The sequence below is a fragment of the Megalops cyprinoides genome, chromosome 22 (genome assembly GCF_013368585.1).
Source record: "Megalops cyprinoides isolate fMegCyp1 chromosome 22, fMegCyp1.pri, whole genome shotgun sequence".
NCBI classification, from domain to species: domain Eukaryota; kingdom Metazoa; phylum Chordata; class Actinopteri; order Elopiformes; family Megalopidae; genus Megalops; species Megalops cyprinoides.
In genome coordinates this window covers 2,088,148-2,232,326 of record NC_050604.1, presented here as the reverse complement: position 1 = coordinate 2,232,326, position 144,179 = coordinate 2,088,148, and the positions used below count along the sequence as shown (strand labels likewise).

The 144,179-nt window shown below is 42.1% G+C and overlaps 2 protein-coding genes across 2 annotated transcripts; one reads left to right on the top strand and one right to left on the bottom strand.

The window, feature by feature from the left end:
• Positions 1-60,591: 60,591 nt before the first annotated feature.
• LOC118770005 (transforming acidic coiled-coil-containing protein 3-like) lies at positions 60,592-83,578 on the top strand. The gene is made up of 20 exons (XM_036517445.1): positions 60,592-60,665; positions 61,128-61,306; positions 61,444-61,568; positions 66,189-66,247; positions 66,352-67,258; positions 70,064-70,122; positions 70,227-71,133; positions 72,528-72,579; positions 73,699-73,867; positions 74,326-74,381; positions 76,472-76,605; positions 79,961-80,054; positions 80,441-80,593; positions 80,752-80,819; positions 80,880-80,913; positions 80,962-81,202; positions 81,305-81,465; positions 81,609-81,715; positions 82,068-82,188; positions 83,513-83,578. Exons 2-20 carry the CDS (start codon positions 61,133-61,135, stop codon positions 83,576-83,578), a joined length of 3,687 nt encoding a protein of 1,228 aa, XP_036373338.1. The 5' UTR covers positions 60,592-60,665; positions 61,128-61,132.
• A 34,089-nt stretch (positions 83,579-117,667) lies between these two features.
• LOC118770004 (transforming acidic coiled-coil-containing protein 3-like) lies at positions 117,668-139,884 on the bottom strand. Its single transcript, XM_036517444.1, has 18 exons — positions 139,827-139,884; positions 139,135-139,313; positions 138,869-138,993; positions 131,112-131,170; positions 130,101-131,007; positions 128,656-128,707; positions 127,368-127,536; positions 126,854-126,909; positions 124,630-124,763; positions 121,192-121,285; positions 120,653-120,805; positions 120,427-120,494; positions 120,333-120,336; positions 120,044-120,284; positions 119,781-119,941; positions 119,531-119,637; positions 119,058-119,178; positions 117,668-117,733 (listed from the first exon to the last, which is right to left on the bottom strand). Exons 2-18 carry the CDS (start codon positions 139,306-139,308, stop codon positions 117,668-117,670), a joined length of 2,691 nt encoding a protein of 896 aa, XP_036373337.1. The 5' UTR covers positions 139,309-139,313; positions 139,827-139,884.
• Between the last annotated feature and the right edge of the window lie 4,295 nt (positions 139,885-144,179).

The following is a 144,179-nucleotide window of genomic DNA, read 5'->3' as shown; positions in this document are numbered from 1 at the left end:
TGTGCCAAATTATTTGCAGTATTTGCACACGACACAACACCTGCCCTTATATAGTGTTTAGGGGGCGTTACCTATGCTAATAGCAAACAATTGGCCACGTGCCTCCAATTTATGATCAAGTTGGTTTCTTCATTCAGCACACCTGGGTAATAGCAGATTTGCATGGTTATGAACATTTGGTGCATCTGGAGTTGACTTCTCTTATTTTTTCTGTTAACAGAAAATTAAGAGAAAATATAAGAGAAATTTAAGAGAATGTTGCTGCATGAGGCCCAATGTTACATTTAAATTGTTAAATTGCTTGATTAATTGGACTGGGACTCTCGTGTTAAAGTAAGGTTCAAAGCCTCACTAAAAAAATCATCCACCCAAAAACATAGTTCCTCCTCATAAACTATTTTTCCAAGTTAATACTATGGCGTCAAAATAACGCCAGATATATTGAGAAGCAAAATCCAAAATCTGAGAACCAAAACCCAGAATGAGAGAAGCAAAACCCAGAATCCGTAACCAAATCAAACTCTGTAAACGAGAGCCCTGTGATGATATGTTTTCTTGATCCGTTAACCACTTTCGCTTTTCGAATGGTCTTTCTCGGTTACGCTTTTCTCTCTCTCTCTCGCTTTCGGTTCTAAAAAGATTCTCGCTTGAGTTTTGGCATCAATTTGACAGCGGGAGGTGGCACAGCACTTTACATAAACGTCAGCGCGCCAGACTTGCCCAGATATTAGGTTCACAAGATGAACTCCTTCGGTAATAAGAAAAATCAACGAAGTATGTAACGCAAGTAGGATATGTTTCATATATATATATATATATATAGATATTTGCACCCTATTTACTTTATTTTTCTCAAACATTTGTGTGCACTTTGTTTATAAAAACTAGAGAAGATTTTTTTATTTTGTTATGATATTGTTTCTAAACAAAAACTGAATACAAAGTCTAAAGCCGTTTTCACGTATGAACTCCGGACAAAGTGCAGAGAATCAGGTCCGCAACTTGGCCGGAATTGCCCTTTCACACATGTAGCACGCAACAGGAGATTGTCCGTGACAGACGCGTTCTCACCTAAAGGAAATACTCCGCTTTGGTTTAGGCGAGGGTCGGCGTCTGGGTAGAGCGTGCAGGAGGCAGGACATGACGCAAAAAGTACGCTGCAGAAATCGCAGTGGCTGTATTCGAAACTGACTACTGCATACTGTGTACTGCGTACTACACAAGTATATACTGTATGCTGCATGCTATTTTTCAGTGTAGTACTCAGTATGCGACCATTAATAATTACATTTGTAGTACGTTACATTGTCGCTTGAAATCATTGTGAGTTTAGAAACGTCCAGATTTCCTCGTGGTATTTTCCAGTTAGACGCCACTTGCATTCTCACGAGTGAAAAGTATTGACGAGATCACCTAAAGTATTCGCGAGCTGAAGTATTTTCAGTTTTTTTCTTTTCAATATCTTACCTTGCGGTGGCACGGGTACATATTGTGGCACGGAGGAGGAGAAAGCGAACATAGCTATTGTACTTTTGGGTAGCCTATAAAAAATCACACATAGCCATCCAAATGGTGCTACCGGTAAACATAATTTATTATTAATTATACATTTATTATAACAATAAGGCAAGTTTTTGTTGTTCGCTATGTAATGTTAGGTCACCAGTTCACCTATCTCACTATACCTATCACTATTACTTAGCTACAGCTTAGCTAGCTACTAACCAGATAATAAACTACTAACCAACATTATTAATGTTGAGACAAGTTTTGACAGTATAGCTATAGCTAACTATCTCTTTAATTATCATTGAACTCAAAATAGCATGTATTTGGATATATCTGCAATGTCAACGAAACAGTGGAAAGCTATGTACTGGCACACGGAAAAGAGTATGAGGCAGATGTTTGTATTCTTCCGGTTTCACGCCAGTCGCATGATAGAAACGTCATCAACACGCCCACTCACTCGCTGAGAATTCTCCGGAAAATGACCTGCTCTATTCACACATGGGCTCAATCCAACATCAGACAGACTTTGTACTAGGGAGCTGGCAGAACGAAGTCCGTCACATGTCCGGTCCGACTGATTCGGACATTTGCGTTCTCACATACAACTCCTCCGGGTAAGGGCCGGATACGTTCCGGTGTCCAGTGCATGTGTGAAAGGGGCTTAATTGAAAAAGACGAATTTAAGTTTTACAACATGTTCTCCAGTAATAATTTTGTAACTTTAATAACTTTGTTTATTTTTTCAAAAAAGCCAGAGAAGAAGTGCAATGTTATTATATTTTTGTTTTTGAACAAAACCTCTAACTGTGAAGGAAGAATTTGACTTTTTAACATTTGTTCTCTAGTTTTGTGCACTTTGCTCTTTAAAAAAAGTCAGAGAAGTGTAAAAAAGGGAAAAATTGTTTTGTTATTATATAGTTTATTATATAGTTTATAATTTCTGAACAAAAACCTCAGACTGAAGGTGTCAGGGCTCCGCCCCCCCTAGCTGTGGTGTTTTTGTTTTTTCCCTGTCCATGTGCTTTTTGTTTTTCCTTGTGTTCCAGCCCCGCCCCGCTCCCCCGCCTGGTCCCCGCCCTCCTGATTGCCCCATTACCTTCACCTGCCTGCCTGCCCACCTGCATCCCATCTCCTCATCAGCCCAGCCCTATTTCTACCCTGCTTGTTCCTGTCTTGTTTGCCAGTTCGTCTCAGCGTTTTCGTACCTGTTTCGTTCCCGCAGTTTTTTGGATTTCTGTATTCTCCGTGCCTGACTCTGCCTGCCCTTCGTCTTTGTTTTCTGCCTGCCGTTTTGTCCCTTTGCCTGATCGTTTGCCTGCCCGGTTCCTGATCCTGCCTGCTTCTGTTATTGACCCTGTTTTTGTCCGCGGACTGCCTTCCGGTTTTCGACCCTGCCTGCTTTTGGTTTCGCTACTTTCCTGCCGTCATTAATAAACCTGCCTGCAACCTGAAGCTCTCTTGGTCTGCGACTGAGTCCCTGCCTGAGTCCTTACAGAAGGGAAAAGGAATGTAAGTTTTCAATATTGATTTTTCTTTTGTGCAGATTTTATGTTAATAAAAATATTTATTTGCCTAACTTTGCTTAAAATCTGTTCTGGGTTTTAACATGCACATAATTAACAGTGGAAAGCAAAAATCACAAATGCATTTAGTGGTCAGTAAATGTATTCGGATTTAACATATGATGACACACTGCTTGCCCCTACATGAAAGCACATAAGCTGCTTGTTTAGTACAAAGTAGAACAAAGTATCGGTATCGTAACGGTATCGCCAATACTGGCCCTGTATTTACTTGGTGTTGGATCGGTAAAAATTTGCAGTATGGCACAGTATGGCCCTAGTATCCAGAACGGGCTACTCGATTGCATGCTAGATAATGCAGGGATACATTATACAGGGATACATTATACAGGACCTGAAAAACGCAGAATTCATGTCAGTGCAGGCTGATGAAACGACAGATGTTTCTACACACTATCAACTCGTTGTATTGCGTTACATAGACTCAGCTAACATTGTACAGGAAAGACTTTTTTGTTTCAAAGCAATTGATGGAGGTACGACTGCAGAGTCAATCTCCGAAGTGCTTCTGGAACAGTTGAATGTGGTTTGTTCACCGGAGAAGGAGATGGACAGGAATAGGCTAATAGCGCAGAGATTTGATGGGGCTAGTGTAATGCGAGGAGCAACAGGTGGAGTGAGGAGGAAAATTCAGGACATTTATCCCAACACACATTTCATACAATGTTGTGCACATCAGTTGAATTTGTTGATGCAACAGGCTGTCTCCTCGATAACGCCAGTGTGTTGCATTCTCTCTGATATCAGTGGCTTTTCGGCCTATTTCTCACATTCTCCAAAGAGAACTGCCACTTTGGACAAGATTGTAGCAAGGAGGCTACCGCGTGCATCACAGACTCGTTGGAACTTTCGTAGTCGAGCAGTCAGCACAGATTATGAGAAAAAGGATATTTTGCTCAAATACTTCAGCACTATTCAAGCATCTCAAGATTTTGACTCAGCCACAATCAGAGAGGCTAAAGGTTTCTGTCGTATGCTGATGGATAAAGAATTTTTTTTTCCTAGACTTGTTCCACCAGATCTTGCCCCGTGTAGAGGCAAGAGAAATATTGATACTGTGCAAACAGAGTCACAGCAAACTTTGTTGATGCTGTTTCAAAAGTTCATGACTCTGTGCCTTCGATGCTGATGCAGGGTCCAGACGAGGGAACGTTTCAAACTTGCAGCGAATGACATACAAAGGCTTTAAGGCTAAAAACTCAGTTATTTAGTCTGTGCTACTATTAACTGTAGTCTGTATGTAGGAGAACATAGCCACAGAGCTAACAGTGCCAGAAACCTTTCTTACTGTCATACCTCACTTCAGCCACTATTTAAGGCCAGCTGACTGATGGGATGGGCTGGTTTGAGTGCTCTGCCATGACTGTGCACATTTGCTGTTTCTGCCCTTGTGGTTACACTGCTGTGGCTTATAATTGGCAGAGATTCTTATCTATGTTACTGCCTCTGCACTTTCTTGTCTTTTATTGCTGGTAAAAACTGTAGTGACTGTGTTCTACCTGCATGCACGGCCGCCTTAATGCACGGGCTTACCTGGGCTGAAGGCCAGGGGCCTACACAGTTCAGGGGCCTATCATTTTTGGCTCACAATAGCCTATCATGAGCCAAAAAAATCACATAGTTTTGTAACTTGCTGGATTTTCTGTCAATCACTTGATATACACGTTTGTGGCTGCTGATTGATCCAATTTACAAGTGACCCACGTGGGCTCCAACCTATCAGAATGTGTATAGGAATAGTTTTGGGGTTTCTCTCTATGATTGAGAAAATGAGTTGCAAAATGCTAATGCTAAATGCTAAAAATTTCGGGGGAAGAAGTTTGAGAGCGGTGCTCCACAAAAAACTGATTCATAAAAAGAGATTCGGGAAAAGAATTACTGAAAAAATATACCAAGAGCTTACAGGATTCTTAAGACCAGCTGAGTCTACTGAAGATGGCCCACCGGAAAATCAATAACTCACCCACCAGAGGGAGCGGACCGAGGCATGGCCCGCGCGGGGTAGATCGAGCCGAAGAGGAGCAGACAGGTGGAGGTGGGAGGAGGGGGGAGCACACGAGGACAAGAGAGGACCAGGCAGCAAACCAGGCAAGAGGAACATGAGTCAGACGACCCTTATAGTAATGTTGCAACATGTGGAATACCATTCTTCAACATTTCCAGGGCGTGAGTACTGCACTACAGGCAGTGGAATTGGACCTGTAGCACACCTGCGGGATCAGTTTGATTGCTTTGAGACAGCTGCAAAGAACATATCCCATCATGTCTGATGAGTACTAAAGCAGACACCCAACGAAAGAAAAAAGAAAGAGACAGGCTGACGAGTCATCTGGAGCCTGAGTGCGAGCTATCAGGCCACAGACGCTTCTGTACATCTGTGTATATCTGCGTCATTGACCGGCTAGTGTGTCAGAACTGGACAGAAGATATCAGTCATATATGATGTGTGTGAAAACTTCGGGTTTTTAAACAGATTGCCCTTGATTTCCTCCCAAGGCCTCCACTCAGCAGCATTGAGCCTGCAGAAGAAATACAACAGTGACTTGGAAGAGGACTTTGTGGCGGAGGCAGTACAGTTCAGGGAGTTTGTACGGGATGAGAAGGTGGGCAGCACGGTCTGCAGTGGAGTTACTGAAATTAAGAAGAAAACTCCATACAGCGTTTCCCAACACAGACATAGCTCTACGGCTATTCCTGACTATGCCAATGACCAACGCAAGCAGAGAGCGGTCCTTCTCCAAACTGGCCTTGGTGAAAAATAGACTGCGATCAAGCATGCAAGGAGGAGACTCTGTGGAGACCTCAAAACCTTACAAATGTAAATGTCCATTTGTTTCTCTGCCACCCAATCAGGGACAGGAACCTGCATTTTATTTCAACATTTTATTTAAGGTTTTGGGTATAAAGGCTTGTACCCAAACAACATCACTTTGTAAATGACCTGCCTTGCCTGCCTACCTGGTATGTTTCATACTGTAATTCAACACTAGTTTTGCTTTGTTATTAAATTGCTTTCAACCTAAACTTTGGAACTACGAGCCTTACTTTACAAGAAGGAAAAACCCCTACAGGGTTTTAAATTGTTGTAGTTGTGCATTGTTTTAAAGAGGAATGCATGTTTATTTAGATCTTTGTCTAGATTATACTGCTAATCTTCTATAAATGTTGATCAGTGTCATCTTCTGATACCTGGCATTTAGGCCACATGTTGCTATCCATGGACCATGGTTCTGAATCAGGTGTTTTTGTGTATGTGCTATTGATTCACAGGGCCCGCCGAGGCCAGAGAAGAGGCTCTTATACTTTGATTTGTTGCTGTTGTTCTTTGCTTATGCTGTTATTATCAGTGTTTGTGCAGACAGGTGATGGTTGGTGATGGTGATGTTTTTCATAATATGGTGTGGAATCAAACATTCACACATCTTGGTTTTATTATCACCATTGGTTGCTGTGTGTGGTTGTTAAAAGTGATTAAAAGTGACTTTTGTGTTTATGCTCAAGTGGTGTTAGTGATATGTTAATAAAAATATGATGATGTTTTCTGGCTCAAAGAGGGAAAAGTCACCGTGTCTAGCCTAATTAGTTAATAAACAGTACAGAGTAATTAGTAATCAAATCTATTCAGACCCCATCTCAATTTGTCACTTAAACCAGCAACAATAGGCCTACATGAAAATGGTCTGACCTTAAACATAGAATCCAGCGCTGACTTTTCCTGTGGGTTTATTGGTCTACACATCCAAAACATTAGAGTCTAGGCAAAACACTGAACTCCAGCTGTGCAACAGAATGGCTTGAGAACTATGTACAGCCACTGTGCAAGCCAGAGGAGCTGCTAATACATCGAAGAATCAAATCTCCCCAACAACTGCCAGGGAGGTTTGAAAGCAGCGGACGTCCATCCATTCCTGCTTAGCCCAGAGCGCACATCCGTGAGACTAGATGAGTGGCAGTCCCATGCGGTTCCTTGTGTCATCCTTCAGCAGTGTCACTTGGGAGAATGCTCTCTCTGCATGAGCATTGGATATCGGCAGAGTCAGCAATCTGATGGCACCCAGTGCTAACTGTTCGAAACACTGATTTCCCCCAGCGTCTTCAACCTCCAACCAAAATGCATCAACGGTCTGGTCATTTGAGAAGCCTGCCGATGCGACATTTCTCCACTGACACTCTAAGGTGTCAACTGAGCATGAGAAAAATTCAATAGGCAACTCTCTAACTCCTGGTCTGTTTGTGGTAGACATCACAGACTTCGGAGAAAGCTGCTCTAGTTTTCACATTTCCAGTGATGCCGGTAAGCACATTTGATATTGTACCAACAATTTTTTAATAAAGGAGAAACACCACATGGAGAATCTTTCCTTTACTTCAGGTGCTAATGCACTTGATTTCAGCTGCTCTTGAATGTGGTACCCAGGTCTGCGTCTTAGGGTGAGAGGTAGATGCTGATTGCTTTTAAATCAAGTTCTCTGTCGCTGTCGCTTTTAAATCGAGTTCGATTGTCGCTGTTGGCTTGCAACATGCTGGGCTTTAAGGCTCTCCTCAATGTAGACACATAGTCTTTCAAGGTCATGAAACACACCCAGTGAGTCCCCTGTCCCTAGTTGGAAGAACTTGTTCACTGTTTTGATTTCCATTAAAATGGGCCAAAGAAAGTTCATGTAAAGGATGTTTGATTGGTTGCTATACATTTCATTCAATAGCCTAGCTGAGTAGCCGTGTTCTGCATTGGATACTAAATTGAAGTGTAGCTTTAGTGCGTCTTGTTGATCTAAAATCCTATCTATGCAGTCGGCTATCCCTAACCAACGGGTAGAGCTAGGTGAGACTACTTTCAGCAGACACACTCCATCATTTATAGTCTCATGAACTCTCTTGTAGTCCGTCTGGCATTTTGAAGAATAAGCAAACCAGTTGTAGGTTTCTCTTATCATGTACTCTAAGTTGCTAGGGAGAAGCGTCATAACCCTGTTTGCAACTATATCCAGAGAATGACAGTGAATTAGTTTTAGATCGGGCTGCTTTTGTTTCACTAAAGTGAAGACGGAATGATTTTTCCCAACCATAACACTTGCTCCATCTGTAGCAATCTTGACCATGTTTCGGATGTTAAGGCCATAGTTTCCCAGAAAGGCAAGGATCACACTCGTTATCCCACTGGCATTAGCGTTATTCAGTTTAACTAGGCCCAAGTAGGTGCTGATGAACTTGCCTTGTTTTTGTGACCGTACTTCATGCATAGTGTTACGGCCAGACTCCTGCCAAAGGTGACTACAGGCAGTCACAGGACAATTAGCAGGATAAATATTCTGCACATAAAAATAAATCAACCCGGCTACTCACTCTTTAGTGTTTGGTCCAGCCGGATGGACAACGCAGCGGTGAAGTGCTTCAAGTTTAACTAGCTAGATAGTATTTATGTGGATCAGAGGAAAGATAGGTGAAGAGATAGCAGTGCACAGGAAATTCAGAAAGAGTGGTTTGAGAGAGGGTAGAAGGTAATGAGGGGCAGAGAAAAGATGGGTTCTGGAGATTGGTACGCAGAAGAATGAAATAAAACGGTGGGGACCAGCCAGTCTGCAAAAGACCGTCGGACCGGCTCCGCCATCCTATCCAAAACAACAAAACTAAACTATAGAATAAATGCGACAAAATGCACCACCATCTCACAGACTATATACACACACGGTTGCACTTAAACTCTATATGAGAGAACGAATAGATAAGCACAATATACCACGCTGGTAGCTACTCACAGTAATCCCTGATGTCTGTGCTTGCCACCATAGTCCTTCAAAATACCTGAGGTGCACACCTTTGTGCACCCGTGACCCTGACATCACATTACCCATAACCCCTACGTTTATGCACCCTTTACCTGTCGTCATGTGGCATATCCGTAACAATAGGCACAGAAGCTTGTTCACAGATATATTGGTGGTTTCGTCCAGGTAAAGAGAGCAAGGAGACTCACCGATATCCTCCCTTAACTCCTCTCTGAAGTGCGTTGCCATGACAGACTTAATGACAGCAGTACATTTAGTTCTGTGCATTTTAAATTCTCCAAATTAATCTTGCAGTATATCTGATAGCTCGTCCACAGTGTTAATGGAAGTATGGCAAGCAACATAAGTTGCAATCTGAAATTCCCTGCGTTTTTGGTCATCAATGATTGTGCTTGCCTCACCAGAAGCTGTCGGTTTTGTAAACAACCTAATGCTAACATTAATGCTAGGTAGACCTTTTCGTGGCAGCATGATCTTTCAAATCGCTGAGTTGAGCCCTGATCTCACTTTTGCAGTACTTGCAACAGGCCTTTGAGGGATCTTGGGGAACAGGTGCAATCCATTTTTTTAAATCTATATCTTCCTCCCACTCCTTCCTATAAAACGTTTTGTATTTTCCCCACTTTGACATAGCTATCCAACTTCAAAAACTGATGGCGCGGCGGGCTGTATTAATGGTAGCCTAAGCAACATTTGATTTTCGAATGTATCATTATCAGAGATCAATGCTTCAGTGCAGCTGGCTAACATTAAACATTATCAAAACAAGAAACAAAAGCAAGTGAAAACAAACAACTTTATAATATATTTTATATCTGTATTTATTGTTAACTTGTTTCGTTATAATGTGTAAGTATTTGTCAGAAAACAAAAACCACCCAATATTGTGAAAAGTGGCCCAAATTTAATCTACCTGCCCAAAGCCCTTTTCCCCCGCCCGTTGGAGTCAAAAAGCACCCAACTGGGTGTGAATCCACCCAATCTGGCAACACTGCCTGCATGCAGTTGGTACGCTACTCTTGGGTCTCTCACAACCAGGGTACACGCAATCCGTTGTGTCACCATAACAACACCCACCCTTCAGACTTCCTTGTAAGATGGAGATTTTATTTTTGTCCAAGAAGAGAGATTTGGGAAAAAATGTTTGGCCTTATTAAATGGTCAGGAGGGGATGATGAGGAAAATTAAGCATTGTGCCAACCAAAAATATAAGAAACTTTGACATAGATAAATACTTAGATGGGATGATTTCCTCTGAAGAGGAATTTGCGGTTGAATGGGGACCAGGGAAGTGCCCAAAGGTGGTTTCCCCATTTTCATGGCGACCATATAAAAAGTTGCTTGCAGGTAAGATTTTTCATAGTTAAAGTTGTAGCATTAAGTTATACATTTTACAATCAAAATCATGATGTACAAGAGATTAGTGTTATGCTTAGTTATAGTTAACATTGGCTTAGTTATCCGTGATACCAAGCTAGCTTTGCTGGCTAATGTCACTTTTCTGCTAACTGGACAGACTTCACCTGAAGGCAGCGCTGTTTCACACAATATTGTGCCTCACAATAATAAATTGTGAGCAATGTTTTTGAATCCCAGCACTTTTTTCTTATTGGCTTGGCATAGAAAACATTTATTATGATCAAAGTTGACATAAAGTGATATTCTAAACAATATTTTCTTATAGATTGTTGTTTTTGTTTTTTGCTGCTTTTCACCTCATGTCTTAGAGAAACCTCCTCTGCGGGAGACCCATTTTTGTGTACAGTTTCTTATTTGGCTTAATCAAGGATATTTTTTAATACGATTTATTAACATGAAGAAATATTCTAAGGATCGGGGTAGTCGGAATGTGTGGAGGGCAGCCAACCAGGATGCCACTGGGACCTCTATGGCCAGGGTTCTGCTGCTGGGCGTGTTTGACATAGAAACACTAATGCAGAGCAACTTGAGGGGTCAGTATTGTGTGACACCTGACCAGTCAGGCCAAGAAAGTTCAGAACTTGTCAAGTATGTCCATTATTTTCTAAGCAAACCCAATAAAATCCCACTCTCAGAATCAAAAGTTGCAAAAGGGAGCAGCCTTGATGAGTTACAAGTCAAAGCCATTATGGGTGAATTAAGATTTTATTCTTTCGGAATTTAGTTGCATCTCCTATCTCCCATCTGTCTGTTTGTCTGTCTGTCCATCTATCTATCTGTCATGTAAAATAAGAGGTTGTTTTCATGGCTGTGAATATTTACCATACATAATGTGGTCAACATACTTTTATAAAGTTTACAGAACCCATGTGTCAAAAGGTAATGTGGTGTTGCGGTCGTAGGGGGGCAGTAAACCAGCCACAAAAGAAATTTTACAAGAAAGTGCTTAAATTTATTAGCACACGTGACAAAACAAAAACAAACAAAACACTTGTAAGAGCAAAAAAAAAAAAAAAAACGAACAAGCTAAGGCAAACTCAAGCCTATGGCCCTACTGGCCCAAGTACTGGCATTGCAAGGTGACCAGACCAAAACTCTCTTCTTCTCACAGTCACCCGAGCCAAATCTAGCTAGGAGGTGATGAAGGAGGGCCCAACTAACTTCATCACACCATGCTACTGTATGTTTAGACTAATGGTGATGAGTTAATCCAAACCAGTATGAAGACTGCTTCATAATTGATTACTTTTTTCTCTACATTCCTAGATGCTGTTATGTCGCAGCCCCGGGGGTAACCCAAGGCCAAATTGGAACGGCCTTAAATTGTAAAATGGCGGAGCTTCGGCTGGCAGCAGCCAAAAAATCGACTTGATGGAAAAAAAATTTAAAAAAACTTTTGAATACTGTTCAATATACTGTTCAATATATACTATTCAATAAAAAGAATTAAACAGTTATTTGTCTCTTTTCTTAGGAATATCAAATATTTTATATTTATGTCTATTGTGACATACAGTATGTTGATGCTACATAAATGTTACATGTAAGAACATTACACATTTTAATATATTTGGATCCCTAATATGAGTACCAGTATATAACTAAATCATATATTAACATTTATCCAATAGACATATATTTATAATATATGTATATATCTGGAAAAATATGAGACATATGAAAGTGGACATTTTTGCTATCTGACATACATGCGTATATATAGTGACTTACATGTGTGAGACATACATGGACATACACACTATATATGTAGTTTACATATTTTGTCATATATCAGATTTATGTATGGAAATTTAGGACGATTCCTGCACTGACAGGGGGCCCTCATAGAACACTATTATTATTATCATAAGTAAGTTAATGTCATTAAAATTATAATTTTATCTATTAAAAAGTTACAAATGAAACAAACTTGTGGTTTGTTTATCCATTTTGGCAAAATTATCAGGATAGCCTTTATATTTCACCCTTCTCTCTATTCAATTGCATGGTTCAGTCTTGCGTAGTGTAACGAGCATGATGACGTGGTGTGCATGTGATTGAACAGTATAAGAACCCTGCAGCGCGCAGGTTGCGCGTGTGTGGGAAGGAGACATTACTGTGGTGAACAGCTCCTGGGGTGGTTTCCCTAGCTGTCCGTGCCCCAAATAAAGAGCCATTGCTAAGTTGCCCCAAGTCCGTGTCTGTGCCAGTTCATGCCACATGACTGTGTGCTGCCTTGTGTCTTCTCCTCACACCACCCTGACGGTCCGGCTCGGCGGAGCGAAGCAGGGACGAGCCTTCCTGCTCACAACTCTGAACGCCCAGTGCCACCAGGAGATCGTCACATTGGTGCCCAAACAGGGAGCAATCGACATGCATGCTCGACCAGTGGACTTTTTATCCCCCTCGATCCCACCCCATGTTCTACACGCCGCATTTTGACTGGGAAGACAAGGATGAAGTGCTAGCTCGGCTAGGAGTTGCTACTGTGGTTGGAGGTAATGGTAGCTACCTAACTGTTAATTTTGTTTGGTTTTCCTGGACGAACTTTGACAAGGAATTGGATTGTGGCACTTGTGGGGATGATGTGGATTAACTATCCCCGTAACACTAGTCATAAATACCTAGCTACCAGGGTAGCTAGACGTTCTTTTTCGGTTTTGTGATCCCGGGGGATTTTCGTTTATTCAAATGGGTTTAGCGAGCTAGCTAGCTAACGGCGTTTGTGTTGTTTTCCTATGCTTTATGCCAACCCAGTGTAGTGTGGTGGAGAAATGTATTGTCTTAAGCACTATGTATGGTTTTGAGCACTACTATTAACATAAGCACTACTTAAGTATGTTTTAAAACACAAGCACAAGTGGAATATGTTTTTGAGCACTACTAAGCAAGCACAACTACTGAAAAACATTAAGCACTATTATTAATATGTTGTGATTTTCTGTGTGTGGTTTTAATATGATTCTATGGGTTTAAGCAAGGCATGGGGTGAATCTAGGTTGCAAGCATTTGGGAGTTATTACAGGATGGTGGTATCAGAGTATGTGACCTTGGAGGAGTGCAGCATTTCTAGACCAGCCGTTGAAGTTATTTAACCCTTTTATTAAAAAAAAAAAGGCGAGGGCCTGGAAATAATGGGAAACTCCAAACATAGGTATACGCAAGAGATAAGATGAACCTCTGTATTATTTAATTATTTTAAAAATCATCCAAGTGCAGACTTGGAAAGTGATATGCTTTAAAGGTAGGACTTTCCAGGTAAAAGATAATGGTGTATTATGTGAGATGAGGTGATCTTGAAGGAGGAGCCTGGGAGGAGTTAGAGAATCAAGTCACGGTAAAGGAGGAGTTGGGAAAACAGCATAAAAAGAGGATTCAGGCCAAGGGCTGTCAGAGCGTGTATGGGGATATGCTTGTGAACGCATTGTAACCTGTTGCTCCGTAGACCAACCTGGTTTACTGTATGTGATTGATCACCATATGCAATAAACCAAAGCCTTAACTTACATCAGACTCTGTAAGAACTTATTATTTCCAGAAGACATCGAAGTGTGGAGGAAAACCCTGGGTCCATCTGGCCCAGACCAGGGGGACATCCGCCACAGTAGACTGAATACCTTCCTTAAGCATAACATTCTCATATATTATGGAAGCAATGTTTTAATGTGTTTTTGAGCACGGGACTCAACACGGAAGTCTGATTTCTCCCAAATTGAATTTGTGCTATCTGCTAGACTCTGGTTTTCCTGCCCTGTCCTGCCCCCCTCCTCCCCAACTTTTTTGCACCGTTTGTGTGTGTGTTTTTTTTTTTCTTTGAAAAGACTCTGCCCAGCAACAGTTTCCGCTGTGCCCTGTTGAAGCTGAAGGTGATTCAGCAAGGACTCTAGTGCGTGACATCGCTGAATCAGGTGTTTTTTGTTATGAAAGGTATTGTAAAATGTTCTGTCTTGTTCTTTAATTTGTCTGCTATGTAGATGTGACGGCTCATTGTAGACATTATGTATTACTATTATTATCCCCCCCCCCCCCCCCCCCCGTTGGTTTGGTTGTAACTTAGCGATTGCAGCTATTTTGAGTTGAAAGAATACTCAAATTGTCTGATGTTGGGATTGCTCCCCAGTAATTCTGCTATTTAGAGGCGATATATAGTAATATGTCCAATGTTTTAATTACACTTTAGCATTGCACTGCTATTGGGGGGTTAATGTTAATGCTGCCATCTTAGGTCAGCTGTACATTTTTGTTCAGGACTTCTACTGTTCTTATTTGTGACTATGGACAGGCCCGCATTCTTTCCAACTGGTGCTGGGGCACGCCCCAGGACTTCGACAAGTAATCCCACTGTTGATTCCTTTAGAGTCCAGACTGCAGGCGCTTCAGCTAGAGGTGTCCATGCTACACAGTTGCTTAAATGACTCCCTTGGGCTTCACACTGACTTGGTCAGACAGTTAAACTCCCAGTCCCCTGAGTCATCCTGCAACCCACCCATCCCTCTGCCTACGCCTTTGGGTGCTATGCCAATGCCCCAAACTATGCGTTTGGGTGCGGCATCCACCCCTGCTCCGAGGCCAGGTCCTGACGCTACCCAAACTTAAAGTAGCTTACCGAGAGCACTGGCGTCTCTGTTGCATGGCCCTCTCCTAGCCCCAGAAGTCTTTTCTGCGGATGGCATGTTACAGCCCGAGGAATGGCTAAAATCTGTTTCAGTATGTAAGGAGGCATTGCAACTAACAGATGCTCAGATATTAGCGGAAATGCCAATTTTTGTAGCTCATTGGCAGTCATGGGCTTATTTTAAAGATATGTTTAACGCTGCACTCTTGCCCTCTGATAACAAAGAGCTTATTCTGAAGGGTATCTTGGACAGAGTTCCGCAGCCCGGTGAGCTCCTACCTACCTTTGTGGCTTGTATGGTAGGTGAGTTTAGGAGGCTGCGACGCCCCCCTCCTGAGGCTGAAAAGGTGGAGGTAATTCGTAGACATGCATCGGACTAATATAGGCTTGCCCTCTATGGCACCCAGGTGTCTTCAGTGTCTGACCTCCTACTTAAAGCACGTGAGTTGCATGCTGCATTGGGGCCTACCAGGACTGAGCAGTCTAAATACAGAGGGCATGGGAGAGCCAACAATTCTGTTCATTGTTTTAGCTGTTCCTTTCCAGGAGTGACAAGACTGAACTGCCCACGTTGCAATACAACACCAGCACCTTCTACCACAGGTACTGCCCCCCTTTCTGGGTCGACATCACAGACACCAGAGGTATCTGGCAAGACAACATCTGACAGTAACGCTCATAGTGGCGGTCGTTGTCAAAGACGCAATTCCACTAACATGTCCAACCGGATGAGGGCATCTGTTAACTCGGTCTTGCTTCCTGAAATTACAGACTGTTCCTCTGCAGTGTCATGGAACATCCCGTTTTTAGTTTCGGTGAACATAAAGGGTAGTTGGTTACAAGCTACCTTGGACACAGATGCATCAGTCTCTGCTGTTCATCCTGCGGTTCTCTGCCACTGTGGCCTTGCTCTGAAAGTGCAGCCGTGGACAGCACCTCCCTTGGCCCTAGCTGATTCAGTACCTTGTTCTCCAGATGGAATGCTTTTCTGTTTAGGGGTAAGTCTTTTTACCACCGCTTTGTGGTCATTCCCTGGTTGACATTGCCTTTGATGTTAGGTATGGGTTTTATGCTGAGAACATCACTGAGTATCCACATACAGTACCCTCTTGTGCAATCACCTTTGCAGACAAGGGTACATCAGAAATCTGATGGTGAGCCACGCTTTTGTGTTGATTATCAGGGGCTGAACGACATCACAATCAAAGATTCCTTCCCGCTTCCTCAGATCGACGAGATGCTTGACTTTCTGTCTAGAGGGAAGTTCATTTCAACATTTGACCTCTCAAGAGGTTATTGGCAGGTGGCAGTGGCTCGGGCATCTCGCCCCAAGACAGCGTTCGTCTCGCACTGTGGGCTATATCAGTTTAAGGTCCTTCCCTTTGGCCTCTGCAATGCACCAGCCACGTTTGAGAGGCTTATGCACTCTGTTCTGGCAGGCCTGGTGCATAAGATCTGCGCAGTCCACCTAGACAACATCGTGGTTGTCTCACCGTCTTTTGACGAAAACCTGAGGGAACTCCGTGCAGTGTTAGCTTGCCTGCGTGATGCTGGCCTCCAACTCAAGCTTGACAAGTGCCAGTTTCTCAGGGAAGAGTTGCTGTTCCTTGGCTACATGGTGTCACCAGATGGTCTCTGCCTCAACCCAGAAAAGGTCAGGGCCATCACAGAGTACCCTGTCCCCAGCTCTGTCACTCAAGTACGTCAGTTTTTAGGCCTGGCTGGATATTACAGGAGATTTATAAGTGGATTTTCCAGCATTGCAGAGCCTTTAATCTCACTGACTCGTGAAGATGCAATCTTTCTGTGGGGTGAGCCCCGCCAGAGAGCAATGGATGAGTTGAAGACAAGACTTACCTCTTCCCCTGTTCTAGTTTTCCCAGATTTCAACAGACATTTCTTCCTCCATGCCGATGCATGTAATACTGGTCTTGGATCGACCCTGATGCAGCGTGATTGTGAAGGTAGAGAAGTGGCCATTGCTTTTGCTAGCCGGACACTACACAGGGCGGAGCGGAAGTATTCAACCTCTGAGAACGAACGCCTTGCAGTGGTGTGGGCTTTAGAGCATTTCCGACCCTACGTAGAAGGGTCCCACGTTACTGTCTTTTCTGACCACAACAGCCTTCAATGGCTCATGTCCAGACCTGACCCCACTGGCCGTTTAGCAAGATGGTGCTTATGGCTTCAAGAGATTGATTTTAAAATTGTCTACAAGCCTGGCAGAGCAAATGTTGTTCCAGATGCCCTTTTCTGCAGCCCACTCCAAGACCATTCAGAAACCACTGACCTCTTGCCTGCACGCTTAACTTAAGACTCCAGCTCCAGGTGAGGACTTTGGAGGACTGGGAACAGCTCAGACGGCTCCAAATGGAAGATCCAGTCATCAACAAACTGCTCTAATCAATGGATTTAGACCAGGCCTCTGATGATTTTTACATTTACATGTATTCATTTGGCAGACGCTTTTATCCAAAGCGACTTACATAGGTTCTTTACAATGTTATCCATTTATACAGCTGGATATTTTACTGAGGCAACTGTGGGTTAAGTACCTTGCCCAAGGGTACAGCAGCAGTGTCCCAGCGGGGATTGAACCGGCAACCTTTCGGTTACGAGTCCTGCTCCTTAACCACTATGCTACACTGCCGCCCTATGATGATGATCCCCAATCAAAGTTCTGCTGTGATGACGGCCTGCTGCTTTATCGGGACCTCAAAGGCAGGTGCCAGCTGCATCCACTGAAAAACCTCCGCTTGTACCTACCAGCTCCACTTCGTCCTTCACTGGCCTATTTTCATGACCATCCAATAGCAGGCCATTTAGGAATTTCCAAGACACTCCACCGCTTACAGACACAGGTATTCTGGCCTGAAATGAGATGGGACGTAAAAGCCTATGTGATGTCATGCACGGTGTGCCAGCTTGTTAAGCCCAGCCAGCAGAAACCGTCTGGTCTCTTAGTGCCCATAATCGCCACACACTCATGGGAGTGGAGGTGGACTTTGTAGGTTCTTTGCCATGCACTTCACGTGGTATTGCCCACATTTTAGTTTTTGTAGACTACTTCATGAAATGGGTTGAAATACACCGGCTTACAACAGCATACCATCCACAAACCAATATGACAGAGAGAGTGAACTGCATTTGTTGGCGGTCTGCACAGATCGTGGGATAAGTACATCCCACACCTCTAATTTGTCCTCTGTACAGCACCCCATGCTAGCACTGGTGACACCCCTGCCTTTTTGCTTTATGGTAGGGACCTGCATACCCCTCTTGACTTGTTGCTGTCTCCAAATACAGATGAAGTTCCATGTAGTATGCAAGAATACAGGGATGATTTGGTGAGGGTCCTTAGTGATGCCCATAACCATGCAAAGGCATGCCTTTTGAAGAGTCATGCCTCCCAAAAGGAGAAGTACGACCGCTGCCGCCAGTTTGTCTCCTTCAAAGTGAACGATCTGGTGAAGGTGCGCAACCACCCGTGCTCTGACAGTGCATTGGGCTTTGCAGCAAAGTTAGCACCAGTCTTCAGGGGTCCAGTCCGTGTGGTGCAGCAGTTGTCAGAGTTGAACTACCAGCTGGTGTCTATGGATGATGGGAGAGATGCAGGAGTGTTTCATGTGGCCAACATTTGTCCCTTTTTCACGTGGGAGTCAGCCACAACCAATAACCCCAAGCCTTTAGTCTCCGTCGATACCCCTTCTCTCTTCAGGACACGGAGCAATTCCCCAGTACAGCCCAACCTGCAGATGCAAGCGCCATGCCTGTTTTCCCATTTTCAATTATGGAGGATGAGAATGTTCCAGGGACACAGAGCGACAGTCTGCCTCGAAACCCCTTGGAAGACTGTTTCATGCCCAAACCTGAGGATGCAGATAAGGTGGGCAACATGCTTTTTACTGTATCGCAAAGCCCAAGTGGAGACTTGCAAGTCATGGTACACTGAGACCCATTGGGGGATGATTCTCTTACCCCTACCCAGGGAGAGCCCTGTCCCTATAACCTACGGGTGAAGAAAGTTCCCAGGATTACTGCACAATGGGCTTCCACTCAATGGACTGACCCATTCCACTCTGACTGACTTGACTTTAATGCCTGACGTTACGTTATGCTGATAGTCACGGTGGCATACTAATGGAAGAAAATTTTGCTGTTCTTTTTCTTTGCTGTGTTGTTGAGGAAAAATATGCAAATGTTTTCTGTTAAAAAATGGGGAAAATGTTCCTTTTTCTATGTTGTAGGCTGGGACAATGTGCTCTTGGGTGCTCTCTGGTAGATAGGACAGTGCCAAAATGTGTGCATGTATGCATTCGTTGACTTAGTCACTGTAGGTATCGCTTGTATCATGCTCCCCTTTGCCATTTGTATGTAATGAGTTATTATGATAGGGCACATCTCCATGTATGGTATTTGTGTGCACTGTTTGTTTTTTTATCTTTTATGGAATGTTGTTTATAGCATTTGTATGGGAGGTATTTCCATGTATGGATTATGTTGAACCTTTTCTGCCTGCCCATTCCATTGTGTGTGCTTGGTACACTGCCATGTATGGTGGGTTGAATGTATTGGAGCACTTAATATTACTCCCATGTGTGGGTTTACTTGTAGCTTTTTATATATATATTTTGCTTTGCAGGCTAGGGACAGCCCTTTTTCTCAGTGGGGGGAATATGTAACGATATCGCCACAGTAGGTACACTTAACAGCAATGATTACAGAGCATGCTAGAATCATTGCTTTCCAGTAGGTGCGCTTACAAGCAGAACAGATGGTGAACTGTCAGTAGATTTGACATGTTGTCATTGAAGAAGTCGGGATATCAAAAACGAAAAGCGAGGCAACAGAAAGTTGAGAGGGAGAAAAAGGGCCGACAGTCACCCAGTTTTTTCCAAAGAAAGGTATATTTATTTACGGACCATCCTTTGGTGCCCGTTAACACGTAGCTACCTAGCCAGCATTACAATTGTGGCTTAACCACTGCCTTGATGATCTAGCTAACTAACAAGTTAAGGTAACTTACAGTGCAGTGTCAGTGTCATTTCGCTTAAATATTCAGTAGGTTAACTTTATCGCCACTGAAAATGAGATGAGTTGAATTTTGGTCCAAATATAATTAATATAGCTCAGTGAATTTGTAGCCAGTTAGTGCACACTCTTGCTATAGCTAGCTAACTAGCATACATGCTAACTAGCTTATTCAGGTCTTCCCTTGTCATGCACAGATGCAGCTTTAGGATTAGGAAACCTTCCCTCAACCCACCTCCCAGTTGAAGGAGAAGGAGGTGAGCAGTATTTCGTTGATAATATATTTACAGCGCAATCCATGAACCTAAAGGTCTTTGGGGTTAAGGCTCACACAAACTGATTTTGAATATTTTAATGTATGCTGTATTACCATGTGAGCAGCTAGCTAGCAAGCATGGAATACAACTTTAGCTAATAGTCACATTTAGCCAGTGTTGGGCAAGCTACTTGGAAAGTGTAGTGAGCTTTGTGAGTATGCACTGACGTCACTCTCCCTCATTCGGACTGAGTGGTAAAACATCCTGCAACATGGCTGACTTTAGTAGGGGACACTGCGAAACCGGGAGTAAAACAAACTATTATTTGCTTAAATTAAAAGCAGTTGGACTCGACATTGACATGTGGCCAGGAATTGGGTTTCCTGACATTTATATGTACCTGATTTCGACGCCGGAGAAATACACAAAGCCTGAAGGCATACAAAAGCAGGGACATTCTAAAACGCTTAACGTGGCTTAATGTTCCAAAACGGCGATCAATGATCACCAAATTTGTCTGACATCTCACAAAACACTATCTCCTATAAAAAAAGCAAAACTCTCTACTGACGTCCATTATAACGAAAACACTTTGCAGCTTAATTTTCCAAACAGCGATCAACTAACAAAACTGAGAGGACAGCGCTTAACGTAACGTCGGCCTAATTACCATATTCCTTGGATTTTAGCTTTTTTGATAGGAGATGGTGTTTATGACATGAGATCACTAGCGTAACATAATTGTGATTGGCCCCGGTGCAAATATTTTTCTTGCCCCCCCCCCCCCCCCCCCAAAAAAAAAAAACACAAGCACACGCTGATGCACACACACTCGCAGTTTCTTCCCGTATTGTTTTCCCTTTAGTCATACCTGATGCAGGAGCACACTTCCAGTTTTCCGAGGCCATGTGAAATACTTCCGGGGGAAAAAAAGCCATTCGTAGAGCCATGTAGAGAGAGAGTTGCGTCAACGGAAGTCCAAAATGCTTGATCATCACGTGATTCATGTAGACTTCAGATAGTTCCAGGAAGTTCTTGGCGGGCAATTTGAATGCGAAAATACAGAGAGACAGAACTGTGATTTTTTGGTAACTACTCGTTAATAAATGCATTGATTTACAATATTTACATAGCACACTGACATGTGTATGTAGTTACATCAATATGTTTTTTTAAGTAAAATTCTGTACTATTTGAGGATTAGTGTGAACAGATTTACCTGCCTTGTTGACATATTTTAGGCTAACGTTACCTCGGTTAAAGAGCGTATTGCTGTAGTTTATTGCTTTGAATTTTTTTTTCATTATGTTCTTAAACTTGTATGGTAGTCAAGAGCAATCATATCCTAATGTTTATTGACATATTTAGAGGGAGGAGAAGTGTAGGAATGTTTCAAAATTCAAATCAGATAAATCTGCTAACGTTTCTTTAATTCATGGTGGTTTCTGTAATCCCATGGTAACTGAGGGCCTAAGTAATCTTAATGACTAATGTAATCTTTATGACTTTCAGATAGGACAGAATGAGACAGACAGGTGACTATCAACGATTGTCATGAATTCATTAAATACATCTCTAATAAACTCAGAAACATGAATAGCATGTCAAGCAGTCCTACTTCCTTGTCTCCAGACCGCCAGATGGCGCAGTTTAGACTGTGTGAAACCCCTTGCGCATAGCCGCATCTCTTGCCGAGAATTTATACCCAAGTTGTCACCTCGTGACTCATGACCTGACATAGATGATATATTGCAGTGTTCACGTCAATCATTGCCTTTCGCTTTCTCGCATTTGCTGAGAACGGATCATTGCTAGTGCTACTCTACTGTGGTTGCGAAACAGCTACCTTCAGAGGATATCTCCAACAGCTGGCTACCACAGCTAACTTTCGCTTCAGCACTGAACTGCTTTGAATTCTTACGGAATTGTTAGTTTGCTGTGAGACTTAACGGGTAAGTATACTCGAGTGCTGCAGACCCACCTCTCCGGTCTAGCACTAAGTGAGCTAGTATTCCTCAACTACAGGTGATGCCCAGCCCCCGGCATCATTACCTTGTCTAAACACTCCACTGCACACCGCATGTGCTAGCACCCAGCCCCCGACGCAGCACGGCACAAGTTTTAATCGTCGCCCTTTCCCCGGCATGATTACAACGGGTGAGTGTTAAATAAATAAAATAGAGTGCTGTAGACCCACCACTGCGGTCTAACGCTACTACCACTAGGTGAATTTGCTAGCGCCCAGCCCCCGGTGCAGCACAATAGTTTCAAACCGACGCCCTTCCCCTGGCGCAGCTACACTATGCTATAACTGCGCCCTTCCCCCAGCGCTGCTCAACAATAAACCGGTGCGTTTTTCTCGCAGGACACAAACACCGACTGTGACACGCTCAGTCCCCAGCACTGAAGCACTCGGTTTATATCACATACGCTCACATTATTATAAACGGATCTGTAAGGCAATATTATTCTACTGCCAGATTATTTTTGCATTATCAATATAATAAGATTAGTGGTGTGTTCTGTGCGGTGCACCCATGGAGTTGGATGACCCACATGACCGCTGCCCCAGTTGCTTGGGGATTGATCACCTCAGACAAGCTATGTCTGACCCCTGTGTGCATTGTAGTCAGTTCACCATACAACAGCGGCAAGCACGCCTAGCAGGGCTTGGTGGAAATGAGGACTGCCTCCTTTCCTCTCCACCTGCCCAGGAGCGTGGAACGCCCAGCAGCATCACAGCCCCCCTTGAAGACAAAAAAGCCCAAAGGCTCACACAATCTGATGCGTAGGGTGGATGACCTTACTGAGAGTGTCACATAGATAAAAGAGTTACTTCTGAATATGCAGCTGCAATTTTTGTTGCAACCGGGTTCTCAGAGAAGTGATGAGATCTCCGTATCTACATCACAGCCAGACCCACCTACCTCCCCCCTGGACAGGGAGGGGGATGTTGTTTCTCTTGCTGCTACTGATACGCTGTTTCCCCTGGACACAGATGACCCTTCACTTCCAGAGGATCATGTAGCTTTTGACTCTTCTGCAACAGAGAGTGGCAGGGAGTCAGAGGATGAAGTGGAGCTTTCAGCAGTCAGCACAACGACAGGAGCCATTCGGATGGCTCTAGCAAAGCTTAATCTGGAACTTCTGCCCCAGGCAATGGTACAGACAAACTGTCTCTGCAGCCTATCCACACGCAGCAGCAATCTGTTTGTTCCTCACTGTGAGAACTTCATAAAGATGTTTACCGACGCATTAAAGGAGGGGAATACTAGCAGAATGGACCGCCAAACTAGGCTGTTGGCGTCCATGGCTGAACCAGGCTCTGCAGGCTTGGGCCCTATGCCACCGGTGGAATCAGTGGTGGTTTCCCTCATTGTCTCACCTGACGAGGCTCTTCGCGCTGACCCGCGATGCCCCAGCCCTGAATGCAGGTGTACTGACAACCTAGTGTGCAGGGCTTATAATACACAGGCGACGATGGGACGGGTCCTGAACACCATGGCCCATGTCCTACTTGCTCTGCAGATGCCGCTGCAGCCATCATCGGACACGGCAGCTTCTGAGTTGGTTGACAGAGCACTTCAGGGCGTGGGAGCGCTGGCTTAACAATGTGGGAAATCTATGGGGCTACTAATTCAAGGCAGATTTGGGTCGCACAGTCCCCCTTCCAGATGCAGCTAGGAATGTGTTGCGCCAGCTACCTTTGGCCCCTGGCCAGGTGTTTGGCCCGGCAGTGCAGGAGGCTCTAAACCGCCGCCAGCTTGCTTCAGAAACACACACTCAGCATTTGAAACCACGAGTTGTTTTCAAGCATCCACAGCCACTGCCACCACCTACATTTCATGGCGTCCCCTCCTACTGCCACCATACACCAGCAGCCAGCCAACAACCGCAGAGGAGACAGGTGGAGCATGGCTTTGCTCCACGTGGAGTGCATGGCAGGCCCACCCCCTCCTTTCCTAGGGCCGAGCAAGCTGCCAAGGGCCGCCCCCCCGAGGCTAGACGCAAGACTGATGGTGCGCGGCCAGCGGCAGGGCGTTTCACTCCTCAACAGCTAGAGTATTGGGCCTCTGCAGCATCAAATCCATGGGTCCTCAACACCCTGGCAAATGGCTATCGCCTCCAATTTCGCCGCCGGCCCCCTCTGAACTCCGGGCTACACCCCACACGTGCGTCAAGCCCAGAAATGCGCTCCGTGCTTCTCTCAGAGATACAGTCACTCTTACACAAGGATGCTATCGAGGAGATAGACCCTCAGACACAACGAGACGCCGTGCCCAAGAAAGATGGCGGGCTTCAAACTATATTAGACCTGCGTCGTCTGAACATTTACCTCAAGCAGCTGCCCTTTCGTATGCTGCGTACATCAGATGTCCTCCATTCAGTGGAACCAGGAGACTGGTTCATTACAGTAGACCTCAGGGACGCTTACTTTCATATACCCATCGCCCCTCAGCACTGTCTCTTTCTTCGTTTTCATTTCGAAGGCCGCTCGTTCCAGTTCAAGGTGCTACCCTTTGGGTTATCAATGGCGGCACATCCAAACGCTGCGGCTCTGTGCTCCATCTATCATATACTGCGCATAGTTTTTAATATATACTGCTCATAGTTTTTATATACTGCTCATATTTTTTGAAATGTCTTATGGACTCTCATTTTTATTTTTTTCATTCACGGAGAGTGCACCAAAAATTTCGTTATGCTTTATGTACAATGATAAGGAAAGGAATTCAATTTGAGAAATTATTGGAACCCAGTCTACAGACTTCATAGGTACCCTGTTAGATTCAACCACTGAGCGAGCATGCCTTACTCAGGGAAGAATTTGCAATATATTGGGACTGGTGATGCGTGTCCGGTCAAGCCAGACTGTCCGGTATGGCGTGCTACTACGCCTTGCAGGCATGTTGGCCGCCACAACACCTGTTGTGACACTGGGGAGGCTACATCTCCAACCCTTCCAATGCTGGCTGAGAACCAGGAGGCTCTCAGTCCAGACACAAAAGCAGGTGCTAGTGACCATCACCCCCAAAGGTGCTGCCTCCCCGGACAAGTGGGCACTGAGGTCTTTTCTCCTCAGAGGGGTTCTGCTGGGACCACCCCCAGTGAGGAGAGAGGTCACCACCACAGATGCCAGCCAGCACGGCTGGGGTGGAGTGTGGAATCACCGGGGAGTACATGGTGTGTGGCAAGCCACGTCTCAGACCTACCACATCAATTACCTGGAGCTGCGTGCGGTCTGGCTTACGCTGCAGCACTTCAAAGAACAATTGGAACACAAACATGTTCTGATTCGGTCGGACAACACATCAACGGTCTAGCATATCAACCATCAAGGGGGAACGAGGTCCCTGATGCTGAACAGTCTCACCTGGCAGATCTGGTTGTGGACGGATGTGCAGCTACTATCTTTGAGGGCAATACATGTGCCTGGGAAAGAGAACTGTGTGGCAGATGTCTTGTCCCGGGGTGGGCCCCTCATGGGGGAGTGGCGTCTGAACGAGGAGGTTGTTCAGATGATCTGGAACACCTACGGGCAGGCAGAGGTGGATCTGTTTGCCACCAGCGACACGACCCACTGTCTGAGATGGTTTTCACTGCAGGACGAACCAGGGTCCCTGGGCCCACCATTGGCCAAATCTGAGACGATATGCATTCCCACCATTTCCATTACTTTGGCAGACACTTCAGTGAATACGGATGACCAACCAATCAGTGCTTCTGATTGCACTGTACCATGTCCACAGCCCTTGGTTTTACCTTCTCAAGGTGCTCTTGACAGGACTGCCCAGCCCATTACCGTTCAGGGCGGACTTGCTGACCCAGTTGAATGGCTGTCTGTGGCATCATCAACCGCAGAAACTGAAACTCTGGGTCTGGCCCTTGGGGGCTCATGCAGCATATTAGATTGTTCACAGGGGGTCAGGGACACTATTTTAAATGCCCGTGCCCCGTCTACACGCTTGCTGTATAGTAACAGATGGAGGTACACTATATGGACAAAAGTATTTGGCCACACCTGTTTTTCAGGGTTTGGGCTAGGCCCCTTATCTCCAGTGAAGGGCAATCTTAATGCTTCAGCATACCAAGACATTTTGGACAATGCTATGCTTCCAACTTTGTGGCAACAGTTTGGGGAAGGCCCTTTTCTATTCCAACATGACTGTGCCCCAGTGCACAAAGCAAGGACTATAAAGACATGGTTTGATGAATTTGGTGTGGAAGAACGTGACTGGCCCGCGCAGAGCCCTGACCTCAACCCCATAGAGCACCTTTGGGATGAGATTGCGAGCCAGGCCTTCTCGTCCAACATCAGTGCCTGACCTCATAAATGCTCTACAGAATGAATGGGCACAAATTCCCACAGAAACACTCCAAAATCTTGTGGAAAGCCTTCCAAGAAGAGTGGAAGCAGTTATAGTTATAGCTGCAAAAGGGGGACCAACTCCATATTAAAGTATATGTATTTGAATACAATGTCATTACAATGCAATGGTCAGGCGTCCGAATACTTTTGTCCATATAGTGTATTTCTCAACTTGGTGTTCTGAGTGTAACATTGAACCACTAATATGCTCATTGGGAGACATCCTGAATTTTCTGCAGGGCCTATTGGAGGCTGGTCGCTCTTCGTCCACCCTGAGAGGCTATGTGACAACAATGTTGGCCTACAGGGGCTCAATTGAGGGGTCTCCAGTGGGGAGCACATCGGATGATTGTGGCCTTCTTGAAAGGTGCAAGGTGTTTGAACCCACCTCGTAAATGCTTAGTTCCTCAGTGGGATCTTAAGGCAAGATACGGTAGGCAAAAATGTTTTTGCTTCCACTCATCAATTTTCAGATTTTTGGTTATTTTGCTTCTATAACATGTCTTCTACAACACTATTGTCATAAAATGTACAAACTACACACAAATATGTTTATTTTACTACATTTTGTCTACTTAAGTCCTCTAATTTTTCGAAACCTTAGCCAATGTTAGCTTTTTTGAGTGCGATATAACACCACGATCTTTCATAAAACCATAGAGTGTAATACCTTGTTGTAAAGCTCGTGTTCTGTAGCTCAATGCTCAATGAGATATTGCCTAATTTGCATATTTATTGTGAATTTCTGGAAAACTTGCAATACAAAAAAAAATTATAATAATGAAAGTAATCAACTGACAAAGTTTCATGGTGATACCTTTTAGTTAAAAATTTTCCCCTATTCACCTGTAGTGTCTCACCTTAATATTGTATTGGACAGCCTTTGCATCCCCCCCTATGAGCCTCTGGGGAAGGCAGACATTAAGTGGCTTTCAATGAAGACAGCCTTTCTGATTGCAATTGCTTCAGCAAGAAGGGTTAGTGAGTTGCATGCCCTCTCTGTCAGCCCACAGTGCCTGCATTGGGGGCCAAAGTTCTCATGAGTAACATTGTGGCCAAACCCTGCATTTCTGCCAAAAGTCTTGGGTCCAGATTATGTAAACTGGCCCATTACAATTCCTGCTTTGAGCTCTTTTGACAATACACTAAACATGGACCTTTGCCCTGTCGGGCAAGAGGTTAATTGTTGCAAAGTAGGAGAGGGATATAAAAGAATATCGAAGGCACTGGATGTACCATGGAGCACTGTCAAACCCATCATCAATAAGTGGACAAAATGTGGCACCACAGAGACATTGCAAAGATCAGGATGACCCTCCAAAGTTGATGAGAGGATGAGGAGAAAACTTATCAGGGAGGCTACCAGGAGGCCAACAGCAACACTGAAGGAGCTACAGGAATTTCTGGCAGGTACCGGTCACTCCTTGCATGTAACCACCATCTCTTGTATTCTGGGTTATGGGGTAGGGTGGCAAGACGGAAGCCCTTTCTTACAAAAAGGAACATCTAAGCCTGTCTAAATTATGCCAAAAGATTCATTCAGTCACCCCAAACCGTGTGGGAACATGTACTATGGTCTGACAAGACAAAGGTTGAACTTTTCAGCCTAAACTGTAAAAGATATGTTTGGCGCAAAGCCAATAAAGCTCATCATCCAAGGAACACCATACTGACTTTGAAGCATGGTGGAGGTAGCAACATGCTTTGGGGCTGCTTCTCTTCAGCTGGGTCAAGGGCTCTTGTCAAGATAGTGAATAGCTCCAAATATCAATATATTTTGGCACAAAACCTGCTGGCCTCTGTCAGAAAGCTGAAGATGAAGAGGAATTTCACATTCCAACATGACAATGATCCAAAGCAAACATCCACGTTGACCAAGGCATGGCTTCAGAAAAGGGAAATCAAAGTCTTGGAATGGCCCAGTAGAGCCCAGACCTCAATCCCATCGAAAACCTGTGGAATGACCTAAAGAGAGCTGTACATAGGAGATCCCCTCGCAATTTGAAGGAACTTGAACTGTTTTGCAAACAAGGGTGGGATAAAATTCCAAAGTCTAGATGTGCAAAGTTAATAGAGACTTATTCATTCAATTGTCTGAGATTAGTGCAGCGTGAAAAATAATCTACTTATCACTGAAGATATCAACTAAAAAACTAAAACACACTAAATTTAACTAACATATGCGATACATTTGTTTCAGACTACACAGAATTTTGGGAGTGTGACCAGTGGCGGCTCCTGCCAAATCTCTCAGGGGGAGGGGGAAATTGTTGCAATGATGGCTAAGCGGTGACATGTTCAATGGGTAAATTAACAGCTAGCTAACTTGACAATGTCACATTGAATTGAGCAGGGGTAGCAGAACAAAACGTTACCTACTTCGCAGCCTGCTAGCCACGTTTTCCGCTCATACCAGCTCCTTGAAATTTGGTCTGGGTGGTCCTAATTCTTTAGTTGCCAATTTATCCTGCTTACTACGACGACTGAACGGTATTTTTTTAATGCCACGATCGAGTTGCTCTGAGTTGAGGTAACATTAGCCATGTTGACCTTGAATGTGACAAGATCGCTGGCTGCCCCAGCGATCCCTACACCAGGTTCTGTATGACGAAAGCACATTAGTGCAAGCCCACCCAGAACCCATACAGATTGCATTGCAGCGCCTGCAGTTCGAAAAAATCGCCTTAACATGAGTCTATCAAAGCGATCTGTGCGATTTTCAACCAGACTGAAATCCCCCGAAAGGGGCGGTACTCCACGGAACACGACTTGACACTGATTGGACTATGATATTCAGAGGCAGAACAAACTATCTAGAAGATTCACGGCTAGTGTAGCACTGTGGTAGGATGTATGATGTGAAAAATTCCCTCCCTTTCCTCCTTTGGTGGTGCGTCGCCCGATCGCCCTAAGGAACAAACCGCTCCTGAGTGTGACACCCACCGCCTTGAATGGATATGACCTCCGCTGTCTTGAAACGATAACGACAATTATTTTTTGTGTTTTCTTATTTTATTTTTATTAGTTTTTTAGCAGTCATTCTTAGTTTCGTTTAGTTTTAGTTTTACATTTTTTAGTATGGAACTAATTTAATTGCCCTTCTTTGAACCTTTTCTAGAGCTTTGATATCTTTTTTATAGTGCAGTGCCCAGAACTGCACACAATATTCCATGTGCGGTCTGACTAAGGCTTTGTATAATTTCAATATAACCTCTTTAGATTTATACTCAATACTTTTGGCTATATATCCCAGCTTTTTTACTGCTACAGCGCACTGCCTAGATCCTGTTAAGCTTGGGTCAACCATTACTCCCAAGTCCTTTTCAAATTGAGCACATTCTAGTTTTTTTCCACCCATGAAGTAGTCTTGTCTAAGGTTCTTATTTCCCACATGCAAGACTTTACATTTATCTAAATTGAATGTCATCTGCCAGGTATCTGCCCACTTTTGGGTGCTGTTTAGGTCTTCCTGTATTACCTTAGTTGATTCTATACTGTTGGCTAGACCCCCTAGTTTTGTGTCATCTGCAAATTTTATTATTTTACTACTAACCTCTGCATCAAGATCATTTATGTATATAAGAAATAGCAAAGGCCCCAACACCGATCCCTGCGGGAGTCCACTTTGTACAGGACCCTGCTCTGATACAATTCCTCCCACAGTTACAGTCTGCTTTCTATTAGACAACCAACTTCGAACCCACTCAGTGATAGCTCCTGTAATTCCTGCAGATTTCATTTTCAATACGAGTCTCTTGTGCGGAACTTTGTCAAATGCCTTTTGAAAGTCCAAATAGATAATATCATAAGCTTGGTTTGAGTTCAGACATGCTGTAGCTTCCTCAAATAAGTCCAGGAGGTTTGTTAAGCACGACCTCCCTCTGCGAAAACCGTGTTGGCTATCATTTAGAACACCATTTTGTTCCAGGAATAATTCCAAATTATCCCTAATGATGGATTCCAGTATTTTGCATGTGATACAAGTTAAGATGACAGGCCTATAATTTCCTGGTTCAGTCCGGTCTCCTTTCTTGTAGATAGGTACTACACTGCCATGTTTCCAGTCATCTGGTATTTCTCCAGTTTTAAGGGATTGCTTAAAAATAACTGTCAGAGGCTTGTAAACCACCTCTGCTAGTTCTCTGAGAACTCTTGGATATATTCCATCAGGGCCTGCTGCCTTATTTGTTTTAAGTTTTTGAAGTTTATCTAGTACTTCTGCATCATTTAAATCAATTTCCTCTATAAGTCTCTGAGAACTGACTGCACCTGAAGGCATATGCGAAAACACTTCACTAGTGAAACTCTCCACAAAGTAACTAGCTAGCAATAGCTTTGTTATCGTAAACCATAACCCCATCCTTACTTTTTATACCTCTTATTTCATCCTTAACTATCCTTTTTTGACCATAATATTGAAAAAAACGTTTAGAGTTGCTCTTTGCATCTAGTGCAATCTGTCTTTCAAAACACCTTTTAGCTTCCCTTATTTTTTTCTTAACTTGAATAATAGAATAATCGTTTTAAATATGCACCACATTTCTTTGACAGTTTTACCACCTAGAAGAGGTACCCAGTTTACATTCCTTGTATAATCATGCATCTTAATAAAGTCAGCTTGCCTAAAGTTGAATACTCTAGCATTGGAGAATGCAGACTTAACTTGCCAAAAAACTTCAAATGTAATTGAACTATGGTCACTTGTACCGAGTGGTTCCCCTACCTCAATACTGCTGATTCTATCAGGATTATTACACAGAACCTGATCTAGGATTGTGTTCTCTCTCATGTGTTGAGTAACAGACTGTATCAAAAAACAGTCATTTACAACATCCAAAAACTCTTCCTCACATTTACCTTGACCTGACACAGCTTCCCAATTAATTGAAGGGTAATTGAAGTCCCCCATTTCTATTGTTTCACCCTCCTGACATGCTAGTTTAATGTTATCAAAGAGCATACTACTGACATTGCTGTCTGAGGCTGGTGGCCTATAGCATACTCCAACATTCAGACCTTTTTCATTTTCCCCCAATATTTTAATACATATGTCTTCACTAACACCAAGGGGCTCCATTCCTGGTATTTCCTGAATATTAAGATTATCCTTTACATAGAGAGCTATGCCTCCTCCTCTTCTATTGATTCTATCTTTTCTTAGCAGCTTGTATCCCTCTACGTTGTACTCATCCCCATCCCCTGCACCAAGCCACGTCTCTGTAATCCCAACAACATCATAATTACTATTACTCATTACAGTTTCTAGTTCCAAAATTTTACTTTTTATGCTTCTAGCATTTAAACAGAGGAATTTCAGGGTACCACGTGTGCCTCTCTTGCCCTTCACCCTGCCCCCAACTGCTCAGAACCACCTCTATTACAGTGCTGCTCTGACTGATTTACAAGCATCGTTTCCTCTCTACTAATAAAATATTTAGCCATGGTGTGTTCTATTCCGGCAGTTTGTCTATCCCTACCCATCTGACTGTATAAACTCCCTGCCCCCCCAGACCCTAGTTTAAATAACCCTCTGCTACCCTAAGCATACGCTGGCCCAGTGCAGCTGTACCCCTCTGGTTCAGGTGCAACCTGTCCCGCTTGTACAGGTCACCCCTGTTCTAAAAGGAGTCCCAGTGCCCCATAAACCTGTACCCCTCTTTCCTACACCAGGTTTGAAGCCACGTGTTAAACCTCCATATACAGGCTTGCTTCCTTTTGCCTGCACGTGGTACTGGTAGTATTCCAGAGAAGACTACCGTGGAGGTTCTGCTCCTAATCTTCCCCGCTAGCTCAATAAATTTTTCTTGCAGAACCCCGAACCTATCCTTTCCTATGTCATTGGCTCCAACATGGACCATGACCACTGGATCCTCCCCCGCTCTGGCCAGGAGCTTGTTCGCGCTCTCCAGGAGGTCTCCAACCTGGGCACCAGGCAGGGAACAGACCATGCGAGACTCCTTGTCGCGTGAACACACTATGCTATCTTTCCCTCTAATGATTGAATCCCCCACTATCACCAACTCCCTTTTCTTGGAGGATGAGGCCACCTGGGTGCCCTGGGGCTCTTCAGTCCTCTCACTCTCAGGATCGTGGGCCAACTCGTCCTGCAGTGGCACGAAACGGTTGGTCACCGCGATCTCTGGAGATGCCGCCCCGCTTGGAATTTTGTGCCCCTTTCTACACCTACGCCCTACTGTAATCCAGCTCTCTCGCCCTATCTGGTCTGTATCTTCCCCCCTACCCGGCTTGGGTGAGCACACTATCTTTCTATAGGGCGTACTAATCAGTTTCTGGAACTCTAACAATTCAGGATTACTGTAGAGTCCAGCTAGTTGGGCCTCGAGATCAAGAATCTTGTTTTCCAAGTGCTCAACAAGTCGGCAACGGTCGCAGATGAACTCATCCTGGAGGTCTCCCTCCAGAAATCCGATCATCTGGCAACTCTCGTATAGTTTTGGCCACATTTTTCTGAAACGCTTTCCCTAAATAAGGATTTACTGCCGAGACAGAATTACTAGCTAAAAAAGTGCTAAAAGTACCGATGTGGCTCAGAACAGTCAAAGGCAGAAATCAAGCGCAAGAAATGCCACTCAGCCTAAATACAATAAAACTACGTTTACAGTTTAGCAGACGTGCAGATGCGCTAACACAACCAGAATCAGAATATCCTAAAATCTGACGCTGAAAAATCATATCTATAATAATCATCATATACTAGATATTTATAGATATTAGGGCTGTCGATCGATTAAAAAAAATTAACTAATTAAGTAATTAATCACACAATTTGCTGTGATTAATCACTTTTTTTCTTCTTAAGACTGAAGCTTGTAATAGTGGTGGAAAATCACAGAATTAATGTAGAATCAACACAAAAAAAGGAAATATATTTAAATTCAAAAACTATTGTTTTAGAGCATCTTTTCCCAGTAATGAGTTTGAGAAATCTTTCCAACTAGGTGTGAGGAACCTGGCTTTAGATGACTCATGCCCCCAAATGTGTTTGTTGTGTGCATGACGTTTTATTTGAAATGTACTATAAAATATACAAATATATTTTACTGCTCTTGCAGTAGAGCATTCTATGTGTAGATATTCTAAACAAACATGCACAACACATCAGCTTCATTAGTATCTAAAGGCATGCCTTTGTAATATCTATTGAATTTCTTGTGTGTGCTTTGTGACACATTCAACTCTCAAAACGCAAAACCAAACATAAGTTAAAACGTAATTATTTCAACCTGCACGTTGATGCTGCTCATTCCCGAGTGCATTTTGTGAGACTTGTTCATGGAAATTGTACAATATTGGTGAAAATGGTGTAATTTCATGCAATTTCAACCGACGTAAAGCTGCGAGTGGTGCCTGTATTTATTCGTTGAAAGCTTTTTAAAGTGAAACTTTCCGCCTAAAACTCCATCCTTGTCCTTATCATCTAAATTTAGCCAGGATGGTTCGGTTTGGCGGCACACGTCGTCACAGGTCATAGGTCTGCTGCCACAGGAAGTAGCCTAAACACAACGCTAATTAACTGCATTAATTTTGTCAGCACTTATACATACACACACGCACGCACATAACTAGTCTACCTTATAAAGCTAATTAGCCTAGCCTAGGATATATGTTATCCATTGTTATCTGTGAATCTTCTTTACACATTTATGAATGAAGACTGCTTACTTTGTTAGCTAATGCCTGGTGCACACTAAAGGATTTTCAAATCTTAACCGATTTTAAAAAACGTGAGAGACCACAGACATAACAACAGATTTAATCGAGTTTTAATATTATAATCGTAAGAAAGCACACACCAAACAATGTACAATTACAATTTGGCATTTCGCAGATGCTTTTAAACCAAAGCAGCTTACAATTAGTGCATCAATCAGGTTTAGCTGACTTCCTCATAGGCAAAAGATCACAGTAGGAATGCAAATTAATTATTTACAGTACCATGCTCCTGTATATCCTGCAACAATAAAACAAGAATCTGCAAACAAAACCTGCAACACAGAGACAGGGTTAGTACAGAAGGGTTTTTTTTTACCCAACAGAAAGGTTACACAATAGGGGACAGGTGGATTCTGAAAAGGTGGGTTTTCAGGCTCCTGCGGAAGATGGCGAGTGATTCCACAGTTCTGATTGGGTGAAGAAGGTCATTCCACCCCCGTGGAACGAGGGCAGAAAAAAGACGTGGCCGAGTGCAGCTGCCAGGTTCCCGAAGTGAGGGGACCGCCAGCTGCCCAGAGGAGGTTGTGCGGAGAGATCTAGTTGGAGTGTATGGAGTGATCAGAGACTGAAGGTAGGACGGGGCAGAGCCTCTTGTGGCCTGGTAAGCCAGTACTAGTGTCTTAAACTGGATGCAGGCTGCTACCAGAAGCCAGTGAAGTGCAGTGAGCAGCAGAGTGACATGAAAATGTTTTGGGAGGTTGAACGCCAGGTGTGCAGCAGCATTCTGAACCAGCTGAAGCGGCCTGATAGCGCAGGCCAGTATGCCAGCCAGTAAGCTGTTGCAGTAGTCAAGGCGGGAGATGACTAGTGCTTGAACTAGGAGCTGGGTTGCTTGTTGGGTAAGGGAAGGACGGATCCTCCTGATGTTGTAGAGGGAGAATCTGCAGGACCGGGTGACCGCTGCGATGTGGCCTGAGAAGGTTAACTTGTCATCCAGGGTCATGCCCAGGTTTTTGGCTGACCTGGAGGGGGCCACCACAGAACCCTCAATGGTGATTGTTGGAGTGTGGAGTGTTGATCGTTGGGGAGTTCTTTGATGGAAAAAAGAGAAGCTTAGTCTTCTCCAGATTGATCTTAAGATGGTTAGCGGACATCCAGGAGGCGATGTCAGCTAGGCAGACTGCAATGTGTGGCTGGACCTGAGAGTCAGAAGGGGAGAAAGAGAACAACTGTATGTCATCTGCGTAGCAGTGGTAGGAAAGACTGTGGGCAGAGATTACCTGTCCAAGTGATTTAGTGTAAAAGGAGAAAAGGAATGGACTAAGTACAGAACCTTGTGGGACCCCGGTCCGGAAAGGGCGGGGGCAGGAGACTGATTCCCTCCAAAATACCTGATAGGAACGGTCAGAAAGGTAGGATTCGAACCATGTCAGCGCACATCCTGAGAAGCCCATCCCAGCAAGGGACGAGAGAAGAATCTGGTGGTTCACAGTGTCGAACGCTGCGGAGAGGTCAAGTAGTATGAGGACAGAGCTGAGTGACTTCGCTCTGGCCAAGTGAAGCACTTCTGTGACTGCAAGGAGGGCAGTCTCAGTGGAGTGGCTGGCTTTGAATCCCGACTGGGTCGGATCCAGGAGGTTATTCTGGAGAAAACAGGGAGCAAGTTGGTTATAGACTGCGCATTCTAGGGTTTTGGAGAGAAATAGTCGAAGAGATACTGGATGGTAGCTTCTGACATCAGCTGGATTTAAAGTGGGTTTCTTTAGCAGTGGCATGACCCGTGCCCTCTTCAGAGCAGAGGGAACTACACCAGTAGACAGGGAGCTGTTGATTAAGGAAGAAATAACGGGAAGAATGTCCTCAGAGATGGAGTGAAAGAGAGAAGAAGGGATAGGATGAAAAGGACAGGTAGTGGGATGGTGGGATTTTATTAGATATAGAACATCAGTCAGTTAGGGGGGAGAAGGAGGAGAAGGTAGTGGGAGTGACAGCGGGTGTGGGATCCAAAATGGGAGGAGACGAGGGGAAAGAGTTGCAGATGTCTTTTACTTTCATCTCGAAGAAGGAGACAAAGTCATCAGCAGAAAGGGATGAGGGAGGAGGAGGAAGAGGAGGTGGGAGAGGAAGGAGGAGAATGTAGAGAACAGTTAGAGGGTTAGAGGAGGCAAAGTGGATCCTGGAGTGAAAGAAGGCAGACTTAGCGGAGGATAGGGTAGATGAGAATGAAATGAAAAGAGAGTGGAAATGGGATAGGTCATCTGGAGATTTTGATTTCCGCCGTCTCCTTACAGCCGCACGATGTTTGGCTCTGTCTGCACGAATGCAGTATGTCAGCCAGGGACTGGGAGGGGACAGGCGAGCTGGTTTAGTAATAGGGGGACAGGGGATGTCCAGGGAGGAGGACAGCACAGAGAGGACAGTAGAGGATTTCTCCTCAACAGAGAGAAGTGAGAAGGATTCAGCAGAAGGGAGAGAAGAGCACACGGCAGAAGAGAAGGCACTTGAGGAGAGGGTGCCAAGGTTGCATCGAGCTGACACTAACAGGGTGGGAGCAGAGGATTTAGGGGAGGATATGAGTGGAAGGGAGAAGGATAGGAAGTAGTGATCAGGTCTGGAGAGGTGTGACAGTGAGGTCAGGAGCAGGGAAGCCTCTTGTGAAGATAAGGTCCAGCTGGTTGCCAGCCTTGTGTGTTGGTGGGGACTCCACTAGGGTGAAGTCAAAGACGATTCAGTCAAGACGCAGGACCACACACTTGGTGTTTATACTAAACGATTTCAGAGTGGCGATTCCATGAACTTGTGACCTCACAGAAACTCACAATCAAACATGACTTCAGAGCAAAACAAACATGGAGGTGGACCGTCGTCTGCAGCTTGTTGCACTTGTGGTGCAACAAGCTGCAGACTGGTGTTTTGCACCAAAAAAAACAGGAGAAAAAAACTGTGGATGAAGTCATGGCTGAGAAGACGGAATCAGCATGGCTTATACGTTTTGCAACATGAGCTGGAGTTGAGTTGGAAATAAAGTTTTATTGTTAGTCTTAAATGGGGCTAGTGCAAGCTACTGCTACAAGATAACGTTATTGTTATTTGTACACAGGTGGAGGGGAGAGTGAAACCTGTGATCATTAGAAATGCAGTTATTTTTATACATTCTCTGACCTTCCACTGCCATGAACACAGGCCCGGCCCAAACCAATTTGGCGCCCTAGGCGAATTTTAGGTGGCGCCCCCCTTGCATCGGAGTAAATTCGACTGCTGGTGTACATACTCACAAGAAACTGAATAGCTTTGTCTTCGACATTCTTTTATTTGCGATTGCAAAATCAAAATCATTTTTTTAAAATACAATATGAATAGCTTAAATAAAGTATAAATACCTACAAAATAATTTAAAAAGTGTAAACCAGTGGCATAAAATAAATTATAAATACAATATAAATAAGGCACTGCACACAATAAGATGTTAAAAAAAACCCAGTATTGCCAAAAAAAAAAAAATTACAAGAATATCAATAAAAGGGGAGAAAGGGGGCTCTTATAAAGACATCTACTGGTGCTTTTTGGTACTGCATCAAAACTACACAACCACCTACTCAACCTCATATCACCTGCTGCTACAGCTTAACTCTCCTGCTCTTTCTTACAGCAAAGTCATCTATAACATCATCGTATGATAGCTTACTTGAGACCACATGATTTATACTAATGATGGCAAGTCCACTTAGACGTTCCTGCATCATTGTAGCTCTCAAGAAGGTTTTTATCAGTTTAAGCTTTGAGAAGCTTCTTTCTGCAGTAGCCACTGTGACAGGAAGAGTGGCAAAGATTCTCAGAGCAACCCACATGTTGGGGTAAATTTCTGCCAGCTTCTTCTCATGCAGGAAGGTCAAGAGTTTGCAGGGATGGGACTGAGAAACCTCAACAGTGCATCTGAAGAGAGAAGAGGAATATATTACACCAATCTAATAATAAATATGATATGATACATAATATGATTTTAAGAATAAACTGAAATATGACAAATTAAAAATCTAAGGGATATGTGCATGATGACTACGCTGTACATGTTTAATACTTTTCTGATATGCAAATGATATAAGATTCAATTTTTGTCATTACAAGGAAATGCTGATTAGCAGAATGCAAAGAAGTAGTAAACTGCACTATAATATAGAATGTAGGAATGCTAAGGTATGCTATAACAGGAATGATGTGCACCGATGTGCACTGTGCAACTATAGGAAAAGGAATAACACGTTAGCTTTTTGATTAAGGCTAATATTGCAAGCTAAGAAAACGTGAGCTAACCAGTTTTCAATAAAAATGTAAACAAGTTTTATTTTAATTTTAACTCTTGCTGACTCTATAATATTTACATATTTGGAAGCTGGGTGGGAGTGCCATTTTTCATAACAGCTTTGGTCCTTCGTAACATGCCATTAGCCTAACTGAAGTTAAAACAGTTCACGCTAGCTATTTATTGATTAGCAAACCATGTTTGGTTAACGACGTGTCGTTGTTCTCCTACGTACAAATAATGTCATGACATCACCTTTATTGTAACATTACCTCTGTCTTTCTCTCTTTTTTTCCTCCCCTGGGCACCAGACAGTTTGGGACGTTTTGACATGTTGTTGTTGTCCTGTCGTCGTTGTCTTGTTGTCGAGCTTGCTTTTGGGGTCACGTCAATGCGTGCCCCCTCCCCCCTCCGCCAGCAGGTAGAGTCTAATTAGTCCGGGGGGAAGGGGGAGCGTCTCAGGAAAGTAAAGTGTGATCATCATTTTTATTATTATTTTTATTCATATTTAATAGCGTTTGCTATGCAGTTAGATATTTTTGGCTCATTATCTTCCTATTAAGATATATAATATCAACTAGTTTTAAGAAGAGTAATTTTTTTTTCTCCCCCGTTTTTGGCGCCCCCTGGATGGTCGGCGCCCTTAGCATTTGCCTATACTGCCTATGCCGCGGGCCGGCCCTGCATGAACATGCCGTTCCATATTAATATTACTGTGCTCTGGGCTTGTACAAACTAGGTTAACTGTCAATTGCTGGGTTGGTGACGCTTCCCGGTCAGCTTGCTCTCATTGGCTATTGCGGGTTTCTGCTCAATATTACATCGCTGTTCCTTTCACACTACAGGATGTCAAGTCGTAAATATCAAACATGTTTGATATTTATGATTCGAAATTGGGGAGTCTCCGATGAAGTCGGTAACATTAAGATTATGTCTGTAAACCCCTCACACTACAGCACATATGTCAGTATCAAGACACGGCCCTTCACAACTTTTAATCCGGCCCACCAATAAATTCTGACAATCAATTTAATGTGGCCCGTGCTCTGGTATTTAAATTTACGTCCGTGACAATACAACATTTTGAGACGCAGGAGGCGCTGCCGCACTCCACTCTCACGCTTTTATCATAGAATTAGCCTACAATACAAACAACATTAATAGCTATCTGCCTAATCCCTAAAACAGCTCACTCAGCACATTATAAGAGAGCACAGATCCTCTCACTTAAGGTATGCAAATATCTGTATTCATTTGATCTAGACGGCCTGATTGTAACCACAGTTCTGATCAGTTATCTGACTTCAGTTGTCTGGCCATTGTGGCAATTGATACTTCTAAAGAAACCAGTGATGGGTGATTGAGAACTGTTCTTTCTAGGGAAGATAATCTAATTACCAGACCTCCTGTAATTCACCACATGTACTCTCACTCTCAAATTGATGGTTATTTAATTATTGTCTATCCTGATCAAAACTCTATCAGTATAAAGAATGCTTTCAGTGAACCCTCATGGTCCAGATTGACTCCACAGAACCCAGAGTGCGTTTCACGTATTTCTGACAACTGCCGTTCCTATAGAAGTCTTTTCTACGAAGATCGGAATTGTGCCCTTTTTTCCTCAATGTACATTCACACCAGGAGTGGCAAGACCGTCAAAATTCGCTCTGGCTGCCCTGCCAACAACGCTGTTGAAGAAGTGGATGCTCTGACGTAGATGGCTACAAGTTCGTTTGGAATGCTTGGTCTTGCAAACATGATTTAAAGGGGCCGCAAGGCAAACAAACGTGTTGACCAGTATCTTTGTGCCGACTGACCACAAGTAGGGTATAAGTTAACCTCATTAAATCTTTGTGTGAAGGTAAGAAATTGATTCATGAAGGAAAGAAATAAACAATTATAATTACATTTTGTAACGAAATAAATTAATTAAAAGTGATTTGTGTGGTGTGACTTTTGTGTTGATGCTAAGTGCGAAGTCAAATTTCAACATGCAGTTTATAGGACACGTTTACTAACCTTGGTCTTTAATAATAACCTTAATTTGTGTGTAGCCTACATTAAAGTAAATAATGGCAAAACCTGCCATGGCAATTATCAACCTCTCCTCCATTGTGCTTGGGAACTAATGTTTGGTGGGAACAAAAGTTTACACGGTTGTGTTCTGTAGAATTCTCTAGAGCGGAGCACAACCTATTCCAATTGGTTGCCGCCAAACCACGTCATAGCTTATTACCATAAAGTTGCCCGAACTTCAACTTTATGCTGACGCCCATGCCGCCCAAGACACGCTGCCAATGGTCTCGCCGCCAAGAGACGCTGGCTCACATACAAAATGAATGACTTCCGGTCGCTTTGATGCTCTCGCCGCTCCTGGTGTGAACGTATGGTTACAGTAGCTAGTGTAACCAGCAGAGTTACCCTTTTGCCTCTCACAATTTGTCCTCCTTGCAGCCACCGTAGCTCCTTCCCTTCTTGGCACGCCCCCCCAAATAGCCTCGGGTGGCTAACTACTAATTAGCCAAGGTGTATATATAGCAGCTTCATCAGGTATGGAAGTTCAAGTCCCCTGGTTCCTTGCTTTCTGGTTTGAATTACGATCGATGCTGAAAGGTATGTGCTCCCTGTTTGGTTGTTATCACCATTAAATCGCTCCCGTTGCTCACTCGTGTCTAAATTTGAACGGTTTGGTAACAGGTGTTTGTAGGTCTACAAACAACTGTGTTGGTGTGTGTGTGTGTGTTCCGCCAAAGGTATCTGTGTTTTATTCAGTCTCTTGCACCCATAGCTTAGTTCAAATCCGTGTTACAAACAAGTGATTCTGTATTTCAAATATGCATGTATGTAACGACAATGTTTTAATTTAGGTCTGTGCTGGGAGGTGCTGAGTAAGCACGAGTCTCGCTCACGTTAACTGGAGGGCACGTAGAGGTAAAATTAACCTAGGGTTGTCTTTTCCTGTGTGTGTAGCTCATGGCAATTGAGGGTAGCGTGTGTTGTGTACTCATATTACTGATATGTGAATGTACAACCATGATGAATATTGTTTTTACCTGTTTAGGAAGATTTGCCACTGCAGCTTTGCCTCCTATAGATTTAGATTAGCTTTTTTAGCTTGGGTTTATATATAACATATAATACGTGACCTGAATTTGTGTGTTGACTGGCCACCTCTTGGTGTGGTTTTTAATTGTGACAGATCAGTGGCATGGTACTGGCTGCCCCAGTGTTTCTCCTTTATTTCATTGTTTTTACTGTGTCTTGCCCAGTATCTCTCTATGTGACATGTGTATTTAGTCCTTGACCAGCTGGTTGGGGCCCTAATTACTCTCCGCCCTTTTCCCCCCTTCATAGAGCTAACAGGGAGTGTAGCAGCTGGTCTGCGGGGCGGGTTGCTGGATCTGGGTCCCCTCCTTCACGCACTGCATGCAGTGTTCGTAGTGGTAAAGTACACTTCACCATTAACTGTGGTCAGCATTTGCTGTGCATGTGTGTGTAAGCAGGCACCAGTAACAATGGCACGCATGGTGTATCGGTCTCTCTCCTCTCCCAGCAAAGGTAACCTCCCCAGCTGTCAGCCTACTCATCCCTTGCCATTTTCCCTTCCATTTATCGCCTCTGGTGGCAGCCATTACCCCTTTTTGCGGCATTGCTCGTCGCTCATTACAGACTAATCTGTTTTTACAACATTGGTAGAAATACACTGTAGACTCGTATTTTAATTAATTTATTTGTTATTAAACTTTTGTATTCAAACTGAAATGCTACGTCTCTGTCATTACTTCTAACTTACTTGCGGGTGAGAACCCTCTTGTCTCAGTGCAATATTTTAGGGCTCTAAGTTGAAAACATTTCTTGGGGTGAAAGTCCCCAGGTAGCGTACTCAAGTACCCTAGAGCCAAGACCTTTACTTTACGCCCCCCAGGACACACAAGCATAAACAATGCCCAAAAAAAAAGAAAAGTAGACAATGAATATTGACAATTTCAAGAAAGATGGGAAACAGAATATTTATTTTGTGAATTCAAACAAAAGCCAATGTGTCTCGTATGTCAAGAGTCATTAGCAGTTTTCAAAGAGTATAACCTTCGGAGGCATTTCGAAACAAAGCATGAGCATTATGGAAACATGGACATGGAACAGCGACTGCAAAAAGTCAAAGGATTAAAACACAAGCTTCAACAACAGCAAAACATGTTTACTCACGTCAACAGTCAGAGTAAGGGAGCTGTGAAGGCAAGCTTTATAATAGGAAATAGCAAGAGCACGCAAGCCATTCACAGAAGAAAAGTTTATTAACTTGTATTGAAAAGGTATGTGATGTTGTATGCGCTGACAAGAAGCAGGCATTTGCAAATATCAGCCTCTCCCAAAATACCGTGGCTAGTCAGGTGGATGAACTGGCCTCTGACTTATAGATCCAGCTAAAAACTAAAGCCAAGGAATTTGTTGCATTTTTGGTTGGCTGCAGATGAGAGTACAGACAGGATGGATACTGCTCAGCTTTCCATATTCATCCGGGGGCTGGATGCTCAGTTTTCCATCATTCCAACTTTTGGATTTAAAAGCAATTCATAGGACAACTACTGGACAGGACATTTTCACACGTGGAGCAGTGCATCAACAAAACGGAATTGCAGTGGAATAAACTTGTTGAGCTGATAACAGATGGTGCACCTGCAATGTGCGGGGAGGTTCTTGGTTTGGTTGGTTTGGTTTGAGAGAATATGGGGCACATGGGAAAAAACTTGACAGCCTACCACTGCATCATCCACCAGGAAGCCCTCTGTGGAAAGGTGTTGGGCATGGGACATGTAATGACAGCTGTAACCAAAATGGTGAACTTTATTCATTCACGGGGCTTGGATCACTGGCAACTCAGGGCACTTTTAGAGGAGGAAAACTCTGTGCACGAGGATGTGCCATAAGACATGGAGATGCACTGGTTGAGTCGGGGGAAAGTGTTGCAAAGATTTTATGATACCTGCATTGAGATTGCTTGTTTCATGGAAAGCAAACAAAAGGTCATCCCTGAGCTTGAGGATGAAAAGTGACTGAGCGACTTGGCGTTTATGTGTGACATAACAGAGCACCTCAATGCCCTAAATGTAAAACTCCAGGGTCCAAATCAGTTGATCACTGAAATCTGAGACTCAGTAAAGGTGTTTTAAATGAAACTGCGTCTATGGGAGGGCCAGATGCACCAAGGCAACTTGTCTCACTTTCCTACTTGAAAGACTACAAAGTTACCATCCCATTCTTGAGTGTATGCTGACAAACTGAACACACTCAAAGTGGAATTCAGCAGGAGATTTGCTGATTTTGGATCACAGAAATTCAACCTTGATCTGTTCACAAATCCATTTGTAATTGATGTTGACAGTGCACCTGAGCACTGCAGTTGCAATTGGAACTCATTGAATTGCGATGCAACAGTGCTCTGAAGACCCAGTACCAGTCAGTTGGGGCTGTTGAGTTTGCACCTGAGTTTGATTCTCTGAATGAATGCCACAGCTTCGCCTTCACGCTGCACGAGTCATGTCTATGTTCAGAAGCACCTACTCGTGCGAACAGATGTTCATGAAACTGAACAAGACATGCCACAGATCCCGCCTCACAGACTAGCATCTGGTCTTGGTATTTAAAGTGGCCATGGCAAAGGACATTAAGCCTAGAATAGATGAGATCATTTCTAAGAAAAGGTGCAGAGTGTCCGGTAAGAGTTGAACTAAAAAGCAAGCACAATGCCTATTTTGCTAGGTTTGGCATTATAGGCCCTATTGTTATGTCCTTTCAAGTTTCCAGTTTCCAGAGTAAGCCATACATGGCTGTAACCAGGGTTTGGTTGGGGGGGTGGGGGGGGGGGGGTTTGGTGGTTAGTTTTTGTCAATGTTGTTGTCGGGGGGGGGGGGTTGGGTTGTCAAAATTACACATATAAACATTACATACATAGAAAGAGACCTGTTGCTATTTACAAGAAACAAATTTTATTTGTGTTTTAATTGTCAGTTCGCAACAAGCCACCTGCTGCTGCCAACGTGCATAAATTCCAATTGCTGCTGTCAGTGGAAGTGCTGATGATGCCAGGAGCTGCGCTCGTGCCCTGTCTCACAACTCTCACACGCAGCACACACTAAATGACAATTCTAAACTGAATTACACATGCACTCGTCTCAGAGGAGAAGTTCTCAACCAATGATTTTTTTATCCAATTGAATTTAGCTTCAAATTTTATTTTTAGCTCTAAAAAAATTACTGAGGTCCGGACCTTGGTGACCTCATAGCTGGTTACGGACATGAGCACAAATACCATTTTGCTTTATTAATCAGTTCTGCTGGTAACAAAAACCTTATTTGTTGTTTTGTTAAAGACAAAAGTACTGTACACAAAAAGTAGACTACTTTTGTCTGTTACAAACGCAGGCTACTGTGATGCAAATGTGGTTTGTGAACTCATTTTATACAAAAACATTGTTCAGCACTTGATAAATACTATTTTGCTTTATTAATCAGTTTTGCTGGTAAGAATTGCCCACAAACATGGAAAAACCATAATATTTGAACTGTGCATGCATGCAATATTTTTTATTTAATACAGTTACTGGCCTACTTATATTTCTTCAATAAAAAAATAATCATTGTAATAAATGTCTGGCTCCTGATTTTATTCACAACCCTCAGCATGGCCCTCAGTAAGTTTGAATTTGACACCCCTGCACTACAGGATCATTTGGGCAGTTAATCAGTTCAGACCAGCCTCGTGTCGGAAACGCCCCCGCAAATTGGACCCAAAATCGGCCCAATCCGCTAGAGTGGGGCCGGCATAAACAGTTGTCTAAATTGGAGGGGACCTGTTGGCGCAGGTGTCTTTCCTTAACTGAACGCTGCTGTCTTACTGCCTGCTGCCAATGAAAACATAGGCAAATGATGATACAGCCACAAAAGTAAACACTGAGTAAGCATCATGACTGAACTGTTAAAAAACAAGCAATGAAACCTTGTGGAATGATTCTTGTAATATCTACATAATGTAGGATAATGGAGAGCTGGGTGTGACAGGCTGTGTCAATAGTTCTGAGTATCAACCATGCAAAAAAGAACTGTGATAACCTCAGTGTCTCTAGCACTGAATGGAGGGAGGTAGATCATTCTGGGTTGGCACAGATGAAAACACAGCTGAAGATTTAAAAAATCCCCAGCCAGCACTAGATCATCCCAGGCAATTAGTTTGACTAACACCTTGTAGTTTCCCTTATTGTGATAATTTTGCCCTCATCATATCTGATGCTTCTCTGCTTGGAGATGAGTGTCTTCTGCATGATCAACTTGAATTCTGCCCAACAGACTTAATCAAGCCCTTCCAAAGACATATTCTTTCAAATTCTCATACCTTTTGCAAGCTCTGTCAAAATGACTCAGATCATGAAATCCTATTCTTGACGATGTTTGTAGACTGAGCCAGCAGAACATTTGCTTAGTGATCATGCTAATACTAAGCTCTTCTATTTTCTTGTGCTTGAAGGCCTGGAAAAAAGACCCAATATCTTACTTTTGAAATAAAAAATAGTACATGAATTATAATTCAAATTTTTACCTTGGCATACAGACTTCCCTAGTTTTCATAATTAAAGTTACAGTAAGCAACAGTTTTTGTACCTGTTACAACTTATTTTTACTGAAAGGTATTTCAGCATTATTTAAATGAATTAATGTGAATTCTTTGTGGGGTTCCCTCACAAGGGTTAAAACAAAACTTGCCATTCAGCACATCTGCGTTTGCCACGCCTTTCAGTAATTCAGCCAGGTAAATATCCGCGCTGGAATTATGGAAGGAAGTTGCGGTCAGACTTATAATATGATAATATGACAGATAATATGATTAAGTTGTGTTAAAACATTAACGTGTTTAATTAATCGTGAACGAGTGTTAATGCGTTAACGTTGACAGCCCTAATACAAACACAAAAGTTCATCAACCATCTCTGCTGTGTTGCATTCTTCATGCACTTTTATGATGTCACGCTACTTACCTAGCTGACGCAGCAATGTTGCAATGTTGAAAAAAGTCAACAAACCTAGACACAACACCCTTTGTATCAGGATCTAAGGTCATAGAGAGATAGAGGTCCCCAGGGTGTTTATATCTTTCAAAATTAGGGATATTTGACTTAATATAGTTACGCATTTGTAAATGTTTTGTCAATTTACAGGTCTCCTATAGTTACAATACCTCTTCCTTTCCATGATAAGAAAGCCTGCTCTGTCTGTGAAGGGAGGAATGCGTGATTAAAAGAAGCAGGTGTCAGAGTGCTCGTTTGAGGAAGTTTGAAAGCTTTCCTGATCTGATGCCAGATTTTAAAAGAATTTTCATCCACAGGGTTATCTTTAATGATTGCTCCCATAGGCTTCCTCTCTGCAAAGAGTAGAGTGGGGAGGGAGGAGCCCTGGATATCTTGCTCTATGGCTAACTATGCAGGAGCTGAGGTAGACACTTCACCAAGATACGCACAACACCAGTACATTAAGACCCTGGCATTTGCTGCCTAGTAGTAATGCTGGAAACAAGGTGGACAAGGTAGGCCTCCAACATCTCTAGGTTTACAGATGTGCTTTTTTGCAATGCAGTGCACTTTGTATCCCCAGATATAGGGCATAATCATGGAATCAAGTGTCTTGAAGAATAATTGAGTCAAAAAATGAGAAGATTTTGGAATAAGTACAAAAATCTAGGTAACGTGCCCATTCTTATCGCATTGACACATCCAATCAGTGATAGGGGTAGCACTCTCCAAGTCTCTGTTATTTTTAAGTTTGTCTATCATAACTTTGTAGTTGAGCCCATAAAGCTTTTTGTAGTTTCTAGGGACTATGATTCCAAGATATTTAGGTTATTAAGGAATCCTGAGTCTACATTATCATATAATGGGATGAATTAAGTTTTCTGCCAGTTAACTGTATATCCAGATAAGTTACCAAACTCCCATGGGCGTTGCAACCATGGGGATGTGGGTGTTGTAACACCCCCACTTTCGCTGAAACACGATTCTATCCCCCCCAGTTTTTTGTGGGATTAAACAAAACTAAAATCTGCAAAAACTACTCCAGAGTAGTTCTGTATCTGAAAATACACACACACATACACACATAGGTCAAGCTAGATTGATTGAACGGCCATCCAGCCGCAAAATGAAAAGCACAATGGTCAATTCAGTGCATGACAGGAATCATCCGTTTTGTTTTCTGTACACGAAAGTATATGCCTCTTCAGTATTTTGTGGACACAATGCAAACGCATTTGTGTTTTTTGTGGACAAAACGCGTTACAGTGTTAAATGGTTTCGTAATGAATTTATGTGTTTCGTAGCACAGAAGGCATTCTGTCTACGAAAGAAGGTCTGTTACACTTGGCGCCCCATACTAATGCACTTGCTGCAATGATTGTCCTAAATTAGCATTTAGACTTCCATGATGACATGGAAGTCATGAAGGGCAGTACGTGTATGGTAACATCCATAAGACATCATGCTGCAATTCAAGGGGACACCTATAAGGCTGGCTATTTGAAGGCATGCTTGTTGCTTACGGCCATACCACCCTGAACACGCCCGATCTGGTCTGATGGCGGAAGCTATGTAGGGCTGGCCTTGGTTAGTACTTGGTTGGGAGACTGCCTGGGAAAAGCGGGTGCCCTAAGCTTTTTCCCTCGACAGGAAGCGCTATCTGACCACAAACGGAGATTTCAGCCACCATTACTCAAGTGACAGGAGGAGGACTAGCTCTGTCACAGGCCTTAGGAGCATTTTGTTTCCATCTTGAGCAGCCACCTTGGCCTCCATCTTTCTGACCCTTCCATCATTACTAGAAAACACTTGTTAATGTGTCCCACAGGCTATTGGTTTCACTTAGTTTGGTTGTCTTTGATGAGGACGATGCTTCCTTCTGTTAGGTTAGGTCTACCTGATTGCCATTTCTTTCTTGCCTGGAGGGTAGACAGGTAGTGGGTACGCCATTGGTTTCAACAGGTATTGGCAAGGCTCTGTATCATCTGTCTCCACTGACGTTTATGCAAGGCATCGCGATTGAAGTCACCAGGAGGAGCGAGGCAAGGACCAGTATTCTGGGTGAATAAGGTCACAGGGGTAAATATGAATGGGTCCTCTGGGTCTGTGGACACAGGAATACGAGGTCTTGAATTGACAATGGCCATCACTTCGGCCATCAGGGTTGTGAGAACCTCGTGAGTGATACTTGAAGACCCCAGTTGGAGAAACATCGAATCCAGAATCCTGCGCGTCACGCCTATCATTCTTTCCCATGCTCCTGCCATATTTGAAGAGTGGGGTGGGTTGAATTTCCACACGCAGCCATGATCTGTAAGAAACCTGTTCACCTTGCCCTTGTCGATGTTAGAGGGGATCTGCAGTTCGCAGCTGGTACCAATGAAGTTTGTACCATGGTCTGAGTGTAGCTGTTTAATTGGTCTGCGGAGGCGGTGAATCTTCTCAATGCATTAAGAAAGGAAGAAGTGTCCACAGACTCTATGATTTCAATTTGGATAGTGCGGATGTTCTGCGGTTATGTCAGACATTTGTTGCACTACTGTTGGAGGAGCTACGGAGTAGCCCAAAACCACCTTGCTATCTGTGAAGAAGCTAATGTTGTCAAGCTGGATGTCTAATTCAGAGGTAATGAACTCTGCTATATTGACAGCCAACACAGCGGCAAATAGCTCCAGGGGTGGGATGGTCAATTCTGGTCAGGGGGCTAACTTGGCTTTCCCTAAGACAAAGCCTACGTGACTGCTTCCATCGGACTCAAGAATCTTAAAGTAGGCTACTGCAGCTATTGCCTTGATGGAGGCGTCTGAAAAGACACACAATTCTCTGCGACAAGCTGCAGGAGGAGAAACTTGTGTGTATGGCCTTGGTACCTGCAGGTTTTGGAGATCTTGCAGAGAGTCTCTCTGTACTTCCCATAGCTGCTGTTTCTCAAGAGGTAGAGGTGGATCCCAGTCAGGAGAGTCAATCATCAGTTCTCTGAGAATGCTTTTTCCTTGCATTATTATAAGGCGGCAAACCCCAAAGGGTCAAACTGTTAACTGTAGACAGGACTCCACGACAAGTGAAAGGTCTTTTCTCACCTGAGACGTGGTAAGTAAAAGTGTCATCAAATTCCAGCTCACGCCTAGACTGCATTGCATAGGGAGCGAGTGTGCACCTAGATCCAGGTCTTTGAAGTTGCTGGCATGGTCATTGGTGCCACGCTGCCATGACCGCTGTGTTGTTTGAGGCTATCTTGTGCAGCCTGAAGTTAGAGCATGCTAGCACCTCCTGTGTTCTTTTCAGCTGCTTGATAGCACTTATAGCTGTTGGAAAAGATTTAGGACCGTCATTGACATAGAAGTTTTTCTCAACAAACTTTCTGGCATCTTCTCCAAAGGTCTCCTCTTCTTCCTGTGCTGCTTTTCTGAGAACAAAGATAGCCACAGCTGGGGAGGGGCTCTTGCAGAACACATGTACTGTAGGGTGTGTTGTCGGGGTTGTTGTCTTGATACCACAGAAAATGTAACAGGTTCCTGTGGTCTGGTCTTACTACAAAGCAGTGGAACATCTGCTAGATGTCTGCAGTGACAGCAACAGAGTCTTGGCAGAAACGGATGAGCACACCAAGGAGGCTATTGCTTAGGTCTGGGCCTGTCAGGAGGACATTGTTCAAAGAAACACAGTTGTGCTGGGCGCTGGAGTCGAAGACCTCTTGGATCTGTCCAGGTTTCTTCGAGTAGTAGACTCAAAAAAAAGGGAGATACCAGCACTCTTCATCTTCACCAAGTGGGGGTGCTATTTCTGCATGGTCATTTTGGAATATCTTGTCCATGAATGTGAAGAAGTGTTCTTTAATTTCTGGTTTTTTGTTGACTGAGAGTTGCAGCAACCTGAAGCGGTCGATTGCTTGAGCTTTGTTGTTGGGTAGACGACGCTTGGGTGTCTTAAAGAGCAGAGGAGCTGTCCAGCTATTATCTTCATCTTTGTAGAAGCCTTGTTCCATGATCCTCAAAAAGGCCATGTCCTCAAACAAAGGGGAGGCCTTTTGTCATCGTCTTTGGTCCTGTCAAAGACACCACACCCTAAATGCCGGTTGTCTGTGTCACAGAGGTGGTTTTCAGGATGGACTGGAGAGCTGAAACGCCAGGGTCTGTTAGTGTCATATTTTCCCTTAATGATGTAGTAGTTTGGACATGGCTTGAAAGAGGGATTGCCGTCGGTTCTCTAGCGTGTTGTTGTAAAAGGTGCTCACCGTCTCGGACTTGTGGACCTCTCCAAGGCAGACATTGCCAACAATATTACCCACCCCAAGTCAAGTTTCTGTGCATATTGGGAGTCATGAGGGCCGTTGATCTGCTTACGCACCCTGTGAACCCTTAATATGTCTTCATGACCAGCAACATGATGGGAGCCTGCGGGTGTAGATCTGGGATTTGCTTTGTGATTGGCTAGAGATGAGTGTGATGAAGAGCTGCTTTGGGGGTGGGAAGCTCTGACTGCTCATTGGGAATTTCATTGCAGGGTGAGAGTGACTTCCCCATCCATAGATTCGACCTGAAAGCCGTGTACTCTTCTCCCCGCCGTCTCCACAACACCAGCGCACATTTTGAGTGAGTATGGGGCGCTGTGGCCTTCTATTTGGAAAAGGTTGGAAAACACTGATCTCACCAATGACCGGTTACTTTAGTCATCCAGGATGGCATATAGCTTGATTGCTTTCTCTCGTTGACCAATGGGAAAGACTTTAACTAAACAAATCTTGGAGCAGGATCTGCCTGCAAGGTTTTTGCTACAAACCACAGTGCACTTTGCCATCACAGAGTCTCTGGAGTGACACGTTCTCCCTCCCCACATACTTGTGCACAGCAGTGGACATCTCTGAGGGCTGTCTTGCGAGCCCTGGGTGTAAAGCTGAATGATGTCTATCACTGTTGCACTCTGAGCACTTCACCTCTTTCTCACAGTTCTTTGCGATGTGTGACGTTGAAGCACAGCAGCGGAAACAGATGCCATTTCGTTTGAGAAAGGCCTTCCGCTCTTCCAGAGGCTTCTGTCTGAATCCACGACACTTAAAAAGGGGGTGAGGTTTGTTATGTATGGGGCACAGTTTCGCTGGATCTCCAACCTTTGACTGCACAGCAGCATCAAATGATGAGTTGGCTGACGAGACCTCAGTCTCATGGACTGATACAGATTTGTGTGCTTGAGTGTGTTCTTCTCTGCTCTAGGTTGGTCTGTAGTACAATGGTTGAAGACAAACCTTGGATTTGGTCTGGTTTTTGGTCTTGTTTTTCATCTTGGCCTGCTGGGAGATAAAGTTTACAAAGAAAGAAATGGGGGGAAGTGCACTTTGTACCTGGAGTCTTGTACCACGCATCTCTCCTGTAAAGCGAATGGGAGCTTTTGTACAACACTGTTAAGTCCTCATGCTGTGTCTAAGTAAGCAAGACCTGGAAGTACACCTTCTGTCTTAGCAGCCTGTAGTTCCATTAACAAGTCACCCAGCTCTCTGAGTTTGTGTGGTCTCTATTTGAGATCTTGGGGAAAACCATCCAGTCTTTTAAGTAACGCGTCTTCAATTACTTCAGGTGCCCCATAACATTCATCCAGTCTCTCCCACGCAGCCCTCAGACCATTCTGTGGGTAGTTAACATGGACAGCTCTCAAGTGTTTCACAAATTCTGCAAATTCAGTGCCAGGCCATTTCACTAACAAGTCAATTTCTTCTTTCACAGATACATTAAGACTTCTGACAACGTTTAAGAATGAGGTCTTCCAGGCTCTGTAACTCTCAGGTCGGTCATCAAACTTCAGCAGCCCTGTTGTGACTATCTCACGTCACATCAAGAAACTCACCAAGTCTGTCACATTGTTACTTTCACCTGGGTAGGTCTTCTGTCAGCATGCTGGTAAGTATTGACAGGTGTCACTGCCTGGTGATGATGTTGAGCGTAGGCCCTCAGGTTGCCCTCATTCAGGTGTGTGCAGTGGGTGTCGGCATGATGGTGAATATTTGTGAGTGGTCTTGGAGTGCAACGATGGCTATCAAATGATTGTCTGTGATTCTCACTTAGGTGAGCCTGCTGAGCCTCAACATATTGGTGAATATTGACAGGTGGTTCTGAGGGGTAGTGACTACTGTTAGATGCCCATCTGCTACTCTCACATGGGTCAGCCTGTTGCATGCCTACATACTGGTAAGTATTGGTAAGTGTGTTTCGTATCATGTGCACCTGGTGCCCACCATTTCTTTCCCTTCTCACAGGATGCATGTCTCTGTCATCAGTCATCATGGCTGTATCTGTTGATGGACGAGTGGGATGTCTATTTACCAAGGGAGAACGTGTTGGTGGACAACATATTTCATTTTGATCAGTTTCATTCCTGGGGTATTCATTCTGCATATGGTGATCAACAGGTGATGTGTTTGATCGCTGTACTGCTAATGAAGGCGGATGAAAGTCAACAAGGGGAGCCCAGGATGGTGAATTAGGTGGTCTGATATCATGCAGCTTATTTTGTTCCTGTACAAAGGTCTCTGTACGTTGTTCACATGACTGCAATGTGCTGTGAATGATTTCGAACCCTGGTTCACTTGTGTCTAATTTAAGAGTCTAATTTATCATTGACATACTCCAACGCTGCCGCTAAGGCTTCTGCTTTTGCTAATGCTGCTGCCGCTATCCTATCTGAATTTAGTTTATCCAGTAATGCTTCTAAACGTCTTTTCAATTTTAATATGCATCTTTTCTTCTGCATATGCAACTCTCACGTTAGCTGCCTCTACTTTGGTGCATGCCAGGGATGCAGCTGCAGTAGCAGAAGAGCTGTGTGAATGTGTGGACAAGCTTGAGACATGAGAGCTCGTTGTCCATGACTGACTCGTTGGTGTACGCTGTCTCTGCATTGTTTTGTGGTTGCTACCTGCGTTCCCGTTGTTCTTTCTGCCAATTAGCTTGCTTATGAGCCATTGTTTCACTGTTCCATCCTCTCTACAACCCTTTAAGTAAATTGACGGGCAGTGGTCAATCATCATGCAGACAACACTGGACTGGCTTCGTCTTCCTTTAATGACGATTGCAGATAGGGTGAAACTAAACACAGAAACACAGTCGTAATGATTATAATCTGTTACGGCCCGGTCTAGGGTCAGACCATAACAGGGATATAAGGGGAGACCAAAGTCGGGAACATCGGGAAAGTGTAACAAAATTCATTACATAAACATACGCACGACGATGTACAACTAGCAATTACAAATACATAAGCGAATCGGACAGCGAACGTCGGGGAGCGACAAGTGGTCTCTTCTCTTGCGCGGACTGAACCTCTTTGAAGGGAGTGGGATGGCCAGGAAATAATGAAAGGCTCCAATCACGGGCAAGGGGAGGAGACACCCAACGAAGGAAAATATAGAAAATATAGAAAATATACTTAACGTAAAATATAAATTATGTAAAATATCTAATATATGTAAAACATACCAATGATGCTTGTATTAAGCTTGAATGTGAGCAAATTAACTAATGTTAACAAAGTAGATGAAGGTGACCGTTACTGAGTTTTTGTTGGATTGTTACCAATGGCAACAGCTGTAGCCCATTGCCATGGAAACAATTGTAGCCCATTAGCGTGGAGAAAAGAACTTTAATGTGGGTGACTAAATACAGAGAACACATGTGTAAATGTGCAGTGTAGAATGATGGGGCAATTGAACGTTTTTGACCATCCAGGGCATTGTTATGTATGTACAATAAAAACATTTCAAAATTTTCTCTGAGGACGTCTTGAGTAGTAAAAGCCAGATAACGTCAACAGATCCCTCCGCCACAGATCCAAGAGGAACTTCAGTCCGTGGAAACAAGAAGAGGGAATTTCATACTAAACAGGATGTAACTTTGAAATATAACAACTCGATTTAACTAAAGCCCCTTTCAGACATGCACTGAAAGCCGGAACGTATCCAGCCCTTACCCGGAGGAGCTGTATGTGAGAACGCAAATGTCAGACCGGACATGTGACGGACTTCGTTCTGCCAGCTCCCTAGTACAAAGTCTGTCTCATGTTGGAGTGACCCCATGTGTGAATTAGTGATGTGCAGTTCATGAACAAATTAATCTTTTTGAAAGAATCTTTGAGGTGAACTGAGTGTACTGAATCTCGAGTGTAAAAGATTTGTTCCTTCCTCTTTGCAAACATGCACGCTGATTAGCTGGCATAGCAGATATAACTCTCCCTCCCGTGGATATTAGATATGCGGTCTGTCCACGAAGCAGCCTATCACAAAACTGTATCAGCAGTACGTTCATGACAACAACTAGCCAATGGCTGAAATGCTAAAACTCTCGAAGCACCTCCCACTGGCCATCTCGGCACAGCTGAGGATGTGGGACAATGCAAAAGATCCGGGGATTACGAAGACTCTAAACTCCACCTACTGACCTGATGAACTGTTGACAAGTTCCTCAGTTCACCAGTTCGTTCGGACTCAAAGGAACTGTGAGTCCTCAGTTCACCAGTTCGTTCGGACTCCAAAGATTCACTGACTATGAAAACCTGGTGACTACGTGTTGCCAGAATCGCTAGTTCTCAGTATAGAAGGCTTGGGCTACATCCGCCATTGACTGCGATGATGCAAAAGGAATCAGAGTGCTTCCGTGACTTTATTATAGGAATTAAAAATAATATTAAATATTATTTTGCTAATCTACCTGCAATAAAAATATTTATATTTTTAGCAGTAGCATATTTTAGGTGCGCACAATGTATCGCAGTTCTTGTTTATCACAACTGCAATTTTACGTAGGCTATGATGTATTTAATGTTGACATCACACTTCCTTTTAACATGAATAAAGTCCTTATTAATAAATACTGACAAATAAACATAGTAGGCTACAAAACAAAACAGAAATGTGATGCATAAGCCTATGCATCACATTTGTAGCGTACTATGTTTACATTAACATCAAATAAAAATATGACATCACTGACTAGGCCTACAAGTATATTAAAATGTTTGGGCTGGGTTGCACTCTCCACCCAGGCGCCGCCCCTCGTCTAAACCAAACCGGAGTATTTCCAGTTGGTGAGAGCACGTCTGTCACGGACAATCTCCTGTTGTGTGCTACATGTGTGAAAGGGCAATTCTGGCCAAATTGCGGACCTGATTCTCCGGACCTTGTCCGGTGTTCATATGTGATAGTCACTTGTTGGTCTCCTTCTGTTCTATCTGAAAGTCATGTTGATTACATTAATCATTAAGTCATCAAGATTACTTAGGCCCCCAGTTACCATGGGATTACTGACACCACCATGAATTAAAGAAATGTTAGAAAATTAATCTGATCTGACTTTTGAAACATTCCTTCCCTTCCCCTCCCTCTAAATACATCAATAAACATTAGGATATGATTGCTCTTGACTACCATACAAGTTTAAGAACATAATAATAATAATAATGTCTCAAGATGGCGCCATACTATGGCGACTCGTTACGAGCTGCTCTCAACTTGTTTGTTTTCGTGTTATATATGACTTTTTTGCACAAAGCGCGTCTTGCACATTTGTCTATGGCCGCCAGACTTAACTGGACATAAGACTACACGTTCCCAACAGCTGGAAGCCGCGGGATTTATGGAAAGAGATCGCCAACGACAAACAAGTACCACCATGGAGTAATGGCTGCAGAGAGCGCCGGCGGCGGCGAGGTAAACGAGGTGGCGCCCTGGTGAGGCTACGACGGCGTCCCACTCGGCCCCTACTTCCCAACATACTGCTGGCCAACGTCCAGTCCCTCGACAACAAGCTGGACGAACTCCAATGCCGAATCAGCTCTCAAAGGGACATGATGGATTGTTGTGTGCTCTGTTTCACAGAGACATAGCTGGGCCCTAATACACCCGATAGGGCTATTACAACTGGAGGGTTTTTCCATGCACTGCACGGACCGCTCCAGGACGACCACTGACAGGGCAAAGGGAGGTGGTGTATGCTTCTTTATTAACAACTGATGGTGCACTGACATGGAAATAGTTTCCCAGTCTTGCTCGCCAGTGCTGGAACAACTAACAATAAGGTGCAGACCATTCTATCTCCCAAGGGAATGTCCCTGCGTGTTGCTAACTGCTGTTTACATACCACCGCAAGCTAATGCAGCGGCGGCACTGGACAAACTGTATGGAACCATTAGCAAGCAGGAGAATTTGCGCCCTGGGGCCATTTTAATTGTGGCAGGGGACTTCAACCACTGTAACCTGAAATCTGTGCTACCAAAACTTTACCAACATGTCAACTGCCTGACCAGAGGCAATAAGACTCTCGACCACTGTTACTCCACAATCAAGGCAGCTTATAGGGCTATCCCACGACCCCACTTTGGACAATCCGACCACCTGTCAGTGCTCCTGCTACCGAATTACCAGCAGAAAGTAAAGCGCGTGCAGCCCACTCTGAGGACAGTACAATGCTGGACTACAGAACACGAGTCCAAACTTCAGCGATGTTTTGAATCAACAGACCGGTCAGTCTTTAAAGATTCAGCCTTCAGCTTGGATGATTATATTGAATCGGTCACTGGCTATGTTTGGTTCTGTGTGGATAACTGCATCCCAGTATGGACTATTCGCTCCTATCCCAACCAGAAACCCTGGATTAACAGCGACATTCGCCTGAGGTTGAGGGAACGCACCACTGCTTTTAAATCGGGGGACAAAGAACGCTACAAAAAATCCAAGTACGACCTACGGAGAGCCATCAAGGCCGCAAAAAGACAGTATAGGGACAAACTGGAAAATAACTACAGTGGCTGGGACATGCGGCGCATGTGGAAGGGACTGCAGGCAATCACGGACTACACCAGTGCAGCTACCAACACCACTGCCTCTCTCCCGGACGATCTTAACAATTTTTATGCCCGCTTTGAAGCTCTCAACCTGGATCCAGTGACAGCAGGACAATGCCCACCCGATGTAGTCGATCTACAGGTGACAGAGGCTGATGTGAGTAAAGCTTTTAAAACGGTTAATACTCGTAAAGCTGCTGGCCCAGACGGCATCCCCTCCCGTGTACTCGAGACATGCTACACTCAGCTATCTCAGGTCTATGTTGACATTTTTAACCTGTCCCTGTTATTGTGTGTGGTTCCATTGTGTTTTAAGAAAACCACCATTGTGCCTATACCTAAGAAAACACACGTCTCATGCTTGAATGATGCTTTAACCTCTATTATTATCAAGTGCCTGGAAAGATTGGTTATATAATATATAAAACGTAACATTCCTGCTACCCTTGACCCATTACAGTTTGCCTACTGTTCTAATCGATCTGCAGATGATGCTATCTCGCTTGCTCTGCATGCTGCTTTAGTACACCTTGAAACGAAAAATACCAAAATGTCAGAATGTTGTTTATCGATTATAGCTCTGCTTTTAACACAATTGTACCATCCAAGCTGGTGTTGAAACTCAGAGGCCTCGGTCTGGGCAACTCTATCTGTCAGGATCAGAGATCGGGACACAAACGCGGACCACAGGGTATACGGTTCCAAGCATTTAATCGTAATCGGTAGGCAGTTCGTGGTACAGGGACAGGCAGGGTTCAAAAACACGGGGAAGCAGTCCGGGGGCAGATCCAGAATCGGTAGTCGAGGCAGGCAGAGTCAGGAACCAGGCAGGCGAGTGGCGTCAAACAAATCCGAATCGGCAGGCAGAAAACGAAGTCAGGAATCAGGCAGGAACGGCGACAGCAAGCAAATCACGGGAACTAATGCGAGGACGAGACAGGAAAAATCACTGAAACGAACTAGCAACAAGACAGAGACACGCAGGGAAGATATAGGGCTGAGGTGATGAGGCAATGGGATGCAGGTGAGCAGGCAGGCAGGTGTAGGTGATGAGATGATCAGGTGGGCGTAGACCAGGCAGGGAGCGGGGCAGGGCTGGAACACAAGGAAAACAAAAGCACAGGGACAGGGGAAAACAAAAACACCGCGGCTTAAGGGGGCGGAGCCCTGACACTATCTGTAACTGGTTATTTGATTTTCTGACAGGCATGCCTCAAACTGTGAGAATAGGCAAAACACATTCATCTACATTAGGTCTGAGCACCGGCATGCCCCAGGGCTGCTGTCTCAGCCCCCTATTATACAGTCTGTTTATGCACGACTGTGTTGCCAAATATGACAACAACAGCATCATAAAATTCGCAGATGACACCACAGTGATTGGCCTAATAAGCGACAATGATTAGAGGGCCTATAGGAGGGAAGTGGAAAAGCTAACCATGTGGTGCCATGATAACAACCTCTCTCTAAATGTCAAAAAGACAAAAGAAATAATTGTTGACGTAAGAAAGATCAGAGGAAATCACACTCCTATTTCCATCAATGGATCATCTGTTGACATTGTTGACAGTTTTAGATTTCTTGGCACACTCAGACACCCTCACATGGTCTCTCAACACCAATTTCATCCTCAAGAAAGCACAGCAGAGACTGTACTTTCTGAGGAGTCTCAAGAATTTTGGCACAAGTACCAAAGCTCTTGTGAACTTTTATCGCTGTACCATAGAGAGTGTACTGACAGGCTGTATCACAGTGTGGTTTGGCAACCTGACTGCTCAGGACAGCAGACTGCTACAAAGGACTGTAAAGACAGCAGCAAAAATCATTGGTACAGAACTACCACAACTCCATAATATCTACACTGCTCGATGCAAAAGTAAAGCCCAAAACATCATAAAGGACACCAACCACCCCGCTCATGTTCTGTTATCGCTCCTTCCATCCAAAAAAACGCTACCGGAGCATCAAATCACATAATACCCGTCTCCGTAACAGTTTCTTCCCACAGGCAATTAGGTTGTTGAACAGCTGACGCAAACATTGTCACTGCACATTGTCGTTGTATAATATGTAATGTTGTGTACTGTATTATGTGTATATAATGTTATGTTATTGTGTACTGTATTCCGTGTAAATAATGTATACTGGATTCTGCGTATATAATGTAATGCTGCTGTGTACTGTATTCTGTGTATATAATGTATATCTACATGTGCAAGGTGTACATAGTCTGTGTAGGTCTGTAGTATCCTTCTTTGTTGGTTTTGTGACGGTGTGCCCTTCATGTTAAGGCAGAGAGAGTCGGAGCACAAGTATTTCATTGTATTGTTAATACACATGACAATAAAGGTGAACTTGAATAATAAGAATAAGAATAATAATAATAAAGAATTCAATGAAATAAACAACAGCAACACGCTCTTTAACCAGGCGTTAGCCTAAAATATGTCGACAAGGCAGATAACGCTAGCTGTTCACACTAATCCTCAAATAGTACCGAATTTTACTTAAAAAAAAACAAAAACAAACAATTTGATGTAACTACATACACATGTTGGTGTGCTATATAAATATTGTAAGTCAAAGCATTTATTGACTACTAATTACCAAAAATCGCAGTTCTGTCTCTCTGTATTTACGCATTCAAATTGCACACCAAGAACTTCCTGGAACTATCTGAAGTCTACGTGAATCACGTGAGTATCAAGCATTTTAAACTTCCGTTGACGCGACTCTCTCTCTACATGGCGACCTGAGGCTCTGAAGGTAGCCTACGAATCATTAGACGTGGGTACGGATATATAAGTTGAGGGTACGAATTACGAAGGAAATTCGAAATTTATTTTTTTCTCTTCGACTGAGGCGAATTTAGTTGACTACACTCCCACTGTGAATATTTAAATCTGAGTCCTAAGCCAAAACAAAAAATCTATTGGTCGTAGTTGGTATCAGTCATACCAATGTACGAATCATAGGCACCCTCTTCGTGTTACATCATTGGCTGATTCATATCATAGCCAACTCAAACATAGTGCCCTCCCTCTTTAGTCGGAGGCTTGTTATTCGTCTAAATTTGCACTGGTGACTCATCCAATCCAATCCCGTTGAAGTGAACGAGAGGTTTAAATTTGAAAGCTAACGGTACCGGACACCATGAGGTAGCCAGTCAGTCCAACTGGAAACAACCCTTGAGATCTTCTAGTGTTTTGGTTATCAGTATATGATTTGGCTGAGGTAGGTGCTATTTGGGAATGATCTCTTCAGATTTCAGCTAAGGAAATGTTGCTTGTTGAACAATAAAGTTGGCCTCCTAGGTAGATGATAAACTAACGTTACCGAACTAACCGCACTACTCAGGCTGCACAGTCCTTGCAATTTGGGAAGCGTTAACGTTAGAGTTAGTTAACGTAGTATTGCTGTTCTGGAGCTTTTGGGGTGTTTTCTTTCTCGTTACCCTTTAGCGGTATGGCTCTTTGAATTGCACAAAGAGCCATCCCAATTTGCGTCGATCAGATACCAATACGAAAGAAGCTAATTTGATCAAGCTAACTGTCTAACTTTTTGTAGGTTATCTAGACGAGGTCGCTAACTGAGCAGTTTAAAGTTCTTGGTAGCGTTAAATGGTATTAATTTGATGCTAGAGTGTGTAACATTAGTTGGCCAGGTTGAACCTGATTCTCCCCTCTGCGCTTCCAGGCAGGATGAGTGCCTTTGCCGGGAATGATGAAAACGTTGCGATCGGCTGTCCTAAGAAGCACTGTGGCTCGGAGATGACCAGCGACTTTGTCTCGGCGAAACCCACTGGAAGACCATCAATCCTACGCCAGTCCCAAATGGAGAATCTGGGCTTGGGAAATGTGACGAAGACTGTCAAGGTGCGCATTTCCTTGCTGTAAATTGTATAATTTTGACTTGTATGGACATTTCCCTCCTTGCTTTACAAATGCCACACATTCTAAAACGGATTTGTTTCTTGGAGATATGACGTTACATGTAGTATCCCCTTGGTTAGGTTTGTTTTCAGACGCCAAGGAGAGACCCTCTTACAAAGAGAATTGTGTATCCTGAAAATCCGCAGATGTCTGGCCATGTGGATCCCACGGAGACAATGAGCACTCTGGAGTCTGTCAGTAGAGTGTAAGTACATGCTGCTGTTGATGGACCACATCAAGACATCACTTCTCCTTGAGGAACTTGGATGGAGTAATATCTGTGAATGAAGTGGGTGTGAATGGGGACAGAATTGATAGAAAAGGTGCAGTCAGATCCTGTAGATGCAAAAAAGAGAGGTTTGGTGCAGGCAAAACAAAATTCTACACAAAATGAAGAGGCATAAAGGGGCTTGTTTTATATGCATATCTGACTGAAGGACATTTGGTTCCCTATTGCCTTAATTCACCTTACTTTGAGTGACTAACGTTCACTGAAGTCTAAAAGATAATTCCACATCGTATATAATGGAGCTGATAAAATGAGATCTATTCCAGAGAGTACAAGGAGAGCCAACTTATTTCAGGTTCAGGGTTACTTAGGTTTCAGTTTCAGATTTTCTTTGTACACAAGTGCATGACGTTTCTCCTATACCAACAGTGTACATAACTTAAGAGAGAATTTAGAACAACATATATCTATATACAATACACTCAGGTTTGTAAACATTTGGGGGGAATAGCAGTATGTACTGTCAAATTCTTTAGTTGTCTGTACAAAAAGTGCCAGGTGCAGCGTGAAAAGGATTGCACTGGTGGAGAGAAGTCTGTCTGGTCCTATGGGGGGGTTAATGGTTCAGTGAGGGGGGGGGGGGGGGGGGGGGGAGAGAGAGAGAGAGAGAGCAAGAGTGTTCATGATCCTCACAGCCTGGGGTATAAAGCTGTTTAGAAGCCTGGTGGTCCTGGTACCTTGGGTGTGCTGTCATGTGTGTTGAGGTTTTCCTTGCTGATGTAACTCGTGGAAATTGGCTTGTGAGTGCAAGACTTCGTCTTTGATTATTGATGGTAACCTTAAGTGTATTCTGACTACTTTCACTTCTCTCTTTACTGTGGTGTACACAGTCCAAAGGAGTAAAATTTTAATTCATTTCTGACTTAAGTAAAACCAAAAAACGAACTGTTTGAGGAAGTTATCCCTCACGAGAATATCAAATTCATGATGCCAGTCTGTTTTTAAAGGTCTAAAGGAATGCTAGTTACTTGAAAGACTCCAGTCACTACATCGATAGGGACTATGGAAAATGTGAAAATGACCTCATGTGACATCCTCAAAGTATTTTTTGATAGATCTGTATATATTTAGCCAATGTACTGTGGATGTACATTACATGATAGTCATTTTCACATTAGCCTGATTGTTAGCCTGGTTTGACACTCACTCATTTAACTTTGATGGATACATTTCTGTTCTGTTGTGCTGGAAGTCACTCCAGATAAAAGAGTGTCTGCTAAATGAAGGTAATGAAAAGTGTTTCTAAATGCATACCTGTATTTACAGAGTGCCATCAGATTCATCACAGACGACACAGTTGCACCAATTAACTTAAGTGCTGGAATTGTACTGTATGAAAACTAATGTGACCAATGTGGCATCCATTTGTCCCTGAGGCTGTTTGGACTGCAGGATTATGTACCTCTAAGGTACAGTACCATCACATACATCTTGCACATGGATGGTGGAAGTTGGAAGTGTTCCAAAAACACGTGATTGTTACCAGCCCAAATCTGGGAAGGGAGGAATCCACGAAAAGCATGTGCATGTCCATCACACTGCCTCAAGTTGAAAATCTCACTTCAGTCAGCTGACCAAAGTTGACAACCCTGGGAATATCTAATACATTTTCCAATCCAACTTAGTTTTTCCTCATTCTTTCCTTTTTCTCATTTTACTCTTCATATTTAAACATTCTGTGTGATTATAAGATGAGTTTTTATTTGGCAGCTGGCAGCCAATATAGTCTTAAACCATGGCCCCACGTCAGGAATCCGGCATGCAGAGATTTTAGATCAGGCAATAAATTATTACCAGCGTATACGGGCTCTGATATTGCCAGTGCGGAACGCAATTTTATTAAAAACAATCACTGACGTGGTGGTTTTTCGGATGAGTTTTTACCAATGGTAGCCTGTTTGGGCAACGTACTGGCACAAGAGCACTGTTCTTCTCCAGTTGGCAAATAGTTTCAACTTCCTGGCACCGCTTCACAGAATTTGCGGGAACTGCATCAGTTGATTACTGCATAATAGGCTAGCATGCATTCAAATAGATGGAGCATGGGAGCGAAACTTGTGAAGGTTGGTGCAGACACAAGCACAATAGAACGAGGGGTGAAAAATAAATGGTGATAGGCTTGGTTAGATGAAAATGGTAATGACGGACAAACATTCGGTGTATGTTGTCACAAATTAAACGAGCCCGGGAGCTGCTTTGCACCGTGTGTTTGAAAAAATACAGTATGGGACAAGCGACAAAAGGTATTGTCTCGGCATGATGCTGACCCCACACAAAGCAGCTGTTCCGGCTCTTCGTTATACGTCAACGTTGCCGGGAGCTGTGGCCACTGTAGCTGCTACCGCTTCATCCACCCAATACCGCGTGTGCAGTCATTAAGTCTGCATTTATAGTGGAACATGACCTGTCTTTCAGGATAGTGCCAGCGCTAGTTGACCTGTGCAAAACATCACAGGACAGAACTGCACTCTCCAAACTTAGCATGTTAAATGCACAGGCCAGCTACCTATCCAGTCACGACATAGCCTGTCACATTAGGCAATGTTTAGTGCACAAGATGTTTTCACAGAACATTGACGAGTCCACAAACCGCAACATGGACAGAATTTTCAATGTATTGGTCCAAATCTATGATGATGACTTGGACAAAGTTGTAACACAGCATCTTGCTACTTGACCAACTTTTATTGAAGTTGCCCTTTTCATTTTTAATAGCATTTAAGAAAAAAAGAAAGCACTTTTAATTTGAGCGGTAATACAAAATTGTATTATTAAATATATTATTGTTACAATTTTGAATTAAAGCTGTTGTGGTAACGCAAAATGTATGTTCCCCCACCCCCAAAAATTTCAGGCTCAGAAAATTTGTTTTAAGCCATGTTAAACAAATACATTTCTTTTAGTGTACTCACAAAAGATATAATGTAACCAGTGAACAATCAATATTTTTGCATTTAAACAATTGGATTCTCCTTGCATAGTTGTATGGCATAGGAAACATGATGGCATTACAGGGTTTGTTGGATCATCATATTGAGTTGTCATCAGTGTAGAATATCAATATTGGGGTGGGGGGGCAATATGATACTGCTGAAAATATGACAAGGTCCAACAAATGTCACACTATGTAAAAAATGTCAGCATTTATCAGCAATAATGGTGCAATGAATTAAGTTTTCCCTGGCAAAGAGTAGGGAATATGTCCACTGACTGCTGTAGGGTCCAGGTTCAGTAGAGTCTGGCTGCAGGCTCCACTGGTGGGACATAGTTTTTTCAGTGTTTTTCATTGGTCAGTCGTATTCTGAGGCTTGAGACTCTCAGTTTTCCTCGTAATAGCCGATATTTTCAATGTTTTTAATCAGAGATGAAGAGTAATTGTGTTTAATTTCTATTGATAACCTGACTAGCCATATCATGTCTCATGTAGTTGCTGGCTAGACATGAAGGATAGTCTCCAATGTTTTTATCGTTTAATTTGGGGGAAAAGGAACATAGTCGCTAGGGATGCAACGGTACACGGTATTTTGTCAAACCGTTTGGTACGCCCACTACAGTTCAATACGCACACGTGAACCGCGGTAATATGCCTGTCATTTTCCCATAATTTCCAAAACTTGCTTATTGCGCTGCAGACTACACGCATGTTGTACATTCAGATCCACAGAACGTCTCTGGAGCCTATCAGCGCTCTGTATGCAAATACAAGCTGGAGAAGAGAGGGGAAACTAAAAACAAACATTCGTGTAAAGTCACACTGGTGTGATTTGCCATTTAGCGCGTATGCTAAAACCGATGCAATTTAGGGATGAAATGGTTGCCGGTAAAATTCCCAACGGTTAGTATTACCGTTTCAGATTTTAATTATCATTAAAACCGTGGTTGATTACCGCGCTTTGAAAAACTCACGTTAAATACTGCTTAGTATCAACCAAATTTAGCACGTCTCCCAGATGCAGGTGCGCAGGCGCAACATGTAACGTGGGTTTGTTTTGAAGATATGGCGGAAGGCAGTGATAGTGCTCTGGAGATTTTTCAACGGTATAAATTTTCATACCGTTTCATCTCTAGTGCAATTAGAACACTAGATTGGAAAAATTCTAGCTAATTTTATTTTTGCGGGAACAGCAATTTAACGTTAAAAATATAGTAATTGCTGACTGAAAACAATGAGAAGCTTAATAATGCTAATGAGTCAATGAGTAATCGTGTTAAATAATCGTGATCTCAATATTGACCAAAATTGTGATTATTATTTTTGCCATAATCGAGCAGCCCTACTAGTCAGTCATGCTGCCATTTTTCTCAATGGAAAGTTTTATTTGTCTGTAGGCTAGATAAAGAATTCATTGTTTAAAGGGTCATGTGTTTTTATTTTTTTTCTTAAATATAAAGATACCAAAACCGTACCGTTACCGTGACCCAAAAACCGTGACACATACCGAACCGTGGGCCCACTGTATCGTTACATCCCTAATACCTGCACTAAGCCTTTTAATCATGTTCGTTAAGTAAGCCCATGTATGTGTCTGCCCACAGGACTGCATCTCCGGAAGGCAAGGGGACAGTGTCTACTGCCAAACGTAATTCGGGAAAAGGTATAGCCTTTAGGGTTGTTCACGTGCATGAAGCTGCCTTCATTGTGAGTACAGCTGAGATGGCCTGTTTGGAAATGCTTACACCACCTTTCTCTCCATTGTAGATGCAAATGACCAAGACAAGCCTGTGGTACCCTGTTCAAATGATGACGTGTTGATTCCAAAAAGTGGAGCCTACCAGCTGGATTTTGACAACCTTGAAACTATGGACCCCTTCAGAGTTTCTAATCTGATGGGTAACTCCCCAGCAAAGATCAAGAACTCCACCAGTTCCCAAGACACCAGTCAGAATGAGCCCATAGCCAAGATCACAGATGGAGCAAAAGAAGCACCTAAGACTGTGCATGAAACCGATGAGGCGCTGGATGCAACGCTTCACTATGATCCAGTCATGGAGCATGGACCAGCAGATCTGTCAACTGAGGTGTGCTCCACTGACAGCACCGTGATCATTGAGGTGAAACAGTCGGGAGGAAAAGCTGAAATGGGAATGAGTTTGGAAGAGGCACTGGATAGCAACGGCTGCTACAGGCTTGACCAGGGTGGTCTCGTCAGTGGCAACGCTTCTCAGCCTGTATTATCTAAAGGCTCTTACAGCATTGATTTCGGCAATCTAGAATCTGTCAATCCTTTTCAGACAGGTGGTTCCAAACTTCAGAATTCCCCTGTGATTAACAAGTTGCCAAGAAAGGGCTCCCTTTCTACCACAGAGGAAGATGAGAAGCTTGAATTAAGAAAAGAGGAGTCTGTCCTGCCTGAAAGCAAGCCTGTTGTTGTGACTCCAGATGTTGCCACCGCAAAGGCCTCTTGCAGCTTAAACTTTGATGACCCCAACTTTGACCCATTTGGTGTGGGTATGAAGATGGAGAACAGTCCAAAATGTGACATACAACCCGGTCCCAGTCAAACAGGGAAGGTGATGCTGGAGTATTCCACCCAAGAGCTGGCCTCTCAGCTGGAACAAGAGGATACTCCTGTCCAGAAGGGTGAAGCTGATGAGTCACTACCCTGGTAAATTACTGTGATTAAAAATTTTCATGTACCATTTCAGATGTCAGAACTCTCTGACAGATTTTGTCAGTACCTTTGTCAGTTAGTGTTTGCATTGTAAAAACCATGACCGTTATTAATAGCAGTACTGAGGTTCTTGGCTAGCTGCCTAATGAATAGTGTGGCCATATTTAGGATGTTATCTCATATCACAGCCTGGCCAAGAAATGTCAGGGCCTCATATGCAAGCTAGCATTGACCCTGATTTAGTTTAGCTTGTTCAGATTGTTGCACTTCATGACAGACGATGGTGGATCTTCCCCCTGGTCTGGGCCAGATGGACTTGGGCTTCCCTCCACACTTCAGTGCCTTTTCAGAAATAAGTCTTCACAGAGTCTGATGTAATTGGTTTGGATGAATTGTATATGGTGATCAATCACATACAATAACCGGGCTGGCCCACACGGAGCAACACATACATCCACTCTCCCCAAGTGTTCCGAGAAACCCCCTGATTGCATCTCTTTTATGCTTCTTCCCCGGCTCCTCCTCAAACTCAAACGCCTCCTGCTGAATCACGCCACATTCTCCTGTTATATAGCATTCATTTCTGATACACCATTATCTTCACACTTAGCATTTTTTAAAAACATATCTCATCAGGAATTTCCACCATTATTTCCAAGGCTGGGCTTGCGTAATTTTTAAAAAACACAGACAATTGGCTTGGCATTCCCTCAATACCCCAATGTCACATGTTACTGATACTGATTGTCCCACAATAGCCTCAAGCAGAGCTTATGAACTAAAACAACCCCTTAGCGATGGCAGTGCTTTTCAATCACATGTGTATATAGCAGCTTTTAGCAGCTTGAAATGTCTTTACCACCACAACGCCTGGTAGGCTTTGCATGGATTCTTGGTGGGATATCCTGTGAGAACCTGGGAAATCCCAATGTTTTTTAAGGTCAGATAAGATGGGTTACAAACTATTATATGACCATCAGTTTGGAAGTGCTTCTGTGATACTAATTTAGGAAATGTTTCTAAACAGGGGTGTTCCTTTGCAGTATGGCCTGTTTTACGTTCATTATATGATCGTAGGGCATTTAAATTAGCTTCTGGTTTCTTCTGGTAAAGACTTGCGCTTCCTATTACAGCATCTGACATGCAGCTTGTTTAAAGGAGTTTTTGTTTTATCATATCCTCTTTGTATTTGTAGTGGAGAGTAGGGCTGTGACGATAACCGCATCACTGCAATACTGCGGTCATGAGACGCCTACCGCGGGGTTGAGCTCATTACCGCATCACTGCAATTATTTATTTATTTTAGGGCTGTCAACGTTAACGCTCGTTCGCGATTAATCTGGAAACTTTAACACGTTAATGTTTTAACGCAAATTAATCATATTATCAAGTTTGACCGCAACTTCCTTTCGTAATTCCAGCGCAGATATTTACCTGGCTGAATCACTGAAAGGCGTGGCAAACGCAGATGTGCTGAACGGCAAATTTCATTTTAGCCCTTTGGCATGTAACTTATTTGTTATGGTATGTAGCACGCGTGTTACCTTATATGGTTCGTCATGTTTTCATTTGCGTTAAGTTTCTTAGATTTCAGTTAGCATTTGCTATATATTTAGAGTTAAATCACTGTTTCCTCAAAGCTAAAATTAGCTAGAATTTCTCCAATCTAGTGTTCTAACTGCACCAGTTTAATCACACTGGTGTGACCGTACGCGCAAAAGGGTTAAAACGATATTTGCCGTTCAGCACATCTGCGTTTGCCACGTAAAATAAAGTGAGTACATTTCGATTTTTTTTTTTGCAGCTCTTTATACAAGCAGTGATTGTAGTAGACAGCCTATCGACATCATGAATGTTCAATTATGTTGCATGTTTAAAAACCATTAGCCTAATGTTCCCTTACCATCTTCTTATTTGTCATTTGATTTGAAAAATAATTAAAACTGTTTTAATGCGGCTACATATAGCCTACCTGTTCATGCTGCTTCAGACGCCATTATTGTACAGCCTACAGAATTATGTGAATTAAAATATAAAATATTAAAATGTAAAATATTTGTAAGTTTGCAATCACTTTCTAAGTTGTAATCAGCCTTCCCGAGAATTTCTTCGAAAAATAAACAAGTTGTTCATGTGCAAACATTATGGGTTAGCTTTTTGTGTTGCGCGGGGGTCGGAGGGCGGCGCAATGGGGGGAGAACTGCTAAATCGTGGTAATTTGTTGCTTTATTGCCGCAGGAAGAAAAAATCGTTACCGTCACAGCCCTAGTGGAGAGTATATTTCAAGCAAAGGTAAAAAGAGTGAAAGGCTCAGAGGGAAAAAGCAGGCAGTGTGCAAAAAAGTTATTCCCATACATTCTCATGACAAAATATTTACAATTTTAAAAATTCCTAGAATTTTGCATTCCTATTAACTGGATTTATTGCCACAGACGTTATATTTACACCAGTTAAGTTTAGTGTTGGAGTGTGTTCATGACCAGGATTTATGTGTTGTCTTACATAAGCTGAATAAACAGAGTATCAAGTAGAATCTGGTTACCCTCATCTTGGAGGTGCTGTTCTATTGTTTGGCAGCTAATCTGGCTGGCATCTGTTTGTACCAGTAATCATCAAATGGTGTGTACAAGGTTCAAATTTTTAAAGCAGTTTTTTTTAATGCCTATGGAAAATACCAGAACTATTGTCGTTTAGAAACAACAGGTTGACAAGGTTGTCAGTAGTTCAGTACTTTGCATGCCTGCACTAAGCCTTTTAATCATGTTAGTTAAGTAAGCCCATGTATGTGTCTGCCCACAGGACTGCATCTCCGGAAGGCAAGGGGACAGTGTCTGCTGCCAAACGTAATTCGGGAAAAGGTATAGCCTTTAGGATTGTTCACGTGCATGAAGCTGCCTTCATTGTGAGTACAGCTGAGATGGCCTGTTTGGAAATGCTTACACCACCTTTCTCTCCATTGTAGATGCAAATGACCAAGACAAGCCTGTGGTACCCTGTTCAAATGATGACGTGTTGATTCCAAAAAGTGGAGCCTACCAGCTGGATTTTGACAACCTTGAAGCTATGGACCCCTTCAGAGTTTCTAATCTGATGGGTAACTCCCCAGCAAAGATCAAGAACTCCACCAGTTCCCAAGACACCAGTCAGAATGAGCCCATAGCCAAGATCACAGATGGAGCAAAAGAAGCACCTAAGACTGTGCATGAAACCGATGAGGCGCTGAATGCAGCGCTTCACTATGATCCAGTCATGGAGCATGGACCAGCAGATCTGTCAACTGAGGTGTGCTCCACTGACAGCACCGTGATCATTGAGGTGAAACAGTCGGGAGGAAAAGCTGAAATGGGAATGAGTTTGGAAGAGGCGCTGGATAGCAACGGCTGCTACAGGCTTGACCAGGGTGGTCTCGTCAGTGGCAACGCTTCTCAGCCTGTATTATCTAAAGGCTCTTACAGCATTGATTTCGGCAATCTAGAATCTGTCAATCCTTTTCAGACAGGTTGTTCCAAACTTCAGAATTCCCCTGTGATTAACAAGTTGCCAAGAAAGGGCTCCCTTTCTACCACAGAGGAAGATGAGAAGCTTGAATTAAGAAAAGAGGAGTCTGTCCTGCCTGAAAGCAAGCCTGTTGTTGTGACTCCAGATGTTGCCACCGCAAAGGCCTCTTGCAGCTTAAACTTTGATGACCCCAACTTTGACCCATTTGGTGTGGGTATGAAGATGGAGAACAGTCCAAAATGTGACATACAACCCGGTCCCAGTCAAACAGGGAAGGTGATGCTGGAGTATTCCACCCAAGAGCTGGCCTCTCAGCTGGAACAAGAGGATACTCCTGTCCAGAAGGGTGAAGCTGATGAGGCACTACCCTGGTAAATTACTGTGATTAAAAATTTTTATGTACCATTTCAGATGTCAGAACTCTGACAGATTTTGTCAGTACCTGTTAGTGTTTGCATTGTAAAAACCATGACCGTTATTAATAGCAGTACTGAGGTTCTTGGCTAGCTACCTAAGGCAGGGCTCCAGACTGCGACCATTTAGTTGCATTTTGCGACCATTTTTGGAGACATTGCGACTAAATTTTATAACTAGGCACACCAGTGCGACTTGCAAATATGCCCGCATATGCAACCATTTTTTTGACAGTGCAAGTTAAAATTTCCCGTGGTCGCATTGATGCGAGTGCATGATGATCATTAGGCTGTTTTGGTGCCCCTCCGGCACGGGTGTGGCATTAGTGCCCTATCTGCACTCTCCCTGCCTGTACACGCGCACTGATGATGAAACGCACGTAACAACCATTTAGTTGTTACTGTGTTCCAAAGATGAAGCAGTCTATGGCTGATTATTTTAACCCTATTTTAACCCTTTTGCACGTAACTTATTTTATGCTATGTAGCGTGTGTTACGTTACATGGTTTATGTTTTCATTAGCGTTATTAAGCTTCTCATAGTTTTCACCGCCGCATTTGCTTTTTTTTTTTTGTTTTGTTAAATCGCTGTTTCCTCAAACTAGAATTAGCTAGAATTTTTCCAATCTCCTGTTCTAATCGCACCCATTTTTAGCAAACGCGCTAAATGGCTAATCACACCGGGTGACCGTACGCGCAAAAGGGCTAAAAAACAAAATGAGGAGAGAGAGGAGTAGGCTGGTGGAGAGGGAGTGTCAACGAGGGTCACGACCCAGACACAACTGATGAGAGTGCAGGCTGCAGGGAGAGTGCAGGTGCAGGCACGGAGAGACCGACTGAGCCAGTGAAGAAGAAAAAGTACTGCTTTCAACCTCAATGTCTAATGCAGTACTCGTGGTTGCGGTACGAGGACAACTTGATATTTGCAAAATATTTTAATCTGAACATTGTCTTGAGTCACTGTCAATCTTTACATCAATGCAAAACTAGGGTATGCAAATTAAGACAACTATTCATCAGCATGCAAGGTCATTGATTAATACCACGCTGTACCAAAAAAACAAAAAAGGTGCGACCAACTGAGAAAGTTGGTAGCACCAGTGCTACCAGTGGAAAAGTTAGTCTGGAGTCCTGACCTAAGGCATAGTGTGGTCATATTTGGTATGCTAGCTTGTATTCCTGCCTGTCCTACAAATGTCACGGTCTCATATGCAAGTTAGTATTTACCCTGCCCTAGTTTAGTTTCTAGCATATGTTCTCTTCTAGTACAGCCCTTTTTTTTTTTGGATCTCAGAGCGGTTAAGATCACTCCTGGTATCTTTTCTGGTAAACACTTATGCTTCCTTTTACAGCATTGGAAATGTGGCTCCCTCAAAAGGGGACTTGACATCTATCATAACAGAGGTGAGAATTTTCATTTTAACATTAAATGCGTGCATATCCACGTTTCTCTCATGTGGCACAATTTTACCAGACAATTTTAAACAAATTTCTTTCATTATTCCGTTGAGACCCAAGCCACAGGTTGGCAAAGGAAACCCCTGGCAGGGGTGCAGGTGTGGTGTACTTTCCTTGTATAAACTTGAATGCATGGTGTTTTCCTAGCTCCTGTGGTGGTGTAATATGATTCAATGCAGTCTGCCAGCTGCCAATGAATTGCTTCCATCACTGGAGGTCATATGATCCTCCCAGTTTGTCGTCAACAAGTATCTTTGAAACTTTTACTTTAGATGGAACATGCACAGGATTACAAGTGATGCTTGTTGCATTATTGCAATGCCTTCATTGCGAACCTTTCTCAATAGTAGCTGTCATTGGCATGACATGTTTTATTTCCATATTGTTGTAATTTTAGATGGCTTGTTAGCTACCTGCATGCCTCATTTGAGGTGACTTTCTTGTTGGCTATCTAATACACTCTTTTCTAGGTGCAGAAGTCATGAAGATGGATCTAAAGGATAGATATTTAACAATGATCTTCTGCACCATGCTGGTTAAAATCTATTTATTCATGGTGTAACTTGTATTTAGGTTGTAACCTGCAAGAAAATTGTGTACTGTTGTAGATAAATTAGCCTCAATTTTTTTGTTTTTTTTAATCATCTTTTTACACTTGGATAGCCCTGCTTAATTTACGTGTGGTTCACATCATTATTTTGAGCTGTGGAAGCGAAGGGTGATCTCAGCTCTCTATTAGTGCGCCTAAGCCCAGCAGACGTCGGCACAAGTACATGAAATGATCGGCTAGTTGGCTTATTATTCACTCCCCCCCCTACTCCTGAAATGAAGTCATGAATCAAATGGTTTAAGAAAGTTCAAAAGTATCTAAACAGTCTTCATGCAAGGACAATTAAGAACAAGGATTTGGGTCCGTTGGGTTTTTTTGTCCCATATCACCCTACCTGTTAAGGAGCCAAGTAATGCTGTTACTGGTGATGAATTTTACAGGGTGTGCACACAATCCTTAAGCAGGAAAACACTGTGTAATTTGTGATGAAATGCTGTCCACTCCTTTTCAATCAGGATACGCCTCCCCCAGAAGCAAACAAGTCCTCAACCTGTGATGTAACTCAAGAATATGCAGCTGAGCTTGACCGGCCTCTGTGTAGAACCCCTGCCACACTGGAGCAAGTGGAAAGTTCACAGAATGGCTTTGCTGAAGCAGATGAAATGTTTCTTCCTGGAACCACATGTAAGCAAGTATTTGTACATTTCTCATATTCAATGTGTATGGATACCTTTATGCCATTGTTTAGAGCAGTAATGAATTCTGATGGTTACTCATCATGTGATGAGCATGATGTGTAATTATCGATTCCTGACACATCTGCATGAAGGGAAAAGGTTAATCATACTTTTATTGAAAAATCTTCCCACAGACTTGTGAAATTGATAATTATTTTGTCACTGGATGAGTTGTGTTAGTATTTGCTCTGTGCAGCTTTAAACTTCTCACTATAGGATGTCTCTCTCTCCCAGGTAGTCAACACCCCTTTTTTCAGTTTAACCATTAGGAAGTATAAGACACAGGGTAGTGTAGCTGATCACTGGTGCTCACAGGGCGTAGCTTCCAGCAATGAATAAACCCTGTAGTTTACTGGATTTATCTTTGTTCCAGGTTTCTAACTTTTACTTTCTCACCCTTTTCAGTCATGTCTGCTGATTTTGGACAGATTGATTATCTGGAGCAATTTGGGTCCACTACAGTGAGTATGGGTAGATTAGATACACCAGCAAAGGGCTGCCAAGGAAATACTTAAATGTTGATTTGTGGAAGCCAATAGTATGTAATAGTGGCTACCAGTAGTCTACATATAAAGCTGTAAATGCAGTGTGTCTTAAAATGTCAGATTCATAAAAATATAAAAGCCACTTTCACTCCACTAAATGTTCTTTTGAACAAATTTTCTGAGTCTGATGTGGAGCAATGCTAGACCCAAGGGCTCTTTGGGATTGATAAAAACAAAGTGCTTAAGTGTCTGTAATGTTAAGTGTTAACAGTGTTTAATGTAAGTTCAGTTTTCTAGCTGTGGCACCATTACGAGTATTCCCATACACATTGACAGTGTAGGAAGGGAGAGGCGTGCGTACTAATTGAATACTAATTGAAGCAGCGAGTTAACTGGCTTCTACTTTGGTGATTTTAATTTTGCCTTGTTACTAATGTGTTAGGCTGTGATAGTGCCTGTGAAGCTAATATCTAGCTATCTTTATTCTGGTAGCCATCTAGGTTGATTGCATTGACATGAACAGCTTTCTAACAACTAGCTCACCCCGTGAAGACAATAGCAGTGTTATTAGCTAAGACAGACAGACATTTATCTATTACACTGGTTGCCAACATTGCTAAACAATAGCAATCTTTAGAGTAGAAATTAATGGTTTTGTTCCAATAGTAAGTATATTATTTTTCTAGTTATATGGGGGGCGGGTGTTACGTTCTACACATGCAATTTGATACATTGTACAAAATGGCCACTTTCAGTTATGAAGTGTTAGCATGTTGCTTTCCATGCACTTACAAGTTGTGCTTTGTGGTATTTTGTTTAATACTGTCATCAGCTGGAAAAGGCAGAAATATCATAGTGAGTGATTTAGAAAAGAAGTTAGCCTGCTGGTCTGATTTTAGAAAAATCACATCCATCGTGTCTTCCGTGGGTTTTCTACAATATAGCAAAGGGCAGTCGCTTGTAAATTCGGCTGCTGACTGGTATGAAATTCCATAGGGACTCATATTAGTTTGGTGATTCAGATTAGTCTGAGCCTTGAAATCCAGCCTCAAACTTTTCGTATGTTGCCTTGAACGAGTGCGTCTGGCAAATGAATAAATGTAAATGTTTGTACCAGTTTTTATTCACTTGTATTTGAAAAGCACTTGAATCATTTGTTTCAGCAGTACTGCTGTTTTGTGGCTTTCTAAGATGTTTGTTCACACAGTAAAATTCAATACTGGCAGTTGAATTGAACTTGTGGCATTCACAAAAGGCGGTCTGTACACTCGCTGGAAGGGAGCAACTGAGGGCAAGTGAAAAGTTCATTTTGCAGTTTGGGTTACCCTCAACAACATGACTTGCCACCATTTTGAGGGGGGGTGCTTAGGGCTATTGAGCAAAAGTGCAGATTTGGACATAGACTACAAGAAGATCATATACATCTTTTCCAGTGGGAGAAAGTGATGTCAGCAGAGCAGGCTTGGTTTGTTTTCTCAGCGGGTACAATATTAATGCCGAATATAGTGCCACTTCACACTGCTCTGCTTGCAACACACGTCATTGCATTTATAGTTTTCGCCAACATTTGGCAGTGAAATGAAATGCATGTGAGCAAGAATCTTTCAGCGTCTTTTGAGTGAGCACGCAGTGAACATGGTGTTTATTCTCCATTGAACACAATGATGACAACCATATGACTGCGGGAAAAAATAAACACACGAGTGGGTAATTTGGCAAACATTACATTGAAATATTTATCACATTGAAATGAGCATTTTTTCTAAACTTGTACCAAAAGATGTAGACATTTTTGGCTCCTAGATGGCAATTGCTGACAGTTTAGCTGATCACGACACCACAGTGTGTGGAGTTCATGATGTGCAAGGTCTCCACCATTGATTCATGTAGAATGTCACAATAAACCCCCCATACTCAGATAATATTGCATCATAATATGAAGGTCATGTCTTGTAAGAAATTATGATGACAGCTTCTTGTTAAAAGGGATATTTGGAGAGTCCCCCCTCCCCCCCATTAGACCTGACCTTGTCTTTCAATTTTAATGATTTTTTGAATGCTATCAGTTCAAGGAATCTGCTCTGAGGAAGCAGTCTCTGTACCTGAAGTTTGACCCTCTACTGAAGGACAGCCCTAAGAAGTCCACTGCATGCCCTCCTGAGCTGCACAACATTCCTCTCCCAGCTCCCATTACAGCGTGGTGAGTCTTACTGCCGTCTGGTCACAGCTTTACTCCTATGTCTTAGAATTACAGCCAACATGAATGATTATGATAGACATTTTCATGAGGGAACTTCAACTCTGAATGCTGATGTTGAGTAAGACGCTTAACTGCTCACATTTTTACAGCTAGATATTTACTGAAACGGCTCACGTTGTCCCGAATAGGGCTATTTGCTGAACAAGCAATGTAATTATGTGAACGTGGAGTGAAGTGAATGGCATATGGTTGCAAAAGGGAGGAATGTTTGCAGTAAATTTCTGCATTGATTTTGTCTTGGCAGCTTTGGGGATTGATTTATTAAACCTGCACATGCGAGCATACTTGGCTCAGGCTTACCTTTAAAATTACATAGAATTTCTCATCTTTAAACTATTCCCTACTCACTGGATCATGGATTGTTGAGTCCTGACATCTCAGATGAGTGAGTAGGTGTCCTACAAGATTATTTGAGCATCAGTGTAATGATCGTACTTTGGTCATACGCACATAGGGAAAACTAAAGCTTCCTGTCTCCCTAGCACTGCTTTTACTTTGAGAGGAGTGCTTCTGTTAATGAATTTATTGATGTAAATCTAAATATGAAACTGTGATGTTATTTGTCAAGTCCGCCAAATTGAAATGTTATGTCATGCATTTTTATTATGAAGGGAATGTCAGCATTATACAGAATGGCTGCTCAGTGTACACTTTATTCGTAATTGCAAACCAAATAAAGTTTGCCAGCAGACATGCATGTTGCAGCTTAACTTGGTGCTGTATTCATCCACATTGCTTGCAACACACACACACACACACACTTTCCTCATTCAAAGTCAAAGTCAAAAGTCAAAGTCAACTTTATTGTCAATTCTCCAATATGCACAGGACATACGGAGGATTGAAATTGCGTTTCTCTCAGGCCCACGGTGACAGTACAACAGTTCAACATAACACAATGACACTGAGAGACAAGAACAAGAATTTTCACAGAAAACAAGCTACAAATATTTACAGCAAGGGCATCCAGGCACATGGTAGGTTTATAAATATGAAAAATAAATATAAAAAATATAAATATAACTATATATTCCACAAGAATATGATGTAGACTATTTTTATAAGTAAAGTGACTGTGCAGATCTGTGTGAGTTTTCGTGTGATTAATGTTGGGAGTAGGAATGGGTGGAGAATAGTCCAGGCTTCAGTATGGGGGGGGGGGGGGTTCAAAGTTCAGTTCTGTGTTGGAGCTGAGGGGGCTGAGAGGAAGAGAGTTCAACTTCCTAACAGCCTGGTGGATGAAGCTGTCCCTCAACCTTGAGGTACGGGCCTGGAGGCTTCTGAATCTCCTCCCCGATGGGAGGGGACTGAAGAGCGTGTGCGAAGGATGAGTGGGGTCAGCAGCAATGCTCTGTGCTTTACGGGCTAGGCGCGTGTTGTAGACGTCCAGGGGGGAGGGGAGTGAGGCACCAGAGATCTTTTCTGTTTCATCCACTATGCGCTGCAGGATTCTCCTGATGGCAGTGATGCAGCTGGTAAGGATGCTCTCAATGGTGCCACGGTAGAAGGAGCACATGAGCTCTCTGGTTGCGGAGGAAGTAGAGGCGTTGCTGAGCTTTCTTGGCCAGTGATGTGGTGTTGTTTGACCAGGAGAGGTCTTCTGTTATGTGCACACCCAGAAACTTGGTGCTACTCACCCTCTCCACAGCTGCACCATTGATGGTCAGGTCTCCTGAAGTCGACGACCATCTCCTTTGTTTTCATCACATTCAGGGAGAGATTGTTGTCGCCGCACCACTTGGCAAGTTGGCTCATCTCTGTCCTGTAGTTAGCCTCATCTTTGTTGGTGATGAGGCCCACCACAGTTGTGTCATCTGCAAATTTGATGAAGATGTTGGAGCTGTACTTTGGTGTGCAGTCATGGGTCAGCAGCGTGAAGAGAAGGGGGCTAAGCACACATCCCTGAGGGGCTCCAGTGGGACTCCAGGGGCTCTTGTGTCTCTGCTGTCACTGAAGTTCTGTGCTAACTTCTGTGTGAACTGCTTTTTGGCTTTCCTGATGCCGCGGGACAGGTTGGCTCTGGCTGTTTTCAGTGCAGCGTCATCACCGGCTCTGAAGGCAGCATTTCGGGCCCTCAATAGCCTGTGGACCTCTCCTGTCAGCCATGGCTTCTGGTTAGCCCGGGTGGTGATGGTTTTGATTTCAGTGACATCATCAATGCATTTGGTGATGTAGGCTGTAACTGTCTCTGTGTACTCCTCAATGTTGATGTGTTGGTTGTAGGTGGCTGCCTGTCTGAACATGGTGCTGATAACATTCTGAGAAGCTTATAGACAGAAGAATGTTTCTTCAATACGGTTATTATATCCAGGCAAATGTAAAGACATGTGTAGCGAAGGGCGAGAGCAGTCACCCCACCCGGCCTCGAACCCAGGTCTACGGGGTACCAACCATGCCACTTTGACCGCGACGCCAAAGAGCCAGGCTCGTTGGTATGGCAGTCAGAGCGCATACTCGACCGTAGTGACAGCACTCCGTCACAACATGCCTTAGGTTTATTGTACATAATACATCATTTCAAATTACAGGTCAATTTAATTACCAAACTGTACTTGCAACGTGTCATACTTTTGTTTCTTCGTAAGAATTTTTCTGCATGTCATGTTTACCATCAATTGTGAGGAGGCATTTTATCTCAGCCAACATACAGTGTACTTTTTGCATTTACTGTGCAAAGTGCCTCACCGTTTGACAAAATGCAAAAGTTCCCTTAAAGCAAGATGTTGCGTTTTTTTTTTGCCTTAATTTCAGACATTTTCATTTTACAGTACAATTTGGACACGATTTACTGCATAACAAAGGTAAAATGGGTAAGGATTGACAGAACATTAAAAAATAATATATATATATATATATATATATATATATATATATATATATATATATATATATATGCATATGCATATGCCCGTGGAGTCTTAACGTTCCTGTTGATTCAGAAGGAAAATTTCTTGTTTTGAATACCCAGAATTTTGCCACTCTATACAGACATTAGGAAAATAATCTATATCTAAATTGTCTTATGAATCCTCAGCAATCACAGTACATAGACATCGATTATAATAGTCACTAGCATTTGAGCATGGTCACTTATTTATATTAATTGACTAACTTTACAGTTCCCACAGCAAAAGACCCAGTGGTAATAGTCCATATGGTTGAGGATTGTGGGCTGCAATTCAAATGAAAGTCTTGGTATTGTGTTACCCAGGAATAAGGCTGTCTTGGGTCAGAATTGTGTACAATTGATGTTCAGACATCAGACTGCAGTCTTGTGACAGTCTTTGGGTTTCAGGTTGGAGAAACAGGGAGGTGGGGCCCAAGACAAGAAGGACTGCAGTGGTGAGAAGACAAATGGGTTCAGTTTCCTGGAAGATTTCCCAGTGCGGGTAAGCTCCTATCCTTCAGTGCTCCACAGAGTTTCTCATGGCTACATACCTACAAAGTCAATTCGTCTTATGTGCTTCACATATTTTGTAGCAAGTTGAACATTTTAAATACATTTTGAAGTGATTTAATGAGTGCCACGGGGCAGGAATGAAAGGAATGAGATGTTTTACATTATGGAGATTACACATGGACAAAGCGTTGCAGACAACTGATGGATTATTTGGAAGGAAACTTCTGAACTGAAGCAGAATATTGATGTGAAATGACTCTTTGGACACTACCAGTCTATTTGCATTTATTTCAAAGGGATGCTGTGCATTGTAAGGAACTTCAGGAGTGATTAACTATAAAAGCAGCCCATCAGCCAATGTACTTTCTTCCCTAGGCTGCAGGTCCTCTTACACCTAACATGTGTGGCTCCTTTGATTCTCTGGTTTCCACCCTCCCCAAACCAGTCACTAGTGAAGATGCCATCATTGAGGTGCTGCAGTACAGCCAAAAGGACATGGATGCTGCCATTGCCAAGGTTCAAGCAGAGGTAGGTATGAGTCAGCTGAGCAGAACTGATCCCGCTCGTCCTTTTGCCTTTATTCTTTCTTGCAGATCTTCTCCTCCTTCAGTTTTGCTCGCATTTTAAGTGAGGTTAATATTCGTATGAGATGAGGAGGGGGGATTAATTGTAATTTTATTTTACAGGTGAAAGAAAGAGAAGATGAATGGAAAACAAAATATGACAAAGTATTGCTGGATAACAAAGAAATGGGGTAATTGTTTGATCTATTGGCACAGGACTGTTTGTATTTTACCTTGTGTCTTTGCTTTAGTGACTTCCCACACCTGCATAAATCCATCAGCTGTGTCAGTGCTCTGCTGGCAAAGGGCTGGGGTTCTAAAATGTGACTGCAGGAAGTCACCTGGACGTTGTATATTTTGAATGTGTTAAATGTAGCCACAAACAGACGTGGGCTGTGCCGTAAGTTGCACAGTAGCATACTGCATACTAGTGGAGTGGGCAAAAAGTCTAACTCGGGAGACCTGTGTGAACAGGACTTATGTCCATGTTTGTGCTCTCTGCAGGCATTAACACAAGATTTTTATTTCAGGAAACTCATACATGGCTTTGAGGAGACTGTACTTGAGATTGAGGGTATGTTGTACACTTGTTAAATGTGATGCCTGCTAAAATGAAGTTGATCCATGAATGTTAAGCATGAGATTCTCAGTGATTTAATGTGTCTCTCCTCTGTAGCGACGGCACAAAAGGAAAAGGAGGCTTCCCAGAAGGAGCTCCAGAAGGTTCTGAGGGAGAAGGAGCAGATGGCCACAGACCTTAATGGCATGGAGAGGACTGTGGCTGGGCTTTTGAGAAGGCTAGAGAATCACAAAGAAGTCTTTGAAGGGTACAAAAAGGTCAGCAACACTACGGACACATCTCTGCGTATTTTTCTCTTGAACTGGTTGGAGATGTTGCAGTGTGAACATGTGGAAAAGCCGCTCCTGAACATCTGAGGAATATGATTTTTAATTTGCGACTTTGCTGTCCTTCTCCTCAGAATGAATGCACCCTCAAGAAATGTGCAGAGGATTACCTTGCCAGACTCAAAAAAGAAGAGCAGCGCTACCAGGCACTAAAGACCCTTGCTCAGGAAAAGCTTGACCTGTAAGAATCTTTTTGTACCAAAGAAGTTATGCATTTGTCTTGATAGGTGAACAAAATCCAACAACAAAGAGTGAGCCATTAGTATATGGTGGACTTATTTTTTTGTTTATGCTGCAACTTCTTATGCCTGGTGCATCCCAGCTGTGACCATTAACATAAATGGCAGCAAATCCAGACCAGCATTTGAGTTCTGAGGTTGTCTGCTTTGTATTGCATGTACCAGAGTGTGAAAATGATGATGAGGCCCAGTGTCTTTGAAGGCGTCTGCAGTGTTTCCACAGACTTGCATGTTTACGTGGAACCATCAGTGGGATTTATCTCTCTCTCTCCCCCCCCCCCCCTCCTCTCTCAGGGCAAATGCGGAGATTGCTCAGGTGCGGGCCCACCTGAAGGCAGAAACCTCTGCCCTGCAAGTTCAGCTGCGCCGGGAGCAGCTGAAGGTGGAGTCTTTAGAAAAGAGTCTGGAGCAGAAGGTACATTTGCGCGCGCCTGTTAGCTGGTATGCACTGCTGGACAGTGCTGCTGTTGGTTCAGTCTGTTAGTTGGTAACAGTCAATAAATGGGGGGAGGATTCTTTCTCTTAACCCTGTAATTCAAGCACTGTAGATGCCTAGCCATGCAGCTCCCAAACAGTGCATTTGTTTCACTCTGTTGCCAATTAGCACATGAAGTCCTAATGCAGGTAAATGGGTTATCATCCCATTTTCAATTGTGCAGAATAAAGTACTAAGGCTGAGAGCCTTAGTACTTTATATGTATGTGTGTATATATAGATATATAAACTATCAATATGGGAAAATGACTTTTTTGGGTTATATCATAAATTCTTTAAAGGTTTCAAAATTTATTTTATGAAAATTCTGCACATAAATGCCTCTAAAACCAGTTAGCAGTTCGCAAGCTACCAATCCATTTTTCATATTCAGCAGCAGAAGCACTCAAGTTGAAGAGACATTGAGTATGCTATTACAGCTAACGTAACAGCCAGGTGATCACCCCTATTCACCAGCATTGATCTGCAGATGGTCCACTGATGCTGTGAAAGGTGAACACCAGAGCTTTCTGGAGTTTGTCTGTGTGGCACAAATGGTTTTAAGCACTCTTGCCACATCTGTCTCGAGCGCACAGGGCTTTCAGTAAGGCACGGCACACTGTAATCAAATTCAGGTCCTGTGTGAAAGGGAAAGGTTGATGTTGTACTCTTCCTGAACAAAGAGAAAGATGCCTAGCTAGCTAGTTCGTGACCATTTTCACTCTGCTAAATATTGTCTGTTTACTCCAGAAAGTATCACTAGGAAAGATGCTTTTGTGTGTGTGTTTGTATGCACAATTTGTTTGTTTAAAATGGGCATGTTATTGAATGCAGATGACTTCCGTCAGTATTGTGTGGGACGTCATTTGTTTTCTGCCTTTGTGTCCCTGCTTACGGAGTTATATTGTGTTACTGTCTATAGAGCTGTCCACTATCGCAAAGCCTGCTTAAATATGGTCTTGCTTTGCATTTCAATAATTGACCGTTAAGGATTTTCTATTCTCTGACACTTAGCATTAGCCACACTGCTCCCATGTAGTAACTTTAAGGGATGTTAAGGAGTCTGCCCCCAGCTCCTCAGCATCACGGGCCAGTATACACTTCTGTTTTGACATCACTGACCAACCTTTTCACATATTTGCCCTAGTAGGTGGTTAAGGAAACTTGGGAGATTAGCCGATTGACACCATTTCATTTTATTAATAAATTTTAATAAAACCTGCTTTGTTGTTGTGCACTAATGGTGCTGGTTTTCCCCTTTCTAGAAAAAAGAAGTGGAGGAGCTCACCAAGCTGTGTGATGAACTTATAGTCAATGTGCAAAAACGCTGAATACAACCACTGTCTGTCTTTGTGCTTTCAGCTGTATATGTTTTTAATAAGTAATTGAATAAAGCTGTCATATTTGTCGTAGTTTTACTTTTTTTGTTTGCTGATCAGTATATTTTTAGAACAAACAACTATAACTATAACTTAACTTTATTCCCAAACAATGAATTCTGGCTACACTTTCAATAACATAATTAACTGTTGCACAAAATTTTTGAACTGTACATTAACTAATTTAAAATGAAAACATTTTATTAAAAATTCTTTGAAATGTTTTTGGCCTGGTTGCTGCAGGTACCTGTTTTCATTCTTATTTGTCATTAAGTGCTGCCTTTGATATAATTGACTGTCAGATTCTTCTAAATAGACTTGAAAGCAGTGTTTGTCAAACTGACACAAAAACATTGTTTTTCATTGTATGCTTTCATGGTTTATGCACCAAAATTCCATTGTCACCCCTTTCTAAGCAACAATTTCTAAGCACCGCTACCCGCTATGATAACCAGGCACTGCAAAAATAATGCCTGGACCATTGCTGTACCTTCTACCCTCAGAAGGAGGGTCCCCACTCATAACCTGCCTGAGGCCAATATTTCCATCCTCTATCCACCTCACTGGCTATAGAATGGAACTATGTTGATGAACTGCTGAAATGATCTGATGCTTTATGTGTTATGCCAGTGCTATCTTTTCTATTATTATTTTCCAGGAGTATCTTGCCTACCTTTTCTTGGGATGAACTTTTCAGTTTTTCCCAATTGGCCTGGGTTTTCTAGTTTTTTGATTCCTTCTGGAAAATGCACAGTGATATATGTACAGCACTTTGTGACAGTCTTGATTAAAAAAAAATGCGCTATAACAAAAATGGATTGATTGAATATCAGTCATGTTTGCAGAAATCATGACACATTATCAAATACGATTTATGAATAGTTTATCAGCAATAACCTGTGCCGTTCATGTACTGCACTCTCTTCTAACCTCAGGGAATTTTCACATACCTACATTCAAATGGATAGAATAGAGGTGACTTCTCTATGCTTATTCAATGGGCAGTCCAGAAAAATATTTTTGAAATCCTTCCAAAAAAAAAAAAAAACCCAAACCTATTGTACATAATTTTTTTCTTAAGTATTTTTAAAGATATGAAGTTTGTGATAATAAAAAAACATTTCCTCCATTTTAATGGGCCAGGCTGATCCCACTTTTTATAGAGGGATAAATTAACTTTATGTATGAATAGGATGATTTTATTATGAGTATAAATGCCAAGGGCACACCAAAAATTAATTTACTGTAGCCATAATGTCTAGGGTGTCACACCAGGCTTTGAACTAAGTCTCTACAGTGTCTACTTTTGAAGACTTTTAAGAGAAGACAGTGTTTTTTTGCTTTTTGTATGTCCTGTATCACCATGAGGTTTTTGAAATGTTCATGGTCATGTTCATTAAATGCAATCTCACACCTCTCTCCACAGTCAGAGGAGCTAAACTGAAATTATTCAAGATCCTTTTGGGGGATCAACAACCTCAGCGCACAGCCAAATAAAAGTTCCACTATAACCACATCAATCGCAACCTTCATGCTTTGACTATGGAAATTCATGTACTGAATCATAATTAATGTCATTAATCTCCCTCTTGTCTGCAGATGCCTTTCAGCTCACATGGACCCAGACAGAAAGAACAGAGAGCTGTGTCTTTCTGAGAGGGACAGGAGGGTGACATGGTACAGTGCAGCCATATCCTGATAACTAAGACAGATTTGACTATTGGGAGTAGGCACTGTGCAGAGAGGGTCTGTCTGGGACTTGCTGTTACTGGGAGGCTGAGTGGCATGGAAATGGGAGTAGGAGGTTTATATAGCAGTGCCATATAAAGGAATCAACTGGAAAGGATGGGGTGCTGACTATTAAAAACTCCAGGAGGCTAAGCTATTCTGGTGGCTGATAATGCACAATGATAATGTCACAGCCATACCAGTCTCCCCACCACCTGCAGAATAGGAGTGTCTGTGCTCTTTCCTTCTACAGTGTTACAACACACTAACCCTCCTGCAGAGTCCACACCACCTTCACTTAACCTGGGTTTCAGCTTTGGGACACTTCAGTGTCCCAGTGCCCAATGGAGGCATTGCAGCCTTGCACCTGTATTTAACAAGCCAGATGAGGCAGGTGTGAGGCTCATTAACCAATAGCTGGCTTGGACAGACAACTACAGTCTTCTTGGCAAGTCCACGTTGTTGGTCTACGATGTTCAGTAGTTTCCATTGTTGTTTGTCGTAGGGTTGGTTGGTTATCCAGGGCCGCGTGAACAGATGCTTGGATGCTCCTACCATCGCCTCACAACTACAGTTAACTGGTTAGATGTACCTGATGTGAAATGAGCTCAGTTATGATGAAGTTGAAAATGGAAAGACAATGATCATTAGACATTTAACAAGTTGACAATTAAACAATTTTTGGGGAAAGGTGAAGCCACACAAACACATGCTCACTCTCAAACACAGATAGACATGCAAAAAAAAAAAAAACTAGTAGAGTCATTGTACGTAAACGTCCTCAATCACTGAATGAATCAGTACACAGTAACAATGATTCTTGTTCAGTACCTGAAGTTTGTTCAACCAGCACTTTCAGTTCACCGAGTCACTACTGAATCTTTCTGGTCTTCCAGTTCATTCAATGTTTCACTACGTCTCGTGCAGTGAATCTTGTGTGCTTTCTTTTCCAACCACAGGCAGACTCCATCCCTTGTCATACTGTGCAGTTTAATACATAGCCTACAAAACTGCTCTATTATGGAAAAATCTTATACTTGTGATATCAGCATGCCATAAAGCAAGTCTCCATTGTCATTTTAAGATGCTTACTAATGAAGCTAGGTACTAAGTTTAGTTATTAAAGACTAGCCTACTTCATTTTTAGCAGAATAGCATAATTATGCTATAACAACATTTTACTAAGGAATGTACAATATAGTCTGTTTCATGATGTCATATTAATTGAAAATGTACTCTACACTGTGTACATAATTATGCAAGTCCATATTCTAATGAAATAGCATCTCCAAGAGCATTTATTTTCAACTGAAATATATTAACCTCATTATTCACTCAGTGTAAACATTTTCAGATGACTTAATTGCTTTATTGAAAGAGGTTGTGACCTAAAGTGAGGAAAGCCTTAAATTCAGGTGTGCATATGTAACTAGCTCAATTTGTACTCTGCAATGTATTTTAAAGACGCAGACCCACGACAACGTAGCTGCATTCATATTTATTGCCAGTCATCTGCATAAAAGTGCATGTAACAGAAAAGGAGAGAATCCACGACGTGGAATGAACGTTTCCACCTCGATCATCAGAGCGTACAGTAAAAGGGGGGTGCAATACAGCGCAACAAGGGGGCAGCGCAGGTGGCTAACACATACACCCACGTGGACCAGATACATAATAATGATACGTATAGCTTAGTGATTAAACAAAACTATGTGATCGCCATATCTTTACACTTTCCAAAATAAAGTATACAGAAACACAATGTTTGTAAAAGTAAAGAAAATCAATGCATACCTGTATAAGAGTGCATGTAACAGAAAAGAAGAGAATCCACGACATGGAATGAACGTTTCCACCTGTCAATAAACCATCGCAGCAGTCACTCTCAATAGCCCCGACGACACAACCATCAAACACTCGATTTCGGCAATAATTTTTTTTATAATGGAACATCCATGTTACCAAACTCGTGTTTGACTTTGACAAGCCAGGAAAATTTTAGCAAGCTAGCTGATTGACAGCCTGCAGCTTGCAGTTAGCTTGTCAATCATTTAGCATGTGATGTCGGTATACGATCGAATGTATTAAAAATAATAAGTATAAAGCAAAATTTGCATTCAATACACAGATAATAAAACCATACAGAACCTATGTGAGACAGGGGATTATACATGTTGATTGTGGATGGATATTATCAACTTTTATAAAGAAGTTGTACATGGAGCACATGTCACACTGACCTCGATCATCAGAGCGTACAGTAAAAGGGGAGAAATATGGATGTGCAGGGGACTTAACCCTTTGTTAGCCACACCCCCTTTTCAAGTGACCTCCCATGAATCACTAAAATCTCAAAATGCCTCAACACAGGAAGAACACCGAAACAATTCAACAAAATAAAAGCAGGTAGGCGACCACAAAGAAATGAATAACTAAAAAATAGCTAATCCCAGCAACATGGATATGAAATACTAGTGAAATAATAATGTCAATATTAATCCTGCTACACATAATTATTAGGCAGCTTTTTGCTGCTGGTAAAATGGGGTGAAAAAGAGACCTCTAATAGATGATGAAAAGGCAAAAATAGTTAACTGGCTTTCAGAGGGATACAAAACTATTGAAATTGTAAAGATGTTGAGTCATGATCACCGCACAATCAAGAAATTTGTGAGTGTGACTCCACAGGGACGCAAAAATGCATTGAGAAGAAAATACACAAATTAACCACAAGAGACTTGAGAATAATTACAGGAATTAACAGGAAGTATCCCGGAACCCTTTGGCCTCAAGTGCCATCATCTTCCAGAACTGCAACCTTCCTGGACTCTGCAGAAGCACAAGGTGCAAAGTGTTTTGCATGATTGGCAAGGTCAGAAAGGCAGAAAACCAGCCTCCCTTAAATAAAAAACACAAGCAAAAGCATCAAGAATGGGCAAAACAATACATGAAGACAGATTTTCAAAGGTTTTGTGGACAGATGAGATTGACACAGGATGGACCTGATGGGTGGGGTCCTGTGGCTGGATTGCTGATCGACATCTTACACCAGTTCAACTGAAGCACCAGCAAGGTGGGGGAGGGATGATGATATGGGCTGGTATTATCGAAAGTGAATTGGTTGGAGCATTTCGAGTGGAAGATGGATTGAAAATGAACTCCAAAAACTACTGCCAGTTTCTGGAGGCTACCTTCCTCAAGCAGTGGTACCAGAAGAAGCCAGCATCATTCAAAAGGTCCATGATACTGATGCAAGACAATGCTCCATGCCATGCATCCAAGTACACCAGAGATTGGCTAGCCAGCAAAGGATTCAAAGATGGTAAAATGATGACTTGGCCCCCTTACTCACCTGATTTGAACCAAACTGAAAACCTGTGGGCCCTAAAGAAGGAGAGTTACAGCCAAGGAAAGCAGTACACATCTCTGATCAGCCTGTGGGCATCTCTCTTGATTGTTTCAGCTAAAATTGGGCATAATCACATTAAAAACGGACAGAATCTGTGGATATGAGACTAATACAGGTGTTAGAAAAGAAAGGTGGCTATATTGGCAAATAAACATATTTCCAGTAAATAAAAATAAAATAAATATGTTTTCATTAGCTGTTAAACTACTGAATTTGTTGCTTTAGTTCATAATTATTATTTATAATCATGTAAAATGACTTTTTGTGGTTTGTTTATGAAATAAACTGAAAAAAACAATGTATTTCATAATATATGAATAAATCATTATTTATTTTTCATATTATCCCCTTGTAACATAAAAATCTGAGTTTTTCTTTATATAACATTTACTTTTCCTGCAAGGAATGAATTGGGATCACTTATAATGTTGTGTCTATTAAAATATTTTAAAAATCCGCAAAAAACACATTTGCATAATTATGTAAGCAGTGTATTTCCCTATGCACAATGCGTCAACGCAGTTTTATACAGTTAATTGTGACATTTCTTTAATGCCTTTATATTGAGATTCACACCTTGGAAGACTGAAATTTAAAGCATATCTCTATAGGCCGACTGTGCTAAATTTTACCATCGTCTGGGTAACCAGTTATCTCGCTACCATTCGTATAACGTGTTGCAATAACTAACGAGACGTACAACAGCGCAGTGCATTTTAGCTAACACAAAATCCAGTAATTAGAAGTATTTATTATAATATGATATTAAACGATGATGGCTCCAAAGCAGAGTTACAGGTATGAATATGGTATTTGAGTCAAAGTGTTCATACTCACGGGCGCCTGCAGCTGTACGGCTGTACGCACAGAGCGTACCATGAGATTTCCGATTTGTGAGCGCTCCACAAGAGAGAGGTGTGTGTGTGTGTATTTGTCATGCCAATAAAGCTCTTTGGAATTGAAATTTGAAATTGAAAAATGAGAGAGAGAGAGGTGTGTCAGAGACATTAAAAAGGAGAAGACAGACCACTCGTTGAAATATGAATGCCATTGGCCGTAACGCTCAGTGTGGCGGTTGCATTAAAGGGAGGTCCCGCTTTTACACCAAACGGCTAATCGCTTTGTTGGGAAAGGCGTAACCCGGAAAAAGGCAGGCCTATCATATTCTTAAGGCAAAAAATGAACGCCCACAACCCACTCTACTGTCACAATTATAGCTGCGCAGCACACAAACGGGGCAAATCTACACAATGAGTAATATTAGGTACCAAGCTAACGTCCTATATAATGTCTCTGTTGGACATCGGCACATTATTGCGCCAGCTTTTCCACCAAATATTACATGTAAAAGATGACACAATTCTGTCTGACAGAATTAGCCTAAAGTATAGACCATTTTTTGATTGTATGATCGTAATAGCGTGAGCATTTATTAATATTTGGAATTTACTGTGCTTTTTTCATCAATCTTTTTTCATCTAGCTTTTTTTCATCTTATTTCTATCGAAGTAGAAATTAGCTTGGTAACTAGGTGTATCAATTAGCTAGCTAGCTTGCAAGCTAAAGTTATCTTGTGGCACACTGAAAAAGTAGCTATTAAACAAACAAACTGATACGCCGACTTTATTAAGTAGCCTACAGAAAAGAAAAGCCTTAATGTTCCTTATTGCAACAGTAGGCCTACACATTGCTGATCATACACATTGCTGATCACCACCCCAGTGTAGGCTGTAGCTCAAGTGATGTCATAAGAGGTTAAACATGAATATTTGCATGAAGCTATTCCTAGGGATGCACGATGATATCGGCATGACATTGGTATCGGCCAATAAGAACTTAAGTTAATGGTATGAAAAATTCTGCCGATGTGCCTGGCCAATAAGGTGATGCGTTAACTAGGCCTATGTGCAGGTGATGACGCCAAATGTTTATTATGAGCGCCAGCAACAAGCTTCAACATGTAAGCTGTATGGAAGTATTTCGAAGTATCTGAAACAAATAACAAAATTGCTATTTGCAATGCTTGTAGTGACCAGTGACGCGAGGAGGGGTAAAATATATGGCTAAGTTCCTCACTCTGGGAGGATGCTAGCTGTGTGCTGCTAAGCTTTTCTCTGCTTCTGGAGGGGCGTGAGACCATTTTTAAATAACGCTGAGAATGCGAGAATGCGATTTAAAATGAAACAAGACAGCCCGTGATCGCTGAGCTCGTGCTTTGGGACTCGAATGGAGGGCATAATGGTTTCGACCGACCCCCTAGCTAGTTTTTTCTCACCCAGGGAGTATACTAGCTGAGTGCTGCTAAGCTTCTATTTGCTTCCGGAAGGGCGCGAGACCATTGTTTTAATATCGCAGCTCGGTAAGTAGAGAATGTGATGGGAAATAAGACAACCCGCAATTGCCTAGTTCCTGCTTTGGGACTCGAACAGAGGGGGTAATTTTTGTGTTTTTACACTTAGGCCTACACAATGACACAGGACAGCGAATAACGTTTTCTGTAACTTAATTGTGTCTCTGCTCATTTAAAATAAATATCGCGGAGAATAACGAGAGAATGCGATGAGAAATAAGACAGACCATTTTTAAATTACATGGAATACATATATATATATGTATGTATGTATATATGGCCCATTCCAGAATTACGGGTACATTTCAAGTATAGAAAGAAAACAAAAAATAGGAATGATTTTTTCCATTAAACTTTTTTTATTCTCAAAGAACCCACTTTAAATTTAACATTTTCAGTATTTTCTGATCTTAAACCTGTAAGATTTAAAATATTAATTCTGAAAAACAATGTGATAACAGAAAAATTGGTCAGCTCTGTTATAGACAGATTGGGTCAAATATATATAGTCAACAAATGTAATACAATTTAAAACCCTGTCTTCCCCAAGAGAACTTTTGTCTCTACGTCCACTAATAAGATAGAAACTTTTTGTTTTGGAGTAAAAATATCAACACAATTTAACTGAAAAGTTGCCAAGATGGTGTGGATTTTCTCTAAAAATAGCTTTAAAAATGAATGAAATGCTTTGAAATTTCATGTAGTAAGAATGTTAGTTGTGACACAGCTTCTGATCAATTTGTTAACAATAAAACATATCTAATGATCATTTTCAAAGCAAAACCTTAAACAAACAGTTGACGTTGATGGTAACAGAGTTGATATGAATAACAGAGTTTACCACCCATAGTTAAAAGACCAAAAACAACATTTTCTGCCTGACTCAAAAAAACTTTTAAAACCATTTTTAAATGTAAAAACAATTATTTAATCTTGACAAAAACATCTGAATTACAGATCTTTCATGAACTTGAATAATAACATGTGTAACACCCTGGGCATGTGAATCAATCATTGGTGATTTCTGCCCATATTTCTTTGTTTATTTCCACATGATGTCCCATCACTGAGATTGGTTGAGGGATGATTCTGAGGACATCATCAAAGAGATACCACAAAGTATCCTCACAGTTTGGCCAGAAGAAGCTATTTTGCCCCACCTTGTGCATGCATGTGACTTTTACATGTGCCTCATTGACCTCGACCACGGTCCCAGGATAAATGTCATCATCATATTTGATGACACACCACTGTCCAATAATACTGTATCTTTGCTTTCCCAGTTGATTTCGTCTGTTGTGTGCGCTTGTTGCTCTTTGGTGGTGTCAGAAAGGATGGGCTGAACATCAGATTCGGTGGTGGCAGAAAGGATGGGCCGAACATCAAATTCAAACCTTTGTGTGTTGTGACATGTACACTCAAGAATCTGCTTAGTTGAGCAGAGACAGCTGACATCTCTGTAGATGATCTGAGAGATGGGTGAGAACAAAGAGAGTACATTGCCCATCTAGAGGTCCTACAGTTCAAGAAAAAAGGCCTACATTATATGCAAAATTGTTACAAAAAAAGTTACATAGTGCACCTTTAAACAAACCATGCATAAATTATGGAGTGTACCTTTAACACACAACACCTTGGGAGAAACAGTTTAGTTACATACTATCATGTTGATAATCCTAACAAAGAACTATACTTATCTCAATCTACCTATGACTTACTGTATAGTTACTCTATATAAAGTATTTATAGACTCATGGACCTATGCACTAATCTAACCTGGATATCCGTGGTTCAGGGTTTGGTTCAGGACTTTGTGGTGGTGTCATCTCTACAAGTTTCTGCCTTCTTGCTCTGCACTTCTGCTGCGCCTCTCTCCAATACCTACACTTGTACCTTTGCTCCCTTTCACCCAGATCGGCCACTCTGCTTGTCTGCCCTGCATTTCTCCTTTTGTGCCACCTGTTTCTGTCTTTTTGCAAGTCTTCTGCCCTCCTTACAGGGTCGGCATTTCGCCGTGCCCTGTATTGCCGTTGTCTTTCTGCTGCTGACAGCTTCAATGGAATGGTATACCACAAATGTACCCTTAACCTGGAATGGTATACCACAAATGTACCCTTTACATTAAAATGACCCAGAATCCATAATAAATGTAAAATAATGCAAAATGCTTAAATGTAATTGGGAACATTTGACTCTGTTACTGATCGTCAACTCTGTTATCGTTAAACTGTTTAAACCATTAACAGAGTTGACATTTTCCACCATTTTGTGCCTTAACTCCATGTGCTAACCTCAAACCAGATACCACATGGCATGTCTAAAAACAGAATTTCATGGATTTTCATCATATTTAAAAAATTGAATGAGAGATTCACTGTAATTTCACAATAACAGATTTGACAAATAATTAATCTACTGTTGGTGTATCCTCAACATTTTGTACAAAATAATGAGAGAAGAAGCATGACATACCTCACTGCCTGCCAGACGTTTCCTGCCAGAGCAAGTGACATCACTGGGTGCAGGTCACATGCTTTTTATTGGAACTCTTTGCAGATTTTTATGCGGTTTTATAACAGAGGTAACAGAGATGAAAATTAGACATAATTTTTTCATGTTAATTCAAGTTGAATGTCTGAATCAGGAGACGAAGACAGTCAATAATATGTGGGCTGGGAGTCATTTAGTTAATATTTTATGTATAAATTGTGCCTAAAATATAAATCAAGCATTATTATTAGTGAAAGTTCAATATAATTAGAATTATTATTCAAAACTTTTTGAAAAATAACATAAGGTTTATCTGGGAGACGCGAAATATATGGGGCGCCAAATGTAACGGACCTTTTTTCGTGGACAGAATGCAGAATGTGCTATACATTCCGTGTCATCGAATGTTAATTTTGTCCACTTAACTATTTTGCTATATTACTGAAAGTATGATGTGCAGGAAAGGGAATCAGCACAATATATTTCGTGACCCCGCAGTTACAGAAGGCACTCTGTCCACGAAAGCAAAGGCTGCTTGAACTTTAGTATACATCAGTATTTCGTGGACACAATGCTAATGCGTTTGTGTTTTTCGTGGTTTCACGCGTTACAGTGTTACATGGTTTCGTAATGAATTTATGCGTTTTGTAGCACAGAAGGCATTCTGTCCGCGAAAGCAAAATATTGATGTCTAAGAAAGTTCCAGCAGCCTTTGCTTTCGTGGACGGAATGTCTTCTGTAACTGACGGAAGGCATTCCATCCACGGAAGCAAAACACTGGTCTACGAAAGTTCATGAATGATGATAGTATTGCATTCTGCATTTCGTGTCACAAAAGCATTAATACTGGCCTAGGACATCTGTTACGTGGACAGAATTACCTTTGTCTACAAAATGAGTTTCTTCTTCTTGTGCGAAGTGCATTCCGCCTTTTGTCCACAAAATGAAAAGCACAACAGTCAATTCAGTGCACGAAAGAAATGATCCGTTTTCTTTCTGTGCACGAAAGTACGTGCTCTCTACAATATTTCGTGGACACAATGCTAACGCGTTTGTGTTTTTCGTGGACAAAAGTCGTTACGGTGTTATATGGTTTCGTAATGAATTTATGCATTTCGTAGTTTCTGTCCACCAAAAAAGGTCTGTTACATTTGGCGCCCCATAGAAATGTACCCCATATCGAATATCTGCAAAAATCCAATATCATGCATCCCTAGATATTCCCAAAGGCCAACTGTAGGCCAGCCGCAAGCAGTGTCTTTATAATGGGTTCCTATGGGGAAAACTTCAATGAAAACGTCAGTGTTTATATTAAACCCATGGGGTGTCGTATTGGTTCTTGAACATAGTCATGATCAGACACGTATTAGAGAAGTGTAGTCCTGATACGTTGCTGTTTTGGTCCATAATGCTATGTTAAGCTTTTTTTCTTATAATGGAGGTCAATGGAGAAGAAACGGCTTAACGGAAGATAGTTACCGCTTTCATTGGATTTCAGTTTTGCTTTTTTTATAGGAGATAATGTTTACGACATGTGAGATGTCAGACAAATGTGGTGGTCATTGATCGCTGTTTTGGGACATTAAGCCACGTTAAAATTTTTCCTTATAATGGGCGTCAAAGGAGAGGAAAACGCTTAACGTGAGATAACGACCATATTCCTAGGATTTCGGCTTTGATTTTTTGACAGGAGGAAGTGTTTCTGACAAGAGATGTCCGAGAGAAATTTGGTGATCTTTGATCGCAATTTTGGAACGTAAGCGTTTTAGAATGTCCTGAAATACTTCTCCGACTAAAAGCTCTTTGTAAAAGCTCTTGGATGACCGCAGCAGCCAGGCAAAAAGATTCCAAAATGGAGCCGCACAACAAATGAAGTGGCAAGGGTTTTTATTGGTTCCCAGGCGTGCAGGTAAAGGTGACAGCTATGTACAGTGCAGGTGGCAATAAAGTATCAAAATGAAGAAAAACAGAACTTAAGCAACAAAAAGGCAACAAAAGGAAAAAAAAAAACAACAAGTAAACAAAACTATTTACAGGGGTTTCCAGTAATTCCCCACAAACTGTCCACACACAGACTCTGACCAATCTTCCTCTCTCCCAACCAACCAACCAACCAAAATGAGGGCAAAGACTGCCTTATATACCCTCCAAGCCGGCTGGGATGATCTGAAACAATTTTAATGCTTTTCCATCCTAGACTGTTAATACTGTAATAAATCACCAAAATAATTTACATTACAAATAGCCTTTCAATTCTAACGTAGAGGACGGAGAGAGAAATGAACAGAAAGAATGTAATGTTGAAGACAAGAGGAGATGAGAGGGAGCAGGTTATGGAAAGCAGAGAGACACAGGCCAAGAGAAAGAGCAAAGGAGCAAAGGAGACACAAAGAGAAAAGAGTCAGAGAGACCACACAAGCAGAAAAATACTGGAGGAGACCAGGCTGGAAGAGAGGTGACAGGAGGAGAGGAGAGAGAGATGAGAAGTGAGAGAGCTGAGGTCAGTCAAAGAGAAACATTTCTACATGAATTTGATCCAGCCAAGTTTAAAAATAAACCACTAACAGATGAAGATAAGTACTGCCTTCTCAAGAATAAGTGGTTCAGTGTAATTTCTTACTTTCTGCCTGTCCTAACGGGTGATAATGTTTCAAATGATGAAACAGGTTTGTGGTGTTGCCTGTCTTTGATAGCACGTATCTTCGACACAGTTTGCAGCGCACGCTGCTCTGTTATTTGTCGGATTGTAAATAGCCAAAATGTCTCCAAACTACTGAAGTTGAGTGACCTTTCTTGTTGACGATGTCTTCGTCCTTCGAGCTGGTCATGGGCACTGCTTTTTCTTCGGTGTCGCTCATTTTGCTTTTTTCGCATATTCCGCTCCAACTACAAGGCTTTCAGCCACTGTGTCTGTAAACAATACCACGTGCTGGCCTGAATTTATACCTCTCACCATGCAACCTAACTGCGCAATGCATACCTCTATTCCTGAGACATGATTGGCAGTTTGTGATTCATTTCTGTGCATGCTATCTAAGCATGGAAAGTAATTATATCGAATATTTATCAAACATTTGTTATATTTCTATCGAGGAAAATTATATTGCGATAATTATTGTTATCGTTTTATCACCCAGTACCTAGCCCAGAGGTACAACAGGTGGGAATCAATCTGGCAACCTTTCGGTTACAAGCACTGTTCTGACACACTGCTGTTGCATTTTGGTCCAACTAGATTGACATCTAAATAAAATCTTAACTCAGCTAATGAAGACATGTCTCTGTCCAGAGCACCTACATCAGGAAAGTACCATCAGTAGGCTGACCTGTAGGTTATTGTCTGAGGAATTAGTTAACCAATGGACTCAGTTTCAGTCAGTGAAGGAAAACATCTAGGCCTTTCATTTTATCAGAGCATATCTATCTGGATGATATATTTCATTACATATGGTGCCTTCAGAAAGTATTCAGACCCCTTCACTTTTTTCACATTTTGTTATGTTGCAGCCTTATGTTAAAATTGTTTAAATTCATTTTCCCCTTCATAAATCTACACTCAATACCCCATAATGACAAAGTGAAAGCAGGATTTTAGCATTTTTTTCAAATTTATTAACAATAAAAAACTGAAATATCACATTGACATAAGTATTCAGATCCTTTGCTATGACACTTGATATTTAGCTCAGGTACATCCCATTTGGCCGGATCATCTTTGAGATGGTTCTACACCTTCATTGGAGTCTACCTGTGGTAGATTCCATTGATTGGACATGATTTGGAAAGGCACACACCTGTCTATGTAAGGTCTCTCAGCTGACAATGCATATCAGAGCAAAAACCAAGCCATGAGGTCAAAGGAACTGCCTGCAGAGCTCAGAGAGAGGACTGTATCGAGGCACAGATCTGGGGAAGGCTACAAAAAAACTTCTGCTGTATTGACGGTTCCCAAGAGCACAGTGGCCTCCATAATTCTTAAATGAAAGAAGTTACTCTTTGTAGAGATGGCCACCCGGCCAAACTGAGCGATCAGGGGAGAAGGGTCTTGGTAAGAGTGGTGACCAAGAACCTGATGGTCACTCTGGCTGAGCTCCAGAGATCCTGTGTGGAGATAGGAGAAACCTCCAGAAGGACAACATCATTGCAACACTCCACCAATCTGGCCTTTATGGCAGTGTGGCCAGAAGGAAGCTTCTCCTCAGGAAAAGACACAGGAAAGCCTGCTTGGAGTTTGCAAAAAAAGCACGCAAAGGACTCTCAGACTGTGAGAAATAAGATTCTCTGGTCTGATGAAACCAAGATTGAACTGTTTGGCCTCAATTCTAAGTGTCATGTCTGGAGGAAACCAGGCACTGCTCATCACATGTGCAATACCATCCCAACAGTGAAGCATGGTGGTGGCAGCATCATTCTATGGGGGTGTTTTTCAGTGGCAGGGACTGGGAGACTGGTCAGGGCTGAGGGAAAGCTGAACGGAGCAAAGTACAGAGATATCCTTAATGAAAACCTGCTCCAGAGCACTCAGGACCTCAGGCTGAGCCAAAGGTGGACCTTCCAACAGGACAATGACCCTAAGCACACAGCCAAGACAACACAGGAGTAGCTTAGGAACAACTCTCTAAATGTTCTTGACGGGCCCAGTCAGAGCCTGGACTTGAACCCAACTAAAGATCGCTGGAGAGACCTGAAAATGGCTGTCCACTGATGGTCCCCATCATATCTGACAGAGCTTGAGAAGATCTGCAGAGAAGAATGTCAGAAAATCCCCAAATCCAGGTTTGTAATGCTTGTCACATCATATCCAAGAAGAATTGAGGCTGTAATTGCTGCCAACGGTGCTTCAACTAAGTACTGAGTTAAGGTTCTGAATACTTATGTCAATGTGATATTTCAGTTTTTTTATTTTAATAAATTTGCAAAAATTTCTAAAATCCTGTTTTCGCTTTGCATTATGGGGTATTGATTGTAGACCGATGAGGGAAAAAAATAATTTAAGGCTGCAACATAACAAAATGTGAAAACAGTGAAGGGGTCTGAATACTTTCTGAACGAATGCACTGTATTCTATATATATATTTTTTATCGAGAAATTATGAAAGATTTGCATATGACCTTCTTTTACCTGAGAGGTTACAGGATGCTTCCATGTAAAGATCTGAGATCTGAGAGTTTTGATAATGTGCAAAAAGTTTTTGATGTGGTCCAGGGTGTAACAAGGGGGCCGAAGTTTTACTGCCGAGTTTTATTGCCTTGCCCAGTGGTGAAGGTGTTTATAAGGATAAAAATGGTGTCATTAGCTGCAGGACAAGGCTCTGAAGGTAGTGCTGGAAAAAGGTTGGTGGTTTTGTGGCATATGACTTAAGAATGTATGGAAAGGTGCAAGGATAGAAAGTCATAGCTGTCTGGAGTCATACCACTAGAGGGCCACAGGGAAAATGAAATTGATAGATGGAGATTGAAACACATACTTCCACCACTTCTGTGCATCTCCTAACCCATGCCACCACCTATCCCACACAGCCACACAGTCTTTGTACAGTGTTTACTTATAATTTCAATGCATAATGTCAACACATTATCAGCAAGAGTCAAGGTAATGTACTGCAAAGACTGCAAAGTCGGGGGAATTTCAGATGTTTCAAATATTCACAATGGAGGGCACAGTTCATGCTTTTGGGAGAGCTAGGGGCAGAGGCAGATTTTACCATTAGGCAAAGGTCGGCAATTGCCTTAGGCCCCAAGCTACCAAGGGCCCCATAAAATGGTTATGGTTAAACTTGTAGTTAAGAAAGTTTTTTTTTTTTTTACTTTTTGCTAATTAATTATGTCTTTCTAAAAATCCATGTGCTAAAATGGCATCAATATGCCTAATTCATGAGTGTCTCAGGGGACCCCCTCAGTCCCCACTACATTGGACTATTCCATGATCTTATTGTGCATCTGCAGAAATGATTCAGGAAGACAGTAGCCAACTCGTGTAAACGGCTCAACGTGGTGTACAGACTGTTGAAAAATAAAGCGAAGCTACCTCAGCAGTGCTGAAAAAAGGAAGAAGCGGGAGGAAAGCAGAAAGTTTTTAGCAAAACTGCCAAAGGTAACATCCTTTTTCACGGCGGCTACTGACGACACTAACATTACTAAAGAGCAGCAAGAAGCCGCTGCTTGCGCTAGCACTAGGCATTGCTAATACTAGTAGCGAAGAGGAGCTACCCGTTGCTGCCAGCAGTGCCAGCCAAGGTTGCAAGTGATGCTGCTGCTACATGAAGACAACCTTACAGGATCCTTCGACTTCGACTGGAGATGGTAATGGAACTGATGAAGGTGGTGATACAGATAATAATCAACAACTAGTGAGTAGCAGTCACCCTACTAACCAATGTGTTACACTTGAAGATGACCCAGCACTCTGGTCGAAACCGTTGTCTGCTGTTTGGAAACTGAGAAAAGAGCACTCAGCTAAGTGGGGATGGGTTCAATAAGAACATAAGAACATATTATGACGAGAACAGGCCATTCGGCCTAACTAAGCTTGCCATTACAATTAAAGAGAATCCAAAACTGCATCAAGTCTGGACTTGAATGCAGCAAGGGTCTCTGCATCAACTACATGACCTGGCAACCTATTCCATGTATTGATAATGTATTGTAAAATAGTACTTCCTTACATCAGTGCGGAACTTACTTTTCACTGGTTTCCATTTATGTCCCCTGTTCTACAGACTGAACTCGGCCTAAAAATCTATTATTGTTAACCTTATTGAGTCCTTTTATAAATTTAAAAACCTCTATTAGATCACCCCTAAGCCTCCTCTTGCTAAGTCTAAATGAGTTAAGTAACTTGAGTCTTTCCTCGTAGCTTTTATATTTCATGTCAGGAACTAATTTAGTTGCCCTTCTTTGAACTTTTTCAAGAGCCTCAATATCTTTCTTATAGTGCAGTGCCCAGAACTGCAGACAATATTCCAAGTGATGTCTGACTAAAGCATTGTATAATTTAAATATAACCTCTTTAGATTTATAATCAATACTTTTGGCTATATATCCCAACATCCTGTTGGCCTTTTTACAACTACAGCACACTGCCTAGATCCTGTTAAGCTTGGGTCAACTATTACTCCCAAGTCTTTTTCAAATTGAGCACATTCTACATTTTTTCCCCGATGAAGTAGTCTTGTGTAAGGTCTTCCTGTATTACCTTAGTTGATTCTATACTGTTTGGCTAGACCCGGGGGGGGGCTCAGTTTCTTGCCGCGATAGGCTATGTATTTTGAATGAGCAGAGACACAATAAAGTTACATAAAACTTTATTCGCTGTCCAGTATCGTTGTGTAAGTGTACAAACAGAAAAATTACACCCTCTGTTCGAGTCCCAAAGTACACTCTTAGAAAAAAGGGTTCTTGAGGGGACCATATGGAACCATAGAGGTTGTTACGCTGGGAAAACGCAACATCGCCATCTACTGACCATGGATAATCACAGCAGAATGCACCATAAGAGAATACACCTCTAATCATGTTATTCTGACTGTGAAATCATCCATAAATCTATTAATTATGCTTGGAAACATTTTGTGTTGACCTGCATAGCTACAGTTGCATAGTAATGAGTGTAATCCATGCATTATAAGTGTGTGTGTTTGTGTTTTTTTTTTTTTTTAAAGAAATATGGTTGAGACTTGGTCCCCTAAAGACACCTGTTTGTGGCTGGAGCAACACAATTTAAGTGAAGCTAAGCAAACCTTCCTTGGTAATGATTTCAAGTTGATGGAAGAATTTTTTAGATGTAGTTTTTGCAGTGTAGTCAAGTTCACTGTTCCAAAGTACTTGAGCCATGTGCAACTGACACACCAGCACCGACCAGATTTTTTTTGCTTTATGTGCGATTGGACAGTGTAGAAAAAAATACAAAAGTGTGGGTGCCTTGAGGGTTCACATTTACAGAAATCATCAACATTACGTACAAAACAATCCTGTGCCTCCTGAAGACATAGTCCATGCTGAACCTGAGTCTGGGGTGCTGGATCTGATGCACTTTCAGACAATGAATTAGAAGAGCAGCCTGTGGTCAATGGTCACAATTTAGATATTCTGTCTGGTCTGAAAAAACATGTCTCTCTCTTCATTCTCGATCTCCAGGAGAAACATCTACTTCCTAAATTAACCCAAGACACCATAGTCACAGATCTGAAATTTATTTTGAAATTTTCCAGGAGCATTACAGAAACATTATAAAAATTCATCTCGCTCAATCTGGATTTGTTATTGAAAATAATGAGGAGTTGAATGACCTTCTGTCAAATGCGACTGTATTTGATCACACATTTGAATACAAGTTACTGCAATTTGCCTCTACTGACCTCAGTCAGGTATTGCCAGTACAACATACGTTAGGGATGAATGAAAAAGGATTACCTGATACGTTTCAATATGTTCCAATTGAGGATCTACTGAAAGTGATTTTGAGAAAAGAAGACATATTTCAGAATGTGGCGCATGGTAGAGTCCATGAAGAAGGTTATTTGAACTACTTCACTGATGGAGAAATTTTTCCCATTTAAGATTCCCATTTAATGGTGATGAAAATGTAATTAGGCTTCATTTTTACACTGATGAATTTGAAACTGTAAACCCTCTAGGATCTAAGAAAGCCATCCACAAAACTGGTTTTCCAGTAGATTACTTAAGAGTGTTCACCCCATGTTTAAAAAAGGCCTTTTTCCATTCCTACAAGTCAAGCCTATGCATTATTCAGTAATTACATATTCTCTAATGTCTCCACTTTTTTGAAACAAGCTCTACAAAGTTGGTTACAATACCAATTTCATCCACCAGAAAATACAGAACAAGTCTTACAACAATTCATATGGCTGAACCCCCACATTATGATGGATAGAACAACCATTTTTTGAAAACAAATGTTTAACAAAGGCATAATTTTTATAAAGGATATAGTTGATGAAGAAGGTAAACTCATGTCATATACACAACTAATTCATATTTATGGAACTGTTTGCACATTACAGCAATACAATCAACTTATTGGATCTTTACCACAAACCTGGAAAAGGAAAATTAGAAATGGTACTGGATACCAGTTAGTCTGTAGGCCACATATGAAAATGGCAACTTGGCTAAAAAAACAAAGGTTAATAAAGATATCTACAAATTTTACTTAAGAACAAACAACTTAGTTGCCATACCATACAAGATTTTAGATAGCTGGGAAAAAATGTTAGATACACCAATCCCATGGAATCAGATCTTCAATATCCTTTATAAAACAACACTAGATTCAAAAATAAGATATTTCCAATACAAACTAATATATAAATTCCTGGCAATGAAAAAGATGTTAAATATCTAGGGAATGACCCTGTATGCCAATTCTGCCAAGAAGAGGTGGAATCTGTAGAGCATTTGTTTTGGTATTGTCCGATTGTGGCCTTATTTTGGACAAAGGTTCAAGAATGGTTATCAATGCAGGATGTTTGTTTTCAATTAAACTTGTTTACAGTGATACTGGGCCATTAACACTCTCACACAATACACAACATAATTATATTGCTGGGAAAAGTATTTATTTTTGGGTTGACATCAGTGGAGACTCTAAGAATTGAGAGATTCAAGAACTTTGTCAACTGTTATTGTAGAACCGAGTGTCTTATGGCACATGAAACAGGAGCTTTAGCTTATGCCAAAAGATGGGATAAAGTTAGAGAGGCTGAAGGATGGAATTGGTAATATATTTAAACAAAGAAGGTAAAGAATAATGAAATATATTGTATAATAATGGAGAAGACAGAACAAGATGTTGTCCTCCTCTGGGGCTAAGGGAAAATGTCATCATGCCTAACAATGGAAAAAAATAAGGGTAAACAAGACACTTTTGAAAAGGATTGGGGTCCATTTTTGGATTTTGTTGAGCAGAGTGATGTGGGTGAAATATTGGCTAATGAAGAGAACTCGGGGTAATATTCTACACCTTGTGAACAATTGAGTAATTTTGTCTGTTCTACGCTTTTGTAGTACTCCTGTTTTGTCTTAGATGTTTGTTATTGTTTTTTTTTTTGTTTTTTTTTTTACTTTTGATGTGGTTATTGTTGTTTGTTTGACTTATGTTTGCTCTGTTGCTGTCGTTTCATATCTTACATGTAATATTTCTGCTTATACTTATACATATTTCTGCTTATGTCTTGTTAAAGAAGAAAAAAAAGCCATCCACAAAATCTGTGCATTTTATTTTGTCTATTGGAAACATTGAGCCAAAGTACCGGACACAACTTCCACACATTCATCTTTCCATACTTGTGAGGCATCAGCTGCTTAAACAAAGATACACATACGCCGATATTTTGAACCCACTGATTACAGACTTTACAGTGACAGTTTCACAGTCAACAATAATGATCAATGCATTGACTTCCGTGTTGTCTTAGCCACAGTGTCACAATCTCTCAGCCCATAGCCTGGCAGGATTTTCTTGCAGTTTTAGCCATGGGCGGGTATGTTGTTTCTGTATGATTGACCATTCGGACATATCAAAAATCTGAGGAAGAAGTTACCGTTGAACACCAGAAGTCCACAATTACCACCTTCAGGCTCTCAGGGAAAACCCTGAAATATCAAAACAAACACATGGTGTGGTCAAGGATTGTCCCTTTTATACTCTGGAGTATTTTGATGTCACCTCATGTTTTTCACCAGATTTAATGCATGACTTTTTAGAAGGCGCTGTGCCCCAAGTGCTGTTCCAACTTTTTTTAACACTGCATGGGGAGAAGATTGTTTCTCTGGAAAATATATGTAATGAGATTGAAGCATTTGAATTTGGCCAAAATGATATGGGAAACAAGCCACAAAAGATAAACAAAATAGCACTCAGAAATGGTTGCTTGCCAGGCTCTGCAAGTGAAAGGTGGTGCCTTTTTCGTCTTTTACCCTTCATTATCGGTCATCACATTCCAGAGGGAAGTGCACACTGGGAGCTCTACTTTCTGTGCAGAGACATAGGGGACATAATTCTTTCTCCCTCTATCAAGAAGAGCATTCTCCATTTCCTTGCCATCCAAATTGGACACTTCCTCTCTCTATTCAATTCACTGTTTCCTGGAAAAGTCACCCCCAAACTTCATTATCTGATCCACTATCCAAGACTCATCCAACAATTTGGGCCTTTGAGGCACCTGTGGTGTATGCGATTTGAGTGAAAGCATCAGTACTTCAAAAGTCTAGCTCGAAATGCATGCAACTTTAACAACATCTGCCTCACACTGGCCAAACGTCACCGACTAAGGCAGTGCTGGGAGTCAACATCAGTGGATGTCCTCAGGCAGGACGAGTACATGGAGAAGGGACGTTCTTGTCCAGTGAGGTCTCTTTCACATCAGGTTCGAATAGGTCTTGTGCAGAGATTTGGTGCTGGAAACATCAAACAGGAGGAGAATGTTTCAGTTGTCAACCAACTTTGCCTTGACAACATAAAGTACACCATCAATGACATTTTTATACTAGACGTGATTGAGGAGGACATCCCAATTTTCATCACATTAAGGAAGATTCTACGCTTCAGAGGCAGTTGGCTTTTGTCTTCACAACTTTTTATCCCTTCCCTGTACAATCACCACCTGCATGCTTTTGAGGTAACAGATGATGAGGGGCAATGGGTGGTCACCAAACCTGGTGAAGAAAGGGATTAACACCCCCTTGATCTATATAACCTGGACGATAAGGCTGCCATATGCCATGCTGTATATAAAAGGTACATGATGTAAGAAACGGTGCATCACTCAATACCAAATAGGCTAACTGGAGGAAAACACGAAATACTGTGTTTTATTTTGATATATGGCACAGTTGCTGTATTTATTTTGATACATTTACACTTTGAGAATCTGGTATTTTATGTCAAAATGCACTTTTATGTATTTTTGCCCATCCCTGTAGACAATATAGTGCATTGAATTTGTTTCACAAATGATTTCTTTTAGATGTAGAAATTGATGGAGAGCCATCGCTGGGCTTGACCGAAAGTATGGTATCGTGGCTGTTTCCATGCATGTAACAACAAGTAAAATTCCTTTCAGAACTGGTGCAATTAAAGAATGATATTCTTCCAGCACGGTATGTACTTTTCACATTTTCTGGATAATTTGTTACTATACTTCAGCGTTTCCCAAACCTCTCCTGGAGGACCCCTTGTCCTGCATGTTTTAGATCTCTCCCTGCTCCAACACAGCTGATTTAAATGATCAGTTTGTTATTAAGTAGCTTCAGGAGTTCATAAGGATATATATATATATATATATATATATATATATATATATATATATATATATATATATCTTGTAAAATGTTTAATCTGTAAACATATATTATTTAAATGTAATTGATGAGATGTCTCCATTTGTATGTAAAATTGTCACATCATATTTTCCAGCATTTCTTACATAATCAAACAATACCAATAACACCAACATTATAATAACAATCGTAGTAGTAATATAGTAATAGTAATAATAATAATAATATTCCCGGTTCCATATGGAACCATTAGTATGCTGAAAAATGGCACCCTGTATGGTTCTTTATCAAGAACCGTTTAAAAGGGTTCTATTTGGAACCATTTGGAGTGTCTTATTTGTATCAAAGGGTGGAGCCTTTTTTTCCTAAGAGTGTAGGAACCGGCTGTCTTATTTCCCATCGCAGTCACTGCTGACAGAGCCGTGGTATTTCTAAATGGTCCACGAGAAATAGCACACCTGTAATTCGCATTTCTCTCCGTTCCGCCCTTCCGTCTCCGTAAGTTTCCCCTTGGATCTGCCTTACATCTCCATACAGCCTATAACAGAGGTTATGCACTGACGGGTTTCCTGACATTTATATAGGCTACCTGATTTCGACGCCGGGGAAATACACAAAGCAAAGCCTGAAGGCATACAAAAGCTGGGACATTCTAAAACGCGCTAAAAAGCGCTTAATGTAAGAACGTCCATACTCATAGGATTTCGGTTTTGATTTTTTGACAGGAGGAAGTGTTTATGACAAGAGATGCCCGAGAGAAATTTGGTGATCATTGACCGCTGTTTTGGAACATTAAGCCACATTAAGACATTTTAGAATGTCCGCAAAAGCCTTGATGCTTGGTCATACTTCAAGGCGGGATTTGTTGGCGAAATTAAAGTGACGAGGACACTAATGGGTATTCTGGTTGTATGTGGACAGGTTTGTATAAATATTTTTATTTTATTACAACTTTTATTTGGAAAGCTGTAAGCTACACGTTTCGGTTCCTGGACTCCAGTTGTTTCTGCGAATTGCAGTGATCCATTTGCTTTCTCTTGTCTTTAGCTTTCGACAGTCTGTAAAAAGATAGCTCCGATTTCTTGTTGAAGCTATTTGTACAGTCAATCGCAAAACAGCTCTTTCCCATTTTAGATGTGTTTTTTTTTGTGTGTGTGTTTTCACGGCATTCAAGCTGAACGCTAACGTTGCCACACTGTAGTTCTTTTTGCCACTCAGTGGGTGTAACCCACAGTGACTCCGCCTAAGTTGACGTCACATGTATAACCTCGGTTGGCTGTATAAGGGCCCACTATAGGTCCTAGCCCCCTCCGCAATGAGCCATCGGCTCCGCCCCTGATGTTAGCAATATGGGAGAGGCAGCCCTCGCTAGTAATGCCAACGGAATGAGGCACGTCCAGTATGAGAGGATGGTGAGAGATGGCACACCGATTATTAAAACAAAGGAATATAATTGCAGTGACTGTATTTTGAATGTTTGAAGTGGGTATGAAAATAACTGACATGGCATGAATGGAAAAGGTTGTTTAATTGTAATTTAATAATTAGGCCCAATCTGTGGAGTAAAGCACACAATTTTATGTACTTGTAGGTAGTGAAAGGTCATGGACATTTCATTAAAAGTCATTGAAAAGTCATGGAAAAGTTTTGAAATCTTGTCAGCGAAAATGGGTGGGAACCCTGAATATCAAAAGCTTGGTTTGAGTCCAAACATGCTGTAGCTTCCTCAGAGAAGTCCAGGAGGTTTGTTAAGCATGACCTCCCTCTGCGAAAACCATGCTGGCTATCATTTAAGATACCATTTTGTTCAAGGAATAATTCCAACTTGTCCCTAATGATGGATTCCAGTAATTTACATGTGATACAAGTTAAACTGACGGGCCTATAATTTCCTGGTTCAGTCCGGTCTCCTTTCTTGTAGATAGGTACTACACTGCCATGTTTCCAGTCATCTGGTATTTCTCCAGTTTTAAGAGATTGTTTAAAAATAACTGTCCAAGGCTTGTAAACCACCTCTGCTATTTCCCTGAGAACTTTTGTATATATTCCATCAGGCCTGCTGACTTATTTGTTTTAAGTTTTTGGAGTTCATCTAGTACTTCTGCATCATTTAAATCAATTTCTTGCATCAATTTCAAATGCACGTGAAGGCATATGTTAAAACACTTCACTAGTGAAACTCTCCACAAAGTAACTATCTAGGGTATCAGCAATAGCTTTGTTATCATAAACCATAACTACATCCTTATTTTTTATACCTCTTATCTCATCCTTAACTATCCTTTTACGACTGTAGTATTAAAAAAGCGTTTAGAGTTGCTCTTTGCCTCCAGTGCAATCTGTCTTTCAAAATGCCTTTTAGTTTCCCTTATTTCTTTCTTAACTTGAGCTCGCATATTACTGTATTCAATCTTATTACTCTCTGAGCTGTCCAACTTGTATATTCTAAATAATTTCCATTTTTGTTTCGAACTGTCCCGTAGCGACTTATTCATCCACTGTGGATGCTTCTTTTTCAGCTTCCCTTTTCTCACTTGTGGAATGAATTTACGCTGTACATCCAGAATAATCGTTTTAAATATGCACATTTCTTTCACAGTTTTGCCATCTAGAAGAGGTACCTAGTTTATATTCCTTGTATAATCACACATCTTAATAAAGTCAGCTCGTCTAAAGCTGAAAACTCTAGCATTGGAGAATGCAGACTTAACTTGCCAAAAAACTTCAAATGTAACTGCACTATGGTCGCTTGTTCCGAGTGGTTCCCCTACCTCAGTACTGCAAATTCTATCAGGATTATTACACAGAATCAGATCTAGAATTGCGTTCTCTCTTGTAGGTTGAGTAACAGAATAAATCAAAAAGCAGTCATTTACAACATCTAAAAACTCTTCCTCACATTTACCTTGACCTGACACAGCTTCCCAATTAACTGAAGGGTAATTGAAGTCCCCCATTACTATTGTCTCACCCTCCTGACATGCTAGCTTAATAATATCAAAGAGCATACTGTTAACACTGCTGTCTGAGGCTGGTGGCCTATAACATACTCCAACATTCAGACCCTTTACATTTTCCCCCAATATTTTAATCCATATGTCTTCACTAACACCAAGGGGCTCCATTCCTGGAATTTACTGAATATTAAGATTATCCTTTACACAGAGAGCTACACCCCCTCCTCTTCTATTGATTCTATCTTTTCTTAGCAGCTTGTATCCCTCTACGTTATACTCATCCCCATCCCCTGCACCAAGCCATGTCTCTGTGATCCCAACAACATCATAATTACTATTACTCATTACAGTTTCTAGTTCCAAAATTTTACTTTTTATGCTTCTAGCATTTAAACAGAGGAATTTCAGGGTACTGCGTGTGTATTTCCTGTCTTTCCACTCCCAGCTACTCAAAACCACCTCTATTACAGTGCTGCTCTGACTGATTTGCAATCATGGTTCCCTCACTACTAATAAAATACTTAGCCATGGTGGGTGCTATTCCAGCTATTCCAGCAGTCTCTCTATCCCTACCAGGGCCGCCCGAGGCATAAGCAAACTACGCGCCTTCTTAGGGCCCCCCGTGGCCACCAGAGGGCCCCCGAGAGCACTTGAAATGTCCCACAAGAGAGCTTGAAATGTTTTTTCATTTATTTTTTGTGATATGTCAATGGTAATCATACAAAAACGCAATATTATGTTAACGGGCTGGCTAGCTAATACTAGTTTAATCAATTCCCGCTGCATCTGTCAGAGCTGGTGTCATGTTTGTGCGCATGCGCACTGTAACGGACGTTAACTGCACTTTGATGCACGCAGTTATGAGATCGCCGAGGTCTGAACCTCAGTAATTTTTTTTTTACCTCTCAGGCTGACGTTCTGCATTATATATGTATGTGAATGAACATGGTTTTATTTTGTGAACGAATGTGTTTTGACATCATCATAAATCCCCCTGCCAACGCATCTATTAGATTAATGTTAGAGCATAGCCTAGGCAGAAGTCAACAAATCTGAGCGAATTCTCTGTAGGCCCTATGGTCGTATCGATCCGCCAAAAAAGACTTATTTCAGCCAATTAGAACTTATTCCTCAGTGATAAGCGATCATGTTTCTGTCACATCTGATAGTCGGAGGGATAAGAACGAGAGCCTACCAGCAGTGAGTAACATTTTAGTGTCTACTAGTGTCCTCTTTTTTGAAAACCAAAATATGGTCACCCTAGGTAAATATTAACGATACATATTTAACATGTTCACTACCTGTGGGACAGCAGCGCTTCCGAATAACATTTTGTATCATTTTGTATCAGCTAAACTAGCTAATGTTAGCTAATGTAATCTAATGCTAGCTAGCTAGTTAGCTAAGCTTGCCAGCTAATGCTCACTGTTATCAAACATTAAATATAATACTGCGTTGTATGGTTTACTAATTGACAAAAATGGTTCAGCAAGAGCCTGCCTAAAAGTTTTAGAAAAACTGCTGATGAAAGAGCGGGAGAGAGTTGTAGCAGGCAGCGTGTAGCTCTGTTTCCAAGCAGCAGTGAGGCAACTGTCACACATCTCTGAAACAGCTAGCTAGCTTGTAATGTTAACTAAACTATAACAACCTCATCAGTAATCACAAGCGCAGCACTGACTGGTACTTTGCTTCTTGTCAATGTGATTTAATCTTACAGCACTGGCTAGCCTCGTAATTCAACAGCTTTTAACGTTACCTGTGTAATGTGGTCCAATAGAGTTACTATATGTCGCTATATCAATGAACTTACAGTACTCAAGGTTAGCTAGCTAAGATTGGCGATCTCTGGAGATGCCGCCCCTCTTGGAATTGTGCGCCCCGTTTTACGCCTACGCCCTATTGTAACCCAGCTCTCTCGCCCTATCTGGTCTGTATCTTCCCCCCTACCCGGCTTCAGTGAGCACACTGTCTCCCTATAGGGCGTACTAATCAGTTCTTGGAACTCTAACAATTCAGGATTACTGTGGAGTCCAGCTAGTTTGGCCTCGAGATCAAGAATCTTGGAGAACAAGTGCTTAACGAGTCTGTAACGATCACAGAAGAACTCATCCTGGAGGTCTCCCTCCAGAAATCTGATCATCCGGCAACTCTCGCACAGTTTTGGCCACATTTTTCTCCCCTAACTGAACATGCTTTCCATAAATAAAGATTTACTCCTGAGACAGAATTACCAGCTAAAAAAAAAGTGCTAAAAGCACCGAGGTGGCTCAGAACAAAGGCAGAAATTAAACACAAGAAATGCCACTTAGTCTAGATACAATAAACTACGCCTACAGTTCAGCAAAAGAAGACACGCTAACACAACCAGAATCAGGATATCCTAAAAGCAAAGACAGAAGAATGGTAAAAACAAGGTAAACAAGCAAACTGGCTGGCTAGCTAAACTACCCAGCTAGCTACCTGAAGTATGCTACCAAGAGATTTAAAGATTTGCTCCTGAGAGGGCAAAAAACCACAAAAAAACCTCTTGTCGGCTAGAATATGTGCTGAATTAGCTGCATTTGCTAATGAGCTAACTCGTTGGCCATGCTTCAATGGAGGAAACAAGTGGAAAATTCCCTTTCTGTCTCCTAATGGCAACAAAAGATTCAACTATAGGAGCAGATCAGACCTACCCTTATTTAATAGCTAGGTTTATAGCCCAAATTTTTTTTATCTGTTTGGATGTAGGAGCAGACAGACTACTCCACAAACACAGCACGAACTTGTCAGTCAAGAGTGTTCAGCAGACTTCTCATGCTGTCTCAAGTGAGCTGGAAAAATCTTTCAGCCCACTGGAGACAGCATGAGAAGTCTGCTGAACACATCACAAACATGGATACCTGGCACAATCTATCACAGAAACAAACACAGCTAAAGAACAGGTGAACCAAGATCAAATTGCTCTTGAAGTAAACTGCTGGAAAGAGATTTTAAGAAGATTAATTGGAATTATGATCCAGTTTGATCCAGTCATGCAAGAGCATTTGAGGATAATTCAGGCAAAAGAGCTAAGTGACACTTATTTAAGCAGCAATAAGCAAGCATATTCAAAATGAAATAATTTGCCTTGTGGCAAAGTGTACAACTGATGCAATTGTAGAGAGAATAAAGAAAGCCAAATATTATGCAGTAATCATGGACTGCACTCCAGACCTCAGTCACAGTGAGCAGCTACGACTTGTAAATTGTGAGACCTCAAAAGGTGTCTCCATTCATGAGCACTTTGTTGGTTTTCTTCAGGCACTTGACACAACAGGAAAAGGCAAGTCATTTTTAGGGCACCTAGAAACACCAGGTTTGGATCTTTCCAACTGTCGAGGCCAGTCTTATGATAATGGGAGTAACATGCAGGATAAAAAGCAGGGGTTCCAAAAGAGAGTGCTGGAACTAAACAGCAAGGCATTATGTGTTCCTTGTGGAAGTCACACACTGAACCTAGTTGTTGGTGACGCAGCCAAATCATCTGTGACATCAATCAGCTTCTTTAGTCTGTTACAGCAACTTTACACTCTGTTCAGCTCCTCAGTTCACTGCTGGACCATTCTCACAGAACATGTCAAGAACTTTACCCTGAAGGCATTGTCAAAAACCAGGTGGGAGTGTCGGGTTGAAGCTGTTAAAGCTGTTCACTACCAGCTGCCTGAAATTGTGGAGGCATTGACTGCTCTAAAGGAGTATACCACAGAGAAATGGGATGCAGATGTTGTCTCAACAGCTGGAAGCATCTGCCAGGAGATGCAGAGATGGCCTTTTGTGGTAAGTACCATGGCGTGGTACAATATGTTGTTCCAGATAAATAAAGTGAGCAAGATCCTGCAGAGGCCCAAAGTTTCAGTCAAGACAGTGAGGAAAGAAATCAGGGCAGTGACAGAATTCCTTCAGGAATTTTGAGATCATGGATTCAACTCTGCCAAAACAGATGCCAGGGAGATAGCAGAGAGGCTTGAGGTGGAGATGAGCTGGCCAGAGGGGCGTCAGAGAACAACCACACAGTTTGAGTATGAAGGAAGAGAGCAAACTCTGCAGAAGAGCTCTTCAAAAGAGTTTTTCCAGCCTCCTATAGATACAGCCCTTGTCACATTAGAGGAGAGATTTTCACACATGGAAACCTTCTGTGAGCTGTATGGATTTCTCTACTCCACTGATATAATGAGAAGCTGGATGAATGCTGCCACAGATTGGAGCAGAGAATGGATGATATTGATGCAGAGGACCTGAAGCTTGAGATAAAGGATGCAGTTAGATCCTTCCCCACACATCTCATCACCATCTGAGATGCTTGATTATACATAAAGAGAATATCCTTGACATCTATCCAAATTTGAGTATAGCTCTCAGACTTCTCACTCTCCCTGTGACAGTAGCTTCAGGTGAGAGACGTTTCTCATCACTGAAACTCATTAAAACAGACTGTACCTCAGGTCAACTATGTGACAGGACAGGCTGTCTGCACTTGCTGTTTCCTACATCAAGCATGAAGTCAGGAGGTCACTGAATATGGAATTAGTGATAGCAAGATTTGCTGAGGCCAAGGCTCGCAAGGTCAAATATTAGTATGGCCATCTAAACTGTGCCTCCCAGCCATACACAATATAGCCTCATGGCATATGACGTACCACAACATCTGGGAATCCATGAAAGAGATCCATCACTGTCCTGATTACTCTTGACGTAATATGGCAACAGCCCAGGATTCCCTTCATATGTTCCCCACCCACTAAAGCTGAGTTGATTAGGGAGAGAAAGCAAGACAAACTCAACCAATGTAAAAAAAAATAAAAAAATACATTTAAGGGAGAGGAATTCGGAAGACAGGGACAAAGACAAAGAGAAAAGGTAAACATTTTTAACAGTATATTATGTTTATTATTTTTGTGTCTTCATAATTGACCTCTTATTGTCTTGTGTGTTTATTATCTTCTCACTTTAGTAACACAAGATAGAAGACAGAAGACCATAAACATCAGAGAACCTGCTGGAAAGGAAAACCAAGGTAAATGATGACAACCAATGAGAGATCTTCCATGTGAATGGACAATAAAGTACAATTTTATCATACAGAGATCATATTGTTTATGATTTTACAGTGCGTGCATTTGTTAAACTGAATATGTTTTGTTGTGTTTTTTACAGATGCAATTCTTTATTTCAACCCTACTGTATACTTGTATATGGATGGGCTGACAATAAAATCTCTCTTGACTCTAAGGGTGGTGGTCCCTTTCAGCCCTCAAAATGAACTCGGAGCGATTAGTCAGCATTTTCTGCGTATATGTGAACACTCCAAATGAACTCGGACCCCTCTGAACCGAACCGAACTGAGACCAGCTCGGGAGGTGGTCTCAGTTCGGTTCGCTTGAAGTGCGCGTTGCGGTTCGCTTAACCTGTGCATTGTGAACACAAAACGCTCCAGGTTTGCTTCACCTTTTGCCAGTGTACTTTAGCCCTCTGGGCTTGCTGTAGACAGATCACATGGTATTGCACTGGGACGCTCGTAAAAACAAAAAGAAGAAACCTAGGGCTGCTCGATTATGGCAAAAATCATAGTCACGATTATTTTGGTCAATATTGAGATCACGATTATTTAAGACGATTACTCATTGACTTTGGAAACATCATGCATTTATCTTACTGTTTTTAACAGTGGATTTTCTTGAACTTTAACCCTTGCGCATACGGTCACACCGGTGTGATTTGCCGTTTAGTGCGTATGCTAAAACCGGTGCAATTAGAACACTAGATTGGAAAAATTCTAGCTAATTTTGGCTTTGTGGAAACAGTGATTTAACGTTGAAAATATAGCAGATGCTAACTGAAAACTATGATAAGCTTAAAAACGTTAATGAATGACTAACATGAATGAATGAATAACACAATGAACCATGTAACGTAACACACGTGCTGCATAAAATTAAGTTATGTACTAAAGGGTAAGGGTTAAATCCAACTGAAAAACAAATTTAAAAAACTAAATGTAAAAAGGAGATAAATAAATAATACATATTACATATATATAAATTACACACACACTTCAATAATGCGGCACAATAATCGTTTTATCTCGATTATCGTGTTTTCATAATCGTTGGAAGCCACAATTGTAATTGAAAATAAAATTTGATTAATCGTCCAGCCCTAGACAGAACCATGGCCGCTGGTAGCGATAGCAAGACGATAACCAAACTACCACAGGAATGTGGATAAGACAAGTATAGCAACAGTCATTTCTAAGTGAAAGCTACCTATAATCCAAAGCAGTAAAGGTATGAGTGCTCCAGAGGAACAGTGTGAACAGCAAGTGGACTGAGGCCCCATCAGAGCTGAAATGCACCAGAAAGAGAACTGAGTCCTCTTTCAAATGAACTCGCATTGTGAACGCAAAAAGAACTGAGTCCCTTTTCTCTTGGTCCACTTTAAGAGTAGAGTTTGATTCATTTAAAAAGGACTATATTGCCGTTTTCACATATGAACACCGGACAAGGTCCGGAGAATCAGGTCCAGAACTTGGCCGGAATTGCCCTTTCACACACGTAGCACACAACAGGAGATTGTCTGTGACAGATGCGCTCTCACCAACTGGAAATACTCCGTTTTGGTTTAGATGAGGGGCGGCGCCTGGGTGGAGCGTGCAGGAGGTAGGACATGACACAAAAAGTACACTGTAGAAATCGCAGTGGCTGTATTCGAAACCGCCTACTACATACTGTGTACTGCGTACTACACAAGTATATTTAGAAACGTCCAGATTTCCTCGTGGTATTTTCCAGTTAGACGCCACTTGCATTCTCATGAGTGAAGACAAGTGTTGACGAGTTCATGAAAAGCATTCGCGAGTTTAAGTGTCTTCGTTTCAATAGCTTACCTTTTGGTGGTACAGGCACATAATGTGGCATGGAGGAGAAGGCGAACATAGCTATTGTACTTTTGGGTAGCCTATAAAAAAAAAAATCACACATAGCCATCCAAATGGTGCTACTGGTACACATAATTTATCATTAATTAAACATTTATTATAACAGGAAGGTAAGTTTTTGTTGTTTGCTATGTAACTGGTGACCTATCTCACTATATACCTATCACTATTACTTAGCTACATCTTAGCTAGCTACTAACCAGATAATAAACTACTAACCAACATTATTGATCATCGTAAGGGACATCTCTTCATTGGACTCAAAATAGCATGTATTTTGATCTGTATCCGCAATGTCAATGAAACAGTGGAAAGCTATGTACAGGCACGCAGAAAAGACTACGAGGCAGATGTTTGTATTCTTCTGGTTTCGCGCCAGTCGCATGTCAGAAACGTCAATACTCGCTCGTGGTGGATTCTCCGGAACGTTGCCTGCTGTATTCACACATGGGCTCACTCTGACATGAGGCGGACTTTTTACTAGGGAGCTGGCAGAACGAAGTCCATCACATGTCTGGTCCGACTGATTTGGACATTTGCGTTCTCACATACAGCTCCTCCGGCTAAGGGCCGGATACGTTCCGGCGTCCAGTGCATGTGTGTAAGGGGCTAGATGTGAGAACCCCCTTAGTATTTAGTGACTCCCACTGTTTAATCAAATGTGTCCATTGTCTTCCTCACTGACACTATAAAACATACTGGCAAATATGAAATATCACATTTAGAGTCCAGGGCATTGTGGAGTACTGCTCAGGGTGAACCTAGAGGTAATGTGTCCCCTAGTGTTAAATCAGCGGACGCTTCCACATTCAACCTAATTGTGAAATCTGACATGAACAAGCTGGGACAGAGATAACCTCAGTTCATGAATGGGGGAAAAAGGTAATGGTGTTTCTAAGAGGAAAAAGGAGGTTAACCTACAGGGCCAGGCTGGATTGGTGGTAAGGGCATGTGATGTGGTTAGGGTAGGACTGCACCATGTAGAAATAAAACAGCGGTTTTACTTTCCATGTATGAAAATGAATGCAGGCTTCAGACTTCATTTCACAAATAGGTTCTTTAAAACAGTAAAGGAACTAGTGGATCTTCTCCCCAAGTACAGAGATAAAAGAACCCTGATGGTATGGTAACGCTGATTTTTAAAGGAATTTTTCCCACCCCCTCCAACATTCTGGGTACACATCCTGGCGGGTGACCTGTGGGGGCTGGCATATCCCAACACACCACACCCTTCAGCTGACCTGACTAAAGACCCCAGACACTCAGACAGCATTTGAGTGACAGTGTACTCCTGTATGCCCTCAGCTGACTTGCCACTGCCATTACAAAGCCCATTTGTTGAGTCTGATCCAGCCTACTGGAGATGAGACTTAAAGCTACTGACATGGCAGAGAACTGTTTAAAGAGAAAGGGCTAAACTCTCCATAACCCCTCTCATGAAGTGACCATCATAGTCATTTGCTACTTTCCTGACCCAGAGCTTGCATGCATTTTATATTCTCATTCCACACAAAGCAGAATACTTCTATCATGAGAGGATGCCAATGTCAGTCACCCTCGTGCTCTCAAAGAAGCTTGTTTGTTTGATAATTAACAGGTGGTTCCACTCCCCCAGTAACATAAAATCTAGGCCAATATGGAATAAACTGGGTGGTAGATCTCTAGGCTCTAGGCTGGAATCCATGGTTGTAAGTACATTGTCTTGGCAACAAGTGTTGGGGAAGGTTGTTTGCTGATCAGTATATTTTTAAAACAAACAAAAAAAAAGTAAAACAACAAATATGACAGCTTTATTCAATTACTTATTAAAAACATATACAGCTGAAAGCACAAAGACAGACAGTGGTTGTATTCAGCGTTTTTGCACATTGACTATAAGTTCATCACACAGCTTGGTGAGCTCCTCCACTTCTTTTTTCTAGAAAGGGGAAAACCAGCACCATTAGTGCACAACAACAAAGCAGGTTTTATTAAAATTTATTAATAAAATGAAATGGTGTCAATCGGCTAATCTCCCAAGTTTCCTTAACCACCTACTAGGGCAAATATGTGAAAAGGTTGGTCAGTGATGTCAAAACAGAAGTGTATACTGGCCCGTGATGCTGAGGAGCTGGGGGCAGACTCCTTAACATCCCTTAAAGTTACTACATGGGAGCAGTGTGGCTAATGCTAAGTGTCAGAGAATAGAAAATCCTTAACGGTCAATTATTGAAATGCAAAGCAAGACCATATTTAAGCAGGCTTTGCGATAGTGGACAGCTCTATAGACAGTAACACAATATAACTCCGTAAGCAGGGACACAAAGGCAGAAAACAAATGACGTCCCACACAATACTGACGGAAGTCATCTGCATTCAATAACATGCCCATTTTAAACAAACAAATTGTGCATACAAACACACACACAAAAGCATCTTTCCTAGTGATACTTTCTGGAGTAAACAGACAATATTTAGCAGAGTGAAAATGGTCACGAACTAGCTAGCTAGGCATCTTTCTCTTTGTTCAGGAAGAGTACAACATCAACCTTTCCCTTTCACACAGGACCTGAATTTGATTACAGTGTGCCGTGCCTTACTGAAAGCCCTGTGCGCTCGAGACAGATGTGGCAAGAGTGCTTAAAACCATTTGTGCCACACAGACAAACTCCAGAAAGCTCTGGTGTTCACCTTTCACAGCATCAGTGGACCATCTGCAGATCAATGCTGGTGAATAGGGGTGATCACCTGGCTGTTACGTTAGCTGTAATAGCATACTCAATGTCTCTTCAACTTGAGTGCTTCTGCTGCTGAATATGAAAAATGGATTGGTAGCTTGCGAACTGCTAACTGGTTTTAGAGGCATTTATGTGCAGAATTTTCATAAAATAAATTTTGAAACCTTTAAAGAATTTATGATATAACCCAAAAAAGTCATTTTCCCATATTGATAGTTTATATATCTATATATACACACATACATATAAAGTACTAAGGCTCTCAGCCTTAGTACTTTATTCTGCACAATTGAAAATGGGATGATAACCCATTTACCTGCATTAGGACTTCATGTGCTAATTGGCAACAGAGTGAAACAAATGCACTGTTTGGGAGCTGCATGGCTAGGCATCTACAGTGCTTGAATTACAGGGTTAAGAGAAAGAATCCTCCCCCCATTTATTGACTGTTACCAACTAACAGACTGAACCAACAGCAGCACTGTCCAGCAGTGCATACCAGCTAACAGGCGCGCGCAAATGTACCTTCTGCTCCAGACTCTTTTCTAAAGACTCCACCTTCAGCTGCTCCCGGCGCAGCTGAACTTGCAGGGCAGAGGTTTCTGCCTTCAGGTGGGCCCGCACCTGAGCAATCTCCGCATTTGCCCTGAGAGAGGAGGGGGGGGGGGGGGAGAGAGAGAGATAAATCCCACTGATGGTTCCACGTAAACATGCAAGTCTGTGGAAACACTGCAGACGCCTTCAAAGACACTGGGCCTCATCATCATTTTCACACTCTGGCACATGCAATACAAAGCAGACAACCTCAGAACTCAAATGCTGGTCTGGATTTGCTGCCATTTATGTTAATGGTCACAGCTGGGATGCACCAGGCATAAGAAGTTGCAGCATAAACAAAAAAATAAGTCCACCATATACTAATGGCTCACTCTTTGTTGTTGGATTTTGTTCACCTATCAAGACAAATGCATAACTTCTTTGGTACAAAAGATTCTTACAGGTCAAGCTTTTCCTGAGCAAGGGTCTTTAGTGCCTGGTAGCGCTGCTCTTCTTTTTTGAGTCTGGCAAGGTAATCCTCTGCACATTTCTTGAGGGTGCATTCATTCTGAGGAGAAGGACAGCAAAGTCGCAAATTAAAAATCATATTCCTCAGATGTTCAGGAGCGGCTTTTCCACATGTTCACACTGCAACATCTCCAACCAGTTCAAGAGAAAAATACGCAGAGATGTGTCCGTAGTGTTGCTGACCTTTTTGTACCCTTCAAAGACTTCTTTGTGATTCTCTAGCCTTCTCAAAAGCCCAGCCACAGTCCTCTCCATGCCATTAAGGTCTGTGGCCATCTGCTCCTTCTCCCTCAGAACCTTCTGGAGCTCCTTCTGGGAAGCCTCCTTTTCCTTTTGTGCCGTCGCTACAGAGGAGAGACACATTAAATCACTGAGAATCTCATGCTTAACATTCATGGATCAACTTCATTTTAGCAGGCATCACATTTAACAAGTGTACAACATACCCTCAATCTCAAGTACAGTCTCCTCAAAGCCATGTATGAGTTTCCTGAAATAAAAATCTTGTGTTAATGCCTGCAGAGAGCACAAACATGGACATAAGTCCTGTTCACACAGGTCTCCCGAGTTAGACTTTTTGCCCACTCCACTAGTATGCAGTATGCTACTGTGCAACTTACGGCACAGCCCACGTCTGTTTGTGGCTACATTTAACACATTCAAAATATACAACGTCCAGGTGACTTCCTGCAGTCACATTTTAGAACCCCAGCCCTTTGCCAGCAGAGCACTGACACAGCTGATGGATTTATGCAGGTGTGGGAAGTCACTAAAGCAAAGACACAAGGTAAAATACAAACAGTCCTGTGCCAATAGATCAAACAATTACCCCATTTCTTTGTTATCCAGCAATACTTTGTCATATTTTGTTTTCCATTCATCTTCTCTTTCTTTCACCTGTAAAATAAAATTACAATTAATCCCCCCTCCTCATCTCATACGAATATTAACCTCACTTAAAATGCGAGCAAAACTGAAGGAGGAGAAGATCTGCAAGAAAGAATAAAGGCAAAAGGACGAGCGGGATCAGTTCTGCTCAGCTGACTCATACCTACCTCTGCTTGAACCTTGGCAATGGCAGCATCCATGTCCTTTTGGCTGTACTGCAGCACCTCAATGATGGCATCTTCACTAGTGACTGGTTTGGGGAGGGTGGAAACCAGAGAATCAAAGGAGCCACACATGTTAGGTGTAAGAGGACCTGCAGCCTAGGGAAGAAAGTACATTGGCTGATGGGCTGCTTTTATAGTTAATCACTCCTGAAGTTCCTTACAATGCACAGCATCCCTTTGAAATAAATGCAAATAGACTGGTAGTGTCCAAAGAGTCATTTCACATCAATATTCTGCTTCAGTTCAGAAGTTTCCTTCCAAATAATCCATCAGTTGTCTGCAACGCTTTGTCCATGTGTAATCTCCATAATGTAAAACATCTCATTCCTTTCATTCCTGCCCCGTGGCACTCATTAAATCACTTCAAAATGTATTTAAAATGTTCAACTTGCTACAAAATATGTGAAGCACATAAGACGAATTGACTTTGTAGGTATGTAGCCATGAGAAACTCTGTGGAGCACTGAAGGATAGGAGCTTACCCGCACTGGGAAATCTTCCAGGAAACTGAACCCATTTGTCTTCTCACCACTGCAGTCCTTCTTGTCTTGGGCCCCACCTCCCTGTTTCTCCAACCTGAAACCCAAAGACTGTCACAAGACTGCAGTCTGATGTCTGAACATCAATTGTACACAATTCTGACCCAAGACAGCCTTATTCCTGGGTAACACAATACCAAGACTTTCATTTGAATTGCAGCCCACAATCCTCAACCATATGGACTATTACCACTGGGTCTTTGCTGTGGGAACTGTAAAGTTAGTCAATTAATATAAATAAGTGACCATGCTCAAATGCTAGTGACTATTATAATCGATGTCTATGTACTGTGATTGCTGAGGATTCATAAGACAATTTAGATATAGATTATTTTCCTAATGTCTGTATAGAGTGGCAAAATTCTGGGTATTCAAAACAAGAAATTTTCCTTCTGAATCAACAGGAACGTTAAGACTCCACGGGCATATGCATATTCATATATATATATATATATATATATATATATATATATATATATATTATTTTTTAATGTTCTGTCAATCCTTACCCATTTTACCTTTGTTATGCAGTAAATCGTGTCCAAATTGTACTGTAAAATGAAAATGTCTGAAATTAAGGCAAAAAAAAAAACGCAACATCTTGCTTTAAGGGAACTTTTGCATTTTGTCAAACGGTGAGGCACTTTGCACAGTAAATGCAAAAAGTACACTGTATGTTGGCTGAGATAAAATGCCTCCTCACAATTGATGGTAAACATGACATGCAGAAAAATTCTTACGAAGAAACAAAAGTATGACACGTTGCAAGTACAGTTTGGTAATTAAATTGACCTGTAATTTGAAATGATGTATTATGTACAATAAACCTAAGGCATGTTGTGACGGAGTGCTGTCACTACGGTCGAGTATGCGCTCTGACTGCCATACCAACGAGCCTGGCTCTTTGGCGTCGCGGTCAAAGTGGCATGGTTGGTACCCCGTAGACCTGGGTTCGAGGCCGGGTGGGGTGACTGCTCTCGCCCTTCGCTACACATGTCTTTACATTTGCCTGGATATAATAACCGTATTGAAGAAACATTCTTCTGTCTATAAGCTTCTCAGAATGTTATCAGCACCATGTTCAGACAGGCAGCCACCTACAACCAACACATCAACATTGAGGAGTACACAGAGACAGTTACAGCCTACATCACCAAATGCATTGATGATGTCACTGAAATCAAAACCATCACCACCCGGGCTAACCAGAAGCCATGGCTGACAGGAGAGGTCCACAGGCTATTGAGGGCCCGAAATGCTGCCTTCAGAGCCGGTGATGACGCTGCACTGAAAACAGCCAGAGCCAACCTGTCCCGCGGCATCAGGAAAGCCAAAAAGCAGTTCACACAGAAGTTAGCACAGAACTTCAGTGACAGCAGAGACACAAGAGCCCCTGGAGTCCCACTGGAGCCCCTCAGGGATGTGTGCTTAGCCCCCTTCTCTTCACGCTGCTGACCCATGACTGCACACCAAAGTACAGCTCCAACATCTTCATCAAATTTGCAGATGACACAACTGTGGTGGGCCTCATCACCAACAAAGATGAGGCTAACTACAGGACAGAGATGAGCCAACTTGCCAAGTGGTGCGGCGACAACAATCTCTCCCTGAATGTGATGAAAACAAAGGAGATGGTCGTCGACTTCAGGAGACCTGACCATCAATGGTGCAGCTGTGGAGAGGGTGAGTAGCACCAAGTTTCTGGGTGTGCACATAACAGAAGACCTCTCCTGGTCAAACAACACCACATCACTGGCCAAGAAAGCTCAGCAACGCCTCTACTTCCTCCGCAACCAGAGAGCTCATGTGCTCCTTCTACCGTGGCACCATTGAGAGCATCCTTACCAGCTGCATCACTGCCATCAGGAGAATCCTGCAGCGCATAGTGGATGAAACAGAAAAGATCTCTGGTGCCTCACTCCCCTCCCCCCTGGACGTCTACAACACGCGCCTAGCCCGTAAAGCACAGAGCATTGCTGCTGACCCCACTCATCCTTCGCACACGCTCTTCAGTCCCCTCCCATCGGGGAGGAGATTCAGAAGCCTCCAGGCCCGTACCTCAAGGTTGAGGGACAGCTTCATCCACCAGGCTGTTAGGAAGTTGAACTCTCTTCCTCTCAGCCCCCTCAGCTCCAACACAGAACTGAACTTTTAACCCCCCCCCCCCCCCATACTGAAGCCTGGACTATTCTCCACCCATTCCTACTCCCAACATTAATCACACGAAAACTCACACAGATCTGCACAGTCACTTTACTTATAAAAATAGTCTACATCATATTCTTGTGGAATATATAGTTATATTTATATTTTTTATATTTATTTTTCATATTTATAAACCTACCATGTGCCTGGATGCCCTTGCTGTAAATATTTGTAGCTTGTTTTCTGTGAAAATTCTTGTTCTTGTCTCTCAGTGTCATTGTGTTATGTTGAACTGTTGTACTGTCACCGTGGGCCTGAGAGAAACGCAATTTCAATCCTCCGTATGTCCTGTGCATATTGGAGAATTGACAATAAAGTTGACTTTGACTTTTGACTTTGACTTTGAATGAGGAAAGTGTGTGTGTGTGTGTGTGTTGCAAGCAATGTGGATGAATACAGCACCAAGTTAAGCTGCAACATGCATGTCTGCTGGCAAACTTTATTTGGTTTGCAATTACGAATAAAGTGTACACTGAGCAGCCATTCTGTATAATGCTGACATTCCCTTCATAATAAAAATGCATGACATAACATTTCAATTTGGCGGACTTGACAAATAACATCACAGTTTCATATTTAGATTTACATCAATAAATTCATTAACAGAAGCACTCCTCTCAAAGTAAAAGCAGTGCTAGGGAGACAGGAAGCTTTAGTTTTCCCTATGTGCGTATGACCAAAGTACGATCATTACACTGATGCTCAAATAATCTTGTAGGACACCTACTCACTCATCTGAGATGTCAGGACTCAACAATCCATGATCCAGTGAGTAGGGAATAGTTTAAAGATGAGAAATTCTATGTAATTTTAAAGGTAAGCCTGAGCCAAGTATGCTCGCATGTGCAGGTTTAATAAATCAATCCCCAAAGCTGCCAAGACAAAATCAATGCAGAAATTTACTGCAAACATTCCTCCCTTTTGCAACCATATGCCATTCACTTCACTCCACGTTCACATAATTACATTGCTTGTTCAGCAAATAGCCCTATTCGGGACAACGTGAGCCGTTTCAGTAAATATCTAGCTGTAAAAATGTGAGCAGTTAAGCGTCTTACTCAACATCAGCATTCAGAGTTGAAGTTCCCTCATGAAAATGTCTATCATAATCATTCATGTTGGCTGTAATTCTAAGACATAGGAGTAAAGCTGTGACCAGACGGCAGTAAGACTCACCACGCTGTAATGGGAGCTGGGAGAGGAATGTTGTGCAGCTCAGGAGGGCATGCAGTGGACTTCTTAGGGCTGTCCTTCAGTAGAGGGTCAAACTTCAGGTACAGAGACTGCTTCCTCAGAGCAGATTCCTTGAACTGATAGCATTCAAAAAATCATTAAAATTGAAAGACAAGGTCAGGTCTAATGGGGGGGAGGGGGGACTCTCCAAATATCCCTTTTAACAAGAAGCTGTCATCATAATTTCTTACAAGACATGACCTTCATATTATGATGCAATATTATCTGAGTATGGGGGGTTTATTGCGACATTCTACATGAATCAATGGTGGAGACCTTGCACATCATGAACTCCACACACTGTGGTGTCGTGATCAGCTAAACTGTCAGCAATTGCCATCTAGGAGCCAAAAATGTCTACATCTTTTGGTACAAGTTTAGAAAAAATGCTCATTTCAATGTGATAAATATTTCAATGTAATGTTTGCCAAATTACCCACTCGTGTGTTTATTTTTTCCCGCAGTCATATGGTTGTCATCATTGTGTTCAATGGAGAATAAACACCATGTTCACTGCGTGCTCACTCAAAAGACGCTGAAAGATTCTTGCTCACATGCATTTCATTTCACTGCCAAATGTTGGCGAAAACTATAAATGCAATGACGTGTGTTGCAAGCAGAGCAGTGTGAAGTGGCACTATATTCGGCATTAATATTGTACCCGCTGAGAAAACAAACCAAGCCTGCTCTGCTGACATCACTTTCTCCCACTGGAAAAGATGTATATGATCTTCTTGTAGTCTATGTCCAAATCTGCACTTTTGCTCAATAGCCCTAAGCACCCCCCCTCAAAATGGTGGCAAGTCATGTTGTTGAGGGTAACCCAAACTGCAAAATGAACTTTTCACTTGCCCTCAGTTGCTCCCTTCCAGCGAGTGTACAGACCGCCTTTTGTGAATGCCACAAGTTCAATTCAACTGCCAGTATTGAATTTTACTGTGTGAACAAACATCTTAGAAAGCCACAAAACAGCAGTACTGCTGAAACAAATGATTCAAGTGCTTTTCAAATACAAGTGAATAAAAACTGGTACAAACATTTACATTTATTCATTTGCCAGACGCACTCGTTCAAGGCAACATACGAAAAGTTTGAGGCTGGATTTCAAGGCTCAGACTAATCTGAATCACCAAACTAATATGAGTCCCTATGGAATTTCATACCAGTCAGCAGCCGAATTTACAAGCGACTGCCCTTTGCTATATTGTAGAAAACCCACGGAAGACACGATGGATGTGATTTTTCTAAAATCAGACCAGCAGGCTAACTTCTTTTCTAAATCACTCACTATGATATTTCTGCCTTTTCCAGCTGATGACAGTATTAAACAAAATACCACAAAGCACAACTTGTAAGTGCATGGAAAGCAACATGCTAACACTTCATAACTGAAAGTGGCCATTTTGTACAATGTATCAAATTGCATGTGTAGAACGTAACACCCGCCCCCCATATAACTAGAAAAATAATATACTTACTATTGGAACAAAACCATTAATTTCTACTCTAAAGATTGCTATTGTTTAGCAATGTTGGCAACCAGTGTAATAGATAAATGTCTGTCTGTCTTAGCTAATAACACTGCTATTGTCTTCACGGGGTGAGCTAGTTGTTAGAAAGCTGTTCATGTCAATGCAATCAACCTAGATGGCTACCAGAATAAAGATAGCTAGATATTAGCTTCACAGGCACTATCACAGCCTAACACATTAGTAACAAGGCAAAATTAAAATCACCAAAGTAGAAGCCAGTTAACTCGCTGCTTCAATTAGTATTCAATTAGTACGCACGCCTCTCCCTTCCTACACTGTCAATGTGTATGGGAATACTCGTAATGGTGCCACAGCTAGAAAACTGAACTTACATTAAACACTGTTAACACTTAACATTACAGACACTTAAGCACTTTGTTTTTATCAATCCCAAAGAGCCCTTGGGTCTAGCATTGCTCCACATCAGACTCAGAAAATTTGTTCAAAAGAACATTTAGTGGAGTGAAAGTGGCTTTTATATTTTTATGAATCTGACATTTTAAGACACACTGCATTTACAGCTTTATATGTAGACTACTGGTAGCCACTATTACATACTATTGGCTTCCACAAATCAACATTTAAGTATTTCCTTGGCAGCCCTTTGCTGGTGTATCTAATCTACCCATACTCACTGTAGTGGACCCAAATTGCTCCAGATAATCAATCTGTCCAAAATCAGCAGACATGACTGAAAAGGGTGAGAAAGTAAAAGTTAGAAACCTGGAACAAAGATAAATCCAGTAAACTACAGGGTTTATTCATTGCTGGAAGCTACGCCCTGTGAGCACCAGTGATCAGCTACACTACCCTGTGTCTTATACTTCCTAATGGTTAAACTGAAAAAAGGGGTGTTGACTACCTGGGAGAGAGAGACATCCTATAGTGAGAAGTTTAAAGCTGCACAGAGCAAATACTAACACAACTCATCCAGTGACAAAATAATTATCAATTTCACAAGTCTGTGGGAAGATTTTTCAATAAAAGTATGATTAACCTTTTCCCTTCATGCAGATGTGTCAGGAATCGATAATTACACATCATGCTCATCACATGATGAGTAACCATCAGAATTCATTACTGCTCTAAACAATGGCATAAAGGTATCCATACACATTGAATATGAGAAATGTACAAATACTTGCTTACATGTGGTTCCAGGAAGAAACATTTCATCTGCTTCAGCAAAGCCATTCTGTGAACTTTCCACTTGCTCCAGTGTGGCAGGGGTTCTACACAGAGGCCGGTCAAGCTCAGCTGCATATTCTTGAGTTACATCACAGGTTGAGGACTTGTTTGCTTCTGGGGGAGGCGTATCCTGATTGAAAAGGAGTGGACAGCATTTCATCACAAATTACACAGTGTTTTCCTGCTTAAGGATTGTGTGCACACCCTGTAAAATTCATCACCAGTAACAGCATTACTTGGCTCCTTAACAGGTAGGGTGATATGGGACAAAAAAACCCAACGGACCCAAATCCTTGTTCTTAATTGTCCTTGCATGAAGACTGTTTAGATACTTTTGAACTTTCTTAAACCATTTGATTCATGACTTCATTTCAGGAGTAGGGGGGGGAGTGAATAATAAGCCAACTAGCCGATCATTTCATGTACTTGTGCCGACGTCTGCTGGGCTTAGGCGCACTAATAGAGAGCTGAGATCACCCTTCGCTTCCACAGCTCAAAATAATGATGTGAACCACACGTAAATTAAGCAGGGCTATCCAAGTGTAAAAAGATGATTAAAAAAAACAAAAAAATTGAGGCTAATTTATCTACAACAGTACACAATTTTCTTGCAGGTTACAACCTAAATACAAGTTACACCATGAATAAATAGATTTTAACCAGCATGGTGCAGAAGATCATTGTTAAATATCTATCCTTTAGATCCATCTTCATGACTTCTGCACCTAGAAAAGAGTGTATTAGATAGCCAACAAGAAAGTCACCTCAAATGAGGCATGCAGGTAGCTAACAAGCCATCTAAAATTACAACAATATGGAAATAAAACATGTCATGCCAATGACAGCTACTATTGAGAAAGGTTCGCAATGAAGGCATTGCAATAATGCAACAAGCATCACTTGTAATCCTGTGCATGTTCCATCTAAAGTAAAAGTTTCAAAGATACTTGTTGACGACAAACTGGGAGGATCATATGACCTCCAGTGATGGAAGCAATTCATTGGCAGCTGGCAGACTGCATTGAATCATATTACACCACCACAGGAGCTAGGAAAACACCATGCATTCAAGTTTATACAAGGAAAGTACACCACACCTGCACCCCTGCCAGGGGTTTCCTTTGCCAACCTGTGGCTTGGGTCTCAACGGAATAATGAAAGAAATTTGTTTAAAATTGTCTGGTAAAATTGTGCCACATGAGAGAAACGTGGATATGCACGCATTTAATGTTAAAATGAAAATTCTCACCTCTGTTATGATAGATGTCAAGTCCCCTTTTGAGGGAGCCACATTTCCAATGCTGTAAAAGGAAGCATAAGTGTTTACCAGAAAAGATACCAGGAGTGATCTTAACCGCTCTGAGATCCAAAAAAAAAAGGGCTGTACTAGAAGAGAACATATGCTAGAAACTAAACTAGGGCAGGGTAAATACTAACTTGCATATGAGACCGTGACATTTGTAGGACAGGCAGGAATACAAGCTAGCATACCAAATATGACCACACTATGCCTTAGGTCAGGACTCCAGACTAACTTTTCCACTGGTAGCACTGGTGCTACCAACTTTCTCAGTTGGTCGCACCTTTTTTGTTTTTTTGGTACAGCGTGGTATTAATCAATGACCTTGCATGCTGATGAATAGTTGTCTTAATTTGCATACCCTAGTTTTGCATTGATGTAAAGATTGACAGTGACTCAAGACAATGTTCAGATTAAAATATTTTGCAAATATCAAGTTGTCCTCGTACCGCAACCACGAGTACTGCATTAGACATTGAGGTTGAAAGCAGTACTTTTTCTTCTTCACTGGCTCAGTCGGTCTCTCCGTGCCTGCACCTGCACTCTCCCTGCAGCCTGCACTCTCATCAGTTGTGTCTGGGTCGTGACCCTCGTTGACACTCCCTCTCCACCAGCCTACTCCTCTCTCTCCTCATTTTGTTTTTTAGCCCTTTTGCGCGTACGGTCACCCGGTGTGATTAGCCATTTAGCGCGTTTGCTAAAAATGGGTGCGATTAGAACAGGAGATTGGAAAAATTCTAGCTAATTCTAGTTTGAGGAAACAGCGATTTAACAAAACAAAAAAAAAAAAGCAAATGCGGCGGTGAAAACTATGAGAAGCTTAATAACGCTAATGAAAACATAAACCATGTAACGTAACACACGCTACATAGCATAAAATAAGTTACGTGCAAAAGGGTTAAAATAGGGTTAAAATAATCAGCCATAGACTGCTTCATCTTTGGAACACAGTAACAACTAAATGGTTGTTACGTGCGTTTCATCATCAGTGCGCGTGTACAGGCAGGGAGAGTGCAGATAGGGCACTAATGCCACACCCGTGCCGGAGGGGCACCAAAACAGCCTAATGATCATCATGCACTCGCATCAATGCGACCACGGGAAATTTTAACTTGCACTGTCAAAAAAATGGTTGCATATGCGGGCATATTTGCAAGTCGCACTGGTGTGCCTAGTTATAAAATTTAGTCGCAATGTCTCCAAAAATGGTCGCAAAATGCAACTAAATGGTCGCAGTCTGGAGCCCTGCCTTAGGTAGCTAGCCAAGAACCTCAGTACTGCTATTAATAACGGTCATGGTTTTTACAATGCAAACACTAACAGGTACTGACAAAATCTGTCAGAGTTCTGACATCTGAAATGGTACATAAAAATTTTTAATCACAGTAATTTACCAGGGTAGTGCCTCATCAGCTTCACCCTTCTGGACAGGAGTATCCTCTTGTTCCAGCTGAGAGGCCAGCTCTTGGGTGGAATACTCCAGCATCACCTTCCCTGTTTGACTGGGACCGGGTTGTATGTCACATTTTGGACTGTTCTCCATCTTCATACCCACACCAAATGGGTCAAAGTTGGGGTCATCAAAGTTTAAGCTGCAAGAGGCCTTTGCGGTGGCAACATCTGGAGTCACAACAACAGGCTTGCTTTCAGGCAGGACAGACTCCTCTTTTCTTAATTCAAGCTTCTCATCTTCCTCTGTGGTAGAAAGGGAGCCCTTTCTTGGCAACTTGTTAATCACAGGGGAATTCTGAAGTTTGGAACAACCTGTCTGAAAAGGATTGACAGATTCTAGATTGCCGAAATCAATGCTGTAAGAGCCTTTAGATAATACAGGCTGAGAAGCGTTGCCACTGACGAGACCACCCTGGTCAAGCCTGTAGCAGCCGTTGCTATCCAGCGCCTCTTCCAAACTCATTCCCATTTCAGCTTTTCCTCCCGACTGTTTCACCTCAATGATCACGGTGCTGTCAGTGGAGCACACCTCAGTTGACAGATCTGCTGGTCCATGCTCCATGACTGGATCATAGTGAAGCGCTGCATTCAGCGCCTCATCGGTTTCATGCACAGTCTTAGGTGCTTCTTTTGCTCCATCTGTGATCTTGGCTATGGGCTCATTCTGACTGGTGTCTTGGGAACTGGTGGAGTTCTTGATCTTTGCTGGGGAGTTACCCATCAGATTAGAAACTCTGAAGGGGTCCATAGCTTCAAGGTTGTCAAAATCCAGCTGGTAGGCTCCACTTTTTGGAATCAACACGTCATCATTTGAACAGGGTACCACAGGCTTGTCTTGGTCATTTGCATCTACAATGGAGAGAAAGGTGGTGTAAGCATTTCCAAACAGGCCATCTCAGCTGTACTCACAATGAAGGCAGCTTCATGCACGTGAACAATCCTAAAGGCTATACCTTTTCCCGAATTACGTTTGGCAGCAGACACTGTCCCCTTGCCTTCCGGAGATGCAGTCCTGTGGGCAGACACATACATGGGCTTACTTAACTAACATGATTAAAAGGCTTAGTGCAGGCATGCAAAGTACTGAACTACTGACAACCTTGTCAACCCATTGTTTCTAATTAATATGGTTGTGGTACTCTAAGGGGGCTTTAGCAATCATGTGTACCTGTACATGGTCAGTGATAAATAAGCGTCGGCAAGATTCAAAAATCTTGTAAAAATTTGTCTTAAAAGCATGCATCAGGTTTGTTAAAATGTTTATGTTGGTTTCATTTCATTTGAAATGACATTTGCACCTTTTATTTATTTATTTTTTTACAAAAGGTAAGACTAAATGCGCCTGAAAATGTCAGGTGTTGGTGCTGGTGGTGGTGGGGGGGGGGGGTTGCCAGTGAGCAACAAATGGAGTAAGACGCACCTCTCAGAGCTCCTGCAGAATCCTTACTAATTCCATATTTAAACGACTTATATTTCCATCTGTGTGTAAAACGCTCAAAATTTATCATTAACAAACTAAAGTGTAGTCAAAGGACAGTGAAATCAACGTACAAGGTGTCAAATCTGCGAATACACAAATATGACGGCCAGTCCAATGAGAACAACACCTCCTTGGCGCAGAGTTGAGGAAGGATTGTCAACATGGTCGGATGAGGTAGTATCTGTTCAGGTCAATGTAACAAACCTTAAGAAGCAAGTAGAAGATCTAAAAGAAAAACGTGAGGACTTGGAGGGGAAGATGAGGGGGGTAACATTTGGATTGTGGGGGTCGCTGAGCAACCAGGATCGAGTTCTCCAAACTTCTTAAGGAAGTTTTCCAGTTGGACAAAGAGGTACACTTGAAGTGCTCACACTGCAGCCTGACACAGAGAAAGCTGGGAGATAAGCCGCGCGTAATCATTGCAAAACTACACAATGATGGAGATGCCACGGAAATCCTGAGGAAAGCCCATAACAGTGGTGGTCAACTCAACTACAACAGCAAACCAATAACCATATTCCAGGACTAAACGGCCAAAGTTGCTAAAGCCAGAGCAGCCTTTACAGACGTCAGGAAGATACTTCGAGATAGACCAGGCGTTCGTTTTGGAATACTCTTCCCTGCCAGATTCCGTATCTCCCACAACAATGAAGAGGAGGAGTTCGTGGACACCACCAAAGCCATGTCCGATGTAAAGAATGTTATCCCAGCAACGGAGATGGAGAATTGATCGTATGTATCCTTATTTTATATGGGAAATGATATGCGAACACAAAAACACCACCAATAACTTTCTAAAGTTTTATATGCAATATATACTGTGCAAACGTTTTAGGCACTTGTGAAAAAGTGATGTAAATTCAGAATGCTTTCAAAATAATGAAATGAATAGTTTTTAATGTATGAATTAACATACAAAGTGCACGAAACAGAAAAATCAACAGTTAAATCAATATTTGGTATGACCACCCTTGGCTTTCAAAACATCACCGATTCGCTTAGGTATACTTGTGCACAGTTTTGTAATGGTACTCGGCAGGTAGGTTTTTCCAAGCATCTTGGAGAACTTGCCACAGTTCTTCTATGGATTTAGGTTGTTTCAATTCTCTCGGTCTCTTCATGTAATCCCAGACTGACTCCATGATGTTGAGATCAGGGCTTTGTGGGCGCCACACCATCTGTTGCAGGACTCCTTGTTCCTCTTTTTGGTGAAGATAGTTTTTTATCACTCTGGCTGTATGTTTGGGGTCATTGTCATGCTGCAGAATGAATTGACAAATCAGATGCCTCCCTGATGGTATTACATGATGGATAAGAATCTGCTTGTATTTCTCAGCATTGAGGAGGCCACTAATTCTGACCAAATCCTCAACTCCATTTGCAGCAATGCAGGCCCAAACCTGCAAGAAACCTCCACTATACTTTACTGTTGCCTGCAGACACTCATCCTTGTATTGTTCTCCAGCCCTTCGACAAAAACTGCCTTCTAGAGCCAAATATTTCAAATTTGGACTCATCGTTCCAGAGCATCTGCTGCCATTGTGCTGCATCCCAGGTCTTGTGTTTTCGTGCACAGATGAGTTGTTTGGCTTTGTTTCCACGTCTGAGGAATGGCTTTTTGGCTGCAACTCTTCCCTTGAAAGCACTTCTGACCAGACTTCTCCGGACTGTAGATGGGTGCACCAGGGTCCCTGTGGTTGCTGCCAGCTCTGAGCTGATGGCACTGCTTGACAGCTTCTGATTGCGGAGGGACGTCAATTTGATGTGTCGTTCATCTGCTGGACTAACTTCCTTGGTTGACCACTGCGTTTCTTGTCCTCAACCTTGCCCGTTTCTTTGTGCTTCTTCAGAAGAGCTTGAATAGCACATCTGGAAACACCCGTTTGCCTCGAAATTTCTGCCTGTGATAGACCTTGCTGATGCAGGATGACCACCTTGCGTTATGTCTCTATGCTCACCCCTGTCATGGTGTAAAATTAGCAATCTGTTCTGCAACCTCACCTTTTCAGTATGGCTGATCCTCACCCAGTTTTATTCCCGTTACACAGGTGTTTCTGTTTCAGTTAATAATTGTGGTTAAATCTGCTTATGTTGCCAATGATTGCCACCTGTTTTGTTTAGTTTGGTATAGCTGTTTTATCATGCATTGAAGTATATGCCTACAAAAAAGGTTTGGAGGGTCTGGAAGGTTTTGTGTTAGTTTGCCACTTTCATTCTTTATTTAGTCTTAGTGGCACATTTCACAATTTTCAAAAGAAATGTTTGTAAATCTAAAATATGATATTTGTTATTGACACACTAATGGAGAAGATAGAAAAGAACTGTTTTAAAACAAATGTTTTGTGAAATCTTACGTGCCTAAGACTTTTGCACAGTACTGTACTTACTTTGATAATTGAGACATTAAGGGTAAGATGTTATCCTTTCTGTGCTTTATTTTGAGGCTCTACAGGAGCTTGAGTTTCATCCATACATCTAATTATATATGTGTCTTATTTTTATGATTTTTTCTTGTTTAGACACCCCATCTCCCCCCTATTACCCTCACCCAAACCTACTGCACACATTTACCTTCATACACCCACTCACATAGATATTGTATACTACGCTCCACTCTCAACTTCCTCCTTTATCAAACTTGTAACAACTGAACTAATTACCTAGATACAAATACCGCACCCGAAATATCACCTCTCACTCTATGGGACTGTGCTAAGGCATATATCAGAGGCCGCATTATTTCATTTTCAAGCACAAAAGAGAGAAGGGAAGCAAAACAATGTGAATTAGAAGAAAAAATAAGGCAGCTTGGGCAACATAAAAGAACACCAACCCCCAATCTACTTAATGCTCTTAAGCAAGCTCGCAGAGATCTAAATAGCCTCATCACCGAAAACATTGGTAAACCGTAAATTGCCCTCAAACAAAAACATTACAAAAATGGTAACAGGGCAAGCAGATTGTTAGCAATAAAAATTAAAAAAAAAAAAAAAAAAAAAATCATCTAATATAGTACAGAAATTAAAGTCTGGTGATTCAACACTCACAAAACCTGATAATTTCAGAATCTTCTGCAAGATTTTATAAGTCCCTATACAAAAACACAGATACTTATACGGATGATAAAGAACTGGCACAATTCCTGAAAGACATCAAATTAAAAGAGCTATCTGAATCTATGGCAAAAGATCTGCATGAGCCAATTAAGGAACAGGAAATACAACAGGTTGTTTCTAAACTGAAAAATAAAAGCCCTGGGCTGGACGGGTATATTAATGAATTTTATAAAACGTTTAAAGAGACAATATCACCTTTACTGTTAAAAACTTACCATCAGGCACTACAATCTGGAACCATGGCCCCCTCTTGCCGGGAGGCAACAATAGTTGTAACACCAAGAGTGTACATATGAATATACAACCCAGGCTTCTATATCCATTTCAGATGCTACCTATTGACATCCCTAAATCTACATTTGACAAATTGGACAGCCTCATTTCAAAATTTACATGGCAAGGAAAGGGCCCAAGAATCAGACTAAAAACATTGCAGTTATCCAAATTACATGGAGGGCTCAAACTCCCGGATCCAAGATATTATTTCTGGGCTGCACAGTTAAAACCTTTAACAATATGGATTCAGGATCTTTCATGTACACACTGGCTCAACATTGAAAAAAGTCTATGTAGGAGGCCCCTACAGACCTTGCCCTTTCTTGACGCCCCCTTAAGAGAAATTCCAATGGGTGAATGGACTACTGTCACGCTAAAAATATGGAGGAAAATAAAATTATTTGGACTGCCTAAAGTAATTTCAGCACTAACCAATATTGGATTTATAAAGGATTTTGTACCCTCCCATATAGATGCAGGCTTTATAAAATGGTCAGCATATGGACTCATTAATCTATACCAACTCCATAAGGATGGCTGCTTTAAATCTTTTGATCCGTTAAGAGAGGAATTCAAGCTTCCCAACACAGAGACTTTTTCAGATATTTACAATTGAGGAACTTTTTAACAAAACAAAGAATGGAATAAAGTCCTGGAGCCCACTCCAATTGAAGAGTGAAGAGAACAGGGAAGGGAACAGGGAACAAGAAATTTGTCATCTTTACCAAATATTTTTAGGCATCAATCTAGATAATACACTACAGAAAAAAGTGAGATGGGAAACCGAAACAAATACAGACATACCACAGGGCATGTGGGAAGAAATATGCTCTGAAGCACATCTAGTAACCAATTCAAGTACATGGAGGGAATTTAAATGGAAGGCAATTAAGAGGATTTTTCCAGACACCAGAAATAGTGGCTAAAATGAGCCCAATAAACTCAAATAAATGTTGGAGAAATTGTGGCACACAAATTGGCAATCATACCCATGTGTTTTGGACATGTCCTAAAGTAAGAACCTTTTGGGAAGAGGTGTTTGAGGCCCTGAAAGAAGTATTCCACCAAAATTTCACAAAAGATCCAAAGGTGACATTGCTAGGAGTAACACCGAAAGGCACTGTGGGAAGACCTAAGAAATATAAACAGCAGCAATTAAATGTATCACAATTAAGTGGTTAAAACCTGAATGCATACTGAGTATTCGGATGAAGCCATGGTCTTCTTGTACAATATTAACAAAATGGCTCCTTGAATGGTGGTTGCACCACCTTGACACTTCAGGAAGTTGACTTGACTGACATCATTCCCCAAATTAATTATATTAATTGTAATTATTGTACTAGTTACTCACAGCACCCTTATAGGTAATTTTATTGTAAAATAGTGCATTGCTCGCACGTCACGGGCCTGCCAATTCCTCCTCCACAACAACAGGAGGATTCGTCCGTTCCTGATAACATACGCGACGCAGCTCCTTATCCAGGCCACAGTTCTCCCTCGACTGGACTACTGCAATGCTCTCCTCGCAGGCCTCCCAGCATGCACCACCCAACCTCTCCAGCTCATCCAGAATGCAGCTGCCTGACTAATCTTCAACCTCCCCAAATTCTCCCATGTTACTCCCCTGCTGAAATCCCTCCACTGGCTTCCTGTCGCTGCCAGGATCAGATTCAAGACCCTGACCCTCGCCTTCTCTGCAATCAACAGGACAGCCCCTGCCTACCTCCAAGAACTCATCCAACCCTACACAGCAGCCCGACCCCTGCGCTCAGCAGCAACTGGACGCCTCGCTCCTTGCATGGTCAAGGCAGGAGGTGCTCGTTCTGCCAGACATCGGCGTTTCACCTACATCGCTCCCCAGTGGTGGAACGAACTCCCCCCCCCAATCAGTGCTGTCGTAAATTGCTGTGCTTTTTAAATTGTGCTTTTTAAATTGTTTCTTGTTGCCGCCTTTACCCTGACGCTCATTGCACCGTTTGAAGTTGTCGAAGTCCACCGTTTGTATCGTATTAGTTGCCCTATAGGCTGTAATTGTACAAATCTAATAGTACTGTGTCCTCAAACAGACCTTGCTCTCAGCTGAGAACTGTCTCATTGTGGAACTGTACACATCCTGTCCCCGTACTGTCGCTATACTTGCTGTATGCACTTTGTAAGTCGCTTTGGATAAAAGCGTCTGCTAAATAAATAAATGTAAGTGTAAATGTAAATATCAGGGTTCATGCTGAGCTGAGCTCCACATTTTTAGGGGAAAACAATGTTAGTTATTATGGTTAGCTGGGTGGACAATTAGTCTTTTTGTAAGTCAATTGACTTCAATGTCAAAAATGAGTCCTGTGATACAACAGCAGATGTCACTGCTGTTTGGCCACTTGATCAAAATCTTTATGAGGCAGCAATAAATGAAGGTTAACAGATGGAGTTCTCATGGGACCCATTAGAGAAACTCCCTTAATACCTTTTGGATCAAGACCCAATGGTTGAGAAACAATGTGGCTAGGAGGGATCACGACATCCCTGTAAGCAGCTGCAAGGTGTGCAGCATAGAAAAACTGCCTTATAGGACTGACACCAGGAAGCTGATGTAATCCACTTCCACTGTCACAGGCAGCAAGTTTAGAGCTATAGTATGATTGTTCACAGGACTCAGTGTGACCTGTCTCCTGTTTTAACTTAAAAACACAACTGTTTAGGTGCTTGCACATGAAGATATCACTATAAGATTTTGTTTACTTACATAAAACATCTTACAAATGTGTTGCAGGCTACTCCAGAGGGACATCAATGTTTTGTAAGACTCAACATATACCCTCCAGCAGGAGACACACTAGCACCAGTCAATCACATCTGCATTTGAACAGTTCCAACTCGTCACTGTCAATCAGGGCAACCTTGCATTACCATTCATGTGCAAGGTTAGCATGAAGGCATATACGTTCTACATTTTCCTGCAGTGCAAACTGATGTCACCATGGTGAAATTACTTCTCGTACAGTAGAACAGCTCTTCCATGCTGAAGATGCCCAAACCCTAATTTACACATTATCTGATTAAATGATACAAGGCAACACAGGCTTATTCCTTATATACACAATTCCAGGCTTAAATTTTTTTCAATCACAGCGTCATCATGTATATTTAGCCAAACAAAACATTTGACAATGTTATGTGAGGCAATTTTCCACATTTTCCATACTCTCCCTATCAATGCAGAGTGCAGTCTGTCAATTGTCTAGCATTCCTTTCAATTCCAAACAATTAGACTGGTAAGAATGACATTTTCTTGCTTGATAACATGCTCTAACAGTTTGTATGTCATTTTAAAGCCAAATCTAACTAAAAAATTAAATCCTTGGGATTATGAATCACCACAGTGCAGAGAGGACTGAAAGAATAACCAATAACAACCAATAATCAAGGACAACTTGCACTCAGTCAATTTACTCATGAGTGATGTCAGCAAGGAAAACCTCAAACAACAGCCCTGAACATGAAATAATTTAGCTCTCCTTGTACTTTCTGGAATGGATCTCATTTTATCAGCTGTTATATAAGAATTAGAATTGTAATCTTTCAGGCTTTGGGGAACTTTAGTCATTCAGAGTAAAGTGAATTAAGGCATGACGTCAATACGAAATCAAATGTCTTTCGGTCAGATGTACGCATGTAAAACTGGCTCCTTTTTATCTTTTGCATCTACCGGATCTGACTGCACCTTTTCCATCAATGCTGTCCTCATTCATACCCATAAGATACTTCACTCAGATATTACTCCATTCACATACTTCAACGAGAAATAAGGTGCACATTTCCATCAAGCACACAATGTACTTACACTTTACTGACAGACTCCAGAGTGTTCAGTGTCTCCGTGGGGTCCGCATGGCCAGTCATCTGCGGATTTGCGGGATACACGATTCTCTTTGTAAGAGGGTCTCTCCTTGGCGTTTGAAAACAAACCTAACAAAGGGCATATACTACATGTATCTCACCTCTCCAAGAAACAAGTCCGTTTTAGAATGTGTGGCATTTGTTAAGTAAGGAGGGAAATGTTCATACAAGTCAAAATTATACACTAATTTACGGCAAGGAAATGCGTACCTTGACATTCCTCGTCACATTACCCAAGCCCAGATTCTCCATTTGCGACTGGCGTAGGATTGATGGTCTTCCAGTGGGTTTTGCCGAGACAAAGTCGCTGGTCTCCTCCGAGCCACAGTGCTTCTTAGGACAGCCGATCGCAACGTTTTCATCATTCCCGGCAAAGGCACTCATCCTGTCTGGAAGCGCATGAAATTAATGACATTTCACACTACCAGGAAATTTAAGATGCTCAGTTGACAGCCTCGTCTATATAACTTAAACCAAGTTAGAGAGTTAACTTGATCAAATTAACTTGTTCTGAATTGTACTGAAGTTAGTGTTAGCTAACTGAGCTAATAACTTATTACAGCTCTCCAGGCGAAGCAATCACACAGCTGTCTCCCGCATCTATGTTCAATTCAAAGAAACTAAATGCCCTAACAAACACACGTATAACCAAAAAACACTTATACATACAAACAGTTGCACATAAAGGATTACAAGAAAGCCAACACTCCGAAAAGCAACAGAACAGCGGTACTAAGTTAGCTAACAGAAGAAAAGTTTACATTCACGAAACTACAAGAAACAAGAAAGGCTAACTTGGTAACTTTTAGCTTGTTATCTAGTTAGGCAGCAAAGTTTATTGTTTTGCAATAAACATCACCCTGGTTGGACGCTGAAGAGCTTATTTTTCAAATAGCACCTACCTCGGCCAAATCAGATTTAACGAAAACACAAGCAAATGTCAAATGTTACACAAAACTGAACTGACTTAAGTACTTTATAGTCGTTAGCTTTCAAATTTAAACCTCTCATTCAATTCAACGGGATTGGAGGATAAGACACCAGTGCAAATGTAGACAAATCACAAGCCTCCGATTAAAGAGGGAGGGTACTATGTTTGGGTAGGCTATGATATGAACCAGCCACTGGTGTAACAGGAAGAGAGCGCCTATGATTCGTACATTGGTGTGACTGATACCAACGATGACCAATAGACATTTTGTTTTGTCTTTGGACTCAGATTTCAGATATTTATCATTGGAGCGCACTCTACTAAATTGTCCTTCATCAAAGAGGAAGGAGGACTGAATTCCTTACATGACATAGTTTCTTATTCGTAATTCGGACTTTAAATTTATAAGTCCTTACTCACATTTACTGATTTGTTGTCCTGGATTTGTCGTAAGTCGCTTTGGATAAAAGCGTCTGCCAAATGAATAAATGTAAATGTTATCAATGCTACCAGTAATTAGTCATTCGTATCGTTAAATAGCAGGGTTGCTGGGTAAAGCAGTTGTCCGCGGTGACACGCAAACGATGATTTTGTATTTCATGCCTACATATTTCACTCAAGAATAAACCATCATGAATAAATATGCAGAATACAAAAACACTGTAACAGAGAAAGTGAGGAGTGAGGCCAGAAAGGAGTGCTGGGCGAAATTTTCAGATAATGTTAGTGCGTAAATACGTAGGCTCATCACTGCCTCATCATTAAGGCACAGCGGACACACCTTTTTATTACTGGAAAAATACAATATTGTGTCTTCACCTGGATTAAAATGTAAATTGCATTCCCTCTATTACAAATGGTTTGTGAGCATAGCTATATTTTCATTAACTGCAACCCGAGCAGTGTAACAGCAGATACAAACTATACAAACCATCCAGATGCAACATTCTCATTCTTTTAGTGTTTTGATTATCTGCATATTGTAAAATTTAAGAGCTGATAACACCTGCAATCATCAGGGAAAAATTACTGAAGAAGATAGGAAGGGCCCACTACTGTTGGAGCACACTCCTGAGGAGCTGTCTCTCTCCAACAATGAGGATCAGCCCATAATTAAGGAGATCCAGGGAGGTGTGTGCTGTGACCTTGGTGCTGGCAGCTCCTAATTGTACCTTTCATATATGGATAATATATGAATATATGTATAAGTGAGTATGTGCTTAACAATTCAAATGCAACTACATAGGTGTAGTGGTTAAGTTCTTTTGTTTCATTTACGGTTGTCGGAAATACTCTAATATTGTTGGAGCCACCAGCACACACTATTACTGCAGAGCACCATACAGAGGTAACTGTTAAAGCAAGCTGTTAGGTGCATTAGAATCACTGTGTTTGCTGATCATGTAATGAATGTACTTCATGCATCACACTTTTTTTCAGGTGGAGTCCCATGATGAGGAAGAAATTTTATTTGTGTGCACATAAAGGGCTTTCAAGGTAAATGCATCCTTTTGTATTTTGTTATGGCAGAGATGGTGAATGTGGACACAGGCTATGCAGGTGCATGCAATTATTCATGGACCAATGTTGCCACAATGGCAGAATTGTGGTGGTCTGTAGAGGCTTGTAAAGTAACTGCTTCAGGTACTTTCTTTAAAGAAATTAGTAATTGCTTCCCTCACTCTGATGTGTATTGTTCCATAGGAAGATATAAATCCTCACCCCTGAGACTGTGGCTCCCACCTCTAGGTCTCTGAGAAGAGCAACAATGGTAAAATATTAACCTCTAAACTGAGTAGTCACATTGATATTTGCATCTTTTAAGTGACCATCATCCAGAGTGCACCATGTCACACAATGCATCCCAGTGTTACTAAAAATCCCAACTCATTCTAAGTCACATTTCTGATGGCATTTTTCTGTTTTTCTTTTCCTAGAAACAAGGGAAGTACTGAAGTGTGTTTTATCTGTGAAACATGTCATTTATTGGCAGTTTTTCATGTTAATAATGATAATGAAGTTTCCTATGGCCTTGCCATAAGGTGTAGCTAAGTGTAATGGGGTCCACAATCGGCTTTGGATGTTGTACAAAAGGAATCTGCAAACCCGACTCACCGCTGCTAGAGTCTAGGCTGATGCAGAGATCTTGATGCAGCGAGGACCTGGTTTGGATGAAAAGCATCTCAGTTTTAGCAAAGTTAAGCTTTAGGCAGTGGTCCACCATCCACTGTGAAATGTCTTTCAGGCAAGCTTAGATGTGCAGAAACCTGTGTGTCAGATGGTGGAAAAGACAGGAAGAGTTGCATTTTATCAGCGTAGAAGCGGTATGAGAAGCTATGGGATGAGATGACAGAACTGTGGGGTCTAGACAACCCACTGTTCCATGACACCCTGAAAGAGCATCCAGAAAGGTAGGATTCAACCCAGAGATAAACAGTATCAGTGATCCCCAATATAGCCAGGATAGAAAAACTGTGGTCCACTGTGTCAAAGGCTGCAGAAATGTCTAGAATAATCAAGACAGAGGAGTCAGGGGAAGCTCTGGCTGATTGAAGAGTCTTAGTAATGGAGAAAAGGGCACTCTGTGGACTGACCAGCCCTGAAGCCAGACTGAGGAGGGTCAAGAAGGTTGTTCCGGGAGAGAAAAGAGGACAGTTGGTTAGTGTTACGGGTATGTCACATGACGTCAGGTAAAGGGTGCACAAGAGTAGGGGTTAAAGGTCGCGTGACGTCAGGGTCATGGGTGCACGAAGGTGTGCACCTCAGGTATTTTAAATGTTAAATGGCTGTATCTCTCTTCTTGTGCTACTAGACCTAGACCTTTGATACCATTGATCATTGTATCCTCCTCACCGCCTCAAAAACTCATTGGTATAAGTGGACAGGCTCTATCTTGGTTTAGGTCCTATCTATCTGAACAATATCAGTTTGTCTCCATTAACAATGAATCTTCCGCTCATTCCAGAGTAAGATATGGTATACCACAAGGATCTGTGCTTGGGCCTCTGCTCTTCTCGTTATACATGTTGCCTCTTGGTGATATCATCCGTAAACATGACATTAGCTTCCACTGTTTTGCGGATGACACTCAGTTATACATATCAGTCAAGTCTGATGTCCCTCTGAATATATCAAACATGGAGGCCTGCCTAACAGACATAAAGAATTGGACAGCCTGAAATTTTCTCCTCCTTAACTCAGACAAAACTGAAATATTGGTCATTAGCCAAAATTCAATCAGGAGCAAATTCACTCATTTTACACTGGACCTTGATGGTGTCTCCCTTGCCTCGAGTGCAGCTATCAAAGACCTTGGTGTCGCCCTCTTGCCAGGATGTGCAAATGTCTCACTAAAACCCCTTCAGCTGGTACAAAATGCAGCTGCTGGAGTCTTAACTAGAACTAAACCTTTTGAGCACATTACGCCAGTTCGAGCTTCTCTCCATTGGCTACCCATTAAATACCGGATCGATTTTAAAATACTCTTACTCACATTTAAGGCTTTAAATGGGCTTGCCCCTCCCTATCTTAAGGACCTTCTTAACCCATACCTTCCCAGCTCTTGGGCTGGGAACAGGGGAGGTTGGTAACCGAGACTGCAGTGGAAGGGTGATAGCCTCGTGGAAGCAGAGGGAAGGGAGTTGACGGCGTATTCGACCCAGGGAAGGTGCTGGCTCCACGCCGACGGCTCCCAAGACGTCAGGCATCGTAGCACCGTCTCCAGCTGTTGGTTGGCTCGCTCGGTCTGGCCGTTGGACTGGGGGTGAAAACCGGAGGACAGACTGACAGTGGCACCCAGTAACCTGCAAAAAGCCCTCCAAAAGTTAGAAGTGAATTGGGGCCCTCGGTCGGACACCACATCGGAGGGAGACTGTGCAGCCGGAACACATGGGTAACAAGTAGCTGAGCAGTCTCCCTAGCGGAGGGCAGTTTGGGTAAGGGGACGAAGTGCACAGCTTTGGAAAACCGGTCTACGATGGTGAGGATGGTGGTGTTACCGTCGGATGGGGGCAGGCCGGTAACGAAGTCCAAGGCGATGTGGGACCAGGGCCGTCTGGGAACAGGCAGGGGTTGCAGCAGACCGGCGGGAGGTCGGGTGGAGGTTTTGTTCTAGGCGCAGACCGAGCAGGCGGCGGTGAAGCTCCGGATGTCCTCCGTCATGGTGGGCCACCAAAACCGCCTAGACGAATGCCCCCACTGCAGGACCTGGGAACGAACGGACTAGGGGACAAACAGGCGGTTAGGGGGACAAGAGCTGGGACCCGGTTCGTTCTGCAGGGCGGCGTGGACGGCAGTCTCAACGTCCCAAAGCTCCGCTGCGACA

Coding starts and splice junctions, on each gene's coding strand:
- LOC118770005 (XM_036517445.1), top strand. CDS start 61,133: ATGAGTGCCTTTGCCGGGAATGATGAAAACGTTGCGATCGGCTGTCCT. Junction 76,606..79,960: donor CCAGCTCCCATTACAGCGTG/GTGAGTCTTACT, acceptor TTTGGGTTTCAG/GTTGGAGAAACAGGGAGGTG. Junction 80,914..80,961: donor TGCATAAATCCATCAGCTGT/GTCAGTGCTCTG, acceptor ATGTGACTGCAG/GAAGTCACCTGGACGTTGTA.
- LOC118770004 (XM_036517444.1), bottom strand. CDS start 139,308: ATGAGTGCCTTTGCCGGGAATGATGAAAACGTTGCGATCGGCTGTCCT. Junction 138,994..139,134: donor ATGTGACGAGGAATGTCAAG/GTACGCATTTCC, acceptor GCCCTTTGTTAG/GTTTGTTTTCAAACGCCAAG. Junction 121,286..124,629: donor CCAGCTCCCATTACAGCGTG/GTGAGTCTTACT, acceptor TTTGGGTTTCAG/GTTGGAGAAACAGGGAGGTG.